At 39.9% G+C, this 144,179-nt stretch overlaps 1 protein-coding gene and 1 long non-coding RNA gene across 2 annotated transcripts; one reads left to right on the forward strand and one right to left on the reverse strand.

The window, feature by feature from the left end:
• Positions 1–8,063: 8,063 nt before the first annotated feature.
• On the reverse strand, positions 8,064–104,683 carry C8A (complement C8 alpha chain). The gene is made up of 11 exons (XM_007480523.2): positions 104,458–104,683; positions 87,986–88,088; positions 78,933–79,077; positions 77,181–77,328; positions 75,014–75,197; positions 72,539–72,733; positions 69,056–69,296; positions 35,936–36,052; positions 34,115–34,272; positions 23,157–23,379; positions 8,064–8,365 (listed from the first exon to the last, which is right to left on the reverse strand). The coding sequence occupies exons 1-11, from the start codon at positions 104,556–104,558 to the stop codon at positions 8,214–8,216; spliced, it is 1,767 nt and encodes a 588-aa protein (XP_007480585.1). The 5' UTR covers positions 104,559–104,683; the 3' UTR covers positions 8,064–8,213.
• An 8,847-nt stretch (positions 104,684–113,530) lies between these two features.
• On the forward strand, positions 113,531–127,866 carry LOC103097948 (uncharacterized). Its single transcript, XR_461138.3, has 5 exons — positions 113,531–113,655; positions 124,597–124,960; positions 127,175–127,229; positions 127,321–127,365; positions 127,525–127,866. It is a non-coding gene; the product is annotated as an uncharacterized LOC103097948 (long non-coding RNA).
• Positions 127,867–144,179: the final 16,313 nt, after the last annotated feature.

The raw sequence follows: 144,179 nt of genomic DNA on the forward strand, positions 1-144,179 counted from the left end.
TGCCATCTTTGTGGAGAAAGAAGAATTTATATTTCATTAACATTTTATAATGAATTGGGGCCTAGAGTCCAAACTCTTCTTCCTGAGTTCAGATTTTGGCCTCGGACACATATTAGAAGCATCACCCTGAGAAAGTCACTTAACCCAGTTTGCCTCAGTTTCCTTATCTGTAAAATAAACTAGAGAATGAAATAGCAAACCACTCCAGTATCTCTTTCAAGAAAACCCCAAAGAAGTCACGAAGAGTAAGACACAAATGAAAAACATGTGGGGAACAAAATGACAGATTACATTACAGTGCTGTTGATACCAGCTCCATAGGTGAAAAGTAATAAAGTATGGATTTTATACCCCTAAGGTCCTTTTTAAATCCAATGTTCTATGTTCTTGGAGACATCATTAGACAGACAAGGCAAATGTGACAAATTAGGTCCTAGGACACCCTTTCTAGATCCATAGCATATATAGCAGCTTTGCACAAGGAAGAGTTATATTTTCTTTCCATTTTACAAGTAACAAAATTGTGGGCTCTAGAGTGGGAGTGTTTTACTATAAGGTTTCCATGAGGTGGAGAATGGGAACAATGGCTGGAATTCAGGCAGCATGGATTGGAATGGTGTCCAGGAATGGAGGTGCTTTTTTTAGAAGAATTAATGATGTGGTTCACTCATTCAGTTATGTCTGATTCTCTGTGACCCTATGAACCATAGTATGCAATGCTTCCCATGGTGTATTCTTGGCAAAGATACCGGAGTCATTTGTAATTTCCTTTTCTAGTGGATTAAGGCAAATAGAGGTTAAATGACTTGCCTAGTGTGACAGAATTTGAAGCTAAAATCTGAGGCTAAATTTGAACCCAGGTCTTTCAGACCCCAGGCCCAGCACTCTTTCCAGTGAGTCACATAGCTTAAAAAAAGGGATACTATTAAAAAAGAGCTGATGAGAGGGGGGTACTATTAGATTTAAAGGCCATGCAGGACTCTAAATATGGTCATTTCCCACATGGACTCTGAAGAGGTGCCAAGAGAAATCATTGTTTGGATTACTCCAATGGTAGCATGACACAGACAGAAGGTCTAATGAATATAGAGTCTCCTGGGAAATGGCAATATACCAGTGTGGCATAGAAAATAGTGTTGTGGGCTATTTCTTTAGGAAAACCATACTTCATTACATCTGATAGTTGCCAAAACTGTGATCATGGTCAAGTTCTCTCCTCTGAGTCTCAACTTATTCATCTGTCAAATGAAGATAATAATACTGGCTTACTAATACTATGTATCATGTACCACCCAGGTACATCATGAGGCAGAATGGAGGCAATAAAGTGCTTTGCAAATGTTAAAGCAGTGTAAAATTGTCATTATTTTTATCATCATCATCATCATCTGGATTCATAGTCAAATAAACTACAATTATCAACGTGGGGTTCCATGCTAACCTTTTTTTAGAGAATCCATGGAAAAGGGAGGGAGAGACAGAGACAGGAGAAAGGAGAGAGAGAGATAAAAGACAGATGGAGAAAGGGAGAGAGACAGGAAGGGAAATGGAGTCAGAAAAGAGGAGAATGAGAGAAAGGAGAGAAAGAGATAGAAGGAGGAGGAAAAAGAGAAGGACAGAGGGATTCAGAAAGGGAAAGAGAAAGAGCAATAGAGAGATGGGGAGGGAGATGGAGAGACAAAGAGGGAGGGAGCAAGGGAGGGAGAGAGGGAGAGACAAGGAGGGAGGAGGATGGAGAGGGAGGGAGAGAGAGGAGAGGAGGGAGGTAGAGAAGGGAGAGAAAGAGAGAGAAAGAGAGAGAGAGAGAGAGAGAGAGAGAGAGAGAGAGAGAGAGAGAGAGAGATAATAAAAAGAGACAAAGGGAGAGGAGTAGCAGGAGAGACAGAAACAGGAGAGAGTGGGGAGAAAGAGACAAAGGAGAGACAGAGGGAAGGAGAGACAGAGAGGGAGAGAGACTATTATCTCAGTTTCCTTATCTGTAAAATAAAAGGTTTAGAATTAGTGACCTCTGAGATCCCTTCCAAGCTCTCAGTGTTTGATCCTAGGAACCTCCAGTGTGGGTTAAGGTTCCAGCTTTCCTCCTCAATAGTTCTGTCATTTTCACTTCACTGCTATGGGTCTCTGGTTGCTCATTTATAAAATGGAGATACTGAGAATAATAATACTTTCACTAACTACATTTCAAGGTATTATAAGGACAATAATTAACACATTCAGGTAATGTGAGCTCTGCTTACAATAATCTAGTGAAGAAGGCCCTAGAGGTAGCATTACTCCTAATTTGTCTATGAGGAAACTGAGGCTCAAAGATGAGAAATTATTTGAATAAGGTCAACTAGTTAATTATTAAGTAGCCACTGAACTTATGTTTAGGCTTGAAACCCAGCACTCTTCTCATAATCCTTAAGTCCCAATCAAGAATCAAATCTTCAATGACTATGTGTTTGTAACTCTAAAATGTTTCAGGGTGTGAGGGAGGGCAGCTAGGTAGCTCAGTGGATAGAGATTCAGACTTCAAGATGGAAGGTCCTGGGTTCAAATCTGGCCTTAGATACTTCCTAGCTGTGTGACCCTGGGAAAGTCACTTAACCCCCATTGCCTTTAAAAAAGGGAAAAAAAAAGATGCTGCACGAACGCCAGCTGTAGGAACATCACTGGAATTTAACTCAGAGGTGCGAGTTCAAACCCTGGTCCAATCCCCTTTCATCAAAACAATTGTAGCACCCTCCTGATTTCCTGCCTCTGGTCTCTCCCCTCTCCAATTCATCTTCAACTGAGCTGCCAACATGATTTTCCATGAGCGTAGGACTGACCTTATCACTCTTTGGCTCCCCATTACCAGTAGTATTAGCCACAGACTCCTCTGTTTGACATTTCAATCCCTCACTGCTTACTTCCCCAGTTCTATTATATATACATAATGTACAACATATATGAACTTTCATAACCAACCCAACAGGTCTTTTAGCTAGTCTTCATGCATGACAACCCATTTGCCTTCTCTGTTTATTTGAGTAGAGTGTAGACTTTGGAAGCCCAGATCCATTATGACCTCCTAGATTAGGACTCTCCCATTCCCCCAGCTGCTAACATCTTCTACCATCCCACCCACCCCAAATTACCAGGCATGTATAGACTTCTGGGATCCCTTTATGTATTCTACATTTTCTGCAGTGAGAAATAAATGCTGTCCTGCCTGGTTCAGGACTCAGAATGATTGTAGAGAAGCTAGAAACCTTATAATCAATGCTGTGGAAACTCCAGACACCCACTATATCATGGGGGGTCTTGGGAATTTTCCTGGAGTAGCTAGGAGGGAGGAGCAATGGGGGGAGAAGGAAAATAGTATTGACAAAGCAAGAATTTTTCAAAGCAGGGCAGCTAGGTGGCTCAATGGATAGAGAGCCAGGCCAAAAGATAGAAGGTCTTGCATTCAAATGTGATCTCTGATGCTTCCTAGCTATGATCCTGGGCAAGTCATTTGACCCTAATTGCCTAGTCTTTAGTGCTCTTCTGCCTTGGAACCAATACTTATTGTTGATTCTAAGATGGAAGATAAGGGTTTAAAAAATTATTTTGCAAAGTAAGAATCTGGGATTATTAAGATACCTTGTGCCTCTATTTTCTTATATTTCATTTTCCAAAATATTAGATATTCTCAATTTCTTACCAGATGTTAAATTCCATGTTCAAAGTTGCCCTCCAATTATGACCTTCTTGGTTCTAAGTTTCCTTTGAGCTCGGAGCTTTTCTGTTCTAAAGTGTCTTCTAGCTTTAACAGCCTACATTCAATGTTCTAACATTCTATGTTCTAAGATTCCTTCCAGGTCTAATTCCTATGATCTGTGTTTGCCTTTTCCCAAGAATGTATGACATAAATTTTCTTATCTTCCCCCATCCAAGAGAAAACAAGTATCATTCTGGGAGCAAGGGCTTTTGGGATTTCTTGGATGATCGTCAAAAGGAGTCAGGTAGAGCTGCTCTGCCATTCACCTCTGTGTCGAAAACACCTCTCCGGCTCTCGTGGACCCATTATCAGCTGCTCTGTTTGCCAGTTATCTTCTGTCTACACCTTGCAGCCCCAGGTGTTCTGTCATCCATCATCCAGCCTTTGTGTCCTCCTTACAGGACTCCCTCCTGACCCCTCCTTGGAGCCAGGCCCCTTTGTGAATAAGCAAGTTTGCTCATATCCCCCCAGTGATCTCATTCCAATTCCTTCTTCCCTATGCCCGGCACATTCATCATGCCTCCTGCCTGAGTGGAGAAGGAAGGAGGGGGAGGGGAATGATAAAATTCCTCAGGAGCTATCTCTGAAAGAGTAGAATGGATAAATAGATCCGTCAAACAGACATGATTCTGGGAGACAGGAGGTTCCATTCATTAAAAACAGGTGATGGTGGAAGCTTTTATCTCACATTATAAGCTGTTAATATAGAGAAGAAACATATTTTCCTTTATCTCATCTGGGGAAGGGGGAGCAGGGATGATGAGGGGGGGGAAACTAGCCTAGATAGAAGATTCTCAACTGAGCTTATTGGACTTTCTTTCACTAAGCCCTGACAGGTGTAATTGCTCATAATCTCCAAGAGACCTTGTTAGCTCATCAGCCCTTGGAGTCCCTTTCCCCTCTGCTGAAGCAGGAAAAGCCCAGACAGTCCCATCCTCCTGGCAGTAGGATGTTTCCGGGTCATCTCATCTTTCCATCTGCCCTTCCACCCCCACAATAAATGCATAGGTCCTGGGAAAGTGGGGAGTTGGCTAATCCCATCCTGAAACCAGACTCTTTCCTTGGCTTGGGTCTGATAGAATTAGAACTGCATGAACTATTTTCTTCTGTCTCCCTCCAAGTAATGCACTCCATGAGAACATCTCTCTCCAGAAGGAGCTGGAAGCATTGGGAGAAGCAGATCTGCCATTGAAGGGCTGTGTAACCTAGCACAAACCACTTTTCCTCTTTGGCCTCACTTTTCTCTTCTGCAAAATGGGTATAACAACTACTAGCAAACTTCCCTTTCATATAGTCATTCGCACAAGAAGTTTTGCATAATATCTTCTATGTGGTGACCTCTTTATCCACCAGTTTCATGATGAAAGAGAAAGGGAGTCAGAAAGACTTGGGGTCAAGTTCTGCCTCTGGATTGCTCCTGGAGAAAATCAACTTCACTTCTATAAGACTTTAAGCCTTTAAAGTGGATAATGTGCTGGACTTGGACTCAGGAACACCTGAGTTTGAATCCTGCCTCACACCAACTGTGTGACTTTGGACAAGTCATTTAACATCCCTCAGCCGCTTCTGTAGAATGGGCAAAATAAGGATACTAAGGGCAACTGAATGTCCCAAATTTATTGGGAGGATCAAATGAGATGATATGTCTAAAGTGCTCTGTTAAACTTAAAGCACTTTATAAATTCCAGCTACTTTTGGGTGCTGACCTGCATTAGTGAGGGAAATTTCCTCACCTGGGACTTCCCTATACTAAAATAATCACAGGTTCGGTCTTAAACCTACATATCCTAAGCACTAGGAATGTAGAGACAAAGGGGAAAATACACTGTCAGTCTTCAGATGCTCTAGAAATGAGATAATGGCGATGGTGATAACAATGTTGATGACAATGATGATGGTGGTTATGGTAATAATAATGATGAGGATGATGCTTTATGAGCCAGTGAATCTATTAGATTACAAGGATTCAGTAGAAACATTGATTCAGACCACATCACAAGTCATCATTAGGAATTCACTTTTACAGAGAAGACCTTCAGTGTGCCTCTACTGTTTCCCTTGTCTTTTTTTTTTAATTTTAACATTTCATTTTCCAGCATTTAATGCAATGCCTGGAACATAGTATTTGCAGGTTAAATACTTTATCATTCATTCATTCATTCATCCATTCATTCATTCATCCATTCATTCATTCATTCAATTCATTTCCTTCCTCAATCTGGGAACTTTGATTTATACTTACCTGGAAAGAAAAGTTTTTTTTTTCTACCCCTGGAATAGTTTCCTCTCACCCAAGCCTCAACTCCTGTCTTTTTGTCTGTCAATTTTCTCTTTTTGAAGGTCTACCTCAAATCCCTCATCCTTCACAAAGCTTTTTATGATCCCCCAAAGAAAGCTTTCTCCATTCTCTACTATCAGAGGCTTTGGTCTCTTACATATTTCTATTCGAATCTGTGAAGCATGTCTTCTTTCCCTACTAATCAATGAATGGATCCATCAATCAACAAACATTTATTAACATGAACTTCCTATGAAAGAATCATCTGGGACTGTGATTCTTTGTGCTTCTTTGTCACAGAATTGAAGATTACTTGGCAGAGAGTAAGAAGGAGCAAACCTAGCCTAGAACTCTAAAGGAAATAAGAAATATCTTTTGAATGAATACAAGGGGAGAAAGGGATTTATTAAGCACCTACTATATGCTAAGCAACCTACTCTGTGCTTTACCAACATAACTGAACAATACCTTCATGTACCCATTCTTCCCAACCATGCCCTTCATGGTTATTCCCCATTCCTTCTTTCAGTTTATAATTGCTTAGACAGGCCTGCCACTATCATTATACTCTTGAGGCAGACGTTTCCGTCAACACCCCGACAGAACTAAATATTCTTTTTTTTTTACTAAGATATTCAACCCTTTCTCTTGCTCTAGAAACTTTGGTGGTTCCTCCAAGTACTTCTAGGATTAAATATTAACCCTTTATTGGACATTTAAAACCAATGGACCTCCCTGATCTGGTTCTCACGTCCCTGACTGAACCAGGGATTCTTAAGCAGGGTCCATGGATAAATTTCAGGAAGTCTGTGGACCTGGATAGGAAATATAGATATACAGACAAATAGATAGATAGATAGATAGATAGATAGATAGATAGATAGATAGATACATAGATAGATAGATAGATAGATAAATAGATAGACAAGTAGACAGACAGATGAACAGATGGACAGAGAGACAGACAGATATTATGATTAAAACTCTCAGGAAGCCATTTCCTAATATTGTAATTATCTATTAAATAATAAAAAGCAGACCAGAGAAAGAAAAAGAAAGCCCAAGCCACACGTGGCTAGCCAGCTTCCTTAGAATTGCCGCTCAGCCAATGAACAGTATGTCCTAGCATGGTAGACGAAAGGAGGGAGGACTGACTCTCTCGATGGCCTCAAAGAAATACAGTTCAGAATCTCAGACATAAGATTTTTTTTTGTTTTCAAACCAAAAGGTTGTTTTGGCAGTTCCAAAAAGGGGGTTAGATTAATATTAATTTTCCATAGAAAGATAGATAGATGGATGGAGAGAAAGAAAGATAAATGGATGGATGGATGGATGGATGGACAAATGAATACATAAAGGGATAAATGGATAGATGGATGGATATGAATGGATAGATGGACATAGATAAATAGATGGATGGATAGATAGAATACATAAATATAAATATAAGAGAAATATAAATATAGAGACAAGAGATAATATATTTCTATTTATAGAGAGACATAAATGTATAGAGACAAATATCTATTTGTACATGTGGACATATATGGATATATGTACATTCATGTGTATGAATCTATCTGTGTATATATTTTGGCTCAAGCACCGTGTCTTACCCAAAGCTTTTCCTGGCCCTCCTCCCAGTTGCTAAGGTCCCCTTTTATTCAACCTTGTATTTATTCCCTTTCGATCTTTTCTGTAGATTCTCCTAGGTGTGAACCTTACCTCTTCCAGTAGAATATGATATCCTTGAGGGCAGGGACTGAGTCTCTTTTGTCTTAGCATCCCCACACTGGTAGTCCAGTGCCTTGTATCTAGCACCCATTTTTAATTTATGCTTACTTGACATGGGTGTGAGACAACCCCAAAGGATTTGGCAAATATGTATAATCATAATCTGAAGATGGGTTTGAGTCCAATACTTGCTGCTTATTAGCCAAACAACCTCAGGTTTTTACTCCTCTCAGCTTCAGTTTTTCCTCCCCTTTGCTTCAACTTCTCCTGGAAAATGGGAATGATCTTTGTACCACCTAGATCATCAGATTTCTATAAGACAAATTACTCTGTAACCCTCCCAGACTTGGTGAATTTATTGTATTATTGTTATTGTTAATTAGGTACAGGGTTCAGTGGTTAGAGGTGATGACATTCAACCTGCTGGACAGAAGAAAGGTAAAACTAAGGACACCAGTGACCTCCTCGAGGCCCTCAGCACTCCAGTCTCTCCGTACTAGATCCTTGGCATGGGGCTCCTCCATTCTGAGGGGCTGGGTTGCTGCAACTTCTTGACCTCTCCTTGATGCCCACCTGGCAGGGAGACCAGGAACTCCAGCAACTCCAGCGACCATCAGATGAGCTTCCTGTAAAGATTTCCGGAAAAGTTAAACCAAATCCCATCTCCTCCCCAATAATCTTTCCATTGGAACACATTCTCCTGTCCGTACTGTCAGTTCCCAATCCTCCTCTATCTTTAGTCTACCAGACCAAGACTACTGGCCTCCCACGCCCCCCCCCCATTCACTTTGTGCTCCCTCTGAATGGAGCCAGAGCAAGTTGGCTCATAACCCATCTCTCAAATTAGAAGAGTAGTTGAAGCCCAGGTCCTTGGAAGGGCAATGGTGGGATGGAAGGCAGAGGAATTCAGAGGGTACAGAAGGGCGCTTTTTTGAATAACAAGCTGAGACCAGCAACAACCCACACCAAAGGCCTACAGACACTGCCAAGCTGGAAAATGCACAAATCTACACCCTCCCAGGTATCCTTGGAATCTCTGTGCAGGGAGAACACTGGCTTTTGAGGCCAAAGGTTACAAATGAAGTCTTATTGGAAGAGAAAAACACAATGAAACAAATATGTAAAAGGCACCATGGGACAAGTATAATGGGGTTATCCTCCAATTGGCCTATCATGGGTCAAGGAGAATGAAGAGAATGTGACATCCCAGACCTGGAGCTAGAAGGAACCTCTAAAAGCCATCTTGTCCAAACAAGGAAACTATAGACCAGGAAGGTAAAGGAATTGCCCAACATGGTACAGGGAGCAGGTGTCAGAGCTGGGTTCTGAACCCAGGATCTCTGACACCAAATCTGGTGCCTTTTCCATTGTATCGATCACTTTCCCAGACTAGATGATCTCAGTTTAACACAAGAATCCAATAATCAAAATGGCCCTCTCTAGAGGCATGGAGGCAGAACCAGGAGCAATTCAGGGAAAACTAAAAATGAGCAAATTTAGTTTGATGTCCAGAAAGACCTGAGCATGGGAGCTGCCCCAGAGCTGAAGAGGATGCCTCAACAGGTAGGGAATTGTCTTTCTTTCAAAGAAAAACTGGAAGTTCACTTCTAGGGGAGTATATTTTAGAGGAGACTACTATCTCAGGACAGATGGGATTGGCTCAATGATTTTCAACTTGTGGGAAATCCTAGGGGACTCTGAGACTCTTCCTTTTTTCTTTTTTTTCCCCAACCCTTACCTTCCATCTTGGAATCAATACTGTGTATTGGTTCCAAAGCAGAAGTGTGGTTAGGGCTGGGCAATGGGGTTAAGTGACTTGCCCAGGGTCACAAAGCTGGGAAGTGTCTGAGGCCAGATTTGAACCTAGGACCTCCCATCTCTAGGCCTGACTCTCAATCCAATGAGCTACCCTTTTTCTTTCTTTCCTTTTTTTTGATAATAAGACTATTTATTCTTACCAGATCTCAATTTAGATTCTCATGAAATTTAAGAACTGATAACTGTTAAATATTAAACTATTATATTATTATTATTAATATTAAATATTAAATAATCAGAAAAACCATGGTTGGTGGTCAGGAGAAACCAGATATTTTTTTAAATTTTCTTTTTAATTTTTCAGTAACATATAAAAACAATTGTTGACAATTGTTTTCTGACATTTTAGGATTAAGATCTTCTCCTTCCCTCTCTTCCCCTACACCTCTGGAAGGTGGTAAATGGTCTGATATAGGTTTTGCCAATGCTTTCATGCAATACATATTTCCATTTTGCTCATGTGGAATCATGAGGCCCAAACAATTTTTAAAATAATACTAAGACATTTTAATTTCTGATAGGGTAAATATGAATAGATGTCATCCACATGAGCAGATAGGTGACAGAGTGGCAGAGCACTGGGCCTGGAACCAGGAAGACTCATTTTTTTGAGTTCAAATCTGGTGTCAGATATTTCCTAGCTATGTTACCCTGAGCTAGTCACTTTTCCCTGTTTGCCTCAGTTTCTTCATCTATAAATGAGTTGTAAAAGGAAATGGCAAACCACTCCTTTGGCAAATTTGGCAAATTGGCAAGCCAGTCTTTACCAAGTAAACCCTGAATGGAGTCATGCAGAATTGGACTTGACTGCAATGCTTAAACTCTCTGTGGGGAGATCCTGAATAATGTTTATAATGTCAGGGGAGCCTGAGAAAAGAACATTTGAAAACCTCTACTTGCTAGAACCTTCCAGCTTAGAGACTCTGTGATCTTTCTTAGAAGTGAGTAGGGAGTCATTGAAGGATATTGAATTGGGAGTCATTGAAGGATATTGAATTGGGAGTCATTGAAGGATATTGAATTGGGAGTCATTGAAGGATATTGAATTGGGGTTGGAAAACTCTATCATAGAAGGTAATTCAGACACAATCTAGTCTAATCATCTAGTTTGAAAGAAAATCAGGGAAATGGAGACCCAAGAAATTTAATAGACTTGCTTAAGATCACATACTTACTAAACAGAGGTGGAATTTGAACCCAGTCCTCTGACTGCAAATCCAGTGCTTTTTGGTCAGATCCTTGACAGTTGGGACTGTTTTTCCTTTGGATTGTGTCTATATTTCACAGCACTGTCCCTGGCACACAGTACATCCTTAAGGGATGCTTATTGTTTGCCTGTACTAGTCAGATCATCCTCATGGTGTTCACCAGACAAATCCTTGATTGATTGATTTCCACACTCCCTTGTCATCAGGCATAAAAAGGATTGCGAATGCTCTGGCATCCATGTGTGGAGCTACCTGGAGTAGGGACATACTGAAGAATTTGGGACCTCTTAGAAGATAATTGTAGTCCAATGACTGTGATGAACTTTAAGAAGGGAGAGAAGAAGGCTGAACCCTTCCAAACTCTTTTCAGAGGCAGGAAAATTACCACCGTGGCATATGATGAGATACTGAATATAAGATCAGACTTTTTCTATGAATGAATTAAAAAGTAATTATTAAGTACTTATCATGTGCCAACCTTATGGGGATACAAGGAGCTTTCACTCCAGTTAGGGGGAAGAATGCAGACTATGATGGTTGGTTTGGCCAAACTGTTCTTTCCTTCCTTCTTTATGAATACTTTGTTATAAAGGGATGGACCTCATAGAAGGGAGAGGGGAGGGGGAAAGGATAGATTTGGGGACTATAGGCACTGTAAAACAAAGCTTATCAATTCAAGTTTTAAAAAGAAATTCTAATGGGTTGTGAGTGATGAGGTTCCTGGCCAGGCATATGTCAGACAAAATTGCTCAGCATCGGTTCACAGGAGCACCCAACCTAGAATTTGGAGCCACAGGACCAGGGTTCAAATCCTAATCCTTCTAAAGTTACCAGTGTAGAATTGGGGAAGTCTCTCTTCCTTTGACATCAGTTTTCTCCACTATAAAATGGGAAGGTTGAACTAGGTGACTTTTGATCCCACTTCCAGACCTAGATTTATAATCCTGAATTTTCTTACATCTCTAAGATTCTCTGATTCAATGAACTGCAATTCATCACAGTAATTGAACTGAAGGTAGCTAGATGTAGATGGAATGTTGGATCTGCAATCAAGAAGACCTGAGTTCAAATTTTTATTTGGACATTTACTAGCTGTGTGATCATGGGCAAGTCATTTAGCCTCTGCTTTCCTCAGTTTCCTCAAATATAAACTGAGGGTAATAATAGCATCTACATACTAGGATTTTCTGAAGATAAAACGAAATAACATTTGCAAAGCACTTTACAAACCTTAACTGTCTACCCTATATTTCTCCATCTTTTTCACAAGAAAAACACGTGACTTTATCAATTGTTACATCCGAAGCATTCACCTGTACAAAGATAGAGAAGGCAAGTGACTTTGTCTAAGACGGGGGGCCCAAACATTTTACACAGGGGGCCAGTTCACTGTCCCTCAGACTGTTGGAGGATCAGACTATAAAAGAAAACTAGGAACAAATCTGTATAGCGCTGTCTGAGACAGCTGAGGCTGCCGCGCTGGCTGGGATGGGCCTGTCACGCCTCGCACAGGCCCAGCACTGCCACCACTATACCGGGCAGCAGAATACACAGTGCAGAATCCCCTCCCCCAGATTACCACTCACCATGCTGACGTCTTCCATTGTGCAGCCACAAAGTTCTTTGCGTGGCGTCTTGTTCTCGTTCAGTTACTCTCAGAACAAGGCGCCACGCAAAAGATTAAATCACCGGAAGTAGTACTGTACGTGAGCGATGCTGTGCTTTGTGGCAACACCACCTACAGCTCCTCTCACTGACCACCAATGAAAGAGGTGCCCCTTCTGGGAGTGCGATGGGGGCTGGATAAATGGCCTCAGGGGGCCTCATGTGGCCCACGGCTGTAGTTTGGGAACCCCTGGACTAAGAACTCATGAAATCTGGGCAGTTTTTGATTAAGCCATGGCTGACTTTTTGTTATCATGACTTTCTTTTCTACATATTCACTAACCATCCTTTCAATTGTTTGTTTTTTTCCTTAAAAACCCTTACCTTCCATCCTGGAATCAATACTGTGTATTGGTTCCAAATCAGAAGAGTGGTAAAGGCTAGGCAATGGGGGTTAAGTGACTTGCCCAGAGTCACACAGCTGGGAAGTATCAGAGGCCAGCTTTGAACCTAGGACCTCCCGTCTCTAGACCTGGCTCTCAATCCACTGAGCTATCTAGCTGTCCCTTAACCATCCTTTTAATGACAAGATGCCTACAATTTTGCCAAGAATTAAAGCCACATTCAGAAAAGGAATGAATAGATGAATGAAACTTTTCTTAAGCACTTACCATATGTAAAGTCCTGTGTTAAAGGCTGGAGATCCTCAAGGAAAAGCAATAAAGCTCCTCCCAAGGGCTCAGTATCTTCCAATGTTAAGTGAGAGGGCTAGTTTAAATGAACCCTGAATTCCCTTTCAATGCTAGCTCTAGGATCATATACTCCATTTTCTTTTTTGGAAACTGGAATAATGTCCTTCTTTCTCCCATTCATCAGGGCCAATCTCATTCTACCTGACCTTCCAAAGATTATTGGCCAAAGCTCAGTCAGCTTTTTCAGTCCCTTTGGATACACTTCATCTGGGTCTGGTGATCTTAATTCTCCTAAGGCAACTGGGGGACCTCTGACTCCTGGCTTGTTAATCATGGGCATCAATTCCCCACAGGCCACTTTGGGTTCCATCTCTTCAGTCCAGAGATCTTCTTGTAGGAAAACCAGATGCAAAATAAGAACTGACTGGCTATTGTTTCCCCTCATTGTCGCCTGTAATCATTCCATGCATGAAATTAACACTCTCAATCCCATTTTAATCCTCCTCCCCCCATGTGGATTTTCAAAACCCTCCTTTTTGTTGTTTTTTATTGTTGTTATTGTTCCTTTCCTAGCTTCTTCAGAGCTTAGGGATATAGACATTGTTCTTCTAGTACCATGTCAGGCTTCTCTATTGATCCTTCATTACCTGCCCTTGTTTCCAGCTTCTGGATGACTTTCTAAATCAGAGTTCGGTTGACAAGTTGCCTGTACCTCCTCATCAATCTCTTTAGAAGAATCCTCTTTCCTCCCATTGCTATAGTTTCTCTTTGTCTTTCCCAAATGAAATTCTGGGTTTCCCATCTGGCCTGGCCTTACTTTTCCCAATTTTAATCCATGGCCTCCTACTTCTCAGTTTTCTCAACCCTAAGGAATCTTCTCTACGAATCCAGAAAGTCTGCTTAACTGTGATGGTAGGCTCCTGGCTGTTCCTGGAACAGGTCACTCCATCTCTAGACTGAGATCATCATCTCCCATAACTGGAAGAGTCTCCCTCTTCCTCTCTGTCTCTTACTGTCCTGGGCTTCCATCAGTTCTCAGCTAAGCTTCATCAACAAGAGACCTTTCCTAGGACTCCTTAACATTGGGGATTTCTATGGATTATCTTCAATTTATTCTTCTGATGTCATTTGCACGTTTGCATGTTGTCTCCCTTATTAGAAGGTGAGTTCCTTGAGAGCAGGGACTGTTATCTGCCACTCTTTTAACCCTTGTTAAAGACGTGTCCAAGACTCAGTGCTTGGCATATGTTAGGCCAAGTAATATATATATATACAGGTATCCCTTCCACATCATGACTATCTCCATCACTGTTTCAATATATCACAGGTTGGCTTAAAAAATTAAGAATATTCAGATGACACAGAAAAAGTTTAAAAACTCAGAAATGCCTAAAATATATGTTTTATGTTATATAAATAAATATATTTTATCTTTTAATACTATAAATATTCACCATTTTACTATAAATACTCTATGAAAGAAAAAGAAAAAAGTCAGACTTCTCTGGTATGAAGAGAGGGCCAAAAAATGTTACATGTGTTTTCCAGATTGCAGGATGCCATACCCAAACTCTCCTAATGTGGAAGAAATACCTGTATATGTGTGTATGTGTGCATATATGTATCCCTGTATCCACAAATATGTTTGTAAATATATAATGTATGTGTATATGATAAATAGAAACTTAGGTGTATGTGTGTACATATCTGCATATATACTAGTTGAATGATCTTCCAGGACTTTCCTCTTACTCTCTATTATAAATATTATAATAGTGTGCTTACTCCCTTCTCCACTATGGCCCCTCCAATTTGCATCCTTACACGCCAGGATCTGATATCTGCTTGTTGGTGATAATAATATTTAGGACGGAAATCCTCCTTGTTGGATCATTTATATTTTTCAGGATGAAATGGTCAGTAAGGAAAGTCAGGAAGCTTTTAGGGTAGGGCAAGGAGAAGGAAAGAGAGAGATAAGCAGAGATAAGCCAAGATACACAGAGACAGAGAGAGATGAGAGAGAGAGAGAGAGAGAGAGAGAGAGAGAGAGAGAGAGAGAGAGAGAGAGAGAGAGAGAGAGAGAAACAGGGAGACAAGGAGAAGACAAGACAAGACTAGAGAAGAGAAGACAATCCAAGATCAGCCAAGCCCAGCCAAGGCAAGCCAAGCCAAGGCAAGACAAGCCAAGACAAGCCAAGACAAGCCAAGACAAGACAAGACAAGACAAGACAAGACAGGACAGGACAGGAGAGGACAGGACAAGACAAGACAAGACAAGACAAGACAAGACAAGACAAGACAAGACAAGACAAGACAAGACAAGACAAGACAAGACAAGACAAGACAAAGAGAGATGGAGAGACAGAGAGACAGAGAGATAAAAAGAGGGAAGAGAGGAGAAAAGGAGAGAACAGATGGTCTGGTTAATTGAAGTCTCTCATCATTATTATATTATATATATATATATTATATCATTTCTCTGCAGTAGGTGTGTAATCTGTTTCCCAAACTACTCATGTATTTTCTCTTTCTGTGGATAGGGGTGGATTCTACTAGTCTGCTAATAATATTACTTCTTTCTTCTGCTACTGATCTAAATGTTCTCCACCATGTTTCCTTAATCTCTGATACCAATATTTCCTTTCATAAATGTCTTCTTAATAATGTTAATAATAACAATAACAATAACAATAGTAATAATAGTAGTTAAATGTATATAGCAACTTAAGGTTAGAAAATTATTTTGTATAAAATTATATATACATAATTATATGTTTATGTCAAATATATATTACATATTTTATATAATATATTTACATACAATACTTTATTGTATGTAATTATATTATGATTTGTGAACAAGGAAATAGCCAAAAATAAGTGAAACTTGAAAATTGAAGAAAACGTGTCTGAAGGGGCAAATGGAACATTCAGGACTTGCTGGGGATGGGAGATAAGGGAAACTTGTAGTCCAAGGGTTGTCTTTCAGTTGAGGGCAAGAAGCTTCTTTCAGCTCAGTCAAGCAAAAGGGTTTAGCAGAGTATCTCTCTCATCCAGCTCTCTCAGAGTCCTGGATAAGAAGACTGACCAGAAAATCTCCCTCTGGCCAACAGTTTTTCCTTTTGAATCTTCCATGGAACTCTCCCATCCCCTGCAAATCTTGAATGTTCCATTTGCCCCATCAGACACGTTTTCTTCAATTTTCAAGTTTCCCTTGTTTTTGCCTATTTCCTTGTTCACAATGTTACATAATATATAATATATATATATATTATATACATGTATAATATAGCAATAATCTCATTTGATCAGTATTATTCCTCCCCTTTTTTTCATCCTCTATCTTTTCCATAAAGTTTACCTTTCTAGAGAAATTTTCCAGTTGTGAATAAGAAATTGTTTTGTGTTGTCTTCCCCTGTTAGAAAGTAAGCTTCCTGATGGCAAGGAATCTTCCTTTATGACCAGATTTATAGTCTCAGTCCTTAGCACAATGGCTGGCATATAATAAGTGCGCCAGAAATGCTAATTGAGTGACTATCCAATCTCTAATTCCCTTTGCTTGCTCCTATATTTTATGACTTTGTGAAGTCACAGGATTATCAATTTTGAGCTTAAAGGGACTTTATAGAAGTTCGATAATCTTATTTTACAAATGGGGAAACTGAGGTACATAAAGTTTAGAGGACATGCTTAGGGTCACAAAACTATAAGTATTTGAGGTAAGATCAGAGCCCAGCTGTTCTAGACTCAGGTTTAATTCTATAGTCTGTTGCTATAGGTTTAATTACTTCCTCCTTCCTAGGATTTTTCTCTCTTCTATCCCTTATTTTCACCTCAATTTGGTCTTTTCTGAATGTTGGTTGTTTATGTTTTTCACCATTTGATTTTTGAACTCCTTGATACCAGAGTCTATATTTTGCTTTTCTTTGTATCCCAATACTCTGTACATGGTAGGTGCTCACTAAATGCTTGGGGTGATGATGTTAATGTCAGAATTTAGATTGATAGAGCTGTAAAGGACCCAAAATATCATCTAGTCTGACTTCCTAATCTTATAAACGAAGAAACTGAGTCATAAGGAAGTAAAGTGATTGCCCAGGGTCACACAATACGTTTCCAGTGAGACAGAAACTAAACAACCTTGTCTCTGAGGCCAGGTTTCATGTCATTAAATTTCACTCATTCCCTTGAGCAAGTGAGAAGGGAACAATTCTCCACTGGCACTTCTAGGTTTTCTCTCCCTGTACTCATGTCATTCCTTACCTTCATCAGCTATAATGGCTTCTATTTTAGGATATTCTTTAGGATTAAATATACACTTTCTGTTTGTCATTCAAAGCCCTTTACAACCCATCCCCAACTTTCTCTTCTAGCCTCATTATAGATCACTCCCCCTCTGCACTCTCTAGTACACCCGAACTGTCCTACTTGTTACTCCTCACATATGACACTTCATCACCACATCCATGGCTGGGCACTGACTGCCTCCCTCTTTTCCTCAAATGAATTCTGTCTCTACCTGGTTCGTAGAATCCCTCCTTCAAGATTCAGCTCACATTCCATTTTCTCCATGAATCCTTTTCCAATTCCCAAGCTAGGGAGTGACATTAGAATTTGAACAGAGGGCTTTGACTCCATAGCAGGTGTTTGTTTAATTGTGTCAGTCTTCCAAAGAGAAAGCAATGTTCCTTTTCTACACATCTGTAGCCTAAATTCCTTCCTTCCTTCCTTCCTTCGTTTCTTCCTTCTTTCCTTTCTTTTTCTTTCTTTCTTCCTTTCTTTCTTTTTCTTCCCTCCTTCCTTCCTTCTTTTCTTTCTTTCCTTCTTTCTTTCTCTCTTCCTTCCTTCCTTCTTTCCTTCCTTCCTTCCTTCCTTCCTTCCTTCCTTTCTTCCTTCCTTTCTTTCTTTCTTTCTCTCGGTCTTTCTTCTTCCTTCCTTCCTTCCTTCCTTCCTTCCTTCCTTCCTTCCTTCCTTCCTTCCTTCCCTCCCTCCCTTTCTATCTTTCATTCATTCTTTCTTCCTTTCTCTCTTCCTTTTTTCTTTCTTTCTCTTCCTTTCTTTCCTCTCTCTCTGTCCCTCTTTCCCTCCCTCCTAACTAGTTCCTTTGCTTCATTCCTTCATTATTTTATATTATTTTTCACTTTTTTTCTTCTCTTTTGGAGGGGTGCCAAGGTGAGGAACACAGATTTAGGCAGAGCCATCACAGTGACATTTTCCCTGGAGGCAAACCTTTACAAGTACAAAACTGGTTTCTCTGCCTCTAGAAATGATCATCAATCCAAGGGAACAGAAGGTCATGTTAGTTAGTCTCTCGCCTTCTAAAATATAGCAAGAAGTCTCGTTTACACTTCTAGAAGGCTCTTTTGGATTTCCAGAATATTTTCTTCACAAAATAATTGGAATAAAGTTAGCAGTCCTGGTAGTATTGGGGTGGGGGGTTGGCTATATGAGAATGACTTGTGAGTTCAATGTGAGCCTATAGTGCAATAAAATAAATGGTTACATGAGGAGAGAAAAAACATGCAGACCTGAGGAGCTGACTATTCCCCTGTACTCTGCCCTCAATCCAGGATATTGGGTTGCATCTTAGGCACTTTGGTTTAAAATAAATTTGGTTAAGTTGGAGGATATTCAGAGGGAAACAACTAGCATTTTCAAGGATCTTGAGTGCATGTCACATGAGGATATATTGAAGGAATCATTCATGTTTATCCTGGAGAAGAGAAGACTGGGGAGAGGGGGAACGAATGGCCACTTTCTTCAGATATTTGAAGGGTTTTCACTGAATGAAGAATTACACTTGTTCTTCTATACCCCACAGCACAATGAATACAATTAGAGAGGTGAACTATATCTAGTGATAAGAAAAACTTCCTAATAATTGTTGTTCAGTCATGTCCAACTCTTTGTAACCCCTTTTTGGGGGTGGGGCAGATACTGCAGTAGTTTGCCATTCCCTTCACCAGCTCACTTTACAGATGGAGAAACTGAGGAAAACAGAATTTAATCCCTTGCCCAGGGCCACCTAGCTAGTGTGAGACCAGATTTGAACTCATGAAGATTAATCTCCTTGATTCTAGATCCACTATACTGCTTAGCTGCCATTTAAAATAGGACTAGGCTCCCTTAGGAGGAAATGGTTTCCCTGCAACTGGAAGCCTTGAAGCAGAAACTGGATGGTCATTTGTTGTGTATGTTACAGATAGATTTCATAATATGATTGCAAAGTAACCTTTTATGGTGGTAGGAGATTACTTATTATTTCTACTTCTATTCCCAGTGCCTAGCACAGTGTCTAACACATAGTAGATTCTCTGTGAACATTTGGAGATTCCTTGATTACTATCACTCTTCATTTATATTATTATCATTATACTAAAAGGGAAATTCTAGCATATCTTGGTCCATCCAAATTCTACTTATATGCATGATTGATTTCTCTTTAAGTTCACTCAATTCAGTTCATCGAGCCTTTACATTGTGCCTACTGTGAGCCAGTCTCCATAGTCAGATTCTAACATATCCCATGAGGTAAAGAAGACTGAATTTGGAGTCATATAACTTGGTCTTGAATGAATAGTCAAAAAATAAACAGTCCAGGCCCTCAAGGAGCTTCTATTATACTGGGGATAATCTTTTTGTTGCTGTTTATTTTTATTGTTTAATGATATATCATAATGCTAGGGCTGCAATATGAAGTCACTGCTTGGTCCTAATACCCACAGAAGCATTGTTGTACTTCCCCACTATTAACTCTGTGTCAGCTAGATAAGACTAGCCATTACTGATGGGATGAATTCTCAATCTATTACTAGGGTCCTTGAGTCATTCACCTTCTGCTGCCTTAGTTAATGCTATATTCTTCCCAGAAGCAGCTAGGTGGCTCAGTGCATAGAGCTCCAGAACCTGGAGATTGGAGTTCCTGGGTTCAAATGTGACCTCAGACATGTCCTAGTTGTTTGTCCCTGCACAAGTCACTTAATCCCAAATACCTAGCCCTCAGTACTCTTCTGCTTAGGAAGGGATACCTGGTATGTATTCTAAAATAGAAGATAAGGGTTTAAAAAAAAGTTAGATTTGCCCATCAGTTAAAGAAAGTTTACCCATGCCTGATATCAGCCAAGAACCCAAGACCCTTTCTATCACATCTGGATCTGATTAGGACTGGCCCCTCCTTCATCTGACACCAATTACCCTTCCTCAACCAAGCCCATTCTTACCATATATAATCTTGCCACCTAAACCCCAATAGGTCTTTCTCTCTCAGGCTGGGGTAAATTTCTTGCATATAGGGACAAAACTCTATTTATATTGCTAAGGTGTAGATAGATAGATAGATAGATAGATAGATAGATAGATAGATAGATAGATAGATAGATGGATGGATGGATGGATGCATGGATGGATAGATGGATAGATAGATAGATAGATAGATAGATAGATAGATAGATAGATAGATAGATAGATAGATAGATAGACTTTCCTTGCTTATTTGCTTGACTATATAACAATAAAGCAAGTGATTGTATCAATTCTAGAATATACCAATTTTCTGGTCTCTTTGCTAGTTATATACATATTATTAGAGTATCACTATTATGAAATCCAGTGTCCTCATTACCTCAAGGTATTTGGTATCATGAGAAAGGACACTTAAAGTGAATCCATTCTAAAAGGTATCAGCATTTCAAAGAAAATAGTGCTGAAAGATTTTATTTGAATTTTACTTGAAAAAATGAAACTAAAGATACTGAAAAATGATATTTTCTCTCATATTTAATAATGAAGTTTATAATTGAAACCATGTACTGATTTTTAGAAGAAAAGAATGAGAAATCAAACATTGATTTTTAGAGGTATAATTTTAACTAATAAAATGAGTTCTATTAAAAAAAAGTATCATTTTTCTAGAAATCCTGAACCCAAGGGTATACTTTAAGTTGAGCTGTGTGACCAAATACAGTGGGGGATTGGAAAGGAAAGCATTTATACCCTTCGGGAGTGGATGAATTTTGTTCTTCAAAGTCCTTTCCAGCTCTGAAATTTTATAACAAGTTACTAGTATGGTGGGGATTAATTTGTTTGGGCCTCAGTTTTCCCATCTATAAAATGAGGAAGTTAAATTAGATGGTCTCAGAGGTCTCTTCTAGAGTTATGATCCATTAATCCCAATGATAATTGGGATAATCCCAGTAACAATTACTGAGATTTATATAGTACTTTGAAGTTTTCAAAGAATTTTCTATACAGTGAGCTCACTAATGAAAAGTTTCAAATATTGGTATTATTCCCATTTTACAGATGCAGAAACTGAGACTCAAAGATGAAATGAATTACCCAGAATCAATATAGCTTATACTCTGTAACTCAGCTTGGGTTCTACTTCTTAGTACCTCCTCACTTCCTTCAAAAGCAAGTATTTCTTAAATGCCTTAAGAGTATGAAGCTTCAGAATGTCCTCTCTTCAGCTCAGAGGGTCCCTAGCTGAGGTGTATGGAGATGTTGGAGTTTACTGTGAATTGTTTATGAAAGTGTGATAAGGGTTATATGTGATTGAAAAAAAAAAAGAAATGAAAGGCACTGAAATATTGAAAATCTTAGGGAGAAAAAGAACAAGCTTGAAAGAGGAAAAGAAAATAAAGCAGTATTGTCTCAAAAGAAAATCAATCTGCTCTTGGTCAATATGAAGGAGGGTCTCTCACAACTGTTGGCTTACTGGAATACTAAGACAGAGAGGTCCTGGGTCTCTAAGATACAGCTTAGGAAGGTTATAGCAAACTTTTTCCTCTCTGGGTCTTTGTGCACCTCTCTTCCTTCACCCATGGAAATCCCAGAATCATAGAGTAAATTTAGTACAAACCATACCCCTAGAAGAAGTTCCTCCACGGCATGTGCCTATTGTTGAAAATCTCCAGTGAGGGAGACCCACCACCTCTTGGGGTGAGCCATTCAATTTAAAGATAGTTGTGATTGTTAGAAAGTTTTCCAGACATCGAGCCAGAATTTCCACCTTTGGACCGTATTCTTCTTATCTCAGGAGAACAAACCAAGTAGAACAAATCTATGATGTTCAGTCTTGCTGAGCTTGGCATCAACAGACCTGAGTTTGAATCTACATCACATACTTAGGATGTGTGTGCCATTGAATGAGGCACTGAACCTCCTGAGGCTTCAGATGCTTCATCAATAAAGTGATTGGATTGGAATAAAGGGTATCTAAAGCTTCCTACAGCTCTAAATTTCTTTGTTCTAGTTTTCCTCTCAGTTCTGTCATTCCCTGTTCTAAGCTCCCTCCCAACTGACATTTGCTGTTCTAAGCCTCTAATAGCTCTGTCATTCTGAGTTCTAAGGTCCTCCCCACCTCTGATATTCTATGATAATTTGAATTATTCTCTATGTAACTTCAGAAAGTGACTTGGCTCTTCCAAATCTCAGTTTCCCTCTCTGCAAAACAAGAAGAGTGAACTAGTTATCAGCAAAGTGTTCATCTCTGGTATTGTGTAGATGCAATTCTCTCCCCAAAGCCTATCTTAAGCAGCATTCCATTTGTGTGCTTACGCTGCATGAATGCTGTGTGAATGGATGGAGGATAAAGTTTTGGTGTGGCACACCCCTCATTCTCTTCTTCCTGGAACGTGAGGTTGAGGAGGCTGGCTGGGAGTCAGGTGAAAGAATACACACATACACACGTGAAGCCAATAAGGTTAGAAAATTGGGCTTTATACTTCTATCCTTTAAATTTTTTCTACTTCAAGTGATTATTAATTAAGCTCTATGGAAAAATAAGAACCTGGAGTTATTGATATTAAATTTAAATTTTGCACCTGCAAGTTCTTTCTACTTGGGTTTCAAAGAGCCTTTTAGATCTTCTCTTGAGACCAGTTAGAGACAAGGTTAAAGGTGAAGGAAAACACTAGAAGGTAGCACAGTGGTCACACAGAGAAGACTTTGATGAGCAAAAAGGAGAATCCCAGGGAGACCAGAGCAAAATTAGTTACTGACATTTTATACAAAGTCATCCCTGGATGCCAGGGAGAAAAGGGAACAGAGAAGGGGACAGGAAGGAGAGCCTTTGAAGGGCTGCCTTACTTACCCTGGTGCTCCATTTTCTCACAGGCAGGACCAGATCGACCCAGAGGACACTTGCACAGGCAGCTGTTACCCTCAAGGATGGGCTCCCCATTGTTGACACAGGGTCCGCAGCGGCAAGTGTCATGTTCTGCCAGGTATTCATCAAGTGCCCTCCTCATGTTCTGCCATTTTTGTTCATGGGGGCCCAGGTTGCTTTGGCGTAGCACAGAAAAGATGGGCAGGAGCTGATGGGAACAGGAGAAAGTACCCTGATTGTGGAGTCAGAAGAGTTCATATCCCTTAAGGACTTTGGGCAATTTGGTTGAGTTCAAAAATTTGCTATGGAAAAATGTTTACCTTGCTCAAGGCATTGTGCTGGATGTTGGAGATACAAAGACAAAAGGAAATCTAGTCCCTGCCTTCAAGGAACTTATACTTTATTGAAAATGTAATAAAAGAGAAGATTTAAAGAGAAAACACATATCAAGTGCCAAGTATGTACCGTAGGCAGCTAGGGTGGTGTAGGGGCCAGAGTATTAGGCTTAGAATTAGAGCACTGAGTTCAAATTTGACCTAAGATACGTACTGTCTATGTGACTGTGTGACCCAAGGCAAGTCACTTCACCTTATAGGTTTTAGTTTCTTCATCTGTCAAATAAGTTGGAGAATTAAATGGCTAACCACTCCAGTGTCTTTGCTGAGAACACCCCAAATGGGGCCACAGAGTCAGCCACTACTGAAAATGGCTGAACAACAACAAAAGCAATGGAAAATAGACATACTGGGGTCACAAAGATGCAGATGTCCTCAAAGGCTTTATGCTTTTACCCTTCCATAGTTGAAAGTCACTTCTAACTCTCATAAGATCATAGATCTCTTCTAAATTTGATTATCTTCATTTGACAAATCTGGATGGTGAAGTGACTCCGTGTGCTTGTGGAGGAAGTATCTGGACCAGCATTCGCACTCAGGGGTCCTGACTCCAAGCTCACTCATTTTCCACTAGAGTCTTTGGCTCATTATTTGGGATAGCTCTGACTGTTTTTCAGTATTTCACTGTCATATTGAAACCCATTTTCGATTGCTAGAGTGGGTGGAATCCCATTAATCCTAGTTCTGCCTTATGAAGCCTCATGAAAAAAGGCACAAGTCATTTGTGTTCCCACATTATAACCCATTAAATATTTTACTGGGGGTGAGTAATCCCCCCCCAATTACATGTAAAAACAGTTTATAACATTTGAAAAATACTTTGACTCTTGAATTATTTCCCCTCTTCTCTCCCTCCCACCGAGATGGTAAGCAATCTCACAGATTTTCCATGTAAAATCAGGTCAATCAATTTTCCACATTACTATTGCTTTCATTGCATTTCCCCATTATTCCATATTCCATTTGGGGAAAGGAAACATAAACCCCCAAAATTAAGAAAGTGAACAAAGCTTGCTTTGGACTGGATTCAGATTCCTCAAGTTCTTTCTGTGGAAACACTCATCAAATAAATATTTGGAACAGAGATCTTGTCCTCTCACAATCTCCTCCTCTCCTCGTGGCTCTGGGTTATTGCTATTAGTTGTTCTTTGTACTCAAGAGGGACCAAAATAATGTCACTGGCGATGTCTTCTGACTCGAGCACCAATTGGACTTCAATGAGGCAGGGTTGAACAAAGTCATCAACCTCACTCTCTCTTCCACAGTGGCAAGTCAGAGTGGAAGACAAAAATGACCGACCAGGGATGCTAATTATTATTTTATAACTATTACTATTATTAATGATCAGTACTAGTAGTAGTAGTGGTGGTAGTCATAATAATAATATCTATCAAAGAGAGCCTTTATATCATACTTACTCAGTACTAGGCACTGTGCTAAGCACTTTACAAATATTATCTTATTTGATGCTCACAACATTCCTGTAGGTTAGTTGCTACTAAGTTTCCCATTTTATAGTAGAGGGAACTGAAACAAAAAGAAGATAGGTAACTTGCTCAAGGTTATACAGCTAATAAGTATTGGAGTCTGAATTTGAACTCAGGCCTTCCTGCCTCTAGGACCACTGCACCATCTAGCTGTTAATACCTTGAAGCACCACTGGATAATAGAAATCTTATGACTGGAGGCAAAGAATTTGAATTCTAGTCTTACTATTAACCTTACTGGCTATGGGATCTTGGCCAAATCATATTACTGCTGTGACCTTGTTTCCTCACCTGTGAGGTAGGTACTGGTGATCATCACTGTACAAGAGAGGAAAGACTCAAGATGGCTCCTCCAAGGCCACTAAGCAATAAGTGATGGAGTTTAGGAGTCCAGATCTCCTGATCCAAGGTTCAAAAAGGTTCCCATAATAGCATGTGACTTTTTTTAAACACTTACCCTCCATTTTAGAATCAATACTATGTATTGGTTCCAGGGCAGAAGAATGATAAGGGTCAAGGAATGGGGTTTAAATGACTTACACAGAGCCACACAGTTAGGCAGTGTTTGAGTACAGATTTGAACCCAGGACCTCCCATCTCTAGGCCTGCACTCTATCCACTGAGCCACCTCACTACCCCCTAACATATGCAATTTCAAAGATACATGGTATAAAATTACCATGACTATGGAGTCACCAGACCTGAGTTCAAGTCCTGACTTGATTATATAGTGTCTGTGTGACCTTGGAAAAATGGAATTTAGCTTTGGCCTCAAGTTCCTTATCTGTAAAATGTGGTCATTGGACTGGATGATATCTGGGTTCTTTTCAAGTTCTAGACTTATGAGCCTCCAATCTGAGAGCTAGAGGGGTAGTCAGACAACTTGGGTTTAGATTTGAACTCTGCAACTCACCATCATCATGAACTTGAGCACATCACTTAACTTCTCTGAACCTCAGTTTCTTCATCTCTCAAATGAGAGAAGGTAGAGATAGCTAGACTCCATGTTTCCCCTAACTGGCTTTATAAAGTTTTATAACATTTAATTTCTTTTCTAGGCAATTCCTACTTTAGGGATCATTTGGTCAAAAAGTTTTATTATAGATAAGAAAAGAGATTGGTGCAAAGAAGCAACTTGCCCAAAGCCACTCAGCTGGTCAGTGGCTGGGCCAGGAACAGAGCCCAGTACGCATGACAATCTGATTGGAAAAGAGGAGAAACATCCTTCTTGCAAAACAAAGGGTATGACAAGGACACCAGTGAACAACTACTGATGACCTTGAATGGAGCCCTGGGAAACTGTGCACAAAGACTTTGAGCAAATAAACCTGGAGCTGAGATAAGGAATTTTCCAGAAGACAGGACAGCCCAGCAGTGGCCCGAAGCCATGGGCATAATTGTAGGGCTGCTCAGACAGCCAACTGAGAGGTTGCCAATTGGTTTTCAGGAAGATTGCAGAGAATTTGGCCACCAATTGCTGGGGAATTTGCAGAAGAAATGGGGTCACCCCACAGCTGTGAGGGTGGCCGTTAGGAAAAGATGTTTCTTACTAATGGAGCCTCTTATCTCCAGGGCCAGCCGCAGCCTGTGGGACAATTTTCCATTTACCCTGCTAATGGGGTTGAGGGTCGGAGGGAGCTCAAGCTACTTCTATCATGTGCCCCCCACCATTGTTTGCTCAGCTTTGCTTTTGATAGATGAGAGAGAAAGAAGGACAGAGACAGAGAGACACACAGAGACATGCAGAGACAGAGAAAGAGAGAAAGAAAAAGACAGATGGAGAGGAGGAAATGAGAGGGGGGAAAGCAAGGAGAGTCAGAGGAGATACAAAGAGAGACACACAGAGAGATACATAGAAAGAGAGAGAGCATCCTTAGGGAGAAAGGCAAGATTAGATAACAATTATAGAAAGCTTAAGTTCACTTAAACCATCCATTCATTTTATAGACAAGGAAACTAAGCAGGTGAAGTGTTGTTATTTCATCTAGGAAGTGAAGCCCAAAGACTTGAAGTCCAGAGTTACAAAGGTAGAAAATGAGAGGGACAGAATTAAAATCCAGGTCCTTTGACTAAAAATACAGGTGAGGAAATTGAAGCCAACATAACAGGAAGTGACTTATCCTGCTGTCTCCTGTCTACCTATCCAAATAAATCTAAGTAATCCTTCTATGCAAATTTTAAGCTCCCATCTCCATAAAGTCTTACCTGATTGTTTCCTCTTCTTTTTTTCTGAAATTTTGGCTAAGAAAACTCAATTCTCACAAGAAGTTCCCTGTGTGTGACCTGTGGCAAATAACTGAATTTCTTTGAACCTCAATTTCCTCATCTAAAAAATGAGGGCATTTGACTCTCTAAGATCTAATATCAGAGAATAATAAAATATTGTAAAATTGAAGGGTTTGAAGGGGCCTCAATGGCAATCTAGTATAAATTATTTGCCCTTCCTCAGTTAATAAACATTAAATATCTACTGTGTCAGACACTCTGCAAAGCACTGACACAAAGAAAAGCAAAAGATAAACCCTGCCCTCAAGAAGCATACAATCAAATGATAAAGATAACAGAGTAAAAAGAAATTGAAAAGAGGAGAGTGCCACTGACAGGGGCATAAAATAAAGGCCTGTCGTTAGGTGGGAGAAGATCAGATGGCTGCACTGATCTGCCTCTTAAAATGGAAGACCTTGGAGGAACTCTCCAATGACGACTTTTTACCCTCTCCAATAAGAAGCAGGAGAAATCCCATGGCCAGGGGATAGTGAGAAGGAGTGGATTTCAATCTTTCTGGAAGATGAGTTACTGAAGACATTGGTGAGGTTCAAGACATCAGATGAGTGGGAGATGAACTCTCCTAAATAAGGATATCCTCTATGACATCTGGGACAGCCAAGTGGCAAAGTGGATAAAGTATTGGATCTGCAGTCAGCAAAATTCAACTTTTTGCGCTCAAATCTGATCTCAGACATTTACTAGGTATGTGACTCTGGGTAAGTCACTTAACACTGTTTACCTTGGTTTCCTCATCTGTAAACTGAGTTGGAAAAGGAAATAGCAAATCACTCTGGTATCTTTGCCAAGAAAAATCCAAATGGGGTCATGAAGAACTGGACATGAGTAAAAATGATTGAATTGTGGTATCTCCAATAAATGATCAACTTTCCTTTGGTTGAAGGCCTCCAGGAGTGAAAAACCTCCCCCTTCCATTCAAGTGTTGCATAAGAATATGAAGAGGTTATTTGTTTGTTTTTAAATAGTGAGGTGGCCTTTGAGCCAAGAATACTTGGCTTCATCTTTCCACAGCTTTCCCACATTGCTCCTATAATACTTCAGCTCTCAATGACAAAACAGAACGAGTATAAACCCTCTTCTATTTCACAGTCCTTCTCATACGTGAAGATAATTATGAGGTTCACTTCTGATTCTAAGGCCTTTAGGAGTATGATGGGAAAGCCAAGTGCCAATCTCTGAAGCTTTTATAGTGAGTTGCTGACCAGAGTGCTGACCTTGTTGGCTTGTCAGACCACCTTATACCTGTATGCAGCTATAAGGGACTATTCCTTTCCAGGTAGCTCTCATCAGAGCCTGATGGGGCCTTTGGACCATACAGTCTTGAGTCTTGATAGACTCAGCTGATACCACTGGTCCTTGTGAACTGCCCACTTTGGTAATCTGGCTCAAGAAGAAATTCATACACCAGGGAAATGACCATCAAAGTTTATGCTGTGGGAGCAGCTGGGTAGATCATTGGATTGAGAGCCAGACCTAGAGATGGGAGGTCTTAGGTTCAAATTTGGCCTCAGACACTTTCCAAATGTGTGACCCTGGGCAAGTCACTTAACCCTGTGACCACGAAAATGTAAGTTTCAAAACTGTGACTTGCCAAAACTGTAAAGATAATTTTAGTGTCTTGAATTAAATAAAAAATAAGTGGTCGTCATGGGAAAAATTCCCAAATATGAAAATACCCAATCAGCCAAAATGGCCTAGGCCTGAGCTTTAAGAGAGACTAGTTAGTTTTTTATCCACTCACCACAAGATTTTATCCCAAGCAAAACTCCAGCTAAGTTCAGAGAGCCAGCTCCTCCACACTAACTCCAAAACTCCAACTACTCCAAACTCCCTCCAGTCTGAACTCCCCCTACATTCAGAGAACCAGCTCCTTTTAAAGAGAAATTTCTCTTATGTCACCTCCCCTAAATTTTCACATCTACCAATCACAGTAGATGTTTTCCCCAGTACTGACCATTCTTAATTCACATCTTCTTTTGTTATCACCTTCTCTGAGTAGACTAAAACTTCACACCTCTTGCTAAGCTTCCCCTTTGTAAGTTGCTTGACCTATTAGTGATTAATTAACCTTTATAGGTACTTAGCACTCTTTTGTATTAGATCTAAAAATAGACCTAGCTTAAGGTTCTATCTTTAATGTAAGTATGAGTTAGGAACTTTTTCATTGTTCAGTAAGGAGTTTACAACTTTATCTTCCCCTAAAGTATGCCTAAGTATGGGTGGAGTGATGTTAAAATTCCCAGTATATTCCTGATCAAGTACCTCTGTTTGTTACAATAAGGGAATAGTCTTCACAAAAATCTTCTAAGGTAGAGTCTGAGCAGTTTTAAGATTCACAACCCCCATTGCCTAACCCTTACCACTCTTCTGCCTTGGAATCAATACACAGTATTGATTCCAAAAAATTTATGCTGTCTTAGGGGAAAAGAAAACAAGGCATATCTTCCTGGAATTATTACAGAAGGTCCTGATTAAGGGAAATACCCTCATATTCACAATACATTGGATACAGAGGGGCAGATTTTCTTGGGTGTTCTAAATCTCACACAAGCTTCCATATAGAGTATCAACTTCCACTCATAATGTACTAACTCCCTATCCAAAGAGGGTAAAGGCCAAGCACCATAACCAATAGTAGGGTGCTCCTTGGACTCATTTATACAACATTAAATCGGTTGATATTTGGACAGGACTGATAGATAATCTAAGGACAGGTTGATACCAATTATTATTAAAAAAAAAACTTACCTTCCATCTTGGAACCAATAATTTGTATTGGCTCCAAGGCAGAAGAGCAGTAAGGACTAGGATGTGGTGATTAACTGACTTGGCCAGGGTCACACAGGTAGGTAGAAAGTATCTAAGGCTGGATTTGAACCTAGGACCTCCCATCTCTAGACATGGCTCTCAATCCACTGAGCAATCCAGCTGACCCCCCTCCCCCATAGACCAATGATTGTTGAAAACTGGTTCTTAACTTTAGCTTTAGCCTCTAGTTCTAGGAATTCTGCTTTAGAGCTATAGTCACCGGCATCTACGAAAGTGCCTTTCTACTGACATAAATAAAAAGATGTTATTATGGCAGCAGCATGGGCTCAGAGGAGGCAGCAAAGGGGCCCTGACTGCTGATGGTCATAATATAGTGAAAAGAGTGCTGAACTGAAAGTCAGAAGAAACCTGGAATGGAATCTATGAGCCTTAGCTACGTGACTCTGAACCTCTCTGAGTGGTATTTTCCTCACTTGTAAAATAGAGGCAATAACACTTACAGTATTTACTTCCCTGGGCTATTGTGAGGATTAAATGAAATAAGGCATATAAGGGGCCTGGGAAACTTTAAAAGGCTATAGAAATGTCGATTATTATTATCTCTGACTCTGTCCTCTCAACATGTTTACAAATCTTTTGGTGTCTCATAGCTCGGAGTACATAAGCTAAAAGTAAATACTTACAGGAACTGATCCTTTAAGAAATTGGAATTCTGTAGTGTGTGCTGGTCTAACCCCCATTGTTGGTGGAGCAGGTTATTTATGTCTTGTCTTTGTCAAGGGGTAGTTATCACCAAGCCAACAGAGGCATGACACACTTTTGATCTCTCATGGAGAGGTCCACAGATAATGTTCTCTCATGTTGGTCCACAGATAATGTTCAAGACTAGAGAGAACAGAGGATTGTGCTATGGGTTGAACAATCCATGTCAGTGTCTTGGGATTAAATATGATTTACAATTGAAACCATTGCTCAACTTCTACCTGAAACACGATTTCTGACTCTCAACTACCTTTAGAGGAAAGCTTTCTCCATTCCCCATAGTTGCAAATGCCTTCTCACCATCAATAAAATAAAAATTGATTTTGTGTATATTTTGTATATACTCATACATGTACATGTCATCTCACCCGGTGGAATACAAACTCCTGAAGGGCAGGTATTATTTCCTTTTTGTATGTATCCAAGCCCTTTGAGTGTTACTTGACACTTAGATGGATTGATAGATACACCAGTGAAAAGAGTGACCCTTGCAGGAAGCCAGCCAGCTGTCCTATCAGCCAGCCACTCTCTGAACATATTGACAAATTTGTTTTACTTTTTACCTCCTCCAAGTCTTCCTCTTCTTTGGGTCCTTAAATCTTCCTTGGGAACACAGCAAGTGATATATTTATTGTTCACCAAGACCATAATTCTCAATCTCTACCTTGAAGTTTTCTTCAAGGAAAGCACAAAATTTGGCTTTTGGCCATAAAAGTTTTCAGAATTCTTTGGACATGAATTTTTCAGTTTAGGCCCAAATCACTCATCACTCAGTGTTGGCAATTTCTAGCCTCTCCACAAATTTTAGGAGCTTGAAACATCAGTTTCTCAATTATTGGCAGAGAAACAAAATTAACGTTGATCCATGCTGCTTCTTTCTAACACATACAGTGTTTTCCATTCATTTATCACTGAAAGAAGAGTGTTGAAATCAACCCTTGGTTAAGATATATTTGTGTATCTCAAAAGAAGGAGCCTGTCTATTCCATTTTGAATAAGTTTGTGTTGCTTTTGGAAATAGATCTGAGATTTCATCAGTTTGGGGAAACATCTTCCCTCAATGCAGATCAGCAAATATTCAACAACGTCCAGTCACAGGGTTGCCAGGTGCCTTGTTAAGCCACTTGCCTATGGTCACACAACTATCAAGTATAAGAGTGAAGAACACTTGAATTTAAGTTTTTCTAACTGCTATGCAATTCCTTCTTACCTGTGTATAATCTAAACATAGGTATTGGAGCTCTTATTTCACTGTTATATGGAACACCCAGATAAGGATGTTCTCTTCCCTCTACAAATCCTGGTCCATTCCTTTCCTGTAACTTATAGTCTAAGAAATTTGCCTAGGGGAGTGAGAGGCTAAATGACTTGTCTAAGGTCACATAACTAGTATATATCAGAGGCAAGAGTTGGATTTGGGTTTTTCTGGCATCAAGGCTCACTATAATCATATTCTATACTGCTTCCCCTCCCACCTATACCTGTAAGGGTGGGGCTCCACTGATTATTCTATCCAATCAAAAGTAATTATTTTTGTTATCTTTCTTTAAATCAAATAATCAGGAAGAGAATATGAATAGTTTCTCTATGCCTCCTTTAGCCAGTCAAAACCATTATCAGAGAAATTGGGTTATTCTCTCTCTCTCTTTCTCTCTCTCTCTCTCTCTCTCTCTCTCTCTCTCTCTCTCTCTCTCTCTCTCTGTCTCTGTCTCTCTCTGTCTTTCTCTCTGTCTGTCTGTCTCTTTCTGTCTCTGTCTCTGTCTCTGTCTCTCTCTGTCTCTCTCTCTGTCTCTCTGTCTCTTTCTGTCTCTGTCTCTGTCTCTCGCTCTCTCGCTATATATATGTATATATAAGGAAGCAAACTGTCTCAGAACCAATGGGAAAGTTTCTGAGGGATTGGAATTGAAAAGGCTGAAATGTCATACTAGGACACTTTTCAGGGATAAAAGAAATATTAAGTTGTGGCAGTGAAGGGGAAAGCTGTTGATTCTACAGCTATCTTGGAGCATATATCCAGGTAACAGATATCCCAAGAAAAGGTCAGCTCTTTCCCCCAAAGTCCCCATCCAGTGCCTGTCTATACATAGTTACTCTAATAAAAACCTACTGCTCTTACCCAAACATTTCTAATAAGTGGAATTTTGCCTCTACCACAAAGAGATTGGGGATTACAGAAGCAGAGACAAAGAAAGGAGAGAGACAGAGACAGACAGAGAGACAAAGAGAGATAATGTTAGGCAAAAAAGCATAACTGTTTAAATGTTAGGGAATTTCCTAACTAGGGACTCCGGGAATGCACTTGATCACACAACTGTTAGTCAAAAAAATCCCCAAACACTGACAGCCCAAGAGGGGTGAACCAGGTATAGTCAGAAGCCATTACATTGTGCCCAAACACCCAGGCTTAAAATTAGCTGATCTTTTTTCTAGGCAGTTACACTAATTTCTGAACATCCAATAAAAAGAATTTTCTTTACTTTTTCATCCTGCCGTAAACCTTTGTGAGCTAATGGCTCAAAAAACTGTGATTTATCACTGTAACTCATCATCATCCTAGCATCCCTTTGAGAGATCTCTGAAAGTGGGGTACAAATCTGATCTGAAGGTCATTTTCTCACTTGCCTCCTTGATATCCAGATCCTCAATGGTGCTCTGCAGGACTTTACACCTTTATCTCTGGAACTCTGTACTAGGGCCCTAGTGCCATCTCTAACTGTGCCTCATTTGTTTCTCTGGCCATATTCTTGCTAGCCTCCCTGCCACCCCAAGTACACCCTTACAAAGTTAAACATTTTTAAATATAAAAATGGGTGAATTGGATATTGAATTATATTATCCTTCAAAAGCTTTAATCAGGACAGATTTTAAATGGAACACTCAGTTGGATAGAGAAGCCCTTTCTTATTTGCATATTATGTTTCCTCTAGATAGTAGAAGGATAATGATAGAATGGAACCCAACCCTGAGGACATTCTTGGAGTTATCAGTGCCTTACTTCCCAAGACCCACCGAGAAGGATTGAGGCAGTGACCAGATATGAAGTTTCTAGTCTGGTTCACCTCAGGGGCTGTGGGTGAGAAATGGACTCCCTCTGGTGAAGCAGAGGGGAGGCTACCAGGTCAGCTCCCCGTTACATTTAATCTTGTTCTTTGATGGACTCATAATAAAAAATATGAAATGATTTGGTCTGCTTCACTTTCATTCCTTCTGGCCCTGGAGTTTCTTCAACTGAGAAAAGACTTACCTCAAAATCAATAACAGCAGGATTATCCTTTAACGACCTCCCCCAGGAAAGATACGTCTCAGCTGTCCAGCTGTTGGAGAGGCCAGAGCTTGGTGCAGTGGTTCCACCACGCACACGTGATATGACGTCCCTAACACCCATGTCTTTCAAAGCCTTTTCTGCCATGAGATGAAAAATAGAGGCCAGTTCGTTTAATGTAAATTCTATTCAGTTTAAAAAAAAAAACTCATTATGCACCCAGTGTCTGCTGAGTGCTTTGCTAGGAATTGAGGGAAATTGAAGAAAACTTGGGCCTTGACCTCATGGAACTTAGAGTGGGGCAATCTTACTCCAAATAATTCTATGCAAAATGAAATGTCATAAGTGCTTTAGAGGTATGGAAAGGGACCATTGGAAACCCAAGGAAAGACTAGCTAGGCTCAGAGATTGTGTAATGAAAATGATTTGTTCATCTATTTTTTCAACAAAGATTTTGTGAAATACCTACTGTGTGAAGGACACTATCCTCTGAGGAGAGATACAAAGTTGGGAGAAGACAGTCATCCTACTCTCACAAAGATGACAGTTATATCAGGTAGATGAACTAAATGGGTTTGTGATAAAAGTATAATCACATGAAATCCATTGCTGTTGTGTTTGGAACTTTCCATTATGGGAATCCCAATGAGGTCTACCCCTGGGCTCTGCTTGGATAGACTTTATGACTAGGAGATCACCCTTCTGAATGGACTCAAAAGGAAATTCTATACACATGGACTGAACTGTGTCAAAAAAAAAAAAAAGGTAAAATGAAACATAAGAGAGGATTGAGCTAGTGTTTCCATGGCCTTCAAGAAAGGACTCGAAAACTTAGCTCTGTGATGATCAAGTGAAGCAGTTCAGCTAGAAGTCCCTGCTCTGGAAATCTTTGTTTTCTCAGTACCTAGCATTGGACCTGGTATATTGTAGGCAATACATGTTTGTTAATTGGCTGGTGAATGTTAATTGACTAGGGCTCAGTAAAGGCATAGAGCTCTGGACTTAGAATCAGGAACACATGAGTTCAAATCCAGCCTCAATCAATCACTAGCTATGTAGCCCTGAGTGAGTGACCTAACTTCTATCAGCCTCACTTCTCTCATTTGTAAAACGGGGATAATAATATCTACCTTCTGAGATGGCTGTGAAGTTCAAATGAAATAATATATTAAAAGCACTTTGCAAACCTTACTCTAAAAATATTAATTGTTATTGATATTAATAGAGAAACCACAGCTGAGGACTAGCTGAGGGGATTCCTCCCTAGATACAAGGATGTCCATCTTATCATGTGTAAGTAGCATCTATTCTATGCCACTTGAGTTTGTGGCTTATTGTTTACATGTGTGTGAAATTCCTATTGCTCCTCCAGCCCTTCCTTTATTGGTGGTTACAGAGGAGAGAATCCAACTACCTTCTGGCCTAATTCTGTTCCTGACTCTACAGATTTTACCATTACCTAGGAGGCTTTTCACCTTAGGAGATCTAGGGAAGGGATGGGAAGGGGAAGGGGAAGGGGAAGGAGAATGGGAAGAGGAAGAGGAAGGGGAAGGGGAAGAGAAGGGAAGGGAGATATAGAAAAGTTCAGATCTCTGAGCACCACATTCCCCAAAAATAGTCATATGCATGGGAGAGGGGGAAGTTCTTTTTAATTGGAGGTCTTAGAAGTCTGGCTGTTTATTAGTTGGATATGTTTATCTGAAGGATTCTTATGCCGATATGAGTTGGATGGAAATCCTGAGGTAATGGTTGTGGAAAACTGTATTTCATGGTAAGTGATTAAGGCATTTGCAAAGGACTCACCATATGATCCATCTCCATCTTTCTTACATTTTGAGCCCATCACCTGACCTTGGACAAACTTGTATTGAAGACCCAGAGAGGCTCCAAAGCAGGAACTTACAGCTTCATCAGTAACCTCTATAAAAAAGAAAAAAAATTGGGAAAAAGAGAAGGGGGAGATGATGAGAGATAGAGCAAAAGGAAGGGGGGGAGTTAAAGAGTAGGGGTCATCCAGCTTGAATGAATCATCTTACTTATAAACAAAAAAATATGAGAAACACAAATTTTATGGTTGATTTCAAGGACAACCCATGACCAAATCATGGACTCTCTCTTGGCAATTATATTCTCACTACACTAGATGGACAATGGGGCTAAACCTCTTCCTAATCTCTAGTATTGTCAAGAGCATTACTATTCTCTCAATCGCCAAGATCAAAACCTTATTGTTATTCATAGCTCCTCTTCCTCACTCATTCTTTAAAGCTCATCAGTTGCTAAAGCTTCTCTTGACCAACCACAGTCTTAGAGTAAGCTCTCATCTTCTTCCTGGACTTTTGAAATAACTTTTTTCCCATTATTTAGGCATCAAACAAAAACAGGCATTTCCATTACCAATGAGCATTTGCAGTAGAACCAAAAACCAAAAAAGAATTTCTTAGGAAACTGTGTATTTTTATTATATATGGCTGTTGATGTGGAATCTAGAAGCCCCCCAAACTTGTAGTCTACTGAGAACTGATAATACCCAGTTTAGTTAGCTTGAAGGTGGAAACCTCTAAGAGTTATAGGAGTTTCCCCTCTGAGGGAAAAGCCCAACTAACAATGGACCCTAAAATAGTTTAGGTGGGGAGGGCTAATCCCATCAGGTGTTAAGTATGGCTTTTTTTTCCAAATGGTTTCTCCTTTTAGGCCAAAGTCCTTTACCAAAGGAGCCTAGCCCTCTGGATGAATCTTTCCCTTTTGTGTCCATTGTAAAACATCAGCCTCTCATTGTTATTCCTGTCTGGGACTCCTCACTTTCTTTGTTACCATTGTAATGCCAATCAACTATCCTCTCTTATTCTCAGGCCCCAGTTCCCCTAAGAAGATAAGAGGCAAGAGGCTCATCTTTAAGGATCTGAAGTGTTATTATTTGAAAGTAGGTTTAGACTTGTTCAGTTCAGGTTAAATAGAAGGAAGGGGAACAACCTGTGAAAACTGGGAGATAGTGTTGTGTAGTGGTTTATTCTGGACTTGGAGTTAGGAAAGCCTAGGTTATCAAACTTTTGCAAGCTATGTGACTCATAGAAGGGAGAGCTGTAAGGTCATGGAGATCAGCAATCTCAATACTCTCCTTTGGCAAAACTGCAAAATTAGAAGGAGAATGAGAAAGGGAATAACTTGCCCAAGGTTACTCAGTAAAATTGTGACACAAACAAGAATAGAATCTAGGTCTTCTTACTCCAAGTCCAAGTCTACCATGACGTAGGGAAAAGAGCACTGAATTTAGTGTCAGAAACCCAAGTTTCAACACAAGATTTGGACATTTATTACTTGTGTAACTTTTGGGAAGCCAGCCCCTTCCTCTTTCTGGGCTTTCATTTCTTCATCTGTAATATGAGGAGCCTAGAAACAAGGAGTATTAGACCTTAAAGGGACACTAGAAATCATATGGTCCTTTTTCCCCCTCATGAATTAAGAAATTATAGAATGAAAATTCTTTTCCATCCCTAGATTTTTTAAACATATAATCCTAAATACCTTACTATTATACCCTCTGTCTATGTACACATCTTCTATTACAGTAATAACAATTTTTAAGAGTTACAGATATAATTTTCCCTATAAGAATATAAATAATTTGACTTTATTGAAATTCTTTTTTTTTTCTCTTTGTTATTTGCCTTTTTGTGCTTCTCTTAAATTTTGTATTTGGGCATCAAATTTTCTGTCTGGTCTTTTCTTCAGGAATGCTTGGAAATCTATTTTATTAAATGACCACACTTTCCCAAAAAAAGAATACAATCAATTTTGATGGGTAGGTGATTCTTGGTTGTAAATCCAGTTCATTTTCCATCCAGAATATCATATTCCAAGCCTTCCAGACCTTCAGTATGGAAAGTGCCAGATCCTCTGTAATCCAGACTTTGACTATTTGAATTATTCCTTTCTGTCTGCTTGAAGTATTTTTTTCCTTGACCTAGAAGCTCTTGATCTTGGCTATAATATTCCTAGGAGTTATCATTTGGGGATTTATCACCAGAGTTAATCTATGGATTAATTTAATTTCTATTTAACCCTCTTGTTCAAGAATATCAGGACATTTTTAGATGATTTCTCATAATAGGATGTCTAGACTGTCTTTCTGGTCATGATTTTTCAGGTGGTCCAATAATTCTTAAATTATCTCTCCTGAATCTATTTTCTAGGTCAGTTGTTTTTTTTTTAATGAGATAACTTCATATTTGCTCCTATTTTTCCATTCTTTTGATTTTGTTTATTTTTTCTTGATGTCTCATAAAATCATTAGTTTCTATTTGCCCAATCTAATTTTTAAAGACTGAATTTCTTCCATGAACTTTTGATCCTCCTTTTCCATTTGGTCCATTCTTCTTTTCATGGGACTTTTTTCTTCATTGGATTTTTTTGTCTCTTTTTCCAGTTGAACAATTTTGCTTCTTAAAAAAAAAATTATTTTCCCCATTTTTCTTTGACCTGTCTTATTTGATTTTTTAATGCCATTTTGAGTTCTTCCAGTGATTGAGACCAATTTCCATTTCTCTTTGAAATTTTGGAAGTGGTTGCTTGGATATAACTCTACCCTATTGACTCTGTGCTTTGCTCTTTGTCTCCAGAGATATTTTCTAGTGTGAGGCTTTTTTTTTGCTCGTTTTTCCAGCCTTTCTCCCACCCCCCAAACTAGAAATCCTTAAAGCAGCTTATTCTGTCTCCTCTACTGATGGCTTCCTCTGAGTTATTTTCCCTGGGGCTAGGTATTCACTGCAATGCAGGCTGGAAAGGACCAAGCACTATAGACTTCTAGGCCTCACTGCAGTTTGGTGCCAGGGCATGGGATTTCAACAGGTTGGTCTGGAGTATGGAGTGCTCTGTTGTTCATAAATCCAGGGTCCCAGGATCCTAAAGTTGGCTTATGCTCAGTTTTGGAATCTGGCATAGTAGTTGGGGGGTTGGTTGGCCAGCATATCTCTGTGCACATTTTTGCTTATGGTTCCCCCTTATTCAATCAAAATCAACTCTCTATGCCTACCTTTCAAAGTTTAATCAAGGGATAACCCTCTTACTCCATCTTGCTATTGGTTTTTGACTCCTGTTGATTTGAGGTGCTTTTTAAGAATTATTTTACAAGAATTGTCAGAATGGTTTCAGCTTTTGCTGTTACTAAGCCACCATCTTGGTTCCACCCCCTGCCAGAATCTAAGCTCCTTGAAGGCAGGGTCTGTTTCACTATTGTCTTTGTATACCAATACCTAGCTTGAGGTGTGACATAAGTCAAATCTTACTAAATGATTCCTGAATAGCTTGAAAAAATAGTTTAATATATTATTTCAACTTCAATTGAAACATCAACAAGCATTTATTAAGCACCTATTATAGAATTGGCAATAAAAATACCAAGTTAAGAAAACTACTGTTCCTCCTCCTGCCCCTTACCTTTTACTGGGGATGCAGTAAAGGATGCAACATAGTCTCAAATTAAAATATATACATATATATATATATATATGTATATATATATATAGGATATAGACCAAATAAATACCAAGTGATCTGGAGAGTCTTTAACCACTGAGAGAATCAGGGAGAGTTTTCAAGATTCAGTTGAATCTTGAAGAGATTCCAAGAAATAGAGACAAGGAGAGCATGCTAGACATGGGAACAACTTCTATGCAAAGGCATGGGGGTAAGGAATGAGATCTCATGAATAGGAAACAATAAGCCATCTGGTTTGATTTAAGCTTGGGTTGACTTGAGTTCATAATTTAGGAGAAATGTGTGATCAGACTGGACAGCTCATCTAGTGCCTAATTGGGAAGGCCTTGAGATGCCACACAGAGGAATTTGTATTTTATTTTAAAGTCAATGTGGGGGGCGGGGGGGAGTGGAAGGACACCAAAGCTCAAGAAGCTTTAAAAATATCACTTCAGCAATTGTATAGAAGATAGATTTGAAGTGGAAGAGACTGGATGCAGAAAAATCAGTAAAAAAAAGTCATTGTAATAGCATAGGAAAGAGCTGATGAGGGCCTAGACTAGTAGAGCATGAGAAGAGAGAAGATACTGCAGAAATGGAATTGACAAACCTAGACTACTGATAGGAAGGGAGAGTGAATAAGAGTTAAGAGTGGAGAATGAGCTCCAGTCTATGAATCTAGGGGACTTGAAGAATGATGGTACTCTTGACAGAAACAGAAAAGGTAAGAGAAGGTGTAAGTTCAAGGAAAAGAGGAGTTATTTCTTCATTATGTTGAGTTTAAGAAGACAGTGGAATGTCTAGATAGAAATGTCTATCAGAGAATAGGATATCAGGGAATGGAGCACAGGAGACAGAAGAGAGATTGATATATAGATTTAGGTTTCCCACTGCTTCACATTGTTATTCAGTGTCCTCCAGAGTTTGGCTCTAATCCATCTTTCCAGAATGATTGCAAATTCTTCCTCCTCAAACAGTTCACATTCCCTTGCTGTTTCTAGTACACATGTCCCATTTACCACCTCAGTCCAGGTTAACCCTTTTGCCTCAAATTGTCTCCATCATCTCTGCTTTTTCAAACCCCCAACTTCCTTTAAGCCTCAGTTCAATGACCACCTACCTTCCCAATTCCTCGAGATGCTGGTGACCACCTCTCATCACAATATGTTTTTGTTGTATCTTATATTTCTTTATTTATGAAAATGTATCTTTTCCTACTAGAATGTAAGCTCAATGAGAATAGGCACGGTCTCACCCTCATATTTGTGTTGGTAATCCTTTACCCAGTTCCTGATACTAATAGGCATTAACCAAATGTCGATTGATTAGGAGATACAAGCATAACGATAACAGTTGAATCCATGGGAGTTGGCAAGATTGCCACAGAATAATAGAAAAAAGATCCCTGAGAAGCAGATATTTTCAAATATTGTCATACTCATTTAATAAATGAAAATGCAGATAGGTTGTTACTTCTAAGAAGCAACATCGTACATCTTACATCTAAGTGTCAGACCCCAAATCCAAATACCTCTCTTCCCCCTCAACAGCTGGTTTAGCTATTGTTGTTTCCACTATAGTTCCTTTTTCAGAGTATCAAACAATTGAGAAGTTGGGAGGTATATTTGAGAACACTTAATTGAATATTCACATTTGATAGATAGAGAAATGGAGACCCAGAGAAATATACAAATTACAAAAATACAAATATACAAATAAGGCAATAAATTACTTAAGGTCACCCAGCTGATCGGCTGAGAGAGCTCCCAAGCTCCTGCTCATTGCCTCATGACAGGGACTGCTGAGTATATCCATAAAAGCACTAAAATGTTTTGTGCTATTGTTTGGGAAAATCCTGAGTGAGGAAAATGCCACTTTGGAGCTTCTGATCATATCAGAGAAACTCTGAGCTCTAGGAGAAGGCAATTGGTTAAGTACCAGCACTTAGCTCTAGGCAGAGGGCTTTTTTTCTGCCAGCCTTCATTTAAGCACTTTTAATTTTTAATGTATTACTAATTAAGGGAGACTTAGCATATTTAATTATTTTGATTAAAAATATTTCAACAGTTATAAACAAAAGTGGGTAAGATGTGCTCCCTGGCAGAAACTCGAGTGATTACTGAGGTGAGTGGTATAGAGGAGTATCTCAGAATTAAAGTTGTTACCAGCTGATTAATTAAGTTAGGAGGTTTCTGTTGGGTAATTAGGTTCACAGAGGTCTGTGAATGGGCTATAATATGCTGTCAGTTCAAACAAACATCATACAATCTCTACTTGATTTGTACAGAGTGGATGAGAGATGGGCTGGACTTTGGAATGAATGATTTTGTAGATAGAATGTTAGAGCCCATATGGATCTGAGAATAGATTATTTCAGTTACCAGGGGTCTAAAGTCAGAGAATATCAGCTGAGGACTTTAAAAGAGAGGATGTCAGGGCTAGGAGGGGTCGATAGGGCAGATAATGTAAGAACTTGGAAAGATCTTAGAACAATGTCAGAGCTAGGAGGGGCCTTAGAACAGAAGGCGTTAGCACCGGGAGAGACCTTAGCATAGAGAATATAAGAGTTGGAAGGGGACCTTAAAAAGGGAATATCAGAGTTGAGAGGGACCTTAGAACAGGGAAATGTCTGAACTGGTTGGGGACCTTAGGACAGAGAATGTCAAAGCTGTCAAGGAATTTAGATTACAGAATATTATGACATAGAATATTAGGACTGAAAAGAATCTTGGAAGTTAATCTAGTTCAAAGCCTTCATTAAGCAAGCAGACAAGAAAATTAAATTGTAGAAAGGGGACACAACTTGCTCCAGCTTACAAAGCTAGTTAATACCAAGGCTAAGATTAGAATCCATGGAAGAGACAGAGCTAAGAAAACAAAGGTTCTCTTAGGTCGTGGTTGAAGTTGGTCATACATAAGGGTGGTATTGGTGGCAATCTAGAGAAAAGCAGAAGTAGCTTTAAAATGGGCAGGGTAGGCAACTATTGCTATAGTATAATTTGACCATAAATGAAGAATTCTCCTTTCGTAGATATTTTTCCACCTAGTACCCTGCTTTCCTAATAGTGACACTATATCTCTTTTAATCATGCACTTCAATCTCAATTCTCCTGCTCTCTCCTCTTGACATCTTCCTTGACACCATTTCTTCCTCTCCCCTCTCCCAATGGTTTGAAAGCATGAAACCTGATCTAATTAATCCTGCCATTGTTCCTGGATGGGTTGTGTCAATCCATTTTCCTTTGGTTTGTTTGTATGTTTTATCGAATTAATTCCCCATGACCATTGTCTCACTTTTTGTGTTGTCTCCCCCAATAAAATGTAAGCTCCTTGAGAAATAGAGATTTTTGCTTTTTTATATTTGAAACTAGTGAAGAGCACAGTGCTTAGAGTCTTGTAAGCACTTAACAAATACTATTTTATGAATTGATTAATTCTGTTCCTACAGTCCATCTAGGATGCTTGACAGCTAAGTTGCAAAATGGATAGTGTTGCACCTGGAGACAGAACAGCTTAAATGCACATCTTGCCTCAGACTCTTACTGAGAGACTCTGGTCAAGTCACTTAATGTCTTTCAGCCTCAGTTTCCTCATTTATAAAATAAGCAATATACAATAATGCAATTACTTTATAGGACTAGTATGAGAATCAAATGAGATAATACAAAATGCTACATAAATTCTAGCTATCATTATGAATATTATACAGTCATTCCTTGATTAGTTGAAGCAAGATTCAATCATTCTCATAGCCTATTTCAATAGCCTATCAACCTATGAACATCTTTCTAATGCAGAGATCTAATATGATCCCTCTTTTAATAACACCCAGGGAATTATCATTTTTTACTGATTAGTCTATACTCTTTAGCCTGTCATCAAAGCTATAAGGCCAATGACATATATATGTATATGTCACTCAAGGTTCTGTAATTTTGCTCTGACCTACCAATCTGATTCCATCTATTACTACTCCTTCACATACTCTCTGCATCCGCTGAACCAGAGAAGCTTACAATTCCCTGGACACATCCTTTACTGTTTCTTTTATGAGGTTTTACTCATTTTGCTCTTTCTACCTAGCATGTAACACTTGTCAACCAAAGTAGGCTGAATCCTTATTTATCTTTCAAGCTCAAATAAAACCTTTCTCTCATGGAGTCATTGATCATGGAGTTGTCTCATGGAGTCATTGATCTTTATCTGGCCCAATCTAATTTAAAAGGAGTCTGTTACTTGAATAAAGCAGGGAAGTATCCTGGAATCTGCTTATATTGATGAGAGTCAATGGTTAAATTTGCAGTATAAGCATTCATATTGGCAATCACTAACTGCTCTACATCAGAGCTCGATCTTATTGAGAAAATAAGACCCATATTTGAATGACAAGCAGAGATAAATAATAATAATTTATAAATAATAAATGAATTATTATTTTTAAAATGAAATTTAGTACAAACTAAGAACTCCAAGTCTCTCATATGACCAATCATGATGTGTGTATGGGGAAGAGAAGGAGGTAGAATTAGAGAGTGACTTTCTATTCTTTAGTATAGTAGAAAGAGTTTCAGACTTGAAATCAGAAAACTTGAGATTCTAGTTTCACACTGTTTATGTCTTCCCTGTGATCAGATAATTTAATCAGTCTAAGATTTTAATTAAAAACAGAAACAAAAAACCTTCTAACAATCTTTAAAACTGGTTTAAATATACTTTCATTGCCTAATTCATACAACTGTTGGGAGGCAAGCACTTTTATGTGCTTTGAAATACTATAACCTCAGTTTCCTCATTTATAAAATTAGACAAGCCATATTTGAATCCCTAACATCACAATGTGATTCATTATCTGACTTATCTCCAGAAAAGACCTACTCTGATATCTAATCACGACACAAAGACAGTCCAAATTCCTCAGAGACCAGGTGCATTAGGCCCTATCAAGTGGGCTCCAGACACACTTTAGATTAAACATGGCCCCAAATCCCCATATTATATTTCCCCACATTCCCTTCCCTCTACCAGATTTCTCTATTTCTGTCAGATACCACTATCTTTCTCATCTCAAGTTTGTAGCAGTGGTCTCAATTCCTCATTCTCCCTTACCTTTGTATATCCCATCAATTGCCAAATCTGGCCATTTCTCCCTTGACAGACTCTCACATATCATATTCCTCTACACATAAATAGTACCCACATTAGTTCAGGTTCTCATCACTCCTCATCTCTACTATTGTAACAGCTTCCTAATTTTCCTCCCAGACTGAAGTCTACCACTGTAGACCATTCTACAAAGGTCTGCTAAAGTAATTTTTCTTCCACACATATGTAAGCAAGTCATTCCCTTACTCAATAACCTCCTGAGGCATCCTATTGTTTTTAGAATCATATATTAACTCTTCTTATTTAGCTCTTAAAGCTCTCCACAAGCTAGCACCCAATATCTTTCCAGATTTTTTGTATATTAGCCCTCTCCCTATTCTGTGTTTCAGTCAAACTGGCCTTCTTTCTCTTTTCCTCACCCATAGCACTGTACTCTTGACTCTGTTGCTTTGCACTAGTCATCCCATACTGCTGAGAGGTATATCCTATTTGCTCTGCTCTGCAAGGACTTTACATTCCAATAGGAGAGTCAAGAAGATCATTTCCACCCCCAGCAACAAGAATAGGAATCTAGAATTTAATGAATGTTTCCTAATTTATTAATCTCAGCAACTGTGTTTGCTATTCAAGGATGAGTACCACAAAGTATGGGGAGAAGGAGAGAAATGCATCTAGTTAACTCAGTGGATTGAGAAATAGGCCAAGATATGGAAAGCCCTGGGTTCAAATCTGATCTCAGACTCTTCCTAGCTGTATGACCCTGAGCAAGTCACTTAATACCCATTGCCTAGCCCATACCACTCTTCTGACTTGTAACCAAAACAGAGTATTGATTCTAAGACAGGAGGTAAAGGTTTAAAAAAAGTAGGAAGAAGTCAATCACCAAATGGCAAACGTACTAGATGATGAATTCTTTGGCCAATGATACAAACTAGTACTCAGTCATGTGCTACTTCCTTGAATTTCTACAAAGAAAGTTACACAGTAGTGAGAAGGGGGACAGAAGGTCAGTAAGTGTTTTCTAGACTATAAATTTTAATGTAATTGTTGATACTGCAAATGTGAGGTCCTTGTCCAATGAACAGTAAGTGGGTTGACATATTCCTGGAGGAAGTCAAATATACAATTATGAAAAACTGTGAAACAAATGAAATCAGGAGCCAGAAGTAAGTTACATCCAAATGGAAGGACAGTAAAATATTCTCCTCAAAGAAGTAAATCAAGGAAATGACTTCATCTCACATGGGATGTAACAAGAAACATTTTCATTTGTGGAACCAAAAAATTTGAGTTCTAATGCCTCTGAAGTATTTCAAGAAGTAAAAATTGTCTATATGAAGAAGAAGTAAGAAAGAATGGCTGGACCAAGCCAAGTATAGAGGGGGGGAAGTCTACAGTACAATTCTGAACTATCAAAGAATTGATTTTCAAGACACCCAAAGGAGAGGAAGATACCAAATGTTTGAAGAAAAAGATCAAGGTCAGTATTATTTTTCTCTTAAAAGGCAATCAAGAGGGAATGTCAGTAACTACTGACCTGTGAGTCTATAAAAATTTTCTCATCTTTTTCATCTCTATAAAATCTTTATGAGAATGATGTAGACATGCTTTGATTGAGAATATCTTTATTGAAAATACAAGAAGGGAAAAAGCAGGCTTTCACTGATTATTATCTAGAGCAGACCACATCGTTACAGCCTCATAATGGAATGACTGATGCTAAGATCAAAGATATAGTGCTGGAAAAGACCTTAGAGTTCATCATATTCAAGACCTTCATTTTACAGATAAGGAAACTGAGGCTAAGAGAAATCAATGTATTTGCCCAAATCCCCACAGTTAGTCTCTGTCAATTGTGGAGCCATATTTTTCTGGCTCCAAATCCAATGGCCTTTCCCCTGTCCCATACTCAGGTAAATAATATAAAATTTCACTGTATTTTCTGGTTCACTTCTTTTTTTAAGTCTTTGATCTGATAGAGCAAACTTCTCTTCCTCCAAGGAATTCTCATACATCAGTTAGTACATAATATATAATTATGGGGCTCCCTTTTTTCCATGATCTTTTGAATGTTCATACCAAACAGGGGAGAACACATGGATTTACATGCATATCAAAGGTGTTTTTCACCTTCATGAAAATATTCTTCATAGAGAACAAATAGCAAAGAGTCTCCCTTTGGATGAGTAAGGATGGGTAAGGTTCTCTAGATATTCCTGAGTATGGATGACATTGTGCTTATTTTGGGCTGGACATCCAGAGAAGGGCAACCAGAATGGGAAATCCTTGGCATTTAAGGATGAAGGAGATGGAGAGATTTGTCTTGGATGGAAAGAATGTGACTCAGAAAATGTTTATCACATGCAAGAGGTATTATTCTGGTAGGCCCCAGAGGACAGAGTTAGGATCAGTGAATAGAAGTGAATAAAGGAAGATTTGGGCTTAAGGTCAGGAAAAACTAACTAATGGTTAAAGATATCCTAACATGGAAAGTGCTGTCCGTGTAGTGGCAATTGCAAACTCAGCTGAAATCTTTAAGTGGGGATTGCATAATCATGTATTGCATAATTGCCCTTGAAATCTCTTCCAGCACTGAGATTTTGTTTTAATTACTTTTATATATCTTTTATTTTTGTTTTCCACCTAACCACCAACAGTGAAAAATAAATCTTTATCCAAATATCCATAATCAATTGAAACAAATCCCCACATTAATCATGTCAGAAAAAGGATGTCATTGATATGAATAAATAAAATACTACTGTACCATAAGAAAATATTAGAGCCAATTTCAGAAAACATGGGAAGACTTGCATGAATAGAGGAAGAGTGAAGTGAGCAGAGCTAGGAGAAGAATTTACACCACACAGCAATATTATAATAATGACCAATTTGGAAAGACTTAAGAGCTCCAGTCAATAGGATGACCAGTCATAAATGATAAAGAATGCTATTCACCTTCCAACTCAGTATCCCAGGATCCTACTACTCTTTTGTCTTTATCTTCAGTTCTTTTTCCTTCCAAGTAACTTCAACATGTGTCCTTTTAAAAGGAGTTGATTTATGAGCTCTGCAGTCCTCCCTGCCTCTCAATTGAGGCAGCTGCCATTTACTATGCTCATAGAAATCATTTGATTAAGTTTTCAAAGCTCCATTTTTGAGAATGTCCCATTCTTCATAGGCCAATTTCCTTTTAGACCATTAGGTTTTACTTCTCCATTCTCTGAAGCCTTTAAATGTAGTCTCTCAAAAGTCAGGGTGCATGCCAGTTTAGACCTTACTTTTTTCCAGTCAGAGGTTGCCATAGGTCTTCAGAAATACTCTGGGTTTAAAAATAAGTTAGAGCTAGATGATGCATTGGATAGGTAGAGTGTCAGGCCTCCAGTCAGAAAGAATCCAGTTCAAATTTGACCTCAGAAACTAGCTGTATGACCTTGGCAAAGTCAATTAACCCTGTTTGCTTCAGTTTCCTTATCTATAAAATGATATGAAGAAGGAAATAGCAAACTACTTCAGTATCTTTGCCAAGAAAACCGCAAATGGAGTCATAAAGAGTCATACATGACTGAAAATGACTAAACAGTACCAAAATGGCAGTTAAGGTATCTTTTGTCTCTTAGATTCTCTGGTAGTCCCTTCTAACATTCAATATGTTACCATTTGATGTTAACATTCCATGTGCCAAGGTAGTTTGGAGTAATGAATAGAGAATGGGATTCATGAGATCAAGAAAGGTTCCATAAAATTTTGCTTCTGATACATACTGATTGAGTCACTTAGCAAGTGACACAATAGCATGAGTTTAACTTTCTCACTTCTTAAATTAACAGAAGCAAATCACTTTAAATGCTTGGGGCCCCAAACAAGACTGTAAGCTGCAGAGAAGAGAAGCTGACCTCTGCTTATATGGGAAGTTCTTCCCTGGATTCTCTCTACACTAATAAAATCACCAGTCTTATTAAAAAAATAGCAATAACAAGAAAATTCATCCCAAGTCTAGCATTATATTTTTCTAAGCTTTTTCTAGTTTTGACAATCCCCTCTTCTAAGCTCCTTCCCAGCCTTGACATTCCCTGTTCTAAGCTCCCTCCAGGCTCTGACATTCCCTTTTCCAAAATTCATCTAACTCTGAATTTAGATGCTCAACAGTTCCTTCTTTCTCTATTATTTTCTAGCTTATAGTTCTCATATGAAACTTCAAATGGTGGAATGATGGCCAAGCAACACCATATCCCTATTCCATGAGTAGATGCATCTCCAATTTCAGATCTCCAGACCTGAGTTACCTGTAATTTGAATGGTTGAGTTGATCTGTTACATAAACATGCATTTGAGGCAGACTCAACAAGCTTGCAAAAACCTCCCCTACTGGAAAGCTGAAACAAGGCGAATCTCTGTCATTCCTAAGATTAAAAGCCATCAGGTGGAAAGCAGTGGGTGTGATGCATTATTTATCTCTTCACAATAAACACAAGCCTTTCAGCTTCTCTGACTACTTGTCTCTCTTTGTTCCATTGCCTTGTTTCCCCCCCCCCCCAATCACAGACAAACATGCAGTCTCCAGAGAGTGGGTCTCCTGGGGCCGTATCCTAGATGGCAGTATCATAGCCCAAGGAGCACAATTCTCACCTCCCTATGCCCAGTTACCCATTCCCTGTATTGCCCCTTAATTGACATATCTAGGACTTTTTGGCTATTATGCCCCAGCCTCTCCTGTAAATCTGTCAACTGCTCCAATCACTCCCCCTGATCTCAGGACCCAATGTTGGATATGTGTAGGAATAGCAAAAAAAAGCAACTTCCATTTGACTGCAAAGAAAATAGTAAACTGAGGGCATCTGGGAAATGGCTCAAGGCTTTCAATTGTCAAAATTTTCTCTGATATTGAAATAAATATTTTATTTTTAGCACTTTTTCTTTATCTCTGCCTTTTCACATTTTGTTTATTTATTTTATTTTTAAAATTTTTCCATGGTTATATGATGCATGTTTTCTCCCTCCCTACTCCCAGAGTTGATAAGAAATTCTACTGTGTTATACATATATACATTATACATACATATATAAAAATATGTCATATATTATATATATATATCATCACTCAAACCCATTTCCATATTATTCATTTTTGTAAAAGTAATCCTCTAAAACCAAAACCCAAATCCTATACCCATATAAATAAGTGATAAATCACATGTTTTCTTCTGGATTTCTACTCCCACAGTTTTTTTCTCTAAATGTAGCTAGCATTATTTCTCTTAAGTGCCACAGAATTGTCCTGGATCATTGCATTGCCTTTGATCATCACACAAATGTTACAGTTTCTCCTGGTTCTTATTTCACTCCACATCAGTTCATGGAGGTCTTTCCAGCTCTTATAATAATACATCAATTCATCATTCCTTATAGCACAATATTCCTTCCTTATAGCATCATTCCTTATAGCACAGTTGAAATACATATATATTTAACACCAACTGCATGGCAGGAAAAGAATGGATTCTGGATTCAAATCCTGTCTTAGACACTGCCTGGGAAAGTCATTGACCCTGGTTGAGTTACTGAATATTTCAGGACCCTGGACAACTCTCTGAGACTGGAAATTGAATTGGTTTGCTCAGCTACTGTGGTAAGGGATAGGAGGCTCAACTGAAGTGATCAAATAGCCACCTTCTTGCCTGAAGTAATTAATACCTTTAAAAGGAGGGAAAGTTCTTGATCAGTTTGGTAGGAATAAAAGACATTGGATTAAATGAGTTGGCACAAGACAGAAGGTGTATCTAGATTGGCTGAAGTAACTTGGTAATATTGTGAGGGTGCTGCTATAATTCCCCAGCATTTAAGATTTGGCTACCTAAACAAGGCAACCTCTAGGAAGGAAAAGACTAGGGAGATTCTTATTCTTCTCAGTGAATCAACAATCATTTAGGGGCAGCTAGAGAGCACAATGGACAGAGCCCTAGATTTGGAGTTGGGAGCATCTGGGTTATCACATCTGATCTCAGACACTTTCTGGTTTTTTGACCCTGAATAACTCCAGTCTGTCTAGTTCTTGCTATTCTTCTGTCCTAGAATTGATAGTAAGGCTGAAGGTTAGGATTAAAAAAAAACAGGAAAAAAGCATTTACTATGTACCAGTCATTGAGCTAAAGGCAAAAAATGGTCCCTTGACTTAAAGGACCTCACATTCTACTGGGGAAGAAAACAAAGAAACAACTATTTATATAGGTTAGATGGAAGTTTATCTCAAAGGAGGGATACTAGCATTAAGGAAAAGCCTCTTGGAGATGTTGGGTGTTCCCATCAGAGGAGGAACTTGTGAAATTTGGAAGTTTGGAGAATTTGGAATCTTTGCAGTGGCACCAGGATAGCAGGGGATGAAGGGGGGTGCTGGGAAATATATTGAGACCCCAGGATGGACTAAATATTCTGAATAAAAGTACTTTTAATGATTCTACAGGGAGCCCAGCAAAAAAAAAAAAAAAAAGATGTACCATGGCTAAGAAGGAATATCTCAAGGACTTCATCCAGGAATAGAGTTACTTCTATTATCATCTGTGCTCTAAGCTTGAGCCCACATTGCCCTGTATTCTATATACTGATTAGAGAGTATATCACAGATGTTTGAGGGGGAACTATTCTATACTCAGTGTTCTTTTGTCAATAAATGGCCCTAACTAAAAGCAAATTATAACTGGATAGCTAATTAATGTCAACTGAAAATGAAAATGTAAAAGAGGAAACACTCTAGTGGGGACTTGTGTATAAGAGAAAACTAACCTAAACCCTGAAGACTACCCCTAAAACCCTGAGAGGGGAAGTAGCAGCTGCCCTGCCAGTTGAAATCAGGTTTGGAAGAGTAGCTTTAAAATGTTTGTTATTTTAGTGATATTTCAATCATATCTGACTCTTCATGATCACATTTGGTGTTTTCTTGGCAAAGACACTACAGCTCATTTTACAGATGAGGAAGCCAAGACAAATGGGGTAAAGTGACTTGCCCGGGTTCACATAGCTATTGTCTGAGGCCAGATTTGATCTCACAAATTATGTCTTGCCCTGATTCTAAGTGCAATGCTCTTTCTACTACACAATCTAGTTGCCTCTTGAAGCTTGTGTTCACCAAAGCACAAAGACAACATAATTGAGTCAAATTACCAAGGAAGTCAAACCAGATGACTGCACTTGAAACACAAAAGACCTGGGTTCAAATGACTTTGGGCAAGTCACTTTACTTTTCCTTGCTCAGTTTCCTCATTTTGAAAATGACAGGATTAGATCCCATGGCTTCTAAAAATAGTCCCTTCTATCTCTTAATCTATAATTTATTATCTAGGATTCTTCATTGCTATCCCATCTGGGTCTCACTTTAAATATAGGGGTAGGTGGCTCAGTAGATTGAGAACCAGACCTAGAGATGGGAGGTGTTAGGTTAAAATCTGGCCTAAGGCACTTCCTAGCTATGTGACTTTCCCAATTGCTAGCCCTAATCATTCTTTTGTGCTATAGCCAATAAACAGTATTAATAGGGGGCAGCTGGGTAGCTCAGTGGAAAAGACAGAAGTCCTGGGTTCAAATCTGGCCTCAGACACTTCACAGCTGTATGACCATGGGCAAGTCACTTAACCCCCAATTGCCTACCCCTTACCACTATTCTGCCTTGGAACCAATACACAGTGCTGTTACAAAGACAGAAGGTGAGGGTTTAAAAAAAGATGGAAGATAAGGGCTTTAAAAAATATAGTTTGGGATTAAATAACCATTAAGGGATCTTTCAGCTCTAAAACTAAAAAGAAGGACCTGAGCTGCTTTCCAATTCTGAAATTTGGTCATTCTGATTCAGACATCATGGATTCGGGTCTTTGAATTTATATTTTATAGTTGAGGTGGCTCATGTAGCTGACAAATTCAGACAGGATTAGAACCCAGAACTTCTGAGTCTAAGTCCTCTTTCTATTGTTTTACTTTACTTTCTATCCCCAGCACAGCACACTGTACAGGTATTGAATAAAGGTTTATTCACCTGTTATTGGCTTGCATTTCAACTTAAGAAAGCAATCCTGGAATCTCTTGGGTCTAAGTAGTGTTTCAACCAGCAATAATGATGCCCAGAGCATGGGGTTCTCAACATGAAGCCCATCAACGTGTTTTTGTTTTTTTAACAAAATATTTCAATAGCTATATTTCACTCTAATTGATTCCCTTTGTAACTGTGTGTTTTATTTAATGTTTTTAAAGGCACCACCCAGAGAAGGGAAGAACAGGCTTCGTCGGCTGGCCAAAGGACTCCTGGATGCAAAAACGTCAAGACCCCTTGGACCTAAAGCAAATTGAGTTGGGGGAAGAAAGGATCAGTAGTGGAGTGTCACGTAAGACCCATAGAAAATAGTTGATCTCAGCCGCACGGCAGGCTGCCAGATGATTGTGAGATGAGCCATGATCCCTTCCCGTATCAGCACCCTGGGAGAAAACCATCCACCACATGCTAGTTACAGCTCTGATTTCAACATCATGTAAACTGGGGCCATGGTCTGGGCTCCTGGAGTCCTACAATCAATATGTCCACTGCTCAGTGGCTCCATCACCATGGCAACTGCAGATATGTCTTGGTGCTGGGGAGAATCCAATGCAGTCTGTGTACTTTCTGTGTTAGCAGACAGCGTGCCCCAAATGCAGTTGCTTGTAGGCTACCCCCTGCATCCTGCCCCCTGCCCATCTCTGAGTCTGTGAAGGCTGACTTTGTACTCATGTTTTCAAGGGAAAAAATGCAAATGAGATTGGCTCAAATAAATCCTGGGAAGGTCTTGGGGTCTGATTGTCTGCAGTTCCCCAAATGACTCCCCACCCAATCAGGTCCCCAAAGAGGAGCCTCATCTCTGCTCCTACATGGATGCTCCCACCAGTCCCTTCCCTGAAATACCTTCCTTCCTCCTCTCTACAGAGTGATGCCAAACTGAAGTAGGAAGAACTCTAGAAATGGAGTCAGAAGCTCTGGGGCCTAATCACAGCCCTGATCATTTCTAGGACCCTGTGACAGTCTCTTAGGAATGATAATGGTAATCCCTATCCTGGCTGTTTGGGGTTCAAATCTTCAGATCCTCCAGCTGGAGTATTTAGGTGAAGATTGCTGCCATTCCCTTCAGCCCTATTGCTGCAGTCACAGATTGGGATCAAAGATGGTGAGGTGTGTCCATTTACGGATAAGAATGATTGGCCGTACTGTAACCTAAAAGTGCAATAAGTGTAAGACAGTCAAGGCAGGAACCAGCTGTCTAGAACACCTTCTTGACCTTGGTAGGGAGGGGAGGATTTTCTCTCCTCTCCCCCCATTGGCTATGGCATCTAAGAGCATAGCTGTTAGAGGTAGAATCTATGCATAAACACATATGTATACATACTTGCACATACATACATAATATATTAGGATAGAGTCTGAACTTGGAATTACATTTTTATAAAGAATACTCATGAAAGGAAATTCTCTCTAGCAAGGCAGGTCAGCACCATTTTAGCAGCTATTAGTCTTAGAGTTTCTTAAGGCAATAGGGAATGTATGTGACTTGTCCAAGGTCCTACATCCTCTCTGAATACACACAGTTATATGTATATATGCATATTGATATACATATATGCAGAAAAATCTAGATATATCCATGTAGCTTGATGGATTAAATGTCCTTATGTGCATGTGTGTCTCTATAAATTTTTGTCTTAAAAACAAGTTGTGGTTAAAAAAAAACAACAAAAAGCACCTTACATCTTAGAGGCAAGAGTCTGATTCTAAATATGGTGTTTGTGTTCAGTCAATTTCTGTCAAGAGGAAGCATATCCCTGGGAGCTTTTCAAAATGAATTCATTCAACAAACGTTTATTGAATGCCCCAGGCTTTGCCCACATGGTGCCAACAGAGTGACTGCCAGATACCTCCTATGGTGGCCCCCTGCCGTTCCATTCTTTTCCGGAAGTTCCAGTTTTCTGAATGAAAGTAATAGTCCTATTTCTCTAATTAGAATTCCTGCCGAAACATCCATTTTGTCATTCACTGTTTAGGGAGAGAACAATCAGCAATACCACAGCCAGATGAAAAAGGCACAGTTGGTTATCATCCTGTATGGAGGGGGAAGTGATTCCCTTTCTCCCAGTTCAGCTGATGTAGTCACACATGATTGAGGTTTTAATGTGTTAACAAGGTTTAACACCTTGCAATTTCCTTATGAGATTCGAACACTCTATGGTTGAGTCAAAGAAGGAACAACAGGATTAGCTGACCAAACAAATGAGCCTTCCCCCTAGGTACTTTGAATAGCTAAACCCTGAGCAAATTTCATGTTTCAGAATGGGAAAGATTAGTATCTGGGAGCTGCCTTTGGAGGCAGACAAATGTTTTTCTTCTCATGGCTATGGAAGAGTAAATTTTCCCTTCTCCTTCCTCCACTCACATCTACTGTTTACCTTTGAAAGGGAGCTCTTGAACTAGCAGGAAGCAGAAAACAGTCACCCAAAAGAGAAACTAACCTAAGGGAGCATGATTCCTGGCAGCAGAGAAGAGAGCTGGCTATAAATTCAAGACTGAACTAACCTTGGCAATACAGAGTCAGACAGACCATGGAGAGAAAAATGTGGAAACTCAGAGGAGTAAACCACTCAGCAAAGACACTGAACCAATGGGGAGCATCCTGGGAAGTCTACAAAGACAGAAAATGTAGAGCTTGTCAAAAGGCTTTAGCAAAAGTATCTTGGGGGTAGCTCGGTAGCTCCATAGCTCAGTGGATTGAGAACCAGGCCTAGAGATGGGAGGTCCTAGTAGGTTCAAATCTGGCCTCAGACACTTACCAGCTGTGTGACCTTGGGCAAGTCACTTGACCCCCATTGCTTAGCTCTTACCACTCTTCTGCCTTGGAACCAATACATGTTATTGATTCCAAGATGGAAAGTAAGAGATTAAAAAGGACCTACATTCCCCTTAGACACCATATATATATTTGTGGGAATAAGGTATGGTCCAAGTTTATGTATGTCATATTTTATACCAATTATCCTTAATACCCCACCTTAGTAAGTTCCTTTGCTAGGATCTAATTTTATCTACTAATTCCTATTGGGAAATGCACCAGTTGGGACTTATGAACCGTATTTTTTGCTGGAGATATTCATAGGGTTATTCTTAGACTCTGATATAGTTGCTTCCATGGAGACCCAAGTGTGAGGCTGGAGAGTAACTCAGGGGTGATGTTACACTTCCAAAAAAGACAAAAAGATTCAAACGAGTAGCACTATCTGTTTCCAGGAAAGCAGAGCAATCTTTAGTATGTGAAATCCTTGTTGCTACCTGGTAACAAATTATTCAATCAACAAGATTTTTATGATTAAGTGCCTGCTACATATTACACTCTATGCTAGATGATAGGGATAAAAAGCAAAAGTGAAATGGTCACTCAGCTCCAAAACGTTATTTCCATTTTCTTCTCCACTCCTATGGACTCCTCTCATTTCCCATATATTGAGATTTTTCTCCTCAAATACACTCCCATCCCCAGCTCTTCAAGCAGATTCCTGGATTCCAGCTTCAATGAAAAGTCTGAAGCCATTTGATAGTAGCTTCCTCATCTTCTCTCTTGTATTTCTCATAACTCCTTGGCATTAGCACCCAATCTCTCCTTCCCACTATCCACAAAATCTATCCTTCAGTCAGGATCATTCCTTTCCTTCCACTCTTACTCCATTCCCATTGTCCCTTTCTAGAATCCTGCTCCAGAGTCATCCCTTTTGCTCATTTCTAAAACCTCTTTATATCACTAATGATTCCTCTTCATCTTCCTTTAGGACATCTCTTCTTTTTAAAAAATAAATTATTTTTCTTATCATGCAAAACACACTTCTGTATTGGTCATTGTTTTAAGAGCACATTCATACAAGATCAACGTCCCCCCCCAAAAAAAACCCATAAATACACTGATGTTAAAGATAGCACTTGATCTTCACCCATTCTACTCCAAAAGTTCTTTCTTTGGAGGTGCAGAGCATTGCCTATTATAAGTCTTTCAGGATTGTAGGACATCTCTTCTTAAAGAAGATGTGTACAGCAAAGTTTTGTGTATCTCATTCATTATTTTCCTTCCTAGTCTCTTTAATCCACTTACCAATCTATGACCCTCTGTCTTTTCAGGGATCTGCTCCAGAGTTCTGTCCTGAGACTTCTTTTTTCTCAGTGATTTCATCAGTTCTCATGTAGTTTCTTATAATTTCTATTCACATCCCTTTAATATCTACTCATCCCAAACTCTCCTCTCTTCTGAACTCTAGTCACACATCTCTAGAAGTCTGTTGGATATCTCTACCTGTCCCATATGTATCTCAAATTCCACATGTCCAAAATAATTCATTAGATTTATCCCAACTTCACCCTTCCTCCTAACTTCCTTCCTTTTTATAAAGACACCACCATTCGGTTACCCAAGCTGTGATGTTAGAGTCATACTCATCATCTCCTCACTTTAAAGTCATATGTCCTCACTCTTCAAGTCTCATCAATTGCCAAATCTTGTCAATTTGGACACAGATGTTATTTCCAGCTCTAAAATTAGATGATTCTGATTTTCAATGTCTAGTCATCAGTCTCAGAATTAGCTGAAACTGGAAAGGAGAGCAAAGTATTACAGGAAAAGATTTTTTTGTAAATCCATGTTGGTGGGGACAAGAAAACAAAGATAAAAAAAAGCTAAGAGTACTGCTCAAGATGGATGAAAGGAAAATCACTTGCTAGAGGGAGAAGACAGAGCTGTTAGATTTTTATTTTGCTTTGGTTTTCTTTTGCTAAGAAGAGTCATCTTTGAACTGGAAAGATGGAGGTGGAAAATGGTTAAAAGGAGTATATACGAAAGAGAATTAATAATATCGAAAGAAACAATCTCATTAAAGTCACCTGTGCAACATCAATAACTCACCTGAGTAAGATGGACTCTATCCTTAAGTACTGGCAGAACTGGTAGATGTGATTGATAAATGATTGTAAGGGATCTTTGAAAGATCATGGAGAATGGGAAAGTTGCTACAGGAGTGTAAAGGGACAAATCTTTTCTGTTTTTGAAAAAAGATTTAGAACTGGAAGAGACCAAGAAAGAGATCTACAGTTTACAGCCTAGTGAGCTTGACTTCTTTTACTGGCAAAATTTTAGCATATATAACACTGGTGACTGTGAGTAAATAAATGCTGTGAAACATGTACGTGGCTCTTACCACTGCCTTCTCCTCTCTAACCCCTTGGTTTTTGGAGATTTAATCAGCCACAATATGATGTCCCTTCAGATGCAAGTGGTCTACTCCTTTATTGTTTTATGGCATTTACGTCAAACAAAAAGTTAAAATAATTACAATAGCTTAGAGTGCCTCGTTAGGAAAGTTCCTAACATTTAAGTAGAGACATGGATGTCTGCTATAATTTAAATTTCAGGATATTTATAGCTAAACCCTGCTCCCTTTATAGTTGAGGCAATATTCAGATAACCAGAAATATTTGGGTAAATAAATGGGGAGAATATGTTAATGGATGAGCACTGAGAAGAGAAGTTGGGGAAAAGCAACTCTTTTGTGGAACTTCCCTCAGTCTTAAGAGGTGGGTACAACTGGTGGTGTCAACCAGTGAGTGGGTGCAAAGAAGCATTGCATTCATTTTCTCCAAGTGCTTGCCATATCTTCTACATAAGTTCATCTAAGCATATTTTCCAACATTCTTCCCTGTTTCTGCTTCTCTTTAACATGTAAACATGCAAATTTTCAGTTTCTGATTTTGGTGTTAACTCCTTTAATAAAGTCTAACCAAATCTCATACCTGGTCTTCAAAATAGCAAAGGGGCCTTTGGCATCCACCTTTCAAATTGCACTGCCAACCCTCTCCCCATCATTTTGTGGCTATGTCAGGTGCCACTTTGCAGGCATGTTCTGTATATGGGATTAGTGATTGGTTTGTAAGAGTCCTACCTTTCTTCCACCCCATTTCATTTGATAGAGTCACATAGCAAGATCCAACATGGATGTTTGGGGATCTGGATCATAGATCTCATCATGTAATCATCTCCCCCAATCAACCCACTCATTTTCAAAATTTTTGAATTGTTCTTGAAGGCATGACCTTCCATCTAGTCATCCAAGTCTTCACAATCTCTGTCATCTGTGACTCCTCATTTTCCCTTCACCCCACTTTAATATCTCCAATCAATGATCACTCCTTGTTCCTACATCCATGATATTTCTCCTTTCTGTTGCCTTTTCTCCACTCACTCAGTTGCCACCTTCATTGACCTCTCACCTGGACTCTAGCAATAACCTCCTAATTGGCCTGAACTAAACCTCTCTCCCTGTTCCAGTTTATCTTCCTCTTAGTTGTCAATGTGATTTTCCTAAACCATGGGTCCACCATGTCATTACCTTTCTTGGTAAACTCCAGTGACTCCCTAACAACTCTATGATCAAATACTTTTTCAATTTTATTTTATCCTTTTAAAAATATATTTTTGCATAAGTTTTATTAGGCACATAGCTGTCGGCACTGTATTATGTGCCAACAATTTAGAAATAAGCAAATATACACATAATGGAGGCATTGCTCATTTATATTTTTTGTAGTAACAGGGATGTCTGAACAACAACAACAACAACAAAATTAGAGACCACTGGCCTATGGAATAGTATAATTAGGTGGGTCAGAGCTGCTTGAGTAGTTGGACCAAAGAGTAGTCATTGTTTTCAGGTTGATTTCAAAGGAGTCTCCTCTTTATGGATGGGTCTTTGATCCTGTGTGTTGCTTAGTGTCTACGAGTAACTTGAATTAAAGATAGCTAGTACTGTATCAACTTTGGGGGTCATGCAAAACTAGGAGTCACAGCTCACTTACTGAATTGCATTATCCAAAAAAGATCTCAGTAGGCTAGGACTTCAGGCCAAATCTAATAAGATAACATTTAGAAGAGATCAATATTAAGCCATAAGCTAGGGTTCAAAAAATCAATTTTGCTAGTCCAAGATGGTAGGCAATGGCTGGAAAATAGATGTTGTCTAAAATGTTTGAGGAGGCTTAGTGGAATGCAAGCTCAATATGTGTCAACAATATGATTCGACAGCTACAAAAGCATGCTGTCCAGCACTGATATAAAGATATCCAGTGAAGGGAAACTCATTGCATCCCCAAGTATCACATTGAAGTTTGTCGTAACCCAATCATTGTTCCACAAAATAGTCCTTTAGATATTAAAGACAGCTACCATGCCCCCTATTCATTAAGTCTTCTCTTTTGACTAAACATCCTGTGCTCAATTGACCTTCATATGCCATGACTGCCAGACCCTTGGGCATCCTTGCTTTCTTCCTCTAACCAATCTAAAGATGGCCTATTATTTTTCCTGAAATATGGCACCCAGAACTGTGCACAATATACCAAATGTGGTCAGAGAAGGGCAGAAAGCAGAGAGAGCTGAGAAATCTCAATCCTAAAATGGTCTTCAAATTTCACTAATATGAGCCTAGGTTTTGTTTTGGGTAAAATAGTGATTTTGTCATTTTAGAGAATTTGTATTAGAGGGAACTTTAAAATAGAGGTATTGATACCTGTACTTTATAACTTACTAGGCTAAAAAGATAGGCTTTTTGTAAATATTGAGGCATTCTCAAAGTGTGAAATATTATTCAAATTCAACATTTTCCCAATTCAGACTTATGTTAGGTTTAAGGCTCTAGGGAAATATGAAATAGGGATCTAACTGCCCAGACATCCATAGTTAGATTACAGGGAGTTCATAAGCTTCAATGGATTTTTAAATGGTCATTTTTTTCAATAATAAATGTAAATGGGGACAACTAGGTCACTCAATGGACTCAGAGACAGACTTAGAGCAGAGGTCCTGGGTTCAAATTTGAACTCAGACACTTCCTAAATATTTTACCCTGGGTAAATTAATTAACCTCCATTTCCCAACCCTTACCAAAATTCTGCCTTGAAACCTATATACAGTATTGATTCTAAGAAGAAAGATAAAGGCTTACAATAATAATAATCATTAATAATAAAAATAAATGTAGGCAATAAACCATTATTCTGATCAAGGGTTTATATGAGGTTCCCCAGACTGCCAGAGGGTTTGAGACACACAAAAAGGTGGCGAAACCCTGATGTGGAACAAGTGTGAAGTACACAAGACAATCATCAACATATGATACTAACCAGAATATTTGGGAGCAGGGCGCCATGGGTGAGCATTGACGATCAATGCAATTTTAGGATTGGAAAGTAAGAAGGAACTTCGGTGGCCCCTAGCAGCAGCGCTACTATAACTGGGATTTCCTTACTTTTGACTTCGTCCTAAAACCAAGAGAAGGGAGTTTGGACTTGCCCAGGTTCTGGATCTACTAGTCTAAAAGAATGCCATTGGGTACAATATGGAAATCAAAGAGCGGCTATTATAGCAGAGTACTGTGGAAAGAGCTCTAGACTAGAAGTCAAAAGATCTTGGTTTCACCCTAACTTAACTACCTGAGTGACATTAAACAAAGCATTTTACCTCTCTCTTCTTTATTTTTCTTCCTTTAGAAACTGACACGGTTTATAAAGATAATACCTTCTACAGTCTTTCAAGTTATGACATTCTGGGCTCTAAGATGGCTTCCAGCCCATAAATTCCTGGTTCCAAGGTGCCTTCCAGTCCCAATATTCCCTGTTCTAAGGCCCCTTCCGACTCTGACACTCTGTGCTTTCAAAATTATATTATTTCTTTGACACTTGGAGTAGGGACTTTCCCAATACTCCTCTGCTGATAAAACCATCGAAACTAAAAAACAAAACCCACCTCTCAGTGCCAGACCTCTAGCTGATTTCTGTAGATAAAAAAAAAATTGGTGGCTGTCATTCAAAACACTTGAGGACATGCTCTACTGTCACTGAAGTCTACGGTTGCCTTAACATGAATCAAGACCCTTCCCTTGGCTTCTGTGCTGCACTTTCCCTCTGTATTTAGGGGAGCGCTTTTTCTAAAAGATGTATTAAAAGAAAACAGCCTCTCATGCATCCTCTGGGACAAAACCACGGAGGATCTGATACAAGCCCAAGGACAAAACATTTCCCCAGAGCCGAGGGGATGCTTTCAGCTTTCAGTCTTTCTATGCCTGGACCCAGCCTTTGAGGAATCAAAGGTAGTCAGGCCTGAAAGTGGGGGCAATAGTGAAGTGAGGTGAGGGAGTGAGGAGAGCAATGCACAAGGACATTGAAAGCATCCAGTCTTCATACAGAAGGGTTTGAGGAAAGGTCATTGACTGTAACACATATTATGAAAGCCAGTCAGCTGGGGTGGAGGAGGCAGGGAATGGGTTCTTTCTGTTAAAGGAGGGAGAGAGAAATAGAGACAGACAGAAACACAGCCTCAGAGAGAAACAGAGAAGAGGCATAAAGGGAGATATAGAAGAGGGGAGAAATAGATGAACAAGAGTAAAAGAGTGACAGAGAAAGACATAAATGGGGACAAGGAGACAGAAAACATAAGAAAAGGAAGAAAAAGAAAAAAAACTAGACAGAGAAAAATGGAAAATAGGAGGCAGAGAAAAGAAGGAATCAGAATCAGAGGGAAGAGACAAAGAAACAGAGAGAAAGGAGAAGAAAGCTACAGACACGGAATCTTAAAAAGAAGAAAATTGAGAAAAGAAAGAAGGAGGGAGGGAAGGAAGGAAGGAAGGAAGGAAGGAAGGAAGGAAGGAAGGAAGGAAGGAAGGAAGGAAGGAAGGAAGGAAGGAAGGAAGGAAGGAAGGAAGGAAGGAAGGAAGGAAGGAAGGAAGGAAGGAAATTGAGAGAGACAAGAAGAGGAAGGACAGAACCATAAAAAGAAAGTAATAAAGAGCCAATACAAAGAGGGGAAGAAAAAGATAAGTAGGAAAAGGAGTGACAGAAACAAAGCATTGAAAGAGGGGAGCAACAGAGAGACAAAATGACAGAGATGATGAGACAGATAGAGAAAAAGAGAGACAGATGGAGTGGGAGAAAGGAAGGAAGGAGAGACAGAAAAGCCTGCTGAAACTCTATTTATCAAAGGCAAGGAAGGTGGCTTGTTTTGTTCTTTGCAGGTTAATATGCAAATGCCATTCTGATTTATTAACGGTCTCAAGCAGATGAGGTGATGATTAGCACATTTCCATATTTATAGGAAAGCAGCACGAAATTTCCGGATTTATAGAAAATCAGCTCTTCCCAAACAGCAAATTGGCCCATTATCGACACAGGGTTTTCTATCAACAGAGGACTGAGGTAATTATCCCAGGGACAATTTGTTATTTAGCTCCTTTTAAATATTAACCAAATTGGCAGCCCAGTTGGTTCTGCAATGCCTAACTGTGCATCACAGAGGCAGAATTTCTGTGAAGAGAAGAGGCTCATCCTAAGGCTCTGTCCTACAGACCCAGGGATGAAAACTAGAGAGGGATTCTAGGTCAGCATTCTCTGTCCTCAGAGTAGAAGAAAGCCCTGAACTTGGAGTTAGAACTTTGCATCCAAGTCCTAGCTTTGATCTGTGCTACCTTAGATAAGTCACTTCCTCATTAGCTTTCATGACTTCTTCCATAAATGTATTTATAAAAATAGACCCCCTCCCAGTTTTCAATCCTCTGGTGTGGGTTCAAGTCCCAGATCTACCATTTATCATGTTTCATGAATGGAGTAGAAAGAAACAGTCTTCCTATATCTAAGCCACAGTTGCCTCATTTGAAAAACTGGGTTCAATAAGACTTACCTGTGGGGGAGACCATGAGGAAAATATTTGTAACCTCTCATGTACTCTCAAAATATGAATTAGTTTAAGAATGATAACAAAATAGAACAACTTTTCAAGGCTCTCTGTTGCAAAGGAGAGACCAATCATCATAGGCAGAAGGAATTTCTTTACTCCTGGGAATCTTCCTTCTCAGTGAAATCAAAAGATGGATCCAAGAATAAAATAGGAGATGAGAACATTTGACCCAACTAATTTCCTGAGTAGACTGAGAACCCTGTGGGTTAACATGGATGGATGAATGTGAGCCCTAGTTCTCAAAGCATGGAATGGGCTAGTATGTGAGGTAGGAAGTTTCCCATCCCTTGAGGTCTTCTAAGAGAGATATCATGATCATGCATCATATATGTAATGGATGGGGTTATTTATGTATGTATTTTTCAAGTCATTCAACATAGGCACTAAGTTATCTTCCATCTTTAGGATTCTATTATTTGGCAGGACATATTCCAAAGAGTTAGACTTGGATTGAGGAAGACATAGACTCAAATCTGACCTCAGATACTGCTTAGTTCTCTAGAACTGGATAAGTCAAGTCTTGAGGTGTAAAACAGAAACTGAGTCCATGATTTCCCTAATGTGAGTGAAAAAAGAAAATTCCCTACACCAGGGTAACTTCCCTGAAACTCAAGGAATTGCTTATCTCTCTGAAAGGGGACTGACTTTCTCAGGGTCATACAAACAGGACTTCAACCTGGATTTCCTAGGATGATTTGCTAAATACTAGGCCACATCAAATCACAGGATCTCAATGATATAAAAAGGGGAACACCAGGCCTGGAGTCAGGAAGACCTGGGTTCAAATACGTACTGAGATACTTACTAGCTGAGAAACCCTGAGCAAGTCACTTCTCCCTGTTTGCCTCAGTTTTCTCATCTCTAAGATGAGATAGAGAGGGAAATGGCAAACCACTCTACTACCTTTGCCAAGAGAACATTAATGGGGTCATGAAGAATTGGAAAAGATTGAAATAACTGGACAACAGTGACAGGTTTTGATCAGGCTCAGATGAGAAGAAGCATTCTGTATAAAATTCTTTGTATAACTTAAAGATGTTTGGAATATCAACTTTTAATAGGGATTCTTACAATCTAGTTGCCCCATCCAACATTACTAACAGATGATGCTTTGGAAATATGAAAAATCAATGCTAAATGATTTAGTGCAGGGAGAGGTCCTTGAAGCAGGGACTTGAAGGATGAGAGTTATACCAAAATAAGGCCAAAAGGCATAAATGATTTAAATATAAAGAGTTATATAAATAAAGAGAGGGAAAATTGACTGATTAGGTCTATGAATAAGGGAGGAGGAGCTTATAACTAAATAAGAGATAGAGAGGATCATGGGAAGTAAAACAGATAACATGAAATGGAAAAGGTTTTGCACAAACAAAATCAATGTAACCAAATTAGAAGGAAAGGGGGAAATTAGGAGAAACATTTTCCAGCATTTCTCTGAAAATGTCTTTATTTTTCAAATATTTGATGAATTGAGTAAAATTTATAAAAACAAGGACCATTCCTCCACTAATAAATGGTCAAATGATATGAAAAAACAGTTTCAGAAGAAGAAATCAGAGCTAGCAACAGTCACATAAAAATTCTTTAATTAACTATTAATTGAAACAATTTTGAGGTATCACCTTATACCTATCAGATTGGGTTATAGAAAGAGAAAATGATAAATTCTAGAGGAGAAGGAGAAAATATATGTATACTAAATGCAGTTTGGGTTGAGATGTAAACTGGTCCAACTATTCTAGAAAAGAATGTGGAACTATATCCAGAAGGCTATAAAACTGTTTATACTCTTTGACCCAGCAATATTATTACAAGATCTGTATCCCAAAGATATCAATGAAAAGGGCACAGCACCTATATGTACAAAATATTTATACCAGCTCTTTTTGTGGTGACAAAGAATTGGAAATTGAGAGTATTCTCATCAATTGGGGAATAACTAAACAAGTTGTGGTATATGACTGTGATGAGATACTATAGTTCTATAAGAAATTATGGTGGGAGCATGTTTAGAGAAACTTTGGAAGATTTGTATGAACTCATACAAAATGAAGTCACCAGAATCAGGAGAACATTGTATACATTAACAACAATATTGTACAATGATTAATTGTGAAAGACTTAGCCATTCTGATCCAAGAAAATTCCAAAGTGAAAAATGCCCTCCATCTCCAGAGAGAGGACTGATGTATTCTGAATGCAGATGGAAGCATAATTTTTTTTTTCATTTTTTTCTTTTACTTGCTTTTTTCTTTTTATTTTCATAATATAGTTAATAGAAAATATGTTTCGCATGATTTCACATGCATAATTGATAACATATTGCTTGTCTTCCCAATGAGGAAGTGAGGGGATGGGGAAAGAATTTAGAACTCACTTTTTCTTAATGAGTGCTAAAAAATAAGTAAATATACACATAGATAATAACTGATTAAATAAATAAAAGAAAAAAAGGATAGAGATATTTAGACTGACAGAGGAGGGATTCTAGGGAAAGTGAATTACTCTGACAAAATCATAGGAGAAGGAAACACAAAGGTATGCAATGAAAGGAGAAGGCAAAGAGATTGGTCAGCCTAAGTGGTAGAAGTCTGTGTATAATTATCCCCAAATCCAAGGTTTAAAATCTTTGAGAGCAATTTTAGGAAAAGAAAATCACCCATACCCCAAATCAAGAAAGTGGATCTTTTGGAGAAGGTGCCATGAGAATGCCTACAGAAACCATACACTACATCAAGAGATCCAGAGTGACTATGGGATATAATGAACTGAACTGAAGGGAGTTGAACATGTCATTCATTCTGAATGTAAGCTCTTATGCCAAAGGGGAGTGCCCCCAATTGGCTTTTTGTCAATGCATCTCTCAGTCATTTTTGTATTCTTTCTCCTTTTTCTTTTCTTTCACTCTTATTCCAAAATTGTTGTAATTCCCTCTTTGTAAACTTCAATGTTTTACAAACCTCTAGTAAGAGAAGCTTTGGAGGTATTAGCTACATATGTAGAATGATTCACTGGGTAGACAAGATATCTCAATCTCCTAGAAACCCCAAGGGAGGAGACTTTAATATGCTGATCTCCCAAAGAATCAAAGGGGGGATTTTGTGAAGGGAACAACCCCCTCCCCCAGAACCATGTACTAGGGTCTCTTACCTGTGTCCAGTGATAACTTTACATCATATTACTGTGCCAGTGTGGGTCAGCACATTGACCTGGAAAGGATCAGGTTACAGATCCAGGGAGAAAGAGAAGGAATAAAAGAGGAGGACCAGGAAGTATGCTCTGGCTATTCCCTTGGATGCAGCAGTGAAAGGACCTCCATGAGGTGGAGAGACATGTGGCAAGATTAGAAAAGCCTTAAATAGCTCTATATCTATCTGGTAAATATTAATAAGCTCTATGGAAACTAAGATCCAGAGTATTAACTAATCTAGTTTTTATACCTGTGAGTGAGAAATAAGAAATTCATACAAGGAATTCGAATGAATGAAAACAAAAGCCAAAAATTCCATTTAATTCCACCGAGTCTCTATTATAAACAATGTGCAGATAAATATGTCTATATCTTCCTATATATTAATGTGTGTTTGTCTATGTGTATGTGTGTATATATATATATGTCTGTGTATATGTTTGATTAATATATTAATAGTAAAATTATAGAATATATGATTATATATGATATAATTAAATTATTTTATAACATGTGTATTATATATACTTATGTGATGATGTTATAATCATTTAATTACATATGTGTGTGTGTATAGATGTGTGTATAGATAGACAGAGAGAGACAGAGACAGAGAGGGGGAGAAAGGGGGGAGAGAGACAGAGAGACAGAGAGAGAGAGACAGAGAGAGAGACAGAGAGGGGGAGAAATGGGGGAGAGAGAGAGGAAAAGAGGGAGAGAGAGAGAGATATATAGAGACAGACAGAAACAGAGACAGAGAGGGGGAGAAAGAGAGAGCACCAACCTTAAAGCCAGAGAGACTTAGGTTTGTCTTCCTTGGGACACATTGTGACTGTGTGGTCTGGTAAGTTGTTTAACTTCCCAGTGGTCTAAACAACTGCCTAAGACTTAGTTGAAGAGGAGGTGCTGTCCTGCCTTGATAGAGGGAGTTACTCTCCCAGGAGTTCCCTCTGCCAGTGAAATCACAAACCAGTTCCCATCCCCTCTGTGCTAGGTACAACAGTAATCACTGTAGATACAAGTATATTAATCAAATAATCCCTCCTCACAAGGAGTTTGCATTCTAATGGGGAGACAAAAGACTTTTGATGCTGAGGACAAGCCCTAGCAAATAGGGATGATGAGAATTAATTGGGAGTGAGTTAATAAGCAAACAAATAGTGAATGGGGGGAGGACTCATTCATTCAACAAATACATATTAAACATGTGCCAGGCACCATGCTAGGGACCGAGGAGAGAAAGACATAAATGAAAGAGTCCCTTGGCTTATTGAGATAAGGTTAAGTTCAGGATTTACAACAGTGGGGGGAAGGCAAGGCAGTGATTTGAGGAGGAAGAAAACCCTGAGTCCTGGGAGCATGAGGAACAGCTTGTCGTAAGAGGTGGCACCTGTGTTGAGCCTTGAAAGAACTGAGAGATGCCAAGAAATTGGGGTAAGGAGGGAGTGCTTTCCAATACTGGAAAAGAGCCAATGTAAAGACATAGAAGTGGGAGGAGTGAGCGGGTTGGTTTGGCTGGGACAGAGAGTGAATGAAAGGCATTAATAACAATCATCAAAAATAACATTTTGAGGTTTGCCCAGTGCTTTCTGAATACTAATAAAATTTAAAAATTGCACCAGCTTTTGGAATATCTTGCCTTATCTTATTTGTGTCTCCCGACAACCTTGGGAGTTAAATGCTATCCCCATTTTACAGATGAGAAAACTGAGGCAAATAGAGTAACTTGCCCAGAGTCACAAAGCTTTTATCTGAGGTCAAATTTGAACTCAGGTCTTCCTGAATCCCAGTCCAGGGCTCTATCTGATGACCATCTAAGTTATGAGGAATACCTGGAAAGGGAGACTGGAGCCTAATTTACTCAGTTTTAAATGATATGCTGAGTAATTCATTATTCATCCTGGAGGTTGGAAGGAACCCTTGAAGATTCTTGAGCATGTCATGATCAAGCCTATGCTTTAGAGAGAACTATTTTGTCAGCTGTATAAAGGATGGATCAGAGGAGAGAAAGCAGGAACAAGGAGATCAGTAAAGGGGCTCTTTATTAGAGAGGTGATGACTATCTGAACTGGGATCATTTCATGGCTGGAAAGAACAGGACAGATATAGCTATTGTATGTGTCCAAAATAAAGGAGGAATTAAAAAGTTGATCTAGAAAGCATCAGATCGACTCTTGGCTTCAGCCGGGGTCTGATATTAACATTAACATTGGATTGTCATTAGAAATGTTTCCCATTAAAAGGTTTTAAAAAGTAAAATCTGAAAACCTACTACTCTTTGCATATGGTAGTCGTGTGCTCCAGCCACCGTACCCTGTGATCCCGACTACTCACTTTTTGTTTTCATGACTTCCTTGTTGATGACTAAAATATATTCAAAGATGCCTCCCATGGCCCCAGAGGTGATGTAGTGAGTGCCGTAGTCATTAATAAACTTGGTGTACATGCCATAATCATACTGGTCAGGGAGCTCAGTGATTGCCTGAAGCATATCCTCAGCCAGGACAATGTTGTCTCTCCTCATCCTGAATTGAGCAGTGTGGGCTCTTGTGTAGGCTCGGATGAAGCCATATTCCTGAAAAGAAACACAGAGTTCGGTGATGGCAGAGGTTTCAGAATGGGGGAAAGAAGAAAGGAATAAATAGGGGTGCTGTGCATGCTACCATACACCTATGTTTGCTCAGTGAACATTGTCTGAATAACTACTTTGTCCCACAATTATCCCAAGTGTTGGTTGGGTGGGGAGAGGAAAGATAGAGGAATAGAACAACATTGTGGTACAATGGAAAGAGCCCTGGCTCTGGGGCCAGAAGACCTGTATTCAAATTCTTCATCTGTTAAAAAAAAATGAGAGAGTAGATGCCCAAAGTCTCTTCCAAGGTCTATGACCTTATGAATACATCATAACAGGTCCTTAAAGAGGTCCACTCCATTGCTCCACACTATTGTATCTTTTATCTTGGAGATTAGCAAATGGCAAGGTTTTTGAAGCAACTAGGTGGTGCACTGGACTTGCATCATATCACTGGGTCAGCCTGGGTCCTTCAACAATAGTAAACCCTTATTTCTAACTTGGCCCTGACACTACACAATTTTTAACCAGAACTCTGATTTCTTGATGTAGGGAATCTCAATTCTAGAAATTTCTTCTTACAATAAAGACTGTCAACTGTTCTGCAGTTTTGTGAGTTAGAGGCAAAAAGAGGTTTCTCTCTGACTGATCTAGGGTCACACAATCACTATGCAGGAGGGGTAGATTTTAATATAGACCTTCCTGACCAAGAGGACAGTGCTCTATACATTATACCAAACTGTGGATAGGTATATCTGTATGCATGTATATATTATTCTATAGAGATATCTACATACATGCATATTTATCTATGTACACATATACATATATGTCATATACTCATTGAGAGCTATACCTGACATTTGTAGCTTCTTTAAAACTTTAAAATCATTTATACATTAATTATCTCATTTAGTCCTACTAAATAAATGAGAATGGTGATTGAGCTGATGATGGCTTGGAGGAATTAGAGATGTATAGACTTGAGAAGAGAGTTGAGGGGGACATCGTAGCTTCAAACACCTAAGAGTTATCATATTGAAAAATGTCAAAACAATTCTGTTTTGACTTCAGAGGGCAGGATGATGTGTGCAAAGTAGGGAAAGACAGATATAGGCTCCATAAGGGGGACACGCAGAGTTTCAATAGGAGAGTTGTCCAAACATGGAGTGAGCTGATTTTTAGGGAGTGAGGTCCCCTTCACTGCAGATCTTCAAGCATAGATGAATGGCCACTTGTTGGGGTTGTCACAGAGAGGGATTCTTACTCATGAATGATTAGAGATCGTCTGAGTTGACTGCTGATGGAAATTCCTTTCCTCTATTAGAACAATTAAGGATAGATGTGAAAGGGATGTTAGAACCTAGAAACATCATTAGAAGGACACTTATAGGGCATTTCTTCCAATCAACTCACTTTACAGATGAAGAAATAGAGGTCCAGCAAAGACAAATTCTTGTCCAAGACCCACACAGCTATTTTGCATGGGACCATGGGGCATTCTTGGTACACTGGCAGATTTGTCATCAGGTAGACCTGGGTTCTTCCTGTATCTGATCAAGAATAAAACACTTAACTTAGCTCTAAGCCCCAGGTTCCTCAACTGGAAAATAGGGGTAATAACATTGGTAGCATCTCTGTCACAGAATTACCAATGAGGTAATTAATGAGAAGATTGCTTCTAATGTTGTTTTATTTCTAATTCTAAGTAATGCTCTATCTGATTTTTCGATTGACTTAGTCTCTGCTTCAAGATTCTTTCCTCATTCCTTTCTCCTCATGTTCTCTTTCATTCACTGCTCTTGAGCCTCTTCTAAATTGGAATAAAGGTTGTGTACTCCATCTTGTTTGGAGCCAAGTATGTCTATGGGCAGCAATGTCCTTGAGTCTCCCATTGCTGTGAGCTATGGAGCTAAAAACTTAACCAATTCGATTTTCCCATCTAGATTACCAAGGACAATTTGAATCTTATGACCAGATATGACACCCCACTACCACTATGAAAGAATCAGGGAAAGACTGGAAACAGGTAATCTTCTACCTCATTAAGTATTCACCAGTTAGAGATGTCTAGGGGAGGAATGAATAATGAGCTTCTGAAATTGTATTTAATAACTCAAGATGCTGAATATCTTTGTCTTTTATCACCAAGAGAGATCACTGGGCAACTACCATATGGTCATTGCTAACCTGATAAATAAATTCATTTCCTTACCTAGAGCCCAGGGTTTTGCAATTTTTAACCATCACATTATGAAAAGCAGTTCACAAGCTTAGATGTGCTACTCTAGAAATCAGTTATTATTTGCTATAGAACCTAGAACCCTTGACTTCCTATTCGTGGAATGATTTTTTCCATGCCATGCCATACTTGGGGAGAAGAAAGAATAAAAATGGGGCAAAATAGAAGAGAAGTGATAAAAATGGAGGGGAAATTAAGGCGTTTTCCTCTACAGCAAATATATATATATATATATATATATATATATATATGCGTACATATATAAATATATACTGTATTCCCTAATAGAATGGAAGATCCATGAGGGCAAGGGCAATTTCATTTTTCCTTTGCATCCCCAGCACCCAGCATAGTGACTGGCAGAATAAACATTAACTAAATGCCTATTCATTTTGTTCTGCTATATTCTAGGCATGGGCTAAGGGCTGGAGATACAGTGGCAAAAATAAAACAATTGCTGCTCTCCAGACAATACAGAGAAGTGGTCTAAGTCAATATTTATTCTTACTCTGGTATAATAGGATTTAGATCAGGGAGGGACTGGAGATCATCTCGTCTACTCTTCATTTATACCCCCCCCCCCCCAGATAAGGGAAGGGATTATTCCAAGATCACATAGGTAATAAGGGTCAGAGGCAGGACTCAAACTCAACTCTCTTGACTCATGGTCGGTGCTCTTTCTAATGGCTGTCTTGTCATTCCAAGCATTCATTAATTGGCTTCATATAGCAGTGAACTAGGAAGGGACTGGTTACTGGGGAGGGGAGATGGCATGAGGCTTAATCTTGTAACTCAATTATTCCCATCATGATGATTTTGAGTACAGAAGTGTAATAAGAAAAACAAACAGGATTATGGCTGATCAGACATTTCCAATTACATGAGCAAATTAAGGGACAATCACTACTGTATTTTTTAATGCAATTAAGGTAATACATGAATGCAAGTCCCAGAAAGAAGCCTGGTGGTGAGGAGACAATAATCTGAGCATCTGAATACGTACCTCCTCTGTGTACTTGGTCAGGTTATTCAGGGAGCCCTTTCCAGAGGCTAAGGAGACTCCTATACCCAGGATTACAGAGTAGATGGGGATTCCAATGGAGACACTTTTACTACTGAATTTTTCCTTATGGAGGGCTGTAGTTAGCTCTTCAACATGACTATAAAAATGTGAGTGGAATTCGGATTGGGCCTGGGTCTGAAAAGGAAAAGGAGACACACAGAGCCAATCAACACTCAGAGCCCCCTACTTGATGCCATTCAATTCTCAACTTCTGGATTAAGTACTTGCCTGGTAGACACTTCCAGGTCACTAAGGGCCTGAACACTAAGGATATAGAGGCTAAAATGAAACAATTCCTGCCCTCTGGTGACTTCTAAGAGGGGGAAACCTTTGCGCAACAAAGTATGAGAGGTGGCATATCATAGTCTTCCCTGGTCACCATTCCCCTGTGCAGATTCTTTTTCTGTTTTAGAAAGCTGAACTTTGGGGGCAGCTGCATAGCTCAGTGGATTGAGAGTCAAGCCAAGAGACAGGAGGTCCTAGGTTCAAATTTGGCCTCAGACACTTCCCAGCTGGGTGACCCTGGGCAAGTCACTTAACCCCCATTGCCTGCCTACCCCTTACCATTCTTCTGCCTTGGAACCAATACACAGTATTGATTCCAAGATGGAAGGGAAGGAAGGAAAGGAAAGGAAAGGAAAGGAAAGGAAAGGAAAGGAAAGGAAAGGAAAGGAAAGGAAAGGAAAGGAAAGGAAAGGAAAGGAAAGGAAAGGAAAGGAAAGGAAAGGAAAGGAAAGGAAAGGAAAGGAAAGGAAAGGAAAGGAAAGGAAAGGAAAGGAAAGGAAAGGAAAGGAAGGAAGGAAGGAAGGAAGGAAGGAAGGAAGGAAGGAAGGAAGGAAAGAAGGAAGGAAGGAAGGAAGGAAGGAAGGAAGGAAGGAAGGAAGGAAGGAAGGAAGGAAGGAAGGAAGGAAGGAAGGAAGGAAGGAAGGAAGGAAGGAAGGAAGGAAGGAAGGAAGGAAGGAAGGAAGGAGGGAAGGAAGGGAAGGATGCTGAACTTGAGAGCAGGGATTGTTTTTGTCTTGTTTTAAGATTTTGTAAAATCCCAATCCAAATGATTCATTTACTCATTGTAAAAATTTAATAATTTGGCCTTGTTCAAAGACCTTCATTGTTGGGGAACTGGTGACTTCATGACGACTATAAATAACCTTTTGACATCCATGTTTCTTCTTTAGCTACATATAAGCATGTCACCTACCCTACTAGAATGCAACCTTCTTGAGGACAATATCTATTTCTCCTCTGTCTTTATATTTCTATCATCTAGCCCAGAGCCTGGCCTAAAGAAGAAGGGGCTTAACTCACTCTTACTGGCAGAAAAACCAGCCAATTCAACTTGTGTGCTGTTTTAATTGAAAGGATTTTTTTTCCTGTCAAGTCTAAATTTGTTTCTTTGCAACTCTCACACTTATGTAGCAAAAATAATATTTTTTCTTTATTAATAGAATTCATTTACAAGTTTCTCTTCCCCTTCCTCCCATCTCCACATCATAAAAGACATCACCAAGCAAACAGACACACATATAGAGATGCGATCTTTCATGTTTCCATTTTTCAGTTCATTCTTTGGAGGTGAATGTTCACATAAGTTATTCTTCAAGTATTAAATCTTTAGCTATATATTATGTTCTCCTAGTTCTACTTATTTTACTGTTCATTATCTCATGTAGTTCTTTCCAAGTTTTGTTTTTTTTAATTAGCCTGCTCATCGTTTCTTATGGCACAGTAGTATTCTATCACAATCATATACCACAATTTGTTTAGCCATTCCCCAATTTCTGGCATCTCCTCAATTTCCAATTCTTTGCCACAACAAAGAGAACCACTATAAATATTTTGCAACATATAGGATATTCTCCTTTCCCCATATCTCCTTGAAAAATAGACCCAGCAATGCTATTACTGGGTCTAAGGGTTTGCATAGTTTTATAGCACTCTAGGTACAATTCCAAATTGCTCCCCAAACTGGTTAAATCAGTTCACAGTTCCACCAACAGTGTATTAGTGTCTTCATTTTTCCAAATCCCCACCAACATTTGTCATTTTGCCCTTTTGTCACTTTAGCCAATCAGATGGGTGTCAGATTATATCTCAGAATTGTTTTGGTTTGCATTTTGCTAATCAGTACTGATTTACAGCATTTATTCATATAACAATACATGGCTTTGATTTCTTCATCCAAAAATTCATTCTTTTGTTCATTCTTTTGCCCATTTATCAGTTGGGGATAGCAGTTATTCTTATTAATTTTACAACATTCTCTATATAATCTTGGATATCAAACTATTCTCCAAGAGACTGTCCATAAAAATCCCGCCAATTTTCTGCTTTCCTTCTAATATTGGCAATGACAACAACAATAATAATGTGTTATTATCAACATCCTTGTCATTACTCCCACCAAACTTGCCTTACCTCAAATTGGTACTTGATGAAGTTGTATGGTCTACGGAAATACTTCTCATCATAATCAAGGTTCTCACAAACAGGATCATATCTGAGGGACTTCCAGTCTCCATTATAGACACGTTCACACAAGCCCCCAAAGAATACAGGGTCATAAACATACATCTTTTCTTCTTCTGTCAGAATGTTATACCTATGTGGAAAAGGCATTAACAAAGAGATGGACATATGTCACCATTCTCATCCAATAGCCATACACTGCCTCATCCACCAACAAGTGCTGCTATGTAGTAGATCACTGAAGTGAGACTTTATTATGAAAATTGTGGTATCTTCTGTTAACTTCATTAGAGCTAATGCATTAAACCATGGACAACTTCAGGAATTTCTGTCTGAGCTAAATGTTGCCTATGAAGATGTTCTATACCACACAGAAGTCCATTGGCTGAGTTGAGGGAGAATTTTGAGACATTTCTATGACTTACTTCCACAGGTTATAGCTTTTATGCTTTCAAAAAACAAAGAAGTACCGGAGCTCAATGATGCAGAATGGAAATGGCACCTCACCTTTCTGACAGATGTAACAGAGCTACTCAACAGGTTCAATGTGCAGCTTCAAGGAAAAGGGAAGTTCATCTGTGATATGCAATCACATGTGAAAGCATTTGAAGTAAAATTAGGTCTCCTTATCAAACGAGTGAAGGAGGAAATTTTCTGCCATCTCCCCTTAACTCAAAATCGGTTGGCGGAAAAACCCTTGATTGCATTCCCAAAAGAAACATGTGTGGATTCACTGCAAAAGTTGCAAAAGGAGTTCCAATTCATATTTAAAGAGCTTCATCTCCATGAACAAGACATACAGCATTTTTGTAACCCATTTTCTATTGACATTGAAAATGTGGATACAATTTACCAAATGGAACTGGCTGAACTGCAGAATTGTGACTCTCTGAAAGACACATTCAAGTCAAGCAACTTGCCTAATTTCTATGCATCTCTCCCCTCTGAGACATATGTTAATTTCAGGAACCATGCACTCAAAATGGCAACCATCTTTGGCAACACTTATGTCTTTGAACAGACTTTTTTCAGAATGAAACATCTGAAATCTCCAACCAGAGCTAGACTAACTGATGCACACTTGCATCACTTTTTACAGCTAGCAGTGATAAATATGGAACCAGACACTGACCATTTCATTAGCCAAAAGCAGGCCCATAGTTCCCATTGAAATACTGGTCAGTTTGATGATTTAAATTTACTTGTTCTTCGTTTTAAATATTGTATTTGTTCCCATTTTTTTTTATTTAAAATGAGATCTGTGCAGTGTGCATAGGGATTTGTTCATAGTTGTTGTTTTTTTTATATATAGTCTGGCCCTCCAACGTTCTGAGTGATAGTAAACTGGCCCTCTGTGTAAAAAGTTTGGGGACCCCTGGTCTTGAGGTTGCTACAAAATTGAAATGAGATAGCATCTTTAACATGTTTTGTGTACCTTAAAATGCTATGAAAATTCCAACTACAATTATATTTACATTGTCTGTAAAGTTCATTCCAAGGCTGAATGTGCTATCATAGTATTATTTACTATTATTTTTATTGTTAACTGATATACTGACTCATTTCTCGACATATGGAACAGAAGGGTCTGATGCAAAATTTGAATCCAGAACTCCTTGTCTCCAAGTCCAACACTCTCTCTTCTAAGATATCCTGACCCATTGCAGGTTGGTGCTTTTTTGACCTCTAAAGTTCCCTCTAGTTCTAAATGCTATACTTTCCCCAAAAACACTTGTCCAATTTTTCCCCCATATCTGGCACTGGGTAGAATTTAAAAAGAAAATATGTCTCAAGCACAAAGGTTATAACTTTAGATACATTGTAAATTATTATTATTGTTGTTGTTGATGTTAAAACATGTGATAGTATTTAAGGATGGCTACTATTCCCAGAACCACTGGCTGTTCTTTAGTCCACTTCTCCAGACCTAAGCCACTCTATTGGAAGCAAGGAAAATCTCTCCCTGTTCCCTCATCTGTAACATTCATCTGATCACATTGATTGGCCTCTCTGTGGAGCAGGAGTGGGAAAGACACCCATAACGGAAAGGCCCAGGGCAAAAAGCATACTCCACAACAGCCTAATAAGTCAAAGTTCCTTGGCAATCATTACTCACCCTTGGGCTGCCATTTCCGACCCAGGGATGGGGTTGAATTCCAGACAATCATTTTTAAGGATGCCAGACTCTTCACAATCCTCTTCATCAGATCCATCATTACAGTCTTGATCTCCATTGCATAGAAAGCGTCGTTTGATGCAACGACCTGAGAAAAAAAAAGTGAGTTATCAAGTGACCTCCCTCTTTTTGACAAAGCACCAAATGCTTCCTTCATCACCCATCTTTTGACTGTGGAAGGAAAGAGGGGGGTGTGTAGACAGCACAAGAGGGGCTCTTATGTGTGTGGTTTTGTTTATTATCATTCTGAGCCAAGGAAGGCAAATTAACTTAAAAAATTAGTCATCAGAAATCAGGCTGAAGATGAAGAGCTGGTCAACACAGATGTTGATGAGGGAGGAAAGTGCCAAAGTAGACTTGTAGTGATGAAGGGAGATTTAGATCCCATCTGTCAGTTATGAGAATTAGAAGGAAACAGGTACATTAGGGAGACCCAGAGAGAGTTCGATAAAGTCAGGAAGAGAGACCAAAGCTTATTGGAAAGATCAGAATTGTAGGACCTTAGAAAGAAAAGGATCCACAGGAGCCATCTAGTCCAACTCAGAAGTGGCCAAGAGAATTCTCTGCAACCTTTTTAATGTATGATCATGTAGTAAGAGAGAAACCATTCATTCATTCATTCATACAAACAAGAATTTATTAAATTTTTCCTATGCTCAAGGCACATGGAATAAAAAAACAGAAAAGGAAATTTTAGAAAGGTTTGATGGTTAGGAAGTTTTTCCTTATATCAACCAATAAAGACTCCCAGATTTCTGATTCAGCCTTCTCTTGGAGAAGCTTATGAGAAGACTGGATCAATTCACAACCATTTCAAGATTGAAGATGGTGGCCTTCAAAATAATAGTTGGTAATAGCCTCTGCTCTCTTCAGACCTCATTTCAAGGACTTTGACCACTCCTGGACACCACATTTCAAGAAAGGCAGTGACAAGCTAGGAGAAAGCATCTAGGAGAGGAAAGCAGGCTGGTAAAGGGTTTTGAGTTCATGGCAAGGCCTGGATGAAGGAAATGGAGATGCTTAGTAAGGAGAATAGAAGAATTCAGAGGTAAGGGGGAGAAACAAGATAGGTATTCAAGTAATCCAAGAGCTGTCATGAGGAAGAGATAGTGTTAGCCTTAACCTCATTTGACCCAGAAAGCAGAGCCAGGGACAAGAGGAGAGGGGGAGGAAACGTTGCAAAGAAACACATTGAAGCTTGAAGGTTTTGTATCCCCAGAGCTTAGCCTGGTTCCTGACAAATGGTAAATATTTAAGAAATGCTCTCTTTATCAAATCTCTGTCCCTTTCCATATATATATTCAACACAAAATATATTTATAGATATATAAATATACACATATACATATATGTATGTGTTTGTTTACTTATACATATATGGACAGTGAGGTGGCATTATAAATAGAATGTTGGGCCTGAAGTTAGAAAATCCTGAATTCAAGACTGGCCTCTGACACTTACTAGCTGTGTGACCCTGGGCAAGTCACTTAATCCTGTTGGCCTCAGTTTCCTTATCTGTAAAATAAGTTGGAGAAGAAAAAGACAAACCACTAGAGTCTCTTTGCCATAAAATTATCAAATTGGCTCCCAAAGAGTGGACATGACTGAAAAATGACTGTAGAACAACAAATACAAATATACATGTACAAAGGCTACATGGTACCTGCTCACCCATCTTTGTGTCCTACTCACCTGATTCCTTACACTGGAAATCATAGCCACACTGGATTTGTGCCGTACAGGCCTCAGGGCTGGTGCAGGCTGCTTCATCCCAAAGGTCGCCAAGGCACAGATTTCCCCCAAACTTGGATGGTTGTAGGAGATTTCTGTATCGATGCTAAACCAGATTTTTAACCAGGAATTTCTCTGCATCTTTTCATCATACAAAAGGAATGAATCAACTAGCATCTCAATGCAAGGTCTTGTGCTAGGACTCCAGGTGATATAAAAGCGAATAAGACTTGGACCTGCTCTCAGGAAGCCTAGGGTCTAGTTGGGGAGGAGGGAGGACTAGACATTGTTGGAGGAATTAAAGAAGTAAATACTCATGAAAGGCACAAGAAGAAAACAAGTGGAATACCTATAATTTCTATTCCTATCATTTTAGTAACGAGGATACATGGGACAATGAATGGAATACTGGTCAGAAGGGGAGAAAGAACTGGCCTTAAATGCTGCTTTTGATATTTATTAGCTATATAACATGGCAAGTCACCCTTCTTCTCTCAGAGTATCTGGCACCAATATAGGATAAAGATCAGGCACTGGATAAGACCTGAAGAATCATCTGCTCTCACAGAGAAGGAAACTGGGGGCAAGGGAGAATAATTGTCTTATTCAATGTTACATGAATGATGATTATCAGAGGGTAAATTTGAACTCATGTCTTCTGACTCCAGAAAGAACCAATGTTCTTCCCATTGTACCACAATGACCCCTACCCTACAAGGCTATCATTCCCTGCCTTGGTTGAAGGAGTCCTTGAACTAGGTATCCTTAGAAAACAGTCCTCATGTGGCACATGGTCTCCTTGAGGTTCCAGTGGGAAGGATGGAGTTGGCTTTTGTATCCCGATTCCCAGTGCCTAGCTTAGTGCTTTGTGGGGAGTGAGATGCTCATAAAATATTTGTAGGGTTGAATTGCATTCCAAAGTGACAATATAATCACCTAAGGAGTTAAGGTCTAACCAGTAAATGTCTAAAAGACAGAACATTGTTTCCTTAAGTACAAAAGCCTAGGTTCTAGTCTTAGCACTCTCATTTCCTAGCTTTGGGAGCTATAATAAGTCCCCTGACAATCTCTTTCTTGCTCTATAAAATGGGATAACACATCTTAGACTACTGTCCTCACTGGCTTTTTGATAATGGATGAAAAGTTCTTTGTTATCAAAAATGACTATGCAATAATAACTCATAGACAGGTACAAGTAGCTAATCTCCTCAGGTCCACCCAGAGAGAGAAAAGCCACAGCCCCCATATTCATCTGTCTCTCTAAACCTCAGTTGTTCTACCCCAGAATTTCAGAACTCTGCACTCTGCTGTCCATCTGCAAACTCACATACCTAACTTAACTTTTCCTATAACATCAGGTACAAGTATAAACAGTATTTGTATTAATATGTATTCAGATACTCAGATAGATCTCTGATTTCATTAATATGGACTTCTGTTCTAGGATACAGAGTGAAATCCATTCATGGTATGTTATGCATTGATGACAGTGAAAATAATAGGTAGCAATAGCACATTAGGATTTACAGTGCATTTTATACATGTTATATCCTTTTATCATCACAACAACCCTGCTATTATTTTCCCCATATTATAGATGAGGAAATTGAGGCAGACAGATGTTAAGTGACTTACCCAGGGCCACACAGCTAACAAGTGTCTGAGACTGGATTTGAATTCTAATTTTACAACACTCTTGTACCACTTGACCAGACTATAGATCCATTTGAGTATTTCTATTTCTCTAACTATATTTGTATTTTTTTTCTGAACTTGTAGTTTTTTCAATGCAAGGAACTCACAGGGGAGGAAACCTTCTACCAATACATAGCAGCAGCTTTTCTGTGATGCAGCATCATAGTTAAGTGCCTGCCAATATGAGCCAGAGATGGGACTGACTCTGACTGTCCTGACTCCAAAGCCACCTCTCTATCCCTTACACCATGCTCTCTTGTTATGATTTTATAATAATCCCTTCCACTTCCCAGGGGTTAGGAACAAGGCATCCCAATAATTTGGAGAATCCACATAAACCTATTGGGTCTCCCTTCATACCAGAGAAGGAGTCTATTTTTTTCTTTTTCTCTTATGGAGAGATTATAGCACTTGATTATAAGTTTGGGGTTAAGTATGCACTTCTCAGTTTCTAATGTTTTTCTATGTTCTCTGCTGGCCTTCATGTGTCATCTTTGGCTTCCACAAAATTCTCATTTAATTTCTTATGATCTCTTGAAACCACACTAGGAGAAATCATGATGTGAAAGGGATAACTAAAGCACATTTTAAAAAATTGACAATGTCTTCTCCCCTTGGCCTCAAAATAAACCCGTGAGCTAGGTAGGCTGGCAGTACTCACACACCTTTCTTGATTGAGGAGACTGACAATCAGAGAAGAAAATTAACTGAGTTCGTGCATTCCAGGCCAGGAATTGCTAGTTCCAAGGCCAGCAGCCTTCCCACTACATCATGTAAGATGTTACTATTACGTGAGAGTCAGGATTATATCAGAGATTTAGAGAACCAGGCTCAGAGTCATGAAGACCTAGGTTCTTCTCTTCCCTAAGACGCAGTCAGTCTGGGTAATCATGGGCAAGCCACAGAATTATGGTTTCCCACCTATCCCTCTGAAGCTGTAAGTTACAGAGGAATTGCTGATTTGTATTGGCACAGGAAATTTCTGTGCCAAGAATTCCCAATATAAATCAATCAGTCAATCAATAAGCATTTATTATGATATGCCAGACACTGTGTTAAGTACTAGAGCTACAAAAGGGCAAAAATGAGTCCTACCCTCAAGGATCTTCAAGTCTAATGGGAAAGCCAATAAGCAAATAATTACATACCAGCAAGTGATAGAAAAAATAGGAAATAATTAACAGAGTGAAGACACTAGAATAAAGTGGGGCTGGGAAAGACTTCCTGTAGAAAGTAGGATTTTAGTTGGGTATTAAAGGAAGTTAGGGAATGAGTGAAATCAATGAAGTCCCAGGGCTGGACCCATGTAAATATCCCAAGTGAGGCAATATTACACAATGTACATGTATTTGCATCTATATAAATATTTCTCAAATGAGATAATGAATAGGAAGCATTAGATAAAATTTAGCCAGTTCTAAGCCCAGCAACCTTCCCACTACTTCATGTGAGCTGTTACTATTACATGAAAGTCAGGATAATGTCAGAGATTTAGAGAACCAGGCTATTATTAACTATTATTAGCTATTACTTAATTATTGTAGTTATTATGTTGCTTATTATTATTTTCATCATCATAATTATTATTATATGGTTTTAATCTTTAATTTAAGGGAAATGATCCTGGGATGATTCACTGCCTACTGCTATTTCTGATTGTCATCTAATGGCTGGAGATCTCTTGCCCAGGTAATGGAAGGATTGATTTTTGTCACTGAATGAAAGTAGTGAGGATGTGAATCCGCATCCTGTGGAACCTCTAGAATGTAAACTCCATGAGAACAAGGATCCCTTTCTTTGTATCCTCAGTGCCCAGCATGTTAGGTGTCTGGCACATAGTAGGGTCACTGAATTTACAGAAAATAATTGAATAACATGATAATTATTGCTTTTATAATTATTGATAAGAATAATACAAAGTATAAAAAAGCCTCCAGCAGAGAGAGGTGGGTCACATTTTCTCACCCACCCATTAGACTATCTGGCTACTAAATCGTTTCTGTCTACATTTTCAGAAATCCTTCTGTGCCAGGGTGATTCTAAGGCTGGGAACTGGGTGAGCAAATGATGCAGTTGCCCAGACCTTTCCTTCCTTCTCTCTCCTCTTCTCTGCTTTTTGGTTCCTTTGCTGCTCATTAGCCAAGTAAGCAGAGGACCGCAGAGGAGGTGAAGTTCAAAGCCATCCATTTGCCTCCCAGTTAAGCAGTCGTGATAAAAAGGTTTATAGCCTGTGTTGTAGGAGGTTGTAACTAATGACCAATTTGGGACTGTGGGCAGATTTTAATTACCCGCCCACTCCCTGTCCCTGTTGTGATAAATAAAGGCCTGGTGCCTGTATAGGGGCTGGATTACCAATCTCTCTCTCCAAGGCTGGGCAATGGCCTGGAAAGATCCCATTGCCAAATCAATGGAAGGGGCACAGACTATTTCCTGGGGAGTTGGAGGGTCAGGGACAAGAGGACAGAACAACTGGTGGAGTGTATTCCCTGTAGGGGCAAAAGTCTAGAATAATGCCTTCTGCCTCTGATTCCTTTCTCTAGCTGAGTGAGAATAGAATAAGATATATACCTGAACACATCACAGAAAATAGAAATTGCTTATTCTATGTGATAGAGGGTTGTGAAAAATCTCCATTTACACCATTCATCCATTCATTCAAAAGGCATTCATTACATGGATTTAATAAGTACCCTAGAATAGACTCTTAATATGTGCATAGTGTCTGGCACATAGTAGGTGCTAAATCAATGCCTGTTAGCTGAGTTGATTGAATCAGTATTTTCTAACTCATATTCTGGTATATTGTACTATACTCTGATCCCAAACAAGTTTAATGGAGGGACCTACCCTCTATTTTGGGAGAAGCATAGACATTCCTCTGCTGCATGCTTTTATTGACTGAGTGGTCAGATCTGAGAGTACATCCAATCGGTCTCTTTCTCTGATTGCAACTGAGAAGGATGAGGTTTGGGGGAGGAGGGAAGAGGTGATTCTTTAAGTTCTCTTTGGTCTAAAAATTCCTAGTTTCTCTAACTGACCAGACCTTCCACTATTCTGATCAGCTTCTTCTAGATTAGGGGTTCTTTACTTGGGGGGGGGGGGGTCCTGACAATTTAGTGAAGTCCATGTATCCTTCCTCAAAATCATGTTTGCTGCCTCCATTCATTATGGGAGAGGATGATGAATTTCAGTTTTGTTAGCAAAAATATTTATTTTTTCCAATCCAAGTTTACGGACCCCTGTTCAGTGGATAGAGTGATTATCCTGAGGTCAGGAAGACTTGATTTCAAATCCAGACTCAGAAATCCATTTGCTGTGTGACTCTAGGAAAGTCACTTTCTCAACTTCAGTTTCTCAGCTGTAAAAAGGGAATGATAATCAGATTTATCTCCAAGAGTATTGTAAGGAGCAATTGAGATAATATACATATAAAGCTCATAGCACAGCATCTGGCATATAGTATTGCTCAGGTGGATTTTTAATACATGTTTATTCCTTTTCTTATTCCCTTCCCTTCCCCTTCTTCTAGACACTCTTAAAATATCAATCAATTTTACTAGTTTTCTTCCTCTTTCTGTTTTCCTTTAAAGAAAAGAATATTGTAATGCTGAAAAGTGAAATTTAGGCAATATAAAGATGAAAGACATTAATGCAATGTATTTTAAATATATATGGCATGTAGAATTAAATGCAACACTATAGATATAGTCCAGCCAGTGCCAAGTACAAAGGGATCTCCCCAGTCCTGGATTCTATTCCTCTCAATGAAGCCTACAATCAACTTAACTTTTTTTGGCTTCCTTGTCATACTACTCTCTCACATGGAAGGGGTAGTCCACTAAAATCCCAGATCTTTTCCAAATGGATTGCTGCATAGCCATATGTCTTCCATATTTTACTTGTGACTTTGATTTTTTAGATTTTGCATGTAAGCCTTTACATTTATTATTATTCAATGAAATCTCACCAGTGGTCTAACTCAAGATCATAACAAATGAGAACCAATTCAAATGACTATAAATGCTTTGGGGTATGGGGAAGGGGGCAAGACATCTGTCTTTGCCAAGTATTTGGAAGGCTGTCATATAGGAAAAGGAAAAGACTTATTTTCTCTCGATCCTAGAAACAGAACAAGGAGCATAGTTTGGAAATTTTATTGAAACAAATTAAGACTTGCGGCCAAGAAAAACTTCCTTACAATTAGAACTACTAAAAAATAAAATGGGCAACCAGAGAAGGCAGTGAGATTTCCCTTATTGGAGGTCTTCAAGAGGAAGCTGACTGATCCTTGGTTCATTGGCCAGGGAAATTGTAAAAAGGATTTTTGGTCAGGTATCATTTGGACTAGAAGATCTCTGGAACTCCTTCCTCCTGAGGTTCTCTAATTCTGAGATCTAATTTCCTCTTCAAACTGCTAGTTTCTTCTGCCAGTAGGCTTAGCTCTGGTAGGGTAGTTTAAGGGGAAGAACATTACTGTGCAAAAGGACATTGGCAGTATTCCACTGAAATAATGACCAGAGCTTAATAAATACAAAAATATGTCACTTTAAAGAAAGGTCAGTCTTATTAGCTCCAGGAAAAAATGATTCAATTATGATCCAGACTGTAAGCCCTTTATCTAAGTTATCTCCAAAGGCAACAATTGAGAAAAAGTAGTTTTAAAAAGTCAGAGGAAAATGAGAATTTTTAACAAAGTTATTTTTATAAGGGAAACCTCAGATATTCTCTATGTCCTTTAGAGTTGTAGGACATGCCTTTGGGATCAATGGATCTAGTTTAAATATTGATGTTATCGTTTACTAGCTGGGCTAGTAAACTAGTATTGGAGAATACTAGTAAGCTAGTATTGGAGAAGTCAATTGGCTTCCTAAACATTCAGTTTCCTCATTTAAAAAATTAAGGGGCTGGACCTGTGTGGACCTTTCTTCCTCTGCTTTTGTAATCTGAATATCCTCTAACTTGCAATGTAATGGGTGGAAGTTGAAAACAAGTAAATATATGTATATGCATAAATATGTTATGCATACACATATATTCTAGAGCTGAGCACATTACTTGGCATGTAATAGGTACATAATTAATATTCATTGATTACTCCTAATCCTACCAGCCACTCTGGAACCAATCCATCTTCTAAGTAATAGTCCTTGAGATAGAAATTTGAAAATAGCTATTTTATCTCCATAATTATTTTATTTTATGGAATAAATACCATTCCTCTCTGTTCCTTTAATCAATACTTAGGAGGTATGGATTCCAGTCCCTTTCACCATCCTGGCTGCCTTCCTCTGGAGACTCTCAAGCTCATCAATATTATTCCTAAAATATGCCACCCAGAACTCAATACAGTATAGCAGATGTAATATAACCAGGACCAAGCAAAGTGGCACCATTGATTTCCTAGTGGTGGGCGCCATGTCTCTTTTAATGTATCTTGACGTTCAATTCATTGGACTTCACTCACCAAGAAATCCATTGAAATACTCAGATTCTTTTTCCCACTAAAATATTATCTAAGGCAACTCGTGAAGTTGATTTTTGTACCCAAGTATAAGATTTTACATTTGTACTGATTACATTTCATCTTGTTAGATTCAGCCCCATGTTCCAACCTGTCACCGTCTTTTTGAATCTTGGCTTTGCCACTAAGCCTATCAACATTTCTTTCCATCTTCGTGTCTTCTGCCAAATTTGATGTGTATGCATTCTGCGACTTCATCCAAGTTATCAATAAAAATGTTAACCAGTCTAAAGCAAAGCACAGACTCCTGGAACACTTTTCTAGAGATCTCCATCCAAGTGAACATGAAACTTTCTGACTACTCCTTAGGTCCAGCCATTCAAGTAGTTCAAAAGGCAATTAATTATACTATCATTCAGCCCCCATTTATTCCTCCTTTCCACTTGACTAGCATGAGAGTTAATGAACTGCTATGCTAAAATCTAGGTAAACTCTATTTATAGCATTCACTTCATCTACCAGTCAAGTAACTTGGACCCTTAACAAAATGCTAAGAGCCATGTAGAGCTAAATGCCTGTCCAAGTCAGAACTAATCCTACTGCCTTTTTCTGACATTTAAAGTTGTCAAAGGCAAGTTCTCTGAGCCAGAAAATCTTATGAGCCACTTCTATTGGTTCTCTGTTTATGGTTGTTTTTTGTTTTTTCTGCTGAGTCTCAATCATCAGGCAGAACCACAGAATTTTTGCTTTGGAAGTGACCACTAAGGTCATTTAGAGGAGGCTCACTATAACAATTTAAACTCATATTTAAGTACTTCCAAGTAGATGACAGTAGATGATGGAAAGAAAATAGGACTGTGATCCAGATGGCTTAGATTTAAGATGCAGGTTCCTAGCGATGTGAACTTGGACAGCTCTCAACATCCCTGAAGGTGGGACAACAGGGGTTGTGATTTCAACCCCAATCTTAGGGCTGGATTGCTAAATTAATTCTCAAATAGTAACACTGGAAGAAACATACTTATGGGATTTTGAGAATCACATGACCTCTAAGAGGTATCCCTAGATTCCTGGATTTCTGGTGACTCAACGTTTGTGAGAGTAAGAGTTGGTACAAGGGTACAACCTAGGCTGCATTTTTGTTCTGTTTTCTAACCTTCTATATTTTATGCTACCTTTGAATATTAACAATCAATGTTCTGAGGTACCACACCTTCTCTCTTTAACATCCTATATTCTAAGGTCTTTTCTAAATCTAGTTCTTGTTCAAGAGTTAGGAAGACTTCAGTTCAAATCCTCTCCCAAATATTTATTATTTTTTGACTCAAGTCACAATTTCTGTCTGCCTCAGATTCCTCATCTGTTAAATTAGAATAATAGTGGGGTCTACCTCCCAGGGCTGATGTTTATTTGATGATTAACAAATGGAATAATATTTGTAAAATGTTAGAGAAAGCCAAAATTATTATAAAATTTCTAGGTGTGACTAATATTGGTATTTTTCTAAGGTTCTTTCAATGATACTTTATGCTCTAAGGTTCCTTTCAGCTCTGATATTCCGTTTTCAGCTTTCTCCCAACTCTGACATCCTTCTCTGTTTTAAGGCCCCTGTCATGCCTGATCATCTATATTCTAAGATTCATTCTAGCGACAACGTCCCATATTCTGTTTTAACTTTCTGTCCATCTCTAAACTCCTATATATGTAGGTTTCTTCTCCCTTTCCTAGTCTGTTCTAATGTTCATTCCAGTTTTAATACTTTCTGTTCTTACACCCTCTTCACTTTAACAGGCCATTCTTCTATAATCCATAAAGGCAAAACTATATCAAAACAGTATATTGACCAGAATTTTCTTACCTTTTGACCCAGGCAAGGAATGCATTCAGTCCATGCTGACCACTCACTGAGTTGGCAATCCACTGGGGCAGGAGTTGAGGGTTGATCTGCCCGCTCTATTCTCCTAAAGAAAAAAGATCCCCCCCAAAATTTTTAAAATGAAATCAATACAACAGAGCTTTTAGAAATTTCCCTTGCATGCTTTCAATGCTGTTTGACTATGACTTATTTGAGGACAGGGTCTCCTTATCATTCTTTTTATCCCCAATCCTTAGCATAGTACTCATCATACAGTTGGTGCTTAATAAATGCTTATTGACTTGATAGTAATTAAAAATAAGGAGATAAAATATATACAGCCCCCATTGCTTATTTGTCTGATGCTTTGCAGGTACAAAGCTCTTTACCAATATCTTCTTGTCTTGTCTCCCAATAACCTTAGAGGAATTAGTGGATTGTTAAGATTCCCATTTCATAAATGTGGAAACTGAGGGTAAGAGAGGGAAAATGTCTTTCTGGATATTGGACCACTCAGAAGTAGCTGAGTGTGGGACTGAAAACCACAGCAAGTCATGGGATTTTTCAAAGGGGCTAGAGAAACAGCCCTTATTTGTAGAGTTGCTACTCTAGCAGAGGAGAGACCAAGCAGGGGAGGAAAACCAGTTTACAAAAGGCCGGGCTCATTAAGCAATAGATTTCTGCAGGCTTTTGAGGTGTGTGTGTGTCTTCTTTAATAAAGGACAATACTAATGATCAGGGACTAACAACCACTTCCATTCCTGTGCCTTGTTGTTCACAAAGTACTCTGCTTCCAACTGCCCTGGGAGCTAGGCTGCACAAAATTCTTGTTCCTCTTTTTACAGATTAGAGATAAGTCTGGGATCAAACAACCAAAGAATGGCAGGAACAGGATTCAAACCCAGGTTCGAATCCCACACCAACCCTCTTTCTATTTCAGACTGGAGAACCTTTTTTATTGGGGTAATCATATATGTCCATCCTGGAAAGTAAGTCGAATTTTAACCTCTTACATCAACTTCATTCCGGGAGGGGAGTTATTCGAGAGTAATGAAGCTGACTTTCATGCACTGAGTCACCAGAATAACAACTGATTTTTTGATATAACCATTTATTCACTCTTTTGCTAATTAATCTGTTATTTTGTTATTTCATTTCTTCAAAAATTCATAACAGGAGTAGAGCTACTCAGGGTTAGGAACTTCTATTTTTTTCTTTGCATCCCCAGAACTTGGCATACAGTAGAAACTTAATAAGTATTTGATGAGGTACAGCTAGCATCAAATAATTATTAAGCTTCTAGGGTTGGGAGAATCTGGATTCAAATCTGACCTCAGACATTTCCTAGCTGTGTGACTGTGATCAACGCAATTAACCCCATCTGCCTAGTCCTTGCCCTTCTGCCTTAGAGTTGTTACTAGAATAGAAAGTAAGAGTTTAAAAAAGGTGTTTGGTGAGTGAATGATAGGTTGAGATATTAAACACCCATTATGTACAGACCCTGAGCCAAAGGCTTAAAATAGAGAATGAGAAAGAGAAGGGTCTGTGTGTGTAGTGAATCTGCTCAGAAGTATGAAGGGAAGGAGCTAAGTGGCTCAGGGAGTAGAGTCATGCCTTGGAGACAGGGGGTCCTGAGTTCAAAACTAACTTCAGATACTTCCTAGCTATGTGATCTTGGGCAAGTCACTTAACTCCAATTGCATAGCTTTTACTATTCTTCTGTCTTAAATCTGATACTAGTATTGAATCTAAGAGGGAAGGAAAGGGTTGTTTTTTTTTTTAAATACAAGGGGCTCATGAGTTTGGGCTAAAATTAGGACTTTGTTGGAGACTTAGATTTTAGAAGCTGTATTCTCTAGGAAGGAGGATAGTGAAAATGAAAAAAAAATAGTAGAGACTCCAAATATTGGGGATTAGATATGAGGAAGCAGCATGTGCAGATCCATTGAGAAAAATGCTAGACCAGGATTTGTGAGAAGAGTTCAAGTCCTGCCACTTACTAACTGTCTCATCCTGAAGAAGTCATTTCTCTGTGCCTCAGTTTCTTCATCTATGAAATGGAGGGGTAGGGTTTGATGACCATTAAGGTTCCTTCCCTCCCTAAAGCTGTGCTCCTATGATACTAAACTCAATTTAAAAAAAAAAAAAGCAAAAAGTCGAAGGCAGGGGGGCAGAGTCAAGATGGCCCCTTAGAAACAGCAAAAGTCTAGACCTCTGTGAAAACCCCTCCACACCAATCAAAAACAAAGTGCTTTGAGGGGGACAGAAAACAAAATCTAACAACAGGACAGAGCTGAAGGACCCTCCTGCTTAATTCAACTTAAAAGGTACTGGAGGAGGCTGAATTCTTGGATTTAAGGAAAAGGAAGGAGGAATTTCATCTGAGGACCCCCTCCCTCACCTACTGAGCTGAGTCTCCCATAATCACTTAAATCTCAGGGTGAGGGCTCTGGCCCAGAGGGAGTGCCTTACTGCTAGAGCTGTGCCAGGCTCAGGGCTCTAACAACAGCCAGAAGGGTGGCAGCTGAAGGAGAGAGGAAGCAGGGAGGGTAGCCTAGTCCCAGCCGCTACTATTCATTTTGAGCCTCCACTCCTCCAGGTTTTGTCCTTAGTGCACATACATATCTGAAGATAAGCTCCACCCTGGCTTAATCTAGTCTATCAATAGGGCAGATAAGAAGCCTTCAGAAGGCAGGGAAGCTGAATCTCCAACCCCCCTCCCCCACCAACTGAGCTCAGAGCTGCAGTAAGAATTCTGCTGACTGGGATGCCAGGGTAAGGGCTACAATCATGACAGAATACCTTGATAACAAGTTGGGAAGTACAGCTCCCTTCATCCTCCACATCTTCATCTACACCTTTAACTTCTGCTGCCAGCTGGGGAAGATCTGACCTTAGGGCTCATTAATATTCCATCAGGCTAATTTAGTCAATCAGCAAAGTAGAGAAGAAGCCCCTTCAGGACAGAATAGCCCAAACCTACAGATCCAGCAAATAATCAGAGGAGCAAGATGACAGTGAATTGAACTCAGGCTTTGGAAGAACTCAAAACACAATTCAAAAGAAAAATCAAAACAATTAAGAGACGCTGAAGACAATTGGGAAAAGAACTTAAAAAGCAAAATAAGTCATCTAGAAACAGAAGCACATGAACTAAAACAAGAAAATAGTGTCTTAAAAATCAGAATTGACCAGCTTGAAATTGAGGCAAAGAAAGTGAAAAATGACCTACAAAGAAAAACAGACCAGAAGGAGAATGACCAAAAAGCCAGGGATGAAATTGAGTCTTTACAAATTAGAATTGGGTGCAACTGGGTGGCTCAGTGGATTGAGAGACAGACCTAGAGACAGGAGGTCCTGGGTTCAAATCTGGCCTTAGACACTTCCTAGCTGTATGACTCTGGACAAGTCACTTGACCCCCATTGCCTAGCCTTTATTGCTCTTCTGCCTTGGAATCAATACATATTATTGATTCCAAGGCAGAAGGTAAGGGTTTAATAAAAAAATTAGAATTGAACAACTAGAAGCAAATGACTTTACAAGGCAGCAAGAGTTTATAAAAAAAAATCAAAGGAATGAAAAAATTGAGGAAAATATGAAACACTTCATTGATAAAACCACCAACATAGAGAATAGATCCAGAAGAGAAAATTTAAGAATTATTGTACTACTAGAAAATCATGACAAAAGAAAAAGCCTGGACATCATTCTACAGGAAATTATCCAAGAAAACTGCCCTGACATTCTTGAACAAGAGGGAAAAGTGAAGATTGAAAGAATCCATAGATCACCTCCTGCATTTAATCCCCAATTGACAATGCCCAGGAATGTTATAGCTAAATTCAAGAACTACCAGACCAAGGAAAACATACTACAAACTGCTAATAAGAAACTATTCATATATCCTGGAATCACAGTTAGGATAGCACAGGACCTGGCTGCATTCATAGTGAAGGACCAGGAAGCATGGAATATGATATTCCAGAAAGCAAGTGAACTGGGTTTACAAACAAGAATCAACTACCCAGCAAACTTGACTATATTCTTACCGGGGAAAGTATGGTCATTTAATAAAATAGGAGACGTCTAAGCATTCCTAAAGAAAAGACCTGACTTAAACTGAAAATTTGATACCCAAAAACAGAACTCAACAGAATCACCAAAAAGTAATTAAGAAAGGGAGAAAAACAAACAAACAATATTCTTTTTAAAAGACCCAATAAGTTCAAATTATTTGTATTCCTATAAGAAAAGATGATATTGGTGACTTAAAAATGTTTATGATCATCAGGGTAGCTAGAAGAAGTATACTTAGAGTGAACAGTGACAAACTGTATACGATGAAATGTCAAAAAAAATATATATATATATATTTAAAACTAGGGGTAAAAAAGAGAATAATACTGAGAGAAATGGGAAAAGAAATAAAATGGAATAATTTTATATTTCATAAAGAAGGAAATGGGGAAGGGGGAAGAAGACCAATACATTGGAAGGGTGAAAGAGGTTGAAGACAATCTCCAAGAAAGTTTTAATCATAACAGTGGGAAGGGTAAGAAAGGTTCAAATGGAAGGAAAACCTCCACTCCAAATCAATCATCAACATCAGCATCAGCATCATCAACAACAACAACATTGTCAACATCATCATCAACAACAAAAGCATCCTTATCATCATCATCATCAATATCTAATTATCCATTTTTTCCTGGCCCAGGAAAGATTTTTGCTGGGTGGCCTAACCTAATAGCATAATATGCAGAGTACTGGATGAGAGTCAAAAGACCTAAACTCTAGGCTCAAGTGCCACTATATGTCCTTTGAGTGTAAAAAGAAAGCCTTATTTTTCCTTGACTCAGTTTCCTAATTTATGTATGAGTGAAGCTTAACTGGACTCTGCATTAAGTTAATCAATTAAATCAAAGAGTAAACAAGAAAAAATGAGTACATTATAAATTTTAGGTAAAGTGGCTTCAGACAGTGATGTCCAAGCTAAAGCCTAAATTTCTGCCACCACTGTCTTCCAAGTTCTTAGCTTTGTAGTCAAGAATGTTTATAATCTACCTCTCTAGAGTCACCTCCCATAATTTCCTTGTACCAATCCATAAACAGCACTGGGGAATTTGAAGGATATTGGCCATTTGGGAATGATTGGACCCTATCTAAAAGCAAGCCTTCTCTATTCACATTTTGGTGTGTTCCCAAATCATTTCTGTGACCTCATTAATATAAAAATCACTCTATATAGACCTGCTACCATAACACTCAAGCCAAACTGGCCTGGTTACCATCTCCCAGAAATACCATGGACCTATCTCTGTGTCTTTGCTCAAATTCTCTCTCACACTTGGAATGCCTGTCTCACCACTTCTACCTAATGAATGTTATCCATGCTTAAAACCAGGTCAAATACTACTTCTACCCTTCATGCCTCACCTGTTAAGCAATGCTTATCTCAGCTTCTTTAAGACATTTTGCCTGTAGGACAGTGTCTGTGGACTGATAGAAGAAAGTGAAACTAGCTGCCTTTATTCTACTAATAACTCAGGTCCTTCATATCTTTCTCGTTTAACCTTTTATTAAATTTGTCTAGCTCTGAAAATGATTCACTGATCTTCAACTCTTATGAGTTTTGCTATCTGTTCCTTCCTATTATTCACTTAGGTTAAAAACTAATTTAAAGAGCCTTTCTCCTAAATGTTTAGATGCTGGCATACAGTACATATTTTTTAGTATTACCATCATTTCATTATTTATGTGTCCTTAAAGAATAATGTAATTTCCCCATTCGTTTATTTTAAACATTTGACTTATCTAAAATCACAAATGCTACATCTGATTTTTGTATTCATCTGTAGTATAATAAATTCTACTTCTACCCTTTCTATTTAATACAATGTGAAAAAAAATCCAAGGGCAGTTGGTATTCCCTCACCCAATGCAAGATTACAGTCAAGTAATCACCTGGCCAGTGGGGATACAGAGAAAAGGCAGTGGGCAGTGGGTAGCAGACTCACTCAATGAAGGAAGAAGTCAGAAACTCTCCCTGCTGTATATTTCATTAGTTTTAGATAAAAATGTGTCAGTTTTATATGAAGAAATTATGTTACTATAAATTTAAATGAAAATAAATTAAATTAAAGTGAGGAGATTAAGTTAAATAATCTCTAAGGTTGTTTTCTGCTTTGAATGTGGGTCCCTGAAAAAAGATTGCTATTTCCATTCTTTAGATTCCAAGAGAAATGCATGAAGACTAAAAATGTGGTGGCATTTGGTTAAGACAGAAAGGCAAGCTCTGCCTTCAGAGGGCTTATATTTTTTTAAACCCTTGCCTTGCATCTTAGAGTCAATACTGTGCATTGGTTCCAAGGCAGAAGAGTGATAAGGGCTAGGCAATGGGGGTTAAATGACTTGCCCAGGGTCACACAGCTAGGAAGTGTCTGAGGCCAGATTTTAACCTAGGACCTCCTGCCTCTAGGCCTGGCTTTCAATCCACTTAGCTACCCAGTTGCACCCAGGGCTTACATTTTTAATGGAGAAAATAATCTTTTCTTAAGTTGAATTCTAAGACAAGGAAACATGGGTTCCACTACTATTCCCTTATTTGATCCTTAAAACAATCCTTCAGAGTAACTTCTGTTATTACCCAATTTTGCAGTTGAAAAAAAAAAACTGAGGCAGACAGGTTAAGCAATCTTTTCAGGATCATATAGCTAGTAAGTGTCTGAATCTAGATTTGAACTCAGGTCTTCCTGACTCCAGGCCTAATGTTCTACCCATGGCACCACCAATTTCCTTGAAGCTTTTCCTTTCTTCTAAACATAATCACTCTAAGACCAGAAGAGTGAGCTGAAGTCTAGAATGAATTATAAAATGAGGAGGTCAGACTACCTGGCCTCAAAGATCCTTTCCAGATCTAAACTAATAATAATAATAATGATTATGGTGATGGTGATAGTGATGGTGGTGATAGCAATTATATATAACACTTCAAAGTTTGCAAAACACTTTATATATATATATATATATATATACATCTATATATATATATATATAATGTCATATTATCCTCACAAACCTAGAAAGTAAGTGTTATTATTATCCCCAATTACAGATGAGTAAACTGAGGCATACAGAGGTGAGATGACTTGACCAAGGTCATATAGTACACATATGAGGAAAAACTTGAAGACCTAACTTCAAGTCCAATACCTTGCCTATTGCTCCTTCCAGCACTGTATGATCCTATGGGAGATGGCACAGTAGCTAGAGCACTGATCCTAGAGACAGGAAGACTTAAGTTCAAATAGAGCCTCAGATACTTTTTAGCTTGGTGACCCAAGACAAGTCAGTTTACCTCTGTGTACTTCAGTTTCCTCATTTGTAAAATGGGGATAATAACAGCCTCTACCTCCCAGAGTTATTATGGGGATCCAAAGAGATCAAAATTGTAAAGGCAAATCTTAAAGCTAATAACTACTAGCTACTATTACTATTATTAATAATTATTGTATATTAATTAAGTAAATAATATAATTAATATTACTATTATTAAAATAATAGAATATTAAAATCAAGTCAATTCAATCAGCATTTATTAAGCAAGGAAGAGAAAATGGAACAAGCATTTATTAAATGTCCACTATTTACCAGGCACTGCTAAATAAAGCACTTTTCAAATATCTTGCCAAACATTGGGATAAACACTCAAAATTGGAAGGGAAAAACACAGTCACCTTTGTCCTAAAAGAACTGATCCTCATAGCCCTAGAAATGAAAGGACCCTTAAAAATCATCCAATGCAATGCTCCCATTTTACAGAAAAGAAAACTGAGCCCCAAGGAGTTAAGCTGATGACGAAATTCACACAAGGAATATGTGGGATTGCTAGGATTTAAACCCAGGTCTTGTGATTCCATGATGAGAGCTTTTCCCACTGAAATATATTATTATAAGAAAGAGAAAATTAGGAATAAGCTGATGATCTGATAAGGCAGGGGAGAAATTGCTTTTTGGAGTGCTTTAGCACATCCAAGTAGAATTGTCAAGATGTCATTGCTGGTCTATGGAGACCCCATTAAAATGTAGAAATGAGGGAAAGCGCATTAAGGGATGTAACCAAAAGCTCAGGTAGATTGAAACTTTTGTCATTGTGGATTTAAAAGCTCTGTGACAAGATGTCAATACAAAGGCAAATACAAGAAGCCATCCCCAACAGAGAGCCAGCAAAGCTGGGAGCAGAGGACTTTTTTGGTGAGTCACTGATATCTCAGCTGAGGAGCTCTTTGCACAATGGTGGGCCTTCTAATGGCCAAGTGAGATGAGGATCAAGTGATGTAACTGGCCTGAGTGATCTGGAGTGATCTCCCTTCTCATCTCTGCCTCTCAGGATCTCGGAAGCCCTTCAGGACTCAGCTCATACCCCACCTCCTGAATTCAGGAGGCACAGAGTTGATCATGACTTGCATGAGAGGATTAGCATCTTTCCATTCTGTATGCTACCTCGTATGTTCATAATACACAGAGAGACAGACACAGACAGACAAAGAAAGAGAGAGACAGAGAGAGGGGGGAAAAGGAGAAAAGGGAGAGGGAAAGAGAGAAAGAGAGGGAAGGAGGGAGAGAGAGAGAGAGGCAGACAGAGAAAGAGAGAGAGAAAAAGGAGAGAGGGGGAGGGAGAGAGAGACAGACAGAGAGAGAGACAGAGAGAGAGAGACAGAGAGAGAGAGAAAGAGAGAGAGAGAGACAGAGAGAGAGAGAGAGACAGAGAGACAGAGAGACAGAGAGACAGAGAGACAGAGAGACAGAGACAGAGACAGGGACAGAGAGAGAGACAGAGACAGGGACAGAGAGACAGAGAGAGGTGTTAAACTGATGACTTAATTCCTCAGGACTTTTCTCTATTTCTCTACCATGCCAGAGAAAGCTCTTCCCCTGGAAGCCCCCTCCACTTCCTGCCCTGAGACCTGGACCTCTGATTGGCTGATTCCCTAAGAATCTCCAAATAAAGGAGGAGGGTCAGGCCAAAGAAGGGCAGAAGACTTTCATTCCTTCCAGGCTGGAAAGGAATTCATCTCTAGGCTCCCAGCCATGGACCTTCCCCCTTCTCCCTTTCAGCTCCTTTTTGTGTTTTGTCTGCTCTTCTCAGAATGGAAGCTCCTTGAGGGCAGGAACCGACTTTCTTTCTGCCTTTATTTTCATTCCCAGCTCAGCACAGTGCCTGGCATTTAGTAAAAGCTTATTAATGCTTCTTGCCTGACTGTGGCAAGACCTCTTCCAAGGTAGAGTGTGATTCATATCAGCATTTTTATATTGGATTTTAAAAGGTTCAATATTGCTGGGGGAGAAGAGCTGGTCCCCATATGAAAGGGAGGGTGGGGGATGGGAAACTTCCTCAGGATCATTCAGGGAGCATGTGTAGCTCATAAGCACATAGTAGGTTCTTTACTGAGTAACTACTATGGGTAAGGGGGAACATGGCAGAGTGGATAGGGCCAAAGTTTGAATCAGAAATATTAGTTTTGGGGGCAGTTGGGTAGCTCAGTGGATTGAGAGCCAGGCCTAGAGACAGGAGGTCCTGGGTTCAAATCTGACCTCAGACACTTCCCAACTGTGACCCTGAGCAAGTCACTTAACCCCCCTTGCCTAGTCCTTACCACTCTTCTGCCTTGGAACCAATACACAGTAGTGATTCCAAGGCAGAAGGTGAGGGTTAAAATATATATATATATATATATATATATATATATATATATATATATATATTAGTGTTCATGTTCTACAGCTGACACACATGGTGGGGCTGTGAAATCCTGTCAGTGCCCCACCCCCACCCTGAGCCATGATAAGTCAAACTCCCTCAACTGCTACCTTCTCTCCAAGCTTCATGGAGACAGTCCAGGACCCTGAGCTGAGAGCCCTAGGAAGGGCAGTGACATGAGTCCTAGACGTATGGTCTTGTGTCTGACCCATGGTCTTCAAGCATCTTTGGGGAAGGAGCCTTTGTGGCCAAGGGGGTACCATCCACAGAACAACCACCCTGGGCTGCTGAGTTCAAGACCTTACCATCTACCCCAGTGCTATCATTTATTCATCCTTTCATTCATTTCATTCATTCATCTGCACATGCCTTTGTTCTTGACCATCAAAGAAATCACAGGTCATCAGTAATGCTTCCTTCCCTTCCCTCTTCCTCCTCCCCCTCCTCTCCCTCTTTCCCCCCTCCTCTCCTTCATCTCCTTCTCCTCTTCCTCTCCCTCCTCTCCCTCCTCTGATTACCACAACACCTGTTACTACTATTATTACTACAACTGCTACTGTTGCCACTAATCATCATCATCATCATCATCATCATCATCACCATAACTATTACCATCATCTTCCTCATCAATAATAATAGCAGTACCTCCCTCTAGGACCTGTTCTGAGGATCCAATGCATTACTGTACATAAAGTGCTTTACTCTACAGAATTGTCTATTCTTGTTATTTTTTCTGTCTGAGTGAACCTCAGTTTTCTCATCTGTAAAAAGGACATGATAATTGCTTTTCCAACTTCCTCACAGATTTAGGCAGAGGTCAGAGAGAGGGATGGACTGGTCTATGAGCCACTCAGCCTCCATCAGAGTCTGGATTCCAGCTATTTCCATTACCCATCATGCTATCAATTTTTTTTTTCAATTTTATCAGCCAACCTAATGCTACCAAGTAGAGCTCAGTGGCAGAGATTTTTCACAGAAAGCCAATGGCCTAATGGCTTAAGAAAATGTCTCTTCCCCACTCCAGTGGCTAAGACACACTTTCCATTTTCATTGCCTGCTTCCCACCAAGCAGATGGGGAACTGGGGAGCCCTTCCCCATGAAAGCATCTATAAATGTTTGAACAATGAAGTTGTCAAGATGATACAAAGATTTGACAGATGAACATCTCTAGGCATGCTGACTTACTACATGGCCAAGCTCAGTTTTCAAAAGCATCTGCTCCCTAAAACAAGGGAAAGACTTTGAATGAGTGTAGCTACAAACCTCGAACACAGTCTTAGCCTTCTGTAGCTAACCTTCAAAGGCAGGGAGCCTAAAGAAAAAATCAATATCCTTCCCCTTCCCTTCCCTCTTGCTATTTGCATGGCAATCTGGGTAGATCTAAAACAGACAGTCAAGTCATAGCAACAAACATTTAAGCACCTACTAAGTTCCAGGTTCTGGGGAGGAAAATATTTGGGATACAGAAAAAAGCAAAATACCATCGCTGTCCTCAAGAAGTCTATTGGGAAGGCAACGTACGAACACTGATAGTGATAGGATCTGGAATCAGGAAGATCTGGGTTGGAATTTTACCTCCAATTCTTAGCAGTGTAACCCGGGGCCACTCACTAACCTCTCTCAGTCTTTAATGCTGAGGGCCCCCCTATATGCTGGATTCTACATTAACATTCCATCTCCTTGAATCTGATTCTAGGACTCTAGAGAGAGAGGCCTGATTGATAGGAGCATGTCTATCCATCAAAAAGAGCTGCATCACTTGGCCCACAATCCCCCATTAAAGATGGCAGAAAGGATCTGCCAGGCCAGCCTCCAGACCAGTTCTGGCCCCATCCTCCTACCCTAAGCCTGCCGGAGTTCTTTTCCTCCCTGACAAAGAGGCTGCTGATTATCTCCGGCAGCACTGGGCAAAGGCTTTAATTGGTTCTCCTTTTGCCTGGACTTACGATTTGCCTCTTCACCGGGTCTGTCTTGTTTGATAAGTTCATCAAATATTGAGACTCTTTGTTCGTTTTCAAAAGGGATTACAATAATAAGCTTTTATAATTAAGTGTATCTCGGCAAAGGTTTTCCCTTACCACGGTTTCCCTGGCCTTCATCTTCTAATTATTAGTGATGAATTTTCTGATTTTTTTTTCTAAAGTGTATTTGCTTTAAATACAAGTTGCAAATTAAATGTTGCAGAAAATGGGCTCCTTTTTTCCTCATTGAATTGTAGCTAAAAGGAAATATCTCTTACTATAACATATAAAAGCTTTAATGATATTAGATTTAAAATTTTTGTATGTGTGTGTGCACATATATGGTATACAATCAACATTAAAATAAAGAGTCTTGGGCAGACTCAGTAGACTGAGAGCCAGACCTAGAGACAAGAGGTCCTGGGTTCAAATTTGATCTCAGATAATTCCTAACTGTGTGACCCTGGGCAAGTCATTTTAACCATAATTTAAAACTGATACTTAGTATCAATTCGAAAATAGAAAGTGAGGATTAAAAAAAATAAAAATAAAGAGTCTTGGTCTAATCTCTGCTCTGTCCATGAAAGGCAGCTAGATGTGCCAAGGGTAGAATTGGGAATATCAGGAATTTCTGGATTCAAATCATTCCTCAGATTTCAACTAGTTTTGTGACTCTGGATAGATCACATCACCTCTGTCTGTCTCAGTTTCCTCATCTGTAAAATCGGGATGACATTAGCACTGATCTCCCAGTGGTATCACTTGTGAGGATCAAATGAGCTACATGTGTTGCAAAACTTCCAGTGTGAGCTGTTACACTTGCCATTGTCATGACTACTCGTTACAAGCCAAGGCATTCAACATCTCTCATCCTGAGAATGGCAGACCCATTCCACTGGTCTCCTTGGCAGAGCCAGATACAATCACAGGTTCCAAGCAGCTTTGGGAAGTACCCGGTGCAGGTTAGCCATTTTGGATGGGGAGTCCTTGCTCCCCTTGCCCCCTTCCGGAGCTGTGAGGTGTAAATGAGATGGTACCCGGTGAGTTTTTGTGACTAACCGCCCCAGAGAAACATCTGGTAGAGTTCAGCCCCTCCATTAGATTGGGAGCTCATCAGGAGGGCAGGGAGGGAGGGAGAGAATCTGGATCACAAAATGTGACCAAATGAAGCCTCAAAATTCTTTCTTTATGAAATTGGGGGAAATGCCAACGGATTGCAAGATCCTTGAGGACAGGGACTGTCCTTTCCTCTTTTTATTTCCCCAGGGCTCGGCGCCATGCCTAGCACATAATAGCTACTTAATTAATGTGGGTTTATTGATTAAGTAGACTCTTTCCTGGAGAACAAGGACTACTTCATGTTTTTGTCTCTGGATCCTCTGAATCTAGTACTATGCAAGGACATAGATGTATAATTTCACTGGTATCGAGAACTCTCAGGTCTCAACGTAGATAATCACTTTATTTTTATGTTTCATAACCCCTTACCTTCTGTCACAGAATTGATACTGGGTATTGGTTCCAAGGCAGAAGAGCGGTAAGGACTAGGCAATGGGGATTAAGTGACTTGCCCAAGGTCACACAGCTGAGAAGTGTCAGAGGCTAAATTTGAACCCAGGACCTCCTGTCTCCAGACCTGGATCTATCCACCTAATTGCCCAGGTAGTCACTTTCTGAATAATTCATTCTTAGGGAATTGGCCCAGGCATCAAAACTTGAAATTATTTTATTGAGGTCACATAGGCAGGATAAGCAGCACTTGACCTCAGCTCTCCCTGATGACCTCCCTGAGGTCATCTTTACATCTCTTATAACAGACTTAACCATTGTCTAATCAAGAGAATGTAAACGCCTTTAGGGCTGGGACCATTTTACAGTTGTCTTTCTATCCCAGCATCTAATCCAGTGCCTGGCACATAGTAGGTACTTCATACTCAGTAATATTGATTGATGGTTAAAAATCTTCAGTTTGAGGCAAAGTGCCTGCTTTTAAAATCCCCCAAACAAGAAACAGGGAATGAACTAATCAATGCAAAATGGGTCTCCTAAGAGGTTTCAGTGGAAAGAGGTTGGGAGCCGAAGTCAGGAACCCTGGACTCAACTCTCATCTCTACCTCCTCATTCTTATGATGGCTGGCAAGTGCATTCTATTCCTCAGTTTACTCATTTAGAAACGGGACTAAAATTACTGGCACTTCCAAGATCACAAGCCATTGCTTGAATAATGAGATAAAGTGTCAGTGAGTGTATTGTGTGTTTTCCTGGAGTGCAAAGCATGAATAAGTATGTGATGCATGTTCCCTGAATCTAAGTTAAAGGCAGGCCTAGAGAAGAAGAGATGCTTGACTCCGGATCAGGATGTCCAAAACAAAGAAATGGGGAAAAAAGCAATTACAGAATCAAAGAATCTCAACAGACAACTCCAAAGGGACGATGAAGTCAGTGCGCTACAATCTGTGTCTGAATGAATCCCCAAACAGTTAGTGAATAAGCAGCAGGTCCTGGTCCTGATGCTGGGGACAGAAAATCAAAGGCAAATAGTTCTTGCCTTCAAGGAGCTGATACTCATCAGAGGAGAAAATGTGTAACTGTGTGTGTGTGCGCATGTGCATGTGCCTGTGTGTGTTTGTGTATGATATACAAAGATAGAAAATAGATACAAGATAGGAGAGGATCACTAGCATGTGTGTGTATGTGGGGGGGGGGGTGTCTAGGAAGGTCTCCTGGAGAAGGCAGAATTGGAGTTAAGGTTTTAAGGAAATTACTAGACATTCCAAGATGGTGGTGACAAGGGGAGTGTGTTCCAAGCTTAATGATCCATGTTCTGCTTGAAAAAGAATACATGGGGGCAGCTGGGTGGCTCAGTGGATAGACAGCTAGACTTGAAGAGGAGAGGTCCTGGGTTCAAATCTGACCTCAGGCACTTCCTAGCTGTGTGACCCTGGCAAATCACTTAATCTCCATTGCCTAGCCCTTACCACTCTTTTGCCTTGGAACCAATACACAGTATTGGAGAAAAGAAAAGAAAAGAAAAGAAAAGAAAAGAAAAGAAAAGAAAAGAAAAGAAAAGAAAAGAAAAGAAAAGAAAAGAAAAGAAAAGAAAAGAAAAGAAAAGAAAAGAAAAGAAAAGAAAAGAAAAGAAAAGGAAAGGAAAGGAAAGGAAAGGAAAGGAAAGGAAAGGAAAGGAAAGGAAAGGAAAGGAAAGGAGAGAGAGAGAAAGAGAAAGGGAGAGGGAAAGAGAGAGGGAAGGAGAGAGAGAGAAAGAGAAAGGGAGAGGGAAAGAGAGAGGGAAGGAGGGAAGGAGGGAAGGGGGAGGAAGGGAGGGAAGGCGGGAAGTTGGGCAGGAAAGCAGGGGGAAGGAGGGAAGGAAGGAAGGAAGGAAGGAATGAATGATAGAAGGTCTTTCTTCTATCTATCTCCTCTATAATTCCATCCCATTCTTTCTAGTTGGCACTTTGGGCAACAAGGAAACGAAGTTGCCATCCAAACAGTTCAAATTCCTTCTCCACACATGACATCCCTTTTAAATATCTAGAGATAGTCCCCATGTTATCTCTGAGCCTTTTCTTTTCTTTTCTTTTCTTTTCTTTTCTTTTCTTTTCTTTTCTTTTCTTTTCTTTTCTTTTCTAGGCTAAACATCATGGTTTTCCCTAACTGATCCTTATGAAAGAGGCAGCAAGGCATAATGAAAAGGGCACCAGATTTGGAGTGAAATAAGGCTTGGGTTCCAATCCTTCATCCAATAAATATTGGAGCCAAATGACTCCAAGTCAGTCACCTTAATGAGCCTCAGTTTCTCTAACTATCAAATAAGAATAATAAACTACCCAGAGTTGTTGTAAGGCACAAATGAAGTGATTTGTTTAAAGTGCTTTGCAAAATTTAAAGTACTATAAAATTGTGTGCAAAAAACCAATATAGCATGCCCAGATCCAAGATTAAAAGCTGAAAGGAACCTTGTAAACATCTAGTGCAACTTAGAAAGTAGAAAACTGAGGCCTGGGAAGTTAATTTACTTTCTCAAGGTGACATTGGAAGTGTCAGAGGCAAAATTCTTGAGGCCCTTCATCATACCGATTGCCTTCCTCTAGATTAATTACCTTGCATTCTTCGTAACCCCAGTGCCTGGTATATAGTAAGTACTTAATAAATGATTAATTGGTTTATATTCCCCAGCTGATTAATTTCCTTCCTTAAATGAGGTGCTCTACCTTTGATGTGATCTGACCAAGCAGAGGATAATGCAGGGGTTCTACATAGAACTTTATGACAGTCTGGTGGACCCCCTGAATTCCTTCTCAGAACAATGTTTTGAAATATTTGAAGGAAGTACTAAATTTCACTTAGAAATTAGTGAAAATAAATTTGTGACCTTTTCCCCTTCTAATTTCATGGACTGCCTGAAATCTCTCCATAAATCCCTTGGGGGTCCAGGTTGGGAACCTTTGGCATAACGGTACTATCATGGCACTAGTCCAGGATGTTATAAGCCCAAGATTCAGCCCAGGATCACATTAACTGGGGAAGAATCAATTCCTACAAATTAAAATGCTTTCTCCACTCATGACACCTTTGGCAGGAAAAGCAGTTTCCAAAATGGAACCCTAGTGATAATTTGGAGAAAACCTCCCATTCTGTGCTATGCTATATGATCCTGATGGTCACAGCACATAGCATTCAGTCAGGCTCTCCTCTGGGCAGAGGATGAGCCAGTTCTATATGGAATGCTGGCCAGAGGTTAAGTTCACTTACCTCCTGAGCTTATCCTGTGCTGATGTGAGATACTGGCCTGACATCGGGCAGAAGGCGAGGAAAGCCAATGCCACTATCCCATTCAGGAGCCATTGTCCCATTGCTGTGGAGGAGGAAAGTTGAAGGGATTAAACAGGTGTGATTCTTACACCTGCATTGAAGTCTGCTTGTCTTTTAGGAGAATAATTTTACAGGGTCCACTAAACGGAGAGTTACCAGAACACATTGGCTTGGCCTCCCAAAGTTAATCATTGAGAGGACTATTGATCCATGAGGTGTCCCCAACTCACCAAAGGCTCCTGTCCTTCTGTCCCTTAGGAAAGCGGTGAGTAGCATAACCATTGAGCAAGAGGCAATTTGAAGTCAATTTTAGATGGCAAAGATGTAGGGTTACCTCAATACATGAGGGCAAAAGTCCAAACAACAGTAAGTCCAAAAAGCTTGTCTACTTTGGCTGTCTCTCTCTGTCTCTCTCCATCCCTATCCCTGTTTCCCTCTCTGCAATTCTCTCTGTTTCTGTGGCTCTGACTCTGCTTCTCTATCTCTTAATCACGATCTCTCTCTACGTGTATCTCTGCCTTTCTGTGTGTCTCTCATCAATACAGATGTGTTCACTGCATCAAATACAGCAAACATTGACTTTAGACACAAGATTCATCTCCCTCTCCATAGGTTAGTGCTCTCCCCAACTCCCAAAATCATTTTGTATTTACCATCTATATATTTCATGTGGAGAGGTAGTGGGGCATAATGGATAGAGAGCTGACCTCTCTAGGTTCAAATCTCTCCTCTTATCCATGCTGTCTGTGTGACCTTGAACAAGTCATTCAGCCTTTCAATGCTCCAGAAGACTCTCTAAAGCCATAAATTGAAAAGAAGTTTCTGACCTGACTTGGTAGAAGCAGTTTATTTGCATGAGAATTCCTATACACAATCCAGAAGCATTTATTTTTAGCATGTACCAAACTGAGGATACAAAGAAATGCAAAAATAGGTAGTATGTGTCTTGTCTCACAAGCTGCCTTCTTGGGAGGGGTTGGAAGGAAAGGGAGGGGAAAAAAGAATGAGAGAGGTTTTTGGATATAACTAATATGAAAATGGGGTGTATGGGGTACTCAGGGAGGAGTAATATCTTTGGTATGGAGGGCTTGTAATGCCCTTCTAGGGCAGCTCTCCAGCCTCTGGCCCTCACCTGACACCTAGCTCTCACTTGTGGCTCCCAGTAGCTGCTAGCATGCAGCAGCGGCCACACCCCGGGCAACGGCTTTGACAGGCCGGCTAAACCTTGTGAGGGTAGCCATCAGGTCGTGGACCCCTGGTGAACCAGGGCTTTGCTCACCCAGCATGTGAAGACTGCTTCAGCAGAACAGATGGAAGAAACCAATAAGAAGGTTCAACGGCTGAGATGGCGACGCAGCAAGGCACTGTGGAGTGCTTAGGGCGTGTTGGAGCACAAAGGACAACACGGCCATCCAATGCAGCTGAGGAAGTCTCCAGGTGTAACGACTTTTCGTGCCACTGGACCCAGGCTTCACCAACGCCGAGAGAGTGGGACTGTCTCTGTGCATCAACTTTTCCACTTAAATCTTCATGCACAAGTGTCTTTGTGCACAAAAACGCACAAAGACAATTGTCTTCCTCAGTTACCGAGAGACTACTACTAATATGAAAATGTGTTTCTCCTGGATAAGCATATTTATTATAATTTGTTATATATTTAAAACAAATTATATGCATCATAATATTATATATTATGTTACATTACACTGTATTATAATATATATAAAATGAAAATAAATGGTAACTAAAAAAATTCCTTTCTTTCATTCTTTCATTCTTTCTTTCTCTTCCTTCCTTCCTTCCTTCCTTTCTCTCTCTCTCTCTCTCTCTCTCTCTCTCTCTCTCTCTCTCTCTCTCCCCTTCTTTGACAGCCCATGTGCAAAAAAAAAAAATGCATATCTAGTTTCTATACCTAACCTTTGTACACACCTCTGTGTGTATGTACAAAGTGTATACTTGGTAGATTGGAAACCCCATAAGGGCAGGGATGGTTTTGTCTTTGTATCTTCAGTGTCTAGCATAGTGTTTGCCAGAGGAGCAACTTGTTGAACTGAATGAACTGAAGCTGTCCAGATGAAAAGCAGAAAAACATAGCCACCATGATGGCATTTGGAATGTTCTAAATGATGGCTGACCTTTCAAAGGGATTAACTAATGGACGTCAGACAATCAATCAGATCTAGTCTTTGAGTCAGATGACATGGAAGGGTCCAGATGTTCTTCTTCTCAAACCTCAAGTCAATGAATTGTAGTGGGAGATATTTGATCAGATACTTTGCTAAAATATGGGTAAAGTATAGCCACAGCTTTCCTTTTATCTAGTCATTTTAGTCGCTCTCTCAAAGGAGGAAATTGGGTTAGTTTGACATGATTCCTTCTTGATGAAACCATGCTGGCTCATACATCACTACTCAAAATAGAGCAATGGAAAGAGGGCTGGATTTGGGGTCACATGGGGAAATTCTTTCTCCTCCCCAGGTCTGAGCTGCTTCTTCAGTGAGTTGACCTGGATGATGACTAAGGCTCCATTCTTCTCTAAATCTTCTAATTGTATATCTGGATTGGGGAACTCTTATGATATGCATATCCTTTTACTCTTAAGGATATATTCATGGAACCATTCAGTTATCCTAATAAACACAGAGATTTCTTTGGGTAGAATCATTAGGCAGTAATGTAATGTTCAATAAGAAATATGATAGATACCTAGAATCTTAGAATTAGAGTTAGAAGGGTGCAAACCATCCTCTAGTCTCATCCATATACAAAGGAATCTCTACTAGAATATACCTGACAAGTGGTTGTCTGGTTCCTAGTTGAAGGACCCTTCAATTTGGGATTGGAGTGTGGGTATAGTAGAGGCTTCACTAGCTCCAAAGGTGGCCCAATTTTGGACAGCTCTAACTTAGGAATTTTTTTCTTACAATAGTGACTTCTCTCCATTGTTTCTTATTCTACCATCTAAGAACAAGCAAAACTAATTTAATCACCTCCTTCATGTTCAGCCTTTCAAACTCTTAAGCAAAACACCCCACGGGGTCTTCTCCCAAGGCCATATATGGCTAGTTCCTTAAATGGCATCTCGTAGATAATAAAATTAAGGCCCTTCAGCATTCTGGATATTCTTCTAGTCATCAATCCTTAAACCATGGTGCCCAGAGTTGAACACAATTCTCTAAATGAGGTTCAAGTAGGACAGAGTACAGTGAGGTTCTCTCTGTTCCCAGAAGCTGTGTTCCAAGATTGCATCAACTTTTTTGGTGGTCAGTCATACTACTGAATCACTTCTATTGTGCCTTCAGTCTCCTAATATTCCTATATCCTTTTCAGAACATCTGTCTATCCATGCCCCATGTATATTATACTTGTGAAGTTAAATCTCTTTGTATCAAAATGTGACTTTACATTCATCCCTACTGAATTTTGACTTAGTCAGTATAGACATTGCCCCATCCAGTAGAGAGTCTTTTGATTCTTGACTCTGCCATTCAATGTGTCAGCTATCCCTCTCAGCTTGGTATCCCCTACAAATCTGATGAGTACACCATCTATGCCTTTAACCAAGTAACTGATAAAAATGTCAAATAGCACTGGCCCACATTCAGCTATCTGGGGTACTCCACCAAAGACCTCCTGCCATATTGACAGTGAACCCATTAAAAGCAACTCTTTGAATCTAAATCCATCTGACTATTATCACCTAATCCATATCTCTATCTTCTCCACAAGAATAGTATGAGATATTTGATCAGACATTTTGCTAAAATGTAGGTAAACTATAGCCACAGTCGTCCTTTTATCTAGTCATTTTAATCATCCTATCAAAGAAGGAAATTAGGTTACTCTAGCATGATTCCTTCTTAATGAAGTCCTGCTAACTCATATACCAAAATGTAGCACAATGGAATTCCATAAAATGCAAAGGAATCATATGGAAGCTAGTTTAGTGCCTCAATCTGAACCATGAGGTATTAATTCCTTTGGAAACAGAAACTATGGTGTTTTTCATGTTCATAACCCTAGAACCAAGAACAGTACATTATACATGGTAAAGGTATAATAAATGCTTGCTGAATTCATAGAATCACAGAGTTGGAAGAAATCTCAGTGAACAATTAGTTTAACTAACCTGAAGAATAACGGTCTATACTTTACCTGATAAGTGGTCATATAGTCTTTTCTTGGTGACCTCCTTGGGGTGGAAGGAAGGAAGGAAGGAAGGAAGGAAGGAAGGAAGGAAGGAAGGAAGGAAGGAAGAAGGAAGGAAGGAAAGAAAGAAAGAAAGAAAGAAAGAAAGAAAGAAAGAAAGAAAGAAAGAAAGAAAGAAAGAAAGAAAGAAAGAAAGAAAGAAAGAAAGAAAGAAAGAAAGAAAGAAAGAAAGAAAGAAAGAAAGAAAGAAAGAAAGAAAGAAAGAAAGAAAGAAAGAAAGGAAGGAAGGAAGGAAGGAAGGAAGGAAGGAAGGAAGGAAGGAAGGAAGGAAGGAAGGAAGGAAGGAAGGAAGGAAGGAAGGAAGGAAACAATTTTTTTAAGAACTTGATAGGTGCCATACACTATATCAAATGGTGGAGTATTCCAAAGTGATAAAGCATTTGAATTGTGGAATTTCAGTCTGGAGAGAAGCAGAAACACATCTGAGAAAGGTATTAAAGGGAAAAGGACAATTATGGAAATAGATCATACCATAGAGTACAGGCACCTACTATGTGCCAGGCACTATGCTAAGCATTGATTTCAGGTCTATCCATTGAGCAATCCAGTTACCTCTAAGCAAGCAATGCAATAATATATCAAAAGGGGGCAAGGTAGATTGGAGCCAGGTTGGGAGGTTGGGTAAGGGGTTAAATGTCCAATAGAGAAGTTTATATTTGATTTCAGAGGTAAGCAGGAGCCACTGGAGTTACTGAGTAGAGGGGGTGGAAGTGATATGATCAGATCTATACTTTTGGAGAATCACTTTGGCAGCTGAGTGAAAGGATGAATTGGAGAGTGGTGTGGCTTGAGACAACTAGGAAACTATCACAGATATCTAAGGAAAAGATGACAAGGTATATACTAAGGTCATGGTTATTTGCATGAAAAGAGGGACAGAAACAAAAGAGTTTATAAAAGTAGGAGTGATGCTATTTTAACAAATGATTGGATGTGTAGGATGAGGTAAAATGAAGAGCCACGATGACATTGAGGTGGTGAATTTGGGAGGCATTGAACAGGTAGGTGACATGGTCAGACCTATGCTTTCAGAATATCACCGTGACAGCTCCTAGAATATATGGAAGGCAAATTATATGTTTTGGGGAATGGGAAACATAGCAGGGAAAATGGGCAGAAGAGTAAGAAGGCATTTCACACAAAAAGCATGATACGGAGAAGGAGGGCCTTAGAGAGATAACTAAGAGGACAAAGGACAAATAGTAGGACAAAATGAAGCCCTTAAGTAACAGCCAAGTTTGGAACTCATTGATCTCTCTGCACTCAGGTTAGTGCCTCTTCCCTCACCACCCCACTCTCTATGTGGATGCATCAATATTTAATATTCAGAGGTAACTGTCAAACACTAAAAAATCCACCCTTAGGTAATGGGTTTTCTTTCACTTTCAGGGCTCAGTTTGAGATAGATTGGGCCAAAGAGCAGAATGGCAAAAGAAAAAAAAACAATCCATTTAGAGAAGGCTTCACTTGCTGCATTGGCTTCCTGTTCATGGCAGGCATGAGTTATTGCCTGGCACATTCTGCATATCATGCATGCTTGTATTCATGGCACTGTCAATATCTCTCCTAAGACTATAAAGAGTCTGGAGCATCAAGGGTGAGATGTACTGCCTACCTAAGACCATGAAACCCTTAGAACATAATAGGTGTTTATAGATTTCTTGATGATTGATTGACTTAAGGAAGGGAAATTATTCAATTTGAGTCGAACACTTAACATGCAACTACATGAAAGTGGAGATATCTTGGTAGAGAGCCAGTCATGAAATCAGAACACCTGGGTTCAAATTTGGTTTTAAACATTTTGTATGTGGGGGTAGCTGGGTAGCTTAATGGATTGAGAGCCAGGCCTAGAGACGGGAGGGCCTAGGTTCAAATTTGTCCTCAGACACTTCCCAGGTGTGACCCTGGGCAAGTCACTTAACCCCCATTGCCTAGCCCTTACCACTCTTCTGCCTTGGAGCCAATACACAGTATTGACTCCAAGATGGAAGGTAAGGGTTTAAAAAAAAACATGTTGTATGTGATTCTGGACAAGCAATTTTCCCACTCAGTGACTTAGACCATCTCCTAACATCCAAGTTGCAAGTTGAATATCATTGGTAGAGGGAGTTCCCTTACTCATAGGATCCCCAAGGCCAATACAATAAGTAGTCTGGTCCAAGAAAAGAAAAGAAAAGAAAAGAAAAGAAAAGAAAAGAAAAGAAAAGAAAAGAAAAGAAAAGAAAAGAAAAGAAAAGAAAAGAAAAGAAAAGAAAAGAAAAGAAAAAGGGAAAGGGAAAGGGGAAGGGAAAGGGAAAGGGAAAGGGAAAGGGAAAGGGAAAGGGAAAGGGAAAGGGAAAAGGGAAAGGGAAAGGGAAAGGGAAAGGGAAAGGGAAAGGGAAAGGGAAAGGGAAAGGGAAAGGGAAAGGGAAGGGAAAAATACCCAATCAAAATTTTGTACAAAGTCTTGTGACTGATGTGAGAGATACAAAGATGGATGGCATTACTCCTGCCCTCATCAAGCCTGCCATCTGGTAACCCAATATCAGGGTAAGAACATACTGAAAGAAAGTGAAGGGTTCTGTATACATCGGGTGTTTAATAAGTATTTGCAGAACTGACATATGTTCTTAGAAGTTTCATCAAAAAAGTTAGTCAATAAACATGTATTAAATGTCTACTATGTACCAGGTACATAAGCTGGCAATATAGACCTGACTATAGAGCCCCTTGTTGAGTGACCCACTTAGCATGGCTACTCAGTGTGCATTTGAGCAAATCTTCTCTTCCTTTTGTTTGATTCCATTTGAGATTTTGCATCTTGGAAGTCACAGTAAGTATCAACAAAAGAGCATTCACTGAAATTGAAATTAGAGACACCTAAGTTCCATTTTTAGCTTGGATTCTTTCTTTATTTTTTGAAACCTTTTTTATATCACTTATATTTCTCCCTGTGTAATTTCCTTCCTTCTGGAGAACCAACTGATATAACAAAGAATAAGCTTTTTAAATAAAAAAGGGAAGAAGAGGGGGAAAAAGGAGCAAAATTGATTCACATGGTGAATAAAAACTGAAGATGTCAGTTCTCCATACCTATGGACCATCTACCTCTGCGAAGGAGCTGGACGAGGTGTCTTCTCATATTTCTTCTTTTCTTTGTAACTTTGCAACATTTATTTGGAATTGGTTTGTAGTTGTGTTCTTTTCATTCACATTATTGTAGTCATCCTTTGTATTATTTTTTCACCTCAGCTTACTTCACTCCGTATCAAGTCATAGAAGACTTTCCACATTTATCTAAATTATCATTAATCACAATAGTATTCCATTGCATTCATGTACTATGGTTTGTTTAGACATACCCTATCAGTTGGCATATACTTTGTTTCTACTTCTTTGATAACACATACACACACACAAACACACACACACACTTCATATAGATTTTTGAGTCACTAATGAGGGACTTTTTTTAACAATGATTCCCTTGCAATATATACCTAATATCAGAAACTCTAGGTCAAAGATTCTGGACATTTTGTCACTTTATTTGCATAATCCCAAGTGGTTTTCACTAAATCACCACTCCACCAACAATGCACTAGTATTTCTATGTTCTGACAATCCCACCAACATTTGGTATTGCTATCTTTTTCCATCATTGCCAATTTGCTCAACCCTAACTCCTTTGAGTTCTATGGTCTTCTCACTGAAACTCGGTTTCCTCATCTGTATAGACCATGACTATGTAATGATACCTATAGAAGCATGGACACATCATACAAGTTTCTAATGGTATTTTTGAAAAGTACAGTAGCCACAATCACATAATTTAAACACAAAGGAAATAAGGCTGAAAATCCAAAGTACTATAGCCAAGCTGCTGTAAACTTCTCAGATATACCTGCTAGCTACCTCCTGACTTTCACACAAATGGGCTGTTGTCATTGCAAAAGATCAGCTAGTTTGACCAGGGTACATAAACATTCCTTTAAATGTCATGAGTGGGACCAGTGATATTCATCAGCAGTGAACAGCCCCAACTGAGCTCTTTTACTCTGATGTTCATTATTAACAACAGGTAAGATTGACCCTGCCCCTGAACACAGAACAGAATTAATCTTTATGGAAATATTCTCCCACCTTGGGCTAGGAAATTCCTCAGAGCTAAGGCACTAGGAACCCAGGGTAAAAAAAAAAAAAAGCAGCATATATAACCGCTGTAATACTTTTATTCTGGACATGCTTTCCCCTGAGATATTCAATACCGACAGTCTGTAATTAGACTTAGTACATTTCTCCTGAAGTCTTTCTGTGCAGGACTAAAAACAGAGAGGGATTAGCACACTGTAAACAAATGTGGTCAGTCACATTCCTAGCTGGTCTCAGTTCCAGCTGAATGGATTCTAGTGACTCCTGGGTGAATTTTAATGTCTTGCTACAGCTGCCTGGAAAAAAAAAATATGCCTGACTTCACTTTCCTGGCATCAACCTGGATTTTATTTCTTTTCAAAAGCATTTCAAAATTAATGCCAAACATTGCACGATCTTTCACACAGAAGAAAGAATTCATCCATCCAACCATCTATCCATCCATTCATCCATCCATTCATTCATCCATCCATCATTCATATGCTAGGTAAGATCTACCAAATGAGAGAGCTGACCATACATTGCCCACTTTAGAACAAAGAATATCAGAACTGGAATGGGTCTTGGAACATAGAATGTTGGATTTGTAGATCAGTATGAGAACATAGAATGTCAGCACTGGGAGGAACCTTAGAACATGGAATAGAAGAAGTGGAATGCACCTTGGAGAATAAAATCTCAATTCTGGGAGAGATCTTACACCACAACCTTACTCATCAGACTTAGTTCATTATAAGCATTAGAGCTGGGGGAAGCTGGGTGGCTCAGTGATTGAGAACAGATCTACAACAACAGGTAAGATTGACACTGCACCTGAAAACAGAACAGTTAATCTTTATGGAAATATTCTCTAGGCAGGAGGTCCTAGGTTCAAATCTGGCCTTAGACACTTCCCAGCTGTTTGACCTTGGGAAAGTCACTTAACCCCCATTGCCTAGCCCTTACTACTCTTCTGACTTGGAACCAATACCCAAGTATGGATTCTATGATGGACAGTAGGGGTTAAAAAATTAGAGCATTAGAGTCCTGATGTTATTCTTACAGGATTGTACCCTCCTTTTGCATTCATCTTATACCCCCTTCTATTTCCGTATTTTTTCAAATCTAAGTTCATCAATCACATGGTTCACTGATGAAATCTTTTCTGCCATATTTATCTCCCTTTGGAGGAAGCTATGTGGTCCAGTAGATAAAGCAATGGCCTTTATTGGAAGACATGCTATCCAATCCCACCTCAACATGCTCACTAACTGTGTGATCTTAGGCAAGCTCCTTAAATTCTGTCTACCTCAATCTCCTCATCTGTAAAATGGGGCTTTTGTAAGGATAAAATGAAATAGTATTTGTAAAGCACTTAGTACAGTGCCTTGTAAGCAGCAGCCACTATATAAATGTTTATTCCTTTCTTCCTGTTCTTTTTCCTCTTTCCCTTCTTTTTTGTAATTCTTGGATAATGATGTGTTTAGCTTGCATGCCCTCAAAATAAGCTTCCCCATTGACTTTTGGGTAGCATCTTCAACTTTGCATCTTGAAAAAGTATTGTTGTTTCACAACTCAGAGCTTTACAGAAAAGCCCAAAGAGTGTTATTGTTAAGGATGAGTCTCTATTCTGGAGAGAAAGTTGAGGTGATATACAGACACTGTGTAATTTCCTAGAAGAAATTGAGCCTGCTTTCTTCCTGTTTCTGCTTTGGCCTCCACTTGTTGCCTCTGGGTAATGTCTATTCAGAGTTTCTGTACTGATGTACAGAACACTAAACTCCCAATGACCTCATGTTATCATTGTCTCCCCATTCTTCAGCCTACAGGTCCCCTCCTACTCCACCCAACTGGACTTGTCTATGTCCCATCATCACCAGCCGTAGACTCTGGTTTCAAGATTGTCTAAACTCTTTCCACTCCCCAAATCATTTTGAAGGACTCTACTGTAAAGTAAGAAATGATCTAGCCTTGGAGTCAGAGGCAGTGGATTTGAATCCTGACTCAATCACTGGCAGTGTTGGACTTTGAGCAAATCTCCTCTCTGAGCTTCCATTCACCAAATGTATACAATAAAGGGACTGGATTCTATCATAAAATCTCCAAGTTGAAAAGGACCTCAGAGACCATCAACTGAGACTGTCAATAATGTCAATAAACATTAAGCACCTACTATGTGCCAGACATTGTGCTAAGCACAACTCAATTCAATACCATATGCATTTATTGAGTACCATAATGATTAATTCAATCATTTTTATTAATCTCTTACTATGTATTATGAACTGTACTAAATCCATTTCATCTCATTCTATATCATCCTATAATTGTCTGTACAACATCAGTTTGAAGCCCATTTTTGCACAAGATAGCTCAAACTGACAGAAGCTGTTCATTCTTTCAGTCCTTCATTTGCCTCTGCAACTTTTCCCCATGCTTTTACCTTGGCTCTTCCTGTTGGGTCCAAGTTCCACGAGCCCTTCAAATACTTGAAGACTCAATGGTGTCTTCCCTGAGTCTTCTGAAAGGGAATCAACCCCAGTTCCTTTAATCATCCCTCATATGCCACATTTCCTAATGATCCTACTGGCTGTAATACATCCTTTGGAAAACAAATCCTAGATGAGATATTAACAGTTCTAAAGGTTGAAACTATTTCCCTTACCAGAAATAATGCTTTATACTCTCATAGACTCAGAGTTGGAAGGAACATAAGAAGTTCTTTAGCCCAAAACCCTATCAGAAGCATTCTAATTTAAATCATTTAACAGTCATTTATTAAGCTTTTTTTTTTTTACTTGATCTTTCATTTCATCAGGTTAGGAGACTCTCAGCATGGAAGCTCCTTGCACCAATGAAGATTACCAACTCCTTTGTAACTTATATTCCTAGAGAATTCCTTGAATATCAACAGATAAAGGGATTTGTCTAGGGTTACCCAACTGACCAGTATAAAAACCATAATGGAATGCAGATCCTCCTGACTCCAAGATCTTTCCCCTTTTCATATTATCACTCCATCTCTCATATGAAATAACCACTAGTGTGTCGCTCCCATTGACCATAGTGTTTATGCCTCCTGAAAAATCTATGGAGAACAGACAATCGGATTTGGCTGGAATACCTTCATTGTCAATGAATCCACTGCCTATGCCATTCCATTTATAACAGTCATTCCTGAGCAGTACATCTAATGAGGGTCACTTATTTTTTTCACCAGTTTCACCGAATTCACTTCCTTAATCAATGCTATTTTAAAAAATTTCTATCATTTCCCAAAGAGTTTCTCTAACTCAATAAAACTTTTTTCATTATAGTTATATAATCAAGTAAACTAAATCAAAACACTGGCCATGTTGGTTCTCGGTTCTGTCACTCACAGCCCATGCGGCCTTGGGAAAATCATTTCAACTTTCTGGGCACCGTTTCCTCATCTGAAAATTGGAAGATTGGACCATTGTTGTAGGTAAAAGTTAAATGTGTGTGAGTTTGCAGACTGACAGCAAAAGAACAGAGTTCTGGAATTCTGGGGAGAGCAGCAGCTGTTTGGAGAGAGACATTTAAGCAAGCCTAATGGCTGTAGCTTTTTCCCTCTGGGTGGACCTGAGGAGAATTAGCTTTTCCCTGTGGATTTGACTGCTTGTTCTTCACATCTAATTGTTGTTTGAATTATCCTGTAGGAGGTGAAGTCAAGATGGAGGCATAGAGGCAGCGAAAGTTCAGACCTCTGAAAACCCTTCCTTATTGATTAAAAACCAAGTGCCCTTAGGGGACTGAAAACCAAACCTAACAGGACAGAACCAAGGAACCCTTCTGCTAGACTCAACTTAAAAGGTACACACCCAAAAAGCCTGAATTTGAAAACACTCAGGTTTAAGGGGAAGGAAGAAGGAAGGTCCCAGGACCCCTCCTCCACCTACAGTACTGAGCCTCTAGCAGTGGCTGGAACCTCTGGGTGGGCAAGGGCACTAGTCTGGAGGGAGTACCTTGCAGGCAAAGCTGTGCCAAGCTCAGGGCTTTGAACACAGGTGGTGGGGAAGCAGTTGGAGAAGAAGCGCAGAGCAGGCAGCCTAGTCGCAGCCAAGACTCTCCATATTGTAGCCCCCCTTCCTGAGTTTTTTACCTCAGGGCACATCCATCTCTGCAAATTCAACTCTTCTGGGCTTAATCTTATCAAGCCTCCAGAAGTCAGGGAAGCTCAAGCTCCAACACCCCTCCCCTACAGATTGCTCTGAGAGCCTTGCTAAGCTCCAAGGGTGAAGGTTGACAGAAAAGCCCAAACCCACAGATACAACACATAAGGAGAGGAGCAAGAGTGCAGGCAACTGGGGGGGAGGGGCAAATATTAGCAAACAACAGAAAAATAAAAAAGAAATTACAATTGATAGTTTCTATCCAGACAATGAGCAAAGAGCAAATGTAACAGAGGAAGATCAAGGAACACCAAGCAAAAAATACAGAAACTCCAGCGAATTGGACACAGGCTTTGGAAGAACTCAAAATACAATTCAAAACACAATTAAGAGAGGATGAAGACAACTGGTAAAAGAACTTAAAAAGCAATATAAGTCATCTGGAAACAGAAAATGGTGTCTTGAAAGCCAAAATTAATCAGATTGAAAATGAGGCAAAGGAGATGAAAGATGAGGCAAAGAAAATGAAAGATGACCTCCAAAGAAAACAAGACCAGAAGGAGAAGGGTGACCAAAAATCCAGGGATGAAATTCAGTCTTTAAAAACCAGAATACAACAATTAGAAGTAAGTGATATCACAAGGCAGCAGGAAACTATAATACAAAATCAAAAGAATGAATTATGCTGTACCTGTTGGCCTTTTGACACCTATTGAGTTCCTGTTCTGTGAATCATGAGACTATGACTGGCCCTCTCAGACTTTCACACAGACCCTTTCATTTAGATTACCAAAGGATTGTTTAGCATTAGTTAGTTAAGCATAGTGTCTTTGGTGTTATATAGATAGTGTAAGAATAGAGTAGGGAACCACTCAGAAGCAATCTCTGTGGAGAGATTTGTAGATCTGGGGAGGTATAGATATTTATAATAGAATAAGATATAACCAAATCCCTTCCAACTTATCCTTATTGTATTAAACACCTGTAATTTATAACATAGAGATCTGTGTGTGTGTGTTTGTGTGTGTGTGTGTGTGATCTCAGGGTCTGGCTCTGCCTGCACTCCACTTGAATAGTCTTCCCAAACCAGGATACTGGACTAAGTTACCATCCAAACCCATCCCCTGAAACCCAACAGTTATATCACCATCAGAGTTTCCTTCAAGCTTTAAATCTCTGACTCTAAGAAGATGTATGCCTCACCATGAATATTTCAGAAAACCTCTCCCTGATGATGATCAATGTATTTGTAATTACGGGTGACCCAGGGAAAATATTTGTTGCTATGATTGCAAGTAGATGTCACTACACCAGTGATGGTGAATCTTTTAGAGACCATAGAGACAGAATGCCCAAACTGCAAACCTCACAGTGCTTATGAGTCCTGTCCCCAACTTCCCCTAGATAGGAGAAGGAGGAAACACTCTAGTTGAGCTGCTGGGAAGAGGGGTGGGTCATGTGAGAAATGTCTTTAGGTGCTCATGGAGAGGAGAAAGGGAATAGTCCCCTCCAGCACGCTCTGGTATGCGTGCCATAGGCTCATCAACACAGCTTTAAGTTAACTGTGTCTTCTGACTAACCCAATCGATAGAGTGCTGAGTCTGTATTCAGAAAGACCTAAGTTCAAATCTAGTTTCTGATACTAAGTGTGTGGCCCTGGGCAAGTCACTTCACCTCATCTCCCTTGGTTTCCTCATTTGTAAAATGAGGTTAATAATAATACTTATAATCCAGGATTGTTTTGAGGATCAAACAAGATAATATTTATAAGGCATTTAGCATAGCTCCTGGTACATAATAGGTGTTTAATATATGCTTGTTTCCTTCCTTCCCTCCCTCTTTCCTGCCTCCTTTCCTTCCTTCCAAGGCCATTTCTTTAATACACCATAGTTTGTTTGGCCATTGCCCAACTGATGGGTATTTACTTTCCTTCCAATTGTTTACCACAACCAAACATACCACTGAAATATTTTGGCATAGATAGGACTTTGCCCTCTGTCTCTGCTGTCCTAAGTATCTATGACCAACAATGACATCACAGGATCAGTGAGTAGCCCATATTCTATTTTGCTCCAGGGTGCAAGAAATCACTCCCTTTCTCCCATCTCAGTACGCACTCCCCAACCCCCATGCTTATCACTCACATGCTTATCCAAGGGCTTTCTCCTTAGCACCTGCCTGAGTCCTATGCCAAGAAAGCCACCTTCAGCTGTGCTGCATAAATCCCCACTCATCACTAAATTGGGTGCTGTCGCCCGCTGGGAAGGAACTTTACAACCTCCCTGTCTCCAGCCAAGATAGATTCTGCTTGTTCTTACAAGATAATTCATCTCTCCGTCGGCTAGCCTAGACAGAATCTCCCTTCCTTCTCCACTAGAGAATGACCCCTTGGGCTGAACTGGAGCTGTGTCAGGAACAGAGACATCTCCACACATCCCTCCCCAGCACTGCAGCCTCCATGGGTGTCCCAGGTGTCACTGGGTGACTGTTTCATATTTGCACTCCATCGGAGGATTGAAGGTGTGGAGAGGACTTGACAAGCTACCTGGGGTAGACATAGAAGGTCGAGGAGTCTGTGTTTCTCCCCTTTTACTTTTCAAAGGAGAATAGCTTTCTTTGTGAATAGAGCTCTGGTGGAAGTCTCCACACAGGAAAAGGCTTTCTAGCCTCCTGCATCCCCAGGGAGAACTGTTCTCTTCTGATTTCACTACTGACTTAGTATTCTCAAACCTGAGCCTCACAATGGATTATTCCACCCCCAGCAACCCAGAGAGGTGGGTTTGTCTATCAACAAGCCTTCAAGTGGGGGGAGGTCCTCAGCCAGGGATACTGTCCTGACCATTGGGCCCAATGGCATTTGGGGCTTGACAATTTCCCTCTTCAGCTTGTCAAGTCACATAAACCTTTTCAACAAGCTAAACTGTCTAAAGCAGAAAAATATAGACCCTGCCTGCCCCATCCTCTGCCCAAAGTCACCAGGGAGCCAGAGGGCTGATGCAGTTGTCAAAAAACAGGCTGCTAGTTGCACTGATCTAAGAAAGAACATCTAAGCAGCTTTCAGACAGCAATAGATACGGCACGGGATGGACCTGCAATGTGAATGGAGTACTCAATGAACCAGCAAAGCTCTCCTCATTATACAAGTGGCGGTGGCCCTGACCACTGCAATGCTCCACTGCTCTGGTAGCCATGTTAGGATCCTTAATGGAGAAAGAAGATGAATATCCTGGGATGACTAGCAGAAGGGACACAGGAATTCACAAGATTAATTCCACCATCCTAAAGATTTGATGCCTAGAACACTAGGCATGAAGTCAGGAAGACCAGTGTTCAACTCTGACCTTAGAAACTTCCTAGATGTGTGACCCTGGGTAAGTCACTTAAACCTATTTGCCTTAATTTTCTCATCTTTAAAATGATCTGGAGAAGGAAGTGGCAAACTATTCCAGTTTCTTTGCCACTATAACTTCAAATGGGGCCATGAAAAATTGGACATGCATAACAACAATCTTAGGAAGAGTCTTCTTAACTCCTCTAAGTCTCCTTGAACTTTGGGACCCTAATGATCACCTGGGCCAAGCCATCCTCCTTTTCCTCCATAAGGAACCTGAGGTAGTGAGGTGACTTACCATTGGTAGTAGGCTACAGAGGCAGAATTTAAACCCAGGTCCTCTGAATTTAAACCCACTGCTCTTTTTACTGTATCACACTATCTCTCAAATCATTCTTGAAGCCAGAAAGTCATAGGATCACATATCTAAAACTGGACAGAAACTTTAAGGATATCCAGTCTAATTTCTACCTTTTAAAAGTGGAAGAAAGAGACCATTGAAGGTTAAGTGACTTACCAAGGTCACATGGATAGTTAATAAAAGAAGCAAAATTCAAACTCAGATCTTCTGACTAAACCTAATTATCTTTCTCCTCTACACCACCCCATATGGCCTCTCTAGCCATTGTTGCATCAAAAAGGTCAACTAAAGAGAGAAAGGGAGTCCAAGTTATAGAGCTTAATTTAAGAATTCTGGTACATGTGTCACATACTTAAGGAGCAAAGGAGGTCAGTACACAAGACATTTGGAATGTCCCTCCAGAGATGACCCCATGGATTGGGAGAGTGAAGATAATAGGATCTTGAAGAAGATCTTCATTCCTATGGAGGGCCTCAAAGAAAGAGACATGGACATCAGTCACTATAGTAAGGAAGGTTATGTACCCTGGGGCAAAGACCAAGTGACCCTGTTATAGTTATGCTTCTGCATAAGGGCCAGTCCACGAAGAGAATACTGACTACTTAGGGTGGTGATGGCATACCTTTTAGAAACTGAGTGCCCAAACTGTCATCCTCACACTGTGTGTGAGCCCCCACCTTATCCTAGACAGAGGAGGGAGGAAGCACTCCTATTGGTCTGTTAGACAGAGGAGTGGATGATGGAAGAAATGTGCTCAGGGATGTGGAGAGGAGGAAGGAAGCAGCCCTCTCTGGCACACATGCCTTAGGTTCACCAACACAGACTTAGGGGATGTTGGACAAATCAATCACCCTCTATGGCTTTCATATCTTCATCTATTGAAATAAGGAATCTGAATGTGATGGTCAATAAGGTCTCTGACAGATCTCAATCTATGATTCGATGGTCCACAGGCCAAAATCTTTAGGGCAAACAAATAACAAGTTGTGACTATCAAGGTGCCAACAAAGTCTCAACTTGTGAATTTGTCATCCAGTTTTTCAGGCCAGAGTCTGAGCAGAGCCTTTGACTACAACACATGGGGTGAGTCTGTATGGACTAGTTCCCAAGCCCTAGGAGGAAATGTGCCATCACTTAATGGCTATGCTTCATTCTGTGTAATTAGAATTTGCTCCCCAGGACTCTAAATCCCAGCTTCCCATCCCTTCTTGCATTACATGCTAACATGGGGAGGATATATTTTGAATGTAACTCCGCCCTCTTTTCCCCCCCAGGAATGCAGTTTGTGGCAGGGTGAGTGCCAGGAAGGAGAATTTCACTCACAGGGCTTTTACTCAGGCTTTTATTTTTGATCTTTTATTTCTTCAACTTCAAGTGATTATTAATAAACTTTATAAAATATAACAATTGCAGTTATTTGGATATTAATATTAATCTTACATTTTAATGGGTATTTCTTAAAAACCAACTGAATGCCAAGCACTGGTTCCAGATGGTAGGAATCTAAAGAAAACAATGAGACTCTTCCTAAATAGATCTCCCACCCTCCATCCTGGCATATCACCTGAGATAAGGTGGTTCCTGAGCTAGTCAGTCAGTCAACAAACAGCAGGTTTTAGTCAGTAATGAGAGATTAGAGATCTTTTCAGTCAGGATAAGAACCTGCCTGATGAAGTCCCCAACCTGCTCTCGCGGGGGTAGTAGGAAAGGGGAGAGGTTTGAAATCAAAGGATATGCCTTCAAATCATCTTTATGACCTTGGACAAGTCACTTTCTCTCTGTGGGCTTTGGTTTTCTCATGTGTAAAATGAAGAGGTTGGGTGAGATGCATCTGGAAATCCCCTCCAACCCCATGGTGACGGAACCCTTTGTGACAGTCAAAAATCTCAAAGGTTGGCAGGAGTGCAGCTTGAGAATGTAGAAAGAAGTGGTGTGTGCTTGGGGGCCCTTGCAACTCTGATGTTCCCTGTTCTAGGTCCTCTCTCAACTCTGACATCCCCTGTTCTAAGCTCCATCTCAGCCCTGACATTTCTCATTCTAAGCTCTCTTCCTAATACCCCTCCCAGTTCTGACAAAGTTGGCTCTGGAGCCTCTCCAAACTAACTTTCTATATTCAAGGGTCCTTGGCAGAGCTACCGTTCTATGTTCTTTGGTCCCTCCTGTACCTGACACCCTACAAAAAATCTCCTGCTACAAAGAAGGAAAACAAATTTGAGTCTCCTCTTCTCTCCTGCTCATAGAGGTGCTCATGAGGCAACAGCTAGGTGGCAGAGTAAGCAGATAGAGCTCTGAACTTGGAATCAGGAAACCCCAAGTTCAAATTCTGCCTCACCTACTGGTTGGGTATCTCTAGACAAGTCACTTAACCTCTCTGTTCTTCAGTCTACTCATCTGTGAAATGGAGTGGTTTGACTTGAAGGACCTTACAGATTTTAGTCTAAATCATGTGATCAGTCTAAAAGTGCTCTCCTAGGAACATGGCAGGCAAGTGGTCAACTGCATAAGGCATGAACTCAAATATCCACTTATAGGCATCCCCAGGACTCTCTTCTTTAGGTGAACTGAAGTCATTGGTAGCTGAGCAGCTGTGTAATCTAATCCTAGATTCCTGCAGATTACCACTCTAGGCTCCCTTTCCTGCCTTTGGCCATCCCCTCTTCCTTTCCTCTTCAGTAAAACAATATCATTACCAGCAAGACATTCTGGCCAGTGTCAAACCTCTGAAATTAAGTGGAAATGCCATCAAAACAGGAGAAGATGCCAATCACCCACACCTGAAATGCTCTCCCTCTGGCTCTCTGCCTCACCCTGGATTCCTTTAAGTCTCATCTACATGTGGTTGCTAGGAGAGGAAACCCCCACTGATGTAGACTCTAACACAAATGGTCTGAGCCTCTGCTGGATTCATGATTTAATCAGCTGATAAAGATCCAAGGTGCTTCACCCTATCCTAGCCTGGGTGATCTTGCCCCTGCTTCCCTAGAAGTTCTCTCTCCCTTGAGATGATCTCCCCAGTAAACCAGAGCCTAACCTAAACCTGAAAACACTGTTGCCATTTTCTATTAGAATGTTAGCTCCCTGAGGGCAGGCACTGCTTCATCCTGGTATTTGTATCCCTAGCATTGGGCATAATATCTTTCCCATAATAGTTATTGAATTCACTTGAGAAGCAGGATAGTAGAATAGAGAATTGGTCTCAGAGACCAACCCAAAAGCTTTGGGTTCAATTTCCACTCTTGACTCCTATTGGATGTCTAGCCCTGGGGAAGTTTCTTAAACAATCAGGACTCTATACCAGTGATGGTGAACCTTTTAGAGACAGAATGTTGGGTTCCACCACCACCCCCAGACCATGCCATGCCTGCCCCGCACCATGTTCCCTTCCCCACCAAATGTTTGGCATTCCCTGCCCTTCCACCTTTACCCCACCAGGGGAGGGATAAAGCACTCCCATTTGGCTGCTGGGCAGAAGGGCAGGTGATGTGAAAAAAAAATATCATCATGCACAGAAGAGAGGGGGAAGGGAGCAGTTCTGCCTGAGTCCCTCTATCTTTCTAGTATGGAACTCTGAGGGTGGGGAGAGGGTGACCGAGTGGCCACAGAGAACACTCTGCATGCCCTCTTTGGCACCCATGCCATAGGTTCACCATCTATACTCTATATACATCTATACATCTATACATCTATACTCACCATCACTGCTCTATACTATTTGTAACAGAGAAGGTGCTGATCTGTACTGGTAGCTGGAGTTCCCTTACCTGGGAGTTCTAGAAATCTCAGGAATCCTAGCTCTATTCCCTGTCCCTATATAAATATGAGTTATTATTGTTATAATTAGCTCAGGGTTTCCCACATGACCCTTAAACTGTCCATCTGTTGCCTTGTTCTTGCTCTTCCACTGACCCGCCTCATTTTCCCGATGTATACAGCCAACAGAACACCTTCTGGGATGTTTCGCCTGCTGATAACAAGTCATCACAGGTCCTCTGCCGTAGCCTGCTCACAGCCACCATGCCCCTTGCCAGAGCCCACACCTGCCACTGGAATTCGACTGAGATAAGGATGCTCCATGATCCCCAGCCATATGGCATTGCTGGGAGAATAGTGAAGTTGACAATGGACTTCTGAGGCAACAACCAGCTTGGAATCATTGAAAGTTCTGCACAGTTTCCTGGATATGTTCTCCCTTGATCTCTGCCTCCTATTCAATTATCAGCCCAGCTCTCCATCTATTCACAGTACAAGGCCAGTGAATAGGAAGTGATGCCCTGATGGAGCAGGCTATTCACACAGGTATGTGCCCAGGTCAAAAATATATGTTTCTTTAAAAAAAGAACAAAAAACTACCCTTATCTTTTGTCTTTGTGTTGACTCTAAGACAGAAGAGCAAGGGCTAGGTAAACGGAGTAAATGGAATCAGATTTGAACCCAGGTTCTCCTGATTCTAGGATTGGCCCCCTATCCACTGAGCCACCTTACCTGCTCCCTCCCAAAAAGAAACTTGTCACTTTTCTTTTTGCTAAATCGCAATCTTAAAGATACAAAAGGGACTGGTGCCTTCATTGTACTGCTGGAATACTGAACCCTGGGTGAGGAGGGAAAATGAACCCCTAACTGACTCACAAAATCAGCATTTGTAAAAATTCAGGCACAGTCTATACTATCGGCTGGACAGAGATAGGTGAGGGCAGAAGCTTTTTTTCTAAGCAAATCAACAGTGGGAATGAGATTGGTGAGAACATGCAAAAAGAATAGAATTATTGGGTCTTTGAATTTGAGCTAAAAAAAAAGACCTCCAAGGTCATTTGGTCATTTAACAAATAAAGAAATAGAAGGGTTAAGGTATAGACCTTCCCAAGGTCATACAGGTAGAAGATAGAAAACTAGAGATTCAAACCCAGGTCCCAAATCAGCACACTTTCTACATGCCCTGCTGACCCTCAAAAAGCTTCAAACACATAATTACCCCCAGGTGCAATTAGGGTGCTCAGAATGGCAGAGGGAGGCCAGAGACTAGCATTCTATCCTTTGCCCTTTCTTTATATATGCAGCCATGAGTTTCTGCTCAGAGCCTCAGTTTCCTGATCTACACAATGACTGGGGAGGAGGATATATTGGGGATAATATCTCAAGTGCCTGCAGCTCAGTCATTCTATGAGCATATTAAAGCAGGATCCAGCCAGACCTCTCCTTGGCAGCCTCGTTAGCTCTTAGCCTATATTAATGAATGGAGTGTAATTGAAAATAATAAAACCACATTTCTTTTTTCCCAAAACAAAATCTATAATTCTGACTTTTCATCAATTCAGCTAGGCCCCTGCCTGATTATTGTGCCTTGGCTCAATTGGACAGAGCTGATCTAAGAAGAATCTACCTTGGTTCAGTGCTAGGCTCCTCCCCCCTTTCCATTCATCCTCATCCCCCTCAACACCATTAAGCTCCCCCTGCCTTCAGGGCAGCTCTCTGATGCCCAGTGGGGCCAGGTATCAACCCTTCAGATCAGGGCTTTCAAAGATCCAGCTTTCCATTGTTTTACCAGGCTCCCCCTTCTCAGCTCCCATTTTCTGTCCACAGAGCCTTTTGGATAAAGGGTGTAGGTCTCTAAGCCACAAAAGATTACATTTGAAATGAAAAGAAGTGCTGATAATTACCTCTTATTGGACCCACAAATAGTTCATCAATCAGAGACAAAAAGAGACAGGGCAAAAGAGAGACAGAGGAAAGAAAGAGGGACAAGAGGGGAGAGAGAAACAGAGAGGAAGGGAGGGAGGGAGGGAGAGAGGGAAAGAAAGGGGGAGGGAGAGAGAAAGAAATCAAGAGGAAAAGAGAGAAAGAAAGAGAGAGCGAGATGGAGGGAGGGAGGGAGGAAAGAAGGGAGGAAAGAAAAGCAAGTGAAAGAGACAGGAGCGGAGAGACAGAGAGGAAGGGAGGGAGGGAAAGAGAGTAAGAGATGTAAAGAAATGGGGGAGAGAGAGAGAGAGAAAGAAATCAGGAGGGAAAGAGAGAGTGTGTGAGATGGAGGGAGGGAGGAAAGAAAAGCAGGTGAAAGAGACTGGAGGGGAGAGAGAGACAGAGGAAGGGAGGGAGGGAAAGGGAGGAAGATATGTAAAGAAAGGGGGAGGGAGAGAGAAAGAAATCAAGAGAGTAAGAGAGAGAGAGAGAGAAAGGGAAGGAGGGAGGGAAGGAAGAAAGAAAAGCAGGTGAAAGAGGAGGGGGAGGAGAGAGAAAGACAAAGAAAGAGAGCAAGAGGAGAGAGATGGAGAAGAAAGGAGAGAGAGAGGGAGGGGGGGGAGAGAGAGAGGGAGAGAGAGAGGAAGAGGGAGAGGGAGAGAGAGAGAGAAATAGTTCCATAGATAAGATCAGCAACTAAGCGGCTCAGGGATGAGCCACGCGCTCCCCCTGGTGGCCTTGTGACAAGACTACAGGCTCCCTCCCCACAGCAGCAGGGATGGCATTTCAATAATTCCTTCTCCCCTAAGTACACAGGGAAATTTGATTTATTCCTAGAAGTCATTTCGACATGACAGAGTGCTTCTCCCCAGAAAGTCCAGCCGCTTAACTGGTAAGTAAATGCTCAACCTTTCCTATATCCCTGATATACGTTAATAGGATGTGAAAGCTTCTAATATCAAGTCCCTTCTCTGACAACGCAGGGATTGTGCAAGCTTCCGCAGGCACTCAGGCACACAAGAAAACAGGTACAAATTGGCCTCTCTAGTAAACAGGCTGCCTGCTTACTGGAAGAAAGTAGGTTTCACTGGGTTTCAGCCAGGGGGGTGGGGTGCTACAGCATTAATAGAGCTGAATTTAGAATCAGAGGATTTGGGTTCAAATTCTGACTGTCACTTATTTCCCAGGTGATCCTTGGCAAGTCACTTTGACCTCTTTGTACTGAGAATCCCTTGCTGGAAAAATAACAAGGAATGTGGAAAGAGCTTTTGGCGAAATAGAAAATATATACATATATATTTCTGTTTAATTTTTTTTTCTAATGAGAAGCTAGAGGAAGAAACAGACTTCCCATGAAATAACAGTCTATATTTACAAGCAAAAACTCCCATTATTTGTAATGAGGATAACCTTACCAATAAAACCCAGGGTGACATGGGGATGTCCATTGTCACTGATTCTCCTAAACAAAGTCCTAGAAATGCCGGCTAATGTGACAAGGAAACTGGGAGAATAAAAATTGAAGTTATGGAAGAAATAAGCTTGCTTATGAATATTTCTTACAAGTGTTTTGTTTTTCTTTTTATTTTCCCCTTTTAAAAGGGGTTAGGGGGGGCAGCTGGGTAGCTCAGTGGATTAAGAGCCAGTCCTAGAGACGGGAGGTCCTAGGTTCAAATCTGGCCTCAGCCACTTCCTAGCTGTGTGACCCTGGGCAAGTCACTTGACCTCCATTGCCTAGCCAGTACCACTCTTCTGATTTGGAACCAATACACAGTATTGACTTCAAGATGGAAGGTAAGGGTTTAAAAAAGAGAGAGAGATATTCATCCAAATGTAAAATCCTGCAATTCTGATTATATGGAAACCATAAGAAAACTTCCTTCCCCTGTCCCTGTGTTGCTTCCTCTCTGGGAGGCCACAGACTCCAGCTCCTCTCTTGGAAGGCTCCTTCTAGAGAATCAGGTTCTGTGCTTCATTCTGGATTCAACTTCTTTCTTTATATTTGGCCACAAAAGTTTTGGCTGCTTGGCTGTTCCCACAAATTAAATCTCCCCCCTAAATACAAATTTCCCCTACCAAAGACAGTCAAAAGAATTTGCCCAAGTAGTGAATGGGGAGTTCCGAGCAATGGGCATACTAGCAATAAGTGTATATATCTCATCAAGGAGATTACTTTGAAGGAGATGAGTACATATTCCAGTCCAAATGACTAGAACCTACACCCCACTGCTTTCCTGCTGCCTTCTGTTTTCATGGCTCTTCCTCTAGTCTCTGTGTTTGGAATGACTTCATCCTAAGGCAGTGATGGCAAACCTTTTAGAGACAGAGTGCCAGACTCCATCCCCACCCCACCCCACCCCCAGATCATAAGCCATACATACCCTCCTTGCCCCCACAAAGGGGAGGGAGAAAGCATTCCCATTGGACTGGTGGGCAGAGGGGTGGGGGATGTGAAAAAATGCCATCAGGCACAATGGAGAGGGGTAGGAAAGCAACTCTGCTGTGCCCACAGAGAGTGCTCTGTGTGCCATCTTTGGCACCTGTGCCATAGGTTTCCGATCACTGACCTATGGTGTTGAAGACTTTCCCTTCCTTCACTCTCCTCCATGAAGCATTGTATGACTTCTCTGGGTATATGATTTCTCCTTCCTCAATTTCCCCCAGTACCTTGCCTGGTTCTAGCCTTTGCATATATCTCAAACTCCTTTGTGTCATACGATTCCTGTGCCCACCTTTCCCCACATTAGATCGTAGATGACTTCATGGGAGCAGTATATGCACCATATTGATTTTGGCATTTCTAAAGCTAAGAAAGAGCATAGAAGGCAGTGAAGTGGGCTGGTGGAGAGAGCACTGGTCCTGGAGTCAGGAATATTAAAGCTTAAATCTGCTTCAGACACTCATTAGCTGTGTGACCCTAGGCAAGTCACTTAACCTCTGTTTGCCTTAATTCACTGGAGAAGGAAATGGCAAAACACTGTATTATCTTTGCCAAGAAAACTCCATGTACCAAGTTATTGGCATACTATGGTCCATGGGGTCAAGAAGATACTGCCTACTTATTGCATGTTTGTTCTGTTGGATTATGCTATTGATTTTAGTTAAAGGAGATATCAGAGGAGCATCTTTGTTGCTCAGTGAATAGAGAGCCAGGCCTATAGATGGGAAGTCCTGGATTCAAATCTGACCTCAGTCCCTTCCTATGTGTGATCCTGGGCAAGTCACTCACCACCCATTGCTTGTCCCTTACCTCTTTTCTTCCTTGGAAACAAGATGCAGTATTGATTCTAAGATGGAAGGTAAGGGTTTAAAAAAATACACTAATTGGCACCTATATGTACCATAAGTAGTTATCCATCTAATGGAGGGGACTTCCAGTGATGGGGAACTCATTTCCTTTCAAGTTATTCTTTTTAATATTAGATACTACAAAATATTCAGGAGATATTTCTCATTTTAAGACCAAATACAACTTGTACTTTGCTTCCAAATATACCACCAGACAGTCTCATTTATTCTCTCTTAAGGAATTTGCTAGCCAGTCTGTAGGTAGAGAGGTCAAGGTCTACCTAGGGAAGGTGTTGTTTGAACTAAATTTGTGAGTCAGTCAATAAACATTTGTTAAATAGCTACTATATGTCAGCCACTGTGCTAAGGAAGGAAAAAGAGAGCCCTGCCCTCAAGAAGCTTACAATCTAATAGGAGAGAGAACAGACAAAGCAAATATATACAAAGCAAGTTATCTAAAAGATAAATAAGAAACAGTAAAGAGAGGGAAGGCACAAGAATTAAAAGAGGTGAAGACATACTTCCTGTAGGAGGTGGGATTTTAGTTGGGACTTTGAGGAAGCCTGGGAAGGTAGTAGGTAGTTATGAGGAGGGAGAATGTTTCAGGCATGGGGGAAATATCCAGAGTGTAGAAATGGAGGGTCTTGCCTATGGAACAGACAAGAGGATTGAAGAGTTTGTGATGAGAAATTTGGTGTTATGAGACTCAAAAGGGAGGGGGAGGGGTAGCTGGGTGGCTTAGTATATTGAGATCCAGGCCCAGATATGGAAGGTCCTGGGTTCAAATCTGACCTCAGACACTTCCTAGCTTTATGACCCTGAGCAAGTCACTTGACTCCCATTGTCTAGCCCTGGCCACTCTTCTGCCTTGGAACCAAGACACCATAATTGATTCTAAGATGGAAGGTAAGGGTTTAAGTGGGGAGAAAGGGGGAGGAGGAGGCAAGTTACAGAAGACTCCAAAGGCCAAATAGAGCATATTCAATTTGCTCCTGGAAGCAATAGGGAGCCAAAGCAGTTCATCAAGAGGAGGAGGAAAACAAGATCAGAAATGTGTTCTAGGAAAATGATTTTAGAGGCTAAATAGAAGATGGACTAGAGTGAGAAGAGATGAGGCGGACTCCTATTGCAAGGTGTGAAGGGATAAGGGTCTGCCCCAGGGTGCAGACAGTATCAGAGGAGAGAAGGTGGCACATTGGAGAGATGGTTCTAAGGTGAAATTTATAAGAGATTCTCAGAGGTGAAATTGGCTATACATGTTTCCAAAGTACCATCAATAGGCCTTGGCAACAGCTGGGATATGAGGGTGAAAATAGTGAAGAGTGAAGGATGATCTCTAGGTTTGTATCTTGAAGACACAAAGCAACATGAGGTAAAAGATGGAGGTAAAAGAAGGAGTTCAAATCCTTATTAGGATTTATTAGTCTTGCAACTCTGGGCAAGTCACTTTAACTTCACTTACGTTTAGTTTCTTCATCTGTAAAATAGGAATATTAATCGATTCACTTCACTGGGCAGTTGCTAGGATCAAATAGATAAGGATAGGGACTGACTTGTAATTTCATCAGTACAGGGAGCTTCCAGGTCAGTCCTCCTACAGTATACATTGTCACCTTCTCCTGGATTGTAGACTCATCAAAAACACTGAAGACTTAAAAAACTATTCCAGGGTGACAGAATCAGCACATACTTAAAATACTTTTCAACCCTTAAAGAGCTCTATAAATGTTATTCATTGTTATGGTCAGAAACAAAGGGCTCTACAAAGCAGAGGGGGGAGAAAAAGACTTGGGGCACAAGCCCGATGAAAAGCAGGGAGATGAGTCATGGGGGACTTTGTGTATGAATAAGCAATCAAGCAAGGATTTATTAAATACCTAGACATTTCACCATAGTACTGGGGACATAAACACATGGAATGAACGATTCCTATTCTCAAGCAGCTTCTCTTCTAATGGGGTAGAGATGAGGAAAGTGGGTAAGAAGACCAATTTGACTACCACCATTTTAGTTTTACCCATTTTTCCTAGATGTGACTCCCTAACCCTAACACTTCTCAGAGTTTTCCTTCCCCCCAGAATGCCCAGATTTGTCCTCTTTTGTCCTGGCAATACATCTGAAAACTGCTCAAATCCTGACGGAGAAGAGATTGGCTTTTGAAGGAGATCAACAAGATGAAGGCCCTAGCCGAATTCACGAAATGGTCGGCTCTTGTAAGGACCAATAGGAAAATGCTACAGTATTCGTTTTCCCATAGCTTTTAAGATTTAACCGATGTGTGACTCAGGCCAGAGCAAGGCCAATTTACAGACAATTCCCAGAGCCCAATGTAATTTAGAGATGAAGTGAAGATTCACAGACAAGACCAAAGTGGAATATTTGGCTATTAGGTTAGCTGCTAAAATAGTCCCCTGTGCTGGGGCCCAGGGATGGATTTGGAGAGGCTCCTGGATGCTTCTCAGAGAATTGCATTTACCTGACTTAGGTTTCAAATCAATAGAAACCAGGAACTTTGAGAGCCTGAGGGAAGCAAAAGACATTACTGCTTTGGCTACTGCAGAAAAGATGGAGATTGAAAATCTTCCCTGCTCACTCCTGGGTGCCCAATTTTCCAAATAACATGCATCTGCTTTTTGGGTTTTATTTTTATGTAAATCATTCTAAATGAAGATGATCTAGAATTAGAAGAAACACAGCAGTTAAGATACGAGAAACGGACAATAGTGAGATATGGGGAATGCACATTGAAAGTGGAGGATGTCCTTATCTGTAAAAGAGAGTGATAAATATAGCTCACATTTATGTTTTGCTTTAAAAACAGTCTTTCCTTTGAACAATTTTTTGAAGAAGGTAGGATATTCACATGTCTTCCTTCACAGGAGTATTGTAAAGAAATTATGTTAATGGGTAAGCAATTGAGGCATAGATAGCATGTTTGTCAAATGTATTGTTTATGAAAAGTTTATATTTCATTCCCTCTGGGAGTCTAATTCCCTAACATACAACAGAAATGGCAGATTGGAAACCCAGAATGTGTATAAATGCAACTGCCCTTAAGGTATTGTGGAATGCTATCATCTATGAGCCCCCATTAGTGTGCTTCCATAATTTGCTAACAAGAATTAGTTTTTAACAGGGTATTTACTAACCTGATATATCAAGGAGTTATTAGAATCATCTCACTAAACCAAAGGTGCACATATCAAGTCCCTGAAGAGAGTGGACTCCAACTCAGAAAACGCATGGGACAAAGGGATAAACTCAAAGCTCATGATGACTGAAAGTCCTTTTTGTGTTTTGTGGAATCTTCATGATGTTCCCTTCAGTTGCAGATCTCTGTTGGCCACCAACCATCCTCTTCTAGGGATAATTCCCTCTCATGAATCTTTTACCACTGGAATCCAATACCATTCAACTCAGTGCTGCTGGAATGTGTGATTCCAAAATTGCTTGCTATGCTATCTGTACCCCCAGGGATGTACTAGATTCCTTTAGCCAGTCACAAAATATTTTAAGTGTGGCCTTTCCTTTCTCTAAAAGAAACTATTTCATTGTTTATCCCCACTTAGTTCATATTTTTTTATTATCTTAGTAATTCAAGCAATCTCTCTGAGCCTTTTGTGACTACTCATTTGAGTGGAGGTAGAAACTCCCAGTGGTACACTCTAGTCAAACCTGGAGTGCACTGTTCAATTGTCAAGACAAATATAGTCAAAATGTGGAGCAACCAGGATAAAGAGAAATCTGGACCACATGCCATGGTACTATCTGTGAAGGACCTGGAGATATTTAGCCTAGAAATGTCTTGGGGATAATATACTACCTATCTTCTGGTATTTGACAGCCATCACATGGTAGAGGGATTTGACTTCTACATGGCCCAAAAGCAGAAGTAGAGTCAGTGAACAGAAACATAGAGAAAAAGAATTTGTTTTAGTGTAAAGGAAAATGGTCTAATTCTTCTAACAATAATAATTACAATATTGCAATTAAAAACAGGTATATAATGCCTTAAAATTTGAAAAGAGTTTTATATATATTTTCTCATTTGGTCCTCACAATGGCCCAGTGATGTAGGCACCATTATGATCTTTATTTTACAAATGAAGAAACTGAGGCCCATCACTTAGCCAAGGTCATACAACTAATGTCTGAGATGACTCACTCATCACCCCAAATTGGAATGGACTGTCTCAGAATGTCATGAGATTTTCCTTACTGGAGGTCCTTACATAAAACTGGAGGATCTTTGGGATGCCATTGAATAGATTCCTTTCAAGTCCGGGATAGATTAGAGAGCCTAAATATTTCTTCAAATGCTTAGATTCTATGATTCTATGAAATTGTGAAATATGTTCTTTCATTGTTTCCTTTAAAACCAGAGCCACATCTTTCTTAACTTATAAGACAAAATAACACCATAGATGTTGTATTTCTTTTGCAATATCAAAATGGTGAATAATTCCAGTTCCTTAGCTATTCTTCCAAACTTTGAACTTGCACAGAATTTACAGAAAAATCATCCATTTGCAAAGCATGAAGAGGCACAAAAAGCCCATAAGTCTATTCCTTTCTTCCAAAGTTTCACAATCTCGGACTAATAAAGTCCTAAGATCTCTGGAACAGATTCCTCTTAAAAAGGAGAGGAGAACTTGGGTTATTAAAAAATCCAGCAACTAGAATTGTCTCCAAGTAGAGTGGCCTTCCTCCCAAGAGACTGGGCTCCCACCTACTGGAGGTCTTCAAACAGATGCTTGAAAAACTCATGTGTATGTTGTACAGAAAAATCTTGTTGAGGTATGACTTGGCCTAGATGACCTCCTGAGGTCGCTTCTCCGGAAGATATTTCATAATTGTGGATTCTCAAAAATGCAACTGTCACTGAACTCATTGACAAGCTCTTGGCATATATTCTGCCTTAAGATCTCCAGAAAGTCACCACAAGTTATAGAATAAAAGTAAAAAGAGTTTTCCTATGTCTATAGCACTTGAGCATTTATGTACTAAATGCTTTCCTTACAATAGTCCTATGGGGTAAATAATAAAAATGGCATAATCTCCATTTGACAGGTGAAGAAACCAAGGCCCCTCCAGGTTAAGTGATAGGCCGAAGGGCACACAGGCAATAAATATTGGAGGTGGCTTTGAATCGAAGACTTCAGCATTCTTTCCATTCTCTCTGAGAGATCAGCCCACTATATAAGACTCTCCCCAGGGACATGCGGGGAAATACAAACATAGACACATAGGGAAAATTGCCCAGCTAACCCAATTCAATAGGGGAGCCTTACTATGTGTCTCTTATTCTCTCTTGGCAATACACTCATCTCTGCAACAGGAAGACCAATCAATCAAACAATCAATCAAGAAGCCTTTATTAAGAGTCTAGTGCTATCTGCCAAGTAGAAACCTGGTCTCAGAAGCCCAGCTAGTTCTGCTTTTAGAAGCTAACTTTAGACAGCCTCAGAGTAGTAGAGAGGGCTGTGATTTTGCTAAGACTTTGGGCCTTTCTGACCCCCTCCCCCATCAAATGCTCTGCTTCCCAGAGTGGGGTAATTCCTTCCCACTAGTGCTGGCATTTTTCCTGTATCATGTCCCTATTTCTATATCCAAGACTAGTGAACATGACTTCCAGGTTTTCTTTCCTTATGAAAATTGATTATGGTACTTTTATATAGTATGATTCTATGCCTGCTATTTAGTTTTTTGGCTTCCTTCCATAAGGTCAGTGGCAGCTTCTAACTATCAGCACTCTAGTGAAAGGACAGCTCCAAGTGCTTGCAATAGGTTTCCATTATGTTTCTGTTATGAGAACAAAGAGGTAAGGAAATATTAGGGAATATAAAAAAAAGAGTGGAAAATCCTGAGAACGAGAGATTTGTTGTTCTTAAGTAGCCTTTTAGAACAGAAATTTTAGTTGCCGTTGGAGAGCTCCTCAGATTCTTGGGAAGACCCTGGGTTCATGAAGAATACAGGTGCATCTGGGGCATTCCCAAGACCTGTCCATGTCTTACCTTGGAGATTATATATGTCTATCACATATGTGTTTGCACACATACACCACAAATCTGCTTCTGTTTTTCTTGCCCCAGGGCTTTGAAATACCAACAAAATACCACCACATTGGCTGGGGTCCAGGCTTCTTTCTAGAAGATTTAAGTGAGTTTCATACAGCCTTTCTAGATATCTGAGGACAATAATGTCAAACTCAAATGGAAACTGGGCCATTACATCATACATAATATTCCTACAGGTTATATATTGACTCATAAGACCACACCTTAACATTATCTAAATTCTATTTTATTTATTTTGTAGAGTCCTCCAATTATATTTTAATTTGGTTCAGAATGAACTTAGGAGTGTTGGGGTGGTAAGTTAGTGGTATCTTTAACATTTCTGCTTTAGGTTGTTACTCAGCTAGCTCCACCTGTCTATGATACCACTGCATCAACCTTGGAGTTAGTTAAAGAATCCCTATAGGCATTATACTTTATGCCTGCTCCCCAGGGAAACCTGCCCCCTTCTAGTTTTCTGCTTCCAACATTGGATCTAAGAGGAAATTTTCAGGAATTAAAAGTAACTCATGAATCTGTTGTTTTGGTTCAATAAGACCCAAGTCTCACCTTCAGGGTTTTTCTGGTTCTATATCAGCTGTCCTGGAAAGCTGATGTGTCCAGAAAAATTGGCATCTGAATAAGTGAATCAGAGAATTCTAGACTAAATTGTTTTGGGAAAAAGCCAGGAGATGTGGGTAGAAGCTGAATCCAAAGGCCTGGGTTCAAATCTCAGCTCTGCCTCTTACCATTCATATGACTTTGGGCAAGTCACTTAAACTCTGAGTCTCAATTTCTTCCTCAGCAAAATGAAGGGGTTGAACTAGATAGACCCTAGGCCCTTTACAATTCTTCTTCTATGATCCTATGGCTTCAGTAACCACTTAGGTCAACAGAAAGCTGTAACGGTCACTGGCAGATGGTTACTCTTTGCTTGATGAGCCAGAAGTAGAGATAGTCATTTCCCTACCCAGCCTATTTTACTTTTGGAAACTTTCCCTTTATCATTGTGAAATCTCCTTGGAAACTGCCTCCCCACCCATTGCTCCTGGTGATGCCCCTTAGGGTCAAACTAAGTGTAACTCCTCATAGGTCCCAGATGTATTAACACAAAATCCGCATAAAGTGACTACTCAAAATGCAAGCATTGGAGTCTCCTTACCTACTCTCCACATTGTTCTTTGCCCCTGGCCCTCTCTTTTATTCTCTTCTCCAACCTTGCCCTGCTCTCTACCCACTTTCCATTTCTCCCTTATCACCCCTCAACACTCTGTCTTACTGTGCCTTCTTTCTTCTGGCTTCTTTTCTCTTTGTCTACAAAGACTCTGTTCAGGAGTCAAGGCAGACTGACTTCTAGGAAGAAGCTTTCAAACTATTTCCTACATCAAAAGAAAGCTCACCAAAGGGTGCCTGCTCTAAGGTCTGCATCAGGCTTCTTAATGGAAGGAAAGCAAATGTGAGTAGGGCTGCAGACAGAGGGCTTTGCAAATAAAGAGAAAATAAACCTGGTTCCTGAGCTACAATTTCACATTAGTCAGTGAGGTGACCTTCTTCTTCTTTTTAATTAAGTTCTATTCATGCCTTGTGTTTTATATCACTGAAAGTCCCATGCTCTGCCATCACCCTGCCAAGCTGCCTCCTAGTGTGCCCCCCTCTATATCTTCTATACCTGTATTCAACTTGGACTCATTGCTATCTTTATCTATCTAGATATAGATGAATAACTGAACAGAAAGTCACTTCCTGAATGTTTACTATGTGGCCGCCATTGTGCTAAGAAGAAGAGAAAGAGAATTTATCTGGAAATGACTGTGATGTCAAACAAAGGGTACCAAGAAAACCAAACAGGGACTTGCAACATTCTTCATCTTTAGAATTTGAAGGTTTCTGAGGTTGTCACAAAGGAGCCTAAGCCACCAGAATGCCCCAACTATGAAGCCATGGGAGCAAGCAGGAAAAGGGTCAGAATGTGAGCCTACAGAAGGGCCTTCCTCAGTTAACTCCCTTCACTATGTGATTCCATTCCTTCTGCATAGCCAGAAGAGGAAAGGCGACTAGATGGGTGGGGCAGGCAAACTGTGGCCACTTCCTATTTGTGGTTCCTTGGAAATGTCACTGCTGTGGTTGTGACATCAGTTTGGTGCCAAACAGAAGAGCTGGGGCAGATCCTGGAATCCTGGATTGCTGCACTGACTATGGCACATATCTGAAGGGGCAATTGTGCTAAGGTGCAATGGAGTCAGAGAGAAAGAGAGAGATAGAGACAGAGAGAGAGACAGAGAGAGAGACAGAGAGACAAAGACAGAGAGAGAGAGAGAGAGAGAGAGAGAGAGAGAGAGACAGAGAGAGAGAGAGACAGAGAGAGAGAGAGAGAGACAGAGAGAGAGAGAGAGAGACAGAGAGAAAGAGAGAGAGAGGATGGAGAGAAGAGAGGAAGGGAGAGAGAAAGAAAGTGTGTGTGTGTGTGTGTGTGTGTGTGTGTGTGTGTGTGTGTGTGTGTGTGTGTGTGTTGGGGATGAGTGGTGGCAATAGGGATCAGCAACCCACTACTACAGACTGGAATAAGAATGAACAGACTAAAACCTTGGTCATGGGGAGATTGAGGGAGACCATTTCCATCCTGGCAGAGGTTTCCCACCTCCTCTTCCTTTTTTTTCTCATTGCTTACCAGCCCATCTCATTGCTTTCTAAACACCTACACCTCCTCCCCCAATCTGGGTCCCCAGGTCCTAGAGGTGTGTTGGGAGGGAGAAGCAGAGGAAGAGAGGATCTGATGATATAACAGCTTATATACCAGACCTTTTATGCATCATCTTTTACTATTTGGTTTTAATAAGCTGTCTACACACTAAAATATCTACCATCTAAGCCTCATGAATGATTTCCCTGTTTTTAATATTTTAGAATGATTTCATTCTCCATAATCCTCAGTCAGTATTTGGTTGGGTCCACTAGAACCCAGATGCCAAGGGATGAACAGGCTCAGGACCAGTGGGAGGGAGAACAATGCTAATACTCTGTAAGCAAGAGCCATTAGAGAAACAGTGATGGAGGGGACTGCTGTGACCATACATGTTGAACAGCCTCTGACAAAAAAGGACTCAGCTGGTGGCTAGAGGGTGGTGCCACCTGGTGGCTCAATACCCACTAGCTGCTTAATTAATTTACAGCCTGCTTTTTCTATAAGGCAACAAACCAGGTTGGTGCTGCTGTTGCTTTTGTAACATCATGAAAGGAACACCAAGCCAGCTGTTACAATACTCCAAGGATGCATCATCTCAGTGTAAGGGCTGCCTCCCATGTAAAGCACAACCAGCCCCTCCCTCTGTACCTTTGTAGATCATTTGGAGGAGTTTCTGTGGCTAAAAATTGATCACGTTGAAGACATTATGGTAATAAACTTTTTTGAGTTTAATTAGTCTCATCCTTGGACAAGAGACATCCCACCCATAGTCTAGGCTTTGCCCTAAGCCTTTCCCACTTCATAAAGTCAGCAGAAGCATGATTTCTACTAGCAAGCCATCAGGATCACCTTCATGTCACAATAAGAATTCAGAGGAGGACTTTGTTGAAAGAGTAATTTGTATCTGATTTCTTTTACCTAAATTGGCACAAAATTCCATGAATTCTCAAGACCACTAGGAAACCCACAGAATTATGGATTAAAAGATAATAGATATGGGGCAGCTGGGTAGCTCAGTGGATTGAGAGCCAGGCCTAGGAATGGGAGGTCCTGGATTCAAATCTGGTTTCAGACATTTCCCAGCTGGGTGACCCTGGGCAAGTCACTTAACTCCCATTGCCTAGCCTTTACCACTCTTCTGCCTTGGAGCCAATACACAGTATTGACTCCAAGACAGAAGTAAGGGTTTAAGAAAAAAGATAATAGAACAAAATAGATAGAGTCACAGAGACAAAGAGGGAGAGTAATAAGATCAGAAAGATAACAAAAAAGTGGATAGAGGGAGTCAGGAAGATTATTTCCTGAGTTCAAACCCAACCTCAGACTTTTATTGGCTGTGTCACCCTGGGTAAGTCACTTTTATCTTATTTGCCTCAGTTTCCTCCTCTATAACTCAGCTGGAGAATAAAATGGCAAACCACTCCAGTATTTTTGCCAAGAATACCCCAAACAGGGTCTCAAAGAATCAGACATGACAACAACAACAAATCCCTCTTCTATTGTACAGATATTGCTATAGACTTATAAAGACAACATCATCAGATGAGGACACAATGAGGTCACAGGTCCAGTGAGTTACCTTCCTTTTTTCCATCTGGTTAATGACCTGAAGGACACATTCAGTCATCTTTACTATCAGGTTTGCAGATTTCACAGATCTCCATCACCAAGATGGAATAATCATAGCACAATACCCTCAGAAACTTGTTGTCTGTTGTCTTCTTGTCCTTATTCAATTATGTACTGACTGAGTCATCTTGAGAAAGCTATCACACTGTTCCCTCAGTTGTGAAATGGACAAAATTCCTGGACTAGTTTAGTTATCAAAATTCCTGAAATAATGATCAAAAAATTATCCAGTTCTATAATAAAGTAGAGAGAGCAAAATCAACAGAACAACAAAAAAAGCATGCAGAAATAATAAAGAAAATAAGGGCTGAGAAGTGAGATGACTTATCCAAAGTCACCTAGTACCTGAAAACCTCAAGATTTGAATTCATTCTCTCTGACTCCAGTTCTATCACTCTTTCACTGTAAGCAGCCCAGTGTGGAGTCTTCTCGATCCATTGAATTCTGTCCAAGAGGTCTCTACTTTGCCAGGAGGATTCATCTAGAGAACTGAGAATATTCAGACAGAGGGGAAGGATGCTGGGAATTATATAATAGACAGATTTACCTTGTTCTGCTTGGCCTGAGAGGGTAGAATCAGAAACACTGTGTAAAAGTTTTAATGAGATTTAAAGGGGGGGGGGGGAAGTGCTTAACAATGAAAGCTGTCCAATAGTAGACCTTGTGAACTCCCCTCACTAGATGTCTCCCAGCAATGGCTAGAAGATCACCCTTTAAGGAGGTTGCTGTGAGATTCCTGTGTCGAACTAGATGGCCACTGGGGTCCCTTCTTGTGCTGAGATTCTTTGATTCTATTTAACAGACCAATGAGTTTGATACCCACACCCGCTATGATTTCAGACCAGATGATTAAAGAGACATCAGTACAGACTCCAATTCGATGGAGGTTTAAGGGGCTGTAGGATGAAATCAACCAGTGAATTAGCAACATAAGGAAATGTTTCTCCACCTGGTAATTCAAAAGACATAATTTCACAAATTATAATCAGCCTATGAAATTTCCTGGGACAGATGGTTCACTACTGCAAAAGCCAATATCAAATATGGAGTCCAACACTAAAGTTGATTTTTTGTAAGGTTGGATAGTTTCATGAACAATTCTGTAACCAAGGCTTATTACCTAATTTATGTGCTCTTCAAACACATTCTGCTTTTTCTTCCCACTGAGGCCCACTTTTTTTTTTGGTTTGGCTAAAGAAGTGGGATTTTATTTCGTGTAAAATAAGGACCCAGCAAAAGTTTTGAATAAAAAAATAATTTGCATAAAACTGGGCATTGTGAAGGTGACCAACAACCTTCATAGGATGGTTTGGAGAGGGATGAGACCAGCGAGTATTAGGAAGTAATTACAATAGTCCAGGTGAGGACCTTAACTAGAGTGATGACAACAGGAAAAACTGGAGGGATATCATAGAAGTCATATCCATAGGATCTGGCAACTGGTTTAATGCAGGGACTGAAAATGAGAGAGGAAGCATGGGTAACACAAGGTTTCAAGCCTTGGGGTACCATTTGCAGAAATAAGTAAGACAGAAGTTCTACTATAGATTTCTCAAACTTTATATACCTGTGAGAATCCCAGAAGAAGATGCCCAGTTGGTACTTGGAAATGTAGGACTGTAGCTCACAGCAGAAAGGCAGGAGATAAAGATTTGGTCATTGTAGTCATAGAAATATACTTGAAGCCAGGAGAAGATGGGGATTGCTAATGGAGAGAGAGTAGAGAGAAAGAAGAAATAATGGCAGACACCATATTGTTAAAATCCTACTTTGAAGGGATGGGAGAAGGTAGTGGACACTTGGTGATGGTCCTAAGAAACAGGAAAAGATTAAGCAGAATATAGTAAAAACTCTAGGGAAGAAAGGGTTTGGAGAGGGTGATTCAAAAGCAAAGGGAGCGGAAAGGTGAAGGAGGATGCGAACGGGGGGGCAAAACAGATTTTTCAATGAAGAGGTCACCAATCAGCAACCTAGAAGAAGGCAATTTCCATAGATTTGGCGAGATGGAAGTCAGACTGCAGATAGGCGGAGTGTTAGTGGTGAACGTGTCCTCTTTCTCCTTCTCAGAGTATTATGGATGCTTTGGGATATTTGCACAGTGTATAGAGAATGTATGCCCTCAAGGAAGGGATGTGGTATTTTTTTTTCATTTTGTCTTTGGGTCTCCAGAGATAAGACAGTGTCTTAAACATAGTAATAATAAGAGCTAACATTTACATAGGACTTTCATATTTACAAAATATTTTCTATTTCATTCATAGTTATAAAACATTCATATTTATAATATTTTTTGAATATAGTAGATTTCATATTTACAAAATATAAGATTTTATATATGTATGTTTAAATAGAAAATATTCATAAAATATTTCATACTTATAAATACATAAGATTAATTTATAAAATCACATTTATCAAATATTATAAATTATACAAAATAAATAATAATTTCATGTTTACAGAATATCTCATTTTATAGTCACAACAACAACACTGGGAGGTAAGTGTTATGATTAGTCCCATTCTACAGATAAAGAACCTGAAATACACAAAATTTAAGTTATTTATCCAGGGTCATTCAACTAAGAATGAATTTGAACCCAGATCTATAAGACTCCAATCTAGTGCTCTACTCACTGTTTCACCTAACTCAGGTAGTAAATAGATGCTTCCTGGATTAGACTGGAGGTAATTTGCCTATAGCTTATGGATATACTCATTCATTTCAATTGGTTTAAAAAATTAACCCAAATATGCTGTTAGAGTGTAGATCAGAAAAGAAGGGTACAATATCCTTCTATTGTCTCCAATTGGAGAGGTAATAGATATATGCATGTGTATGTGGATATGTGTGTAGAGTTTGTCTTCATGCAGTTTTAAGCTTTAATATCAAATTAAAAGCTATTTATATGCTATTAAAATTTGAAATTGCACTAAGGCTTTTGAGACATCTTGCATAAACCGTATGTACATAACTATCTAAAAGAGTACACAAACAAATATGAAAGTGAATGATATTGTCAGCGTCCCATGGTCTCTGATATTCAGAATTCCAAGACTTCTAACACAAGGATGTCAGTGAGAATTGAGGACTCCATGGTACAAAGGAAAAGGGTAAGATTCAGAGTCAGAGTCAGAGGACCTAGGTTTGAATCATGTCTGCTACTAATGGTGTGTGTGACCTTGGATAAGTCATTTTCCCTCTCTGAACTTTAGTTTCCTCTCATATGAAAGAAGGAAGTTGGACTAGAAGACCTCTGAGACTCCTTTCCAGTTCTCCTTCTATGATCCTGTGATAAGGTGATTCCAAGGATGCAAGATGCTGTTGTGACAAAATATCCTCAGTCACTGCCCAGCCATGAAGTGTGCTTCATGGCCAAAACCTTGGTCAACTTATGATATAGTCTACTGCACCAGGTTTTCCTCAGTCATAGAATATAGGAGAAAACCAGAAGAGACAAAAAGGAGAAGCCACCCAAGGGGATGTACTCTGCATAGACATCTCATTCCATAACACCAAGATGTCCTACAATTTCTTACTTTCCCATCACTGAAACAATAACAGGTAGCACAACCACCAGGGCATCATGGGATAGTGTGAGCTGAGAACCTCCAGGATGAGAGAATGCTTGAGGAGAGCATAGTGTTCCTGGAGGAAGCTGCTGCCTTCCTGCCCCACAAGCAAGTGGGATGTTTGCAGAATAGGTATAAACAACAAGAGGCTGAAGTGAGAAAACGTTGGCCTTCCAAGCAGATGCTAACTGTTGAAGGTGAATTCAGTCATCAAGTCTGTGGCTTGAAACTGCATCCAGTGGCCCATGTACCACAGAAGGAGGTGAGATCCATCTGACCTGTCCCCACCACCTCTGTTCCCTAAGGAACATTTCAGGGCAACTGAGCACCAGCCCATCTTGTTCCATGGATGGAGGCCAAGCAGCATGCTTGCTCGCCTCCAGCAGCCCCCTTCCAAAGCAATCACAACCACACATGTTGGAGACATTAGCTGGTGAAATCGGGCCAAGTTAAGGCAGGAAGAGCCTCCCCTCAAGCTGTCACACCAGGATCAGATGATAGCCTGGCCTCAGACACAGCCATGCCCTGCTGCACATCCGTCTCCTCTGACATCTTAACAACTGAAGACATTGAGAAATAAATTCAGGCCAGAAAGGACTCTGTGAACCCAGGA

This window comes from Monodelphis domestica, chromosome 2 (genome assembly GCF_027887165.1).
Source record: "Monodelphis domestica isolate mMonDom1 chromosome 2, mMonDom1.pri, whole genome shotgun sequence".
Lineage (NCBI taxonomy): Eukaryota > Metazoa > Chordata > Mammalia > Didelphimorphia > Didelphidae > Monodelphis > Monodelphis domestica.

Coding starts and splice junctions, on each gene's coding strand:
- C8A (XM_007480523.2), bottom strand. CDS start 104,558: ATGGGACAATGGCTCCTGAATGGGATAGTGGCATTGGCTTTCCTCGCC. Junction 79,078..87,985: donor TTCCTTGCCTGGGTCAAAAG/GTAAGAAAATTC, acceptor AATCTGGTTTAG/CATCGATACAGAAATCTCCT. Junction 69,297..72,538: donor TGACCAAGTACACAGAGGAG/GTACGTATTCAG, acceptor GTTTCTTTTCAG/GAATATGGCTTCATCCGAGC.